The sequence below is a fragment of the Vidua macroura genome, chromosome 3, assembly GCF_024509145.1.
Source record: "Vidua macroura isolate BioBank_ID:100142 chromosome 3, ASM2450914v1, whole genome shotgun sequence".
Taxonomy (NCBI): Eukaryota; Metazoa; Chordata; class Aves; order Passeriformes; family Viduidae; genus Vidua; species Vidua macroura.
Window position 1 is genome coordinate 106217678 of NC_071573.1, and position 144179 is coordinate 106361856.

General features: G+C 39.1%; 1 protein-coding gene across 1 annotated transcript; it reads right to left on the bottom strand.

Moving 5' to 3' along the window:
* Positions 1-2559: 2559 nt before the first annotated feature.
* Positions 2560-79402, bottom strand: LOC128804968 (cysteine-rich venom protein LEI1-like). Its single transcript, XM_053973316.1, is given in 9 exon segments — positions 2560-2570; positions 3267-3355; positions 4797-4891; positions 5623-5768; positions 6861-6948; positions 7435-7554; positions 8856-8917; positions 12020-12193; positions 79174-79402. Coding segments are annotated over 9 exon segments (1014 nt in total).
* Positions 79403-144179: the final 64777 nt, after the last annotated feature.

A 144179-nucleotide genomic window follows, 5' to 3' on the forward strand; every position in this document is an offset into this window, starting at 1 on the left:
GCATCCATGGATGTGTGTGTTCAGCTGGATGGATGTTCCATGTTTTAGTACTTTCATCTGAACCACACCTCCCGAGTTTGTTACTTAAGCCATTACAATATCTTCTCATCTGAGTGACTCACTGAAGAGAGTTTGTTTTGACAAGATCAGCTCCTGAAGGATCCATGCTGATATTTAATACTCTACTGGTTACAAAATGACAGGTAAAAAATTTATTCCATTATCTTCCTGGAGATCTAAATTAGGTTTATGGACCTTTATGCCCTTTATGGGTCAGATGTGTGGACCTTTATGGGTCAGATGTGTGATGATTGATTTTTACCTTATTACACTACTTTTTTCCTCTTAGGAGTGACTGAGAAATGAGTTCTTGTGGTTTTGGTTGCAGAAATCACTACAGGAAAGACATTGAGGGGCTGGAGCGTGTCCAGGGAAGGGAACGGAGCTGGGGAAGGGTCTGGAGCACGGGACTGATGAGGAGCAGCAGAGGGAGCGGGGAGGCTCAGCCTGGAGAAAAGGAGGCTCAGGGGGGACCTTCTCCTTCTTTACAACTCCCTATAAAGAGGTTGCAGCCACCTGGAGCTTGGTCTCTGCTCCCAGGTAACAAACAATAGGACAAAAGGAAATGGCTTCAAGCTGTGCCGAGGGAGGTTTGGATTGGACATTGGCAAAAAATTTCTTCACAAAAGGGGTTGTCAAGCACTGAGCAGTCTACTCAGGGAATTGTTGGAGTCACTATCCCTGGAAATGCTCAAGAAATATGCAATTCTAGTTCTTAGGGACATGGTTTAGTGGTGGACCTGGCAGTGACAGGTAAATGTTTGGACTCAATGCTCTTAGAGGTCTTTTACATCCTTAATGATTCTCTGATTTCTTGACCAATTATTCATGGTAAAGGAGTCTTTGGTGATTGAGGGTAATGGTTCTGCCCACTTCCTTATTGATAACAACACTGGATTAACTATTGCAATATAATCATTCTTACTTGGACCTGTACTAATTATTTAAGAGTGTAATAAGTCATGTTCCAGCACTCACACCTCTGCCCTGGCATTGCTTAATTTACTTTTAGAGCTGACTCCAGCTGAGAGGGCAGTGTGCCATGGAGGGGAAAAGTGGTGGAGATGAAAGAGGAAAAAAAAAACAACCCAAATAATAAGCACTTTGAATTGTGAAATTGAACTTTTAACTTAATACTTGTCTTTCACACTAGAAGAAATGCCACTGGAATAAAGGAGTCAAATGTGTGATGAAATTATTCTGTGCCAAGGGCTCTGAGACTTGAAATCTTAATTATGACAGCAGCTTCCTTACTAAAAGGGGACTGGAATGTGCAACCTTTGTAAGGTGAGACTGAAATAATATTTTACCCCATTGTTAACTGCACAGAAAAAACACCTGTATCCCAAAGGTCACCAAGTGGGGATTGCAGGTTATTTATGCTAATTGTTATTTCTCTCTGAAAGGGAGTCTGATGGAGGGTTGCTTGCCTGACTTCTGGTTTTGCTTAGGAAATCTTCTCACATAACCTGTTAAATATTTAGGCTCCCTTCAACACCTAATGCTAATAAAGTCACAACTTTGGTGCAGTTTAGAGAATTTTATTTCATGGTAATAAGAAAGAATGAAAATTATGATGAACTGGTCAGTGAAAAATGAGTAATTTAATGACTGATACAGCAAAAGAAGTTATTAAAAAATTTGAAACACATGTCTACTTGTTATGGAAAACAAAGTTTCCAAATGCAGGGATCTTCCCCCTTTTGACTATCTGTTATTGTGAATTAAGCCCTTTTCTCAGACAGTCCTTTTTCTTTAAAAGGCAGGTTTGGTCACCTGTATTTAAATGCAATCTTACACTATAAACAGGATTCTTAATTTAAATTAACTACATTTGGTTTGGTTTTTGGGGGTATTTTTTGTGTTTTTTCACAACTGAGCATTTTACAGTAGAACATATGTCAGCAACAGATTCTAAACCAGAATAGATCTACAGGAAACTGCTCTTCTCTCCTAATTTCTTTTAAGAATTACATATTTCAAGCAATCCTGTTTATCTTCTGGTCCTGTTAATAATAGTTTAAATTTTCAATCAAGTTAAAAGCAGTTACATGACCAAGCACTATCCATGTATGCCAAGAACATAATAAACATATGGAAACACAGACCTTTCGAAAATGTTTATTAGATAACATTCTGGGAAAAGAAAGATGAGAAAAGCTAATAATTAAATAAATCTGGCAAACAAACAACAAATTTAAATTAAGATTTCTACCATGCTCTAGACCATTATATAAATAGAATATGTACATCATGCTCCAGATTTTTCCTGTGTGAGTCACTGTACTGAAGTCAGTCCTTCTGCATATGTTGGAGAGGCAGGATGGAATCAGTGGTTGTGGAAGAATTCATTAAGGAGTTGGATATCCAGGAAGGTAGAAGTTGAGCCTGTTATTTTATTTCAGTTTTGCATTGACAGAAGAGCAGTGGACTTGATGAAGCTCTGGGCACATCCTGGACACTTTGCCAGGAGTGTTGGAAAAAAGCATCTTCAAACTTTCAAGGCTTGGCTGAAAATGATTTGAAACACAAAATTAATCATGAGTGGGAAGTGAAAACCCACATCATGTCCTTTCAGAATAATTTTTCATCAACATTATTTTCTCTTTAATGTTTTCTTCTCTGTTGCTATTTACTCCCCAGCAGCATCCCAACCACTAATTTGACCACACATAGAAAATAAGTGGCATTCTCAAGGAGATTTTTTACTTATCCATAAAGGCATTTTAAAGCTTTCTTTCTTTATGCTACAGCCTGTGATGAGAATTTGGTTAATTCAATAACAGAAGATATGAATTAAATCTTGCATTGTGAGACTCAGCCCATATGTTTTTATTTCCTATTAGAATTCTAAAAACTCAGGTTTGCCACTTGCTCTTATCAAGTGTGCTGCTACTTCTATTTGATTTGCCACCATTGTTTAAAGGATGAAGAAGAAAAAAAAAAAAAGGTAAAGAAGTCCCCTCCTTCCCTAGAATTTCTTAGGTTCAAGGATGAGATTTATCTCTCCTGGGCATGGAAAAGTGTTATCTCAGCTAAGTAAAGCAGACAGCATGGTGAAATGTAATTCTCTGATAGTGCTTTTGGCCTAGTATTTCAGCAAATATTTTTTTTTAAAAATCAGTTTGCATAAATTAATTGTTGTATAGGGGTCTTTTTTAAGCATCAACTTTACCCAGGTCACAATTAAAATGCTTGGAACTTACTGCATAATCCATCCTCACAAGCACTGGGGCAATCCCCACAGGGCTCTCCTTCCTTGTAGGGTGTCTTCATTGAACTTATTAGGTTTCCCCTGAAACATCAATGTTACCAACATCAGCTGTGAAGTCCCTGCACCATATCTAAGAGGAAAACTAATCAGTAAAGATGTTTAGATTTACACTCAGTTACTTATGTAATTTACTGCTACATTTACACTCGGTCCTTGGTTATATGTCAATTTTTTCATGTGTGCTGGGTTTATTTGGAAATGCTTTGGCAGTGGACAGAGAGGGGGAGGAATTTGCAGGGGTGGCTTTTGTAAGAAGACACCAGAGGCTGTCTCTGCTCCAGACAGGGCCAGTGCTGCCCAGCTCCAAGTTGGACCCATGTGATGGTGATTGTGGCTCTGTGATAACACATTCAAGGGAGGGTAAATCTGAGGTTCCCTGGTGCAGCCCATGGAGAGGCAGCTGTGTCCCTGCTGCCCATGGATGTCCATGGGGATGCAAAGATCCACCTGCAACCTGTGGAGGACCCACACTGGAGCAGGAGGATGCCTGAAGGAGGCTGTGATCCCATGGGAAGCCTTCACTGGATCAGGCTCCTGACTGGACTTGTGACCCTGTGGGGGACACACATTACAGCATTCCAATCCAAAGGAATGTGGGTCCTTCCAACACTGAAGTTCATGGAGGACTCCTGTGAGAAGGACCCCACAACAGAGTGGAGGAAGAGCATGGGGAGGAAGGAGTGACAGAAATGGCACATGATGAACTGACCAGAGTGCCCAGTCCCATCCCATTGTGCTGCTGAGGGGGAGGAGGTAAAGAAAATCAGGAGTCAAGCTGAGCTTGGGAAGAAGGTGGGGGCTGGTAGAAGGTGCTTTAGATTTGGTTTTACTTCTTATTACCCTAGTCTGATTTGATTAGTCACAAATGAACTTAATTTTCGCAAAATGAGTCTCTTTTTTCCATGACAGTAAGTGGTGAGTGAACTTCCCTGACCTCATCCTGACCCGTGAATTTTTTGCCATATTATTTAATTAATCCATCCTATTGAGAAGAGTCAGAGAGGCTGGGTGATCCACTGGTGGTCAGTCAAGGTAAACCCACAACAAGATATTGTGAATGTGGAAATTAATTTTAGGCACTATTTGAAATCATCACTTTACCTTAACATTCCCATTAAAGGTTTTTGGTATTAACTATAGTCTTCACTGTGCTGTACATATTGGTATGCCTTTCTGTACTGACATTTCAAGTAGAATGTGCAAAATATTTCTAATTAACTATTATGAAAGTTAGGATTTTTAGGCAAGTGATATTTAATCTGAAAATCAGTGTCTTTTATATATTTTATGGTTTTTCTTGTTTGACAACTCTTTTCATGAATATATTTCTGTCCTTTCATATTCCTAATACAGTCTTCAAACCTGTTTCTCAGCTATTGGTGATGTGCCTTGATACAAATTTCTCTAACTTCTGACTTATTTTGGCAATGTAATAAGTACCAAAATCAGAATCAATACGTACGCGGGGCAGTACTGGCAGACATAAAAGTAACTGTACGTAGTGTTGCTGCAGAAAGCGAAACCACATCCAATTTTATAAGAATTGTGCCAAACCATCTGTAAGCATAAGAATAAAAATAATGGGAATATGAAAAATATACATTTGAAAATCATTTAAATACAATATGCATCACAGAAATGTTTGCAATGATGTTAAGTCACTTCATTTACCTTTTGTATTAAAAATATGAGCCCCATTTTATTGAAAATCTGCCTTCACCCCTATTTAACCAAAGAATATTGGGGATAGAACAGTAATAATTCAAGACAAATGTTTCTAAAACCTTTGATTTTGTATTTCTGTCTTCATTCAATTGAAACTGTCAATGTAGGAATGATGATGTAAAATTTTGTATCCTGTATTTTGTGCAGTTACCATGGAAGTTTAGGATAAGCCATTGTCCAGCTCCTCTGAGTCAAAAGAACTTTGTTGACTACAACAAACCTGTTTATATTTCCTTGCTGATACTTTAATAACCCTGTTTTTCCAGCATCTGGGCAATTCTCAGATGCTAAACAATTAAGTTGTTTCTTCCTGAAGTCTTGAAATACCAATATCTTTACTCCTACATACACTTAGACCATTATTTCCATTTTAATTTTGTTACTTTACCTCTTATTTTCATTCTAATTCTGTTCCTTTGATTTTTTTTCATCTTGTTTTTGTTAGAATAACTCCCATATCTCCATTGTATTTATATCCTTTAAAGATGAGAGGTAAAACTTGCTTAGCTAACATTTACTTGTTGAGCCTGAAATATAAATATATATATAAAAAATACATCTACCTGAGTGTAATGGCCAAACATTGCACCTGTTGTTTTTGCCCCAGTTCCATATTCAAAATTCTTCTCCTCATTGTACCAGGCCTGAAGAACATCTGACCATGAGAACGGGGCAGAGGACATGAAGAGATTTTCACCACACAGTACATCTGAAAAGAGAGTGGTGCTGAGAAATGCATAGAGAATCCACGCATGAGAAAAAAAAACCAACAAAACAAACCAGCAAAAGGTGGGACAATTTCCATAGGCATTCTTATCCTAAATAGGGCAGCAGGATGTTGTTTTTTTCCAGTTGAGTGACATCACCCTTTGTAAATTCTGAAGGTGTCACTTGGCCAGTTTGCAGCATGGCCTGTTTGGCTGGTGGTTGGTTGTTGGCAGACATTCTGCAGGAACACCTGCACAGATTCATGGCTGTAATTTTGCTATTTGGAAGTTGCCAACATAAGCATTACCCAGGTCACAGCCCAGTAATCTTGGGAAAATCCCAATAATCCAAATTTTACTCCTGGCACAAAATAAAGTGTCACTACTGCCCTTATCTACTGTTTTTATTCAGGTCTAACCCCACTGCATTGGTCCTCAAATGGGATTCACCCTGGCAAAAAACAGAGGATTTGAATTTTAGGAAAAAATATTGACAGGACTGTCCATATCTTAGATGTGGTGTGGGCAGAAGTCAGTCAACAGCATCCTGGGCTGTTAACATGGTACAGCTGTAAATTCAGTATCCAGTGACCGACTGAAGTGTTAATCTGAACCTCAAAGACGGTTTTAGGTTGTAATTTGCCAGGGGATTTAAAAACTCTAAGTCTGGTCTGAGAAACTATGCTTAGCACCACCAGCCAGTTTTACACCTTTGCCTATTGCCCCTTTCTTTCCAGACAATTCAAACCAGCACATGTAAACTGGTTTCTGCACTTAACTGGCTCTAGATCTCTAGATTTGGGTTTTTGGATAGATATTTTAGGAGAATATGCTTTATCACTATGATTTAATTTTTTCATCTGCTGTAGAAATGGGATATACCTATGTAAAACTGGGATGAGAATGGCACTGAACTTTTCTCACTTGCTGGGCAGATTTTTACCTAGAAATTTCCCTTTGTCACATGGCAAAAAAAAAAAAAAAAATCAGTATGGAATTAAAATTGCATCTCATTTCCCCCCAGCAAGCAAAACCCCAAACTGGCCACATCAATAACATGTGATGTTGCTCAGTTCCACTAATGCTTCACTTACTGGTTCTCCTCAGATTAGGAGGACTGTGCCTTAAAGTACATTGATTGGCCCAGTTTTGGGCATTCTCTGCTGCTGCAGGACACCATTCCTTAACGAAAGAAGAAAATATCTGTCACATATCCATGAATAACCTCTCATACATACCCCTCATAAAGGAGCAATATTTAGAAATTACATTTAAATAAGAAAAAAAGTAAAATGCAAAATCTTTTTCATCCTATTTTTTGAGGGAAGAGGGAGGTAGGAGCAAAGTTACTGTGCACCATGGGAACAGAAACTGTGAAGCCTGATGAAGAATGCATCAGAAATAAATTAATTTTGCTATGAATCTTTCTTCTCCTTTTAATTTTACTTCACAAGAGACATTACTGTTGATACACCCCCAAATTTTCCAGTTTTTTTCTTCCACCTGCCCAGCCTTATGTTTCTCTGGATGCTGGCTGTGCTCAATCCTTAGAAAAGGTCTGGAGAAGGAATCTGTGGCTAAATAAAATAATGTGACCCTGAATATAGTCTTGTATCTCTCATAGAGTCCACTACACATTAAAAATAGATTTACAGCACAAAAACTTACCATCTTCATCATGTTGCTGGCAGTTGGTTTTACTCCTCTCCTGAGGGCATTATGTCTGTCAACAATCAACTTTTGCTGCTCTGCTCTGCTGTTTGACAGAGCACTGAGAGCTGCAGTTTCCTAAAGTGAAAAAAAAAAAAAAGCAAAAAAAAAAAAAAAAGCTGCATTTCTGATACTGCATCCTGTGTAGGAAATATTAAAATATCAAAATTTTATTATCAACCAAGGAGATAATCCCAGTGGGGGAGGAAGGACTGTGGTCCTCTTTGTCTCCTAAGTGTCTCCAGGGGTGCTTCCATGTGGAGCAGCATTTCAGTGGTTCCACAGTGTAGAGGTTAGCAGTAATAACACAGATTCCTGTATTCTATCTTCTAACCCTCTGTGGAGGACTGAGATATCCTGGAATGCCTCTGTGCCTGTAGATTCGTACATTTAGTTAACAGAACCAGACTTATTTACCAATATAATAATTTCCTAATGAGGTTTCGTGGCAAGAGTATCTAAAAATCATCAGAATGTATGAATTGTGTTTATGATGTGTTTCTCTTCTGTCTTGTTTTAAACATTCCTATCAATGTTTTTCTATTGAAGAAATCTGTTGTTTAATCACAGGATCATCTCAAGCCTCTTGTGGTACTTCATCAGGACATCCCACTGAACAGGAAATGTTTATACCTTTCATGCCATAGATTTTCTTCCAATTCTGTCATAACTGATAAAATTTCTCATGCTTTTCACATGTTCTCTAATTAAAAAATAGCCATGTGAAGAACTCAGCCTCGTCTTTACATGCATTCTCAACTAGTCTAGACTGCAGCATTGAGAGGAGAAATTGAAGAATTAGGGGGAAATGCAGTCAAGCCATCGGTCACATGATGCAGAAGTAGCAAACTACAGATTTCAGACTAAGTCTGGGTTGGGAGGAACCACTCTGTGTGTGCATTCAAAGTGTTAATTTGGCTGATGGAGGGAAATCAGGGATATGGGCTGAGTGGATGGGATTGTGAGCAAAGGGAGAGGCAATACCTCAGGACCAGTAGGATGAGAAAGGAAGGGAGGTAAGTAAATGATATCTGTAAACCTGTGTGGAATTCATGGGAAAAGTACTTGATCTTTAAGAGGTCCAGATTATTGGATTTGTGTATAGAAACTTCTGGAAAATACAAGTAATGTGGATCTTTAGATGTTTTTTTATGCAAATGTGGAACCAGACAAGTGCTTTGAAATGAAGCAGACTTCAAGGATAAACGCTTTCCAGATCCTATATCTATTACTTCAAGAATAAAGGCTTTCCACATCCTAAAAGTCTCATCAAACTCTTTCTGCATATGTTTGGTGTACATAGGAAAAGCCATATTCAGTCAGTCTACAAGTGCCTCAGGGCCCACCTGAATTTTACAAATAAGAGATATGTATTCTACCTGTCCAGTGGATGGAGGCAGCACAGCTGTGAGACACAGGAACACCACTGGCAGAATCATGTCTGAAAAGGTGAGAATGAGAAATTAATTTTCTTTTACGAAGCTTTCATTTCTCTGAATACAAAATACATTTTTCTCCTGTGTGTTTGCTGGCTTTTGCTCAAGTTCCTTCCTTCCTTCCTTCCTTCCTTCCTTCCTTCCTTCCTTCCTTCCTTCCTTCCTTCCTTCCTTCCTTCCAAACTTCCAAACTTCCAAACTTCCAAACTTCCAAACTTCCAAACTTCCAAACTTCCAAACTTCCTTCCAAACTTCCTTCCTTCCTTCCAAACTTCCTTCCAAACTTCCTTCCTTCCTTCCTCATCCATTTTTAGAACTAAAATAATAAAATCAATTCTCTCTCTCCATTTCCAAATTTCTATGAATCAACTGCTTTTTACATCTCATACTTCCTGCTGTAGCCCTGATGGAATATCTTCACAGGTATTCACAGGTACTTTTTCTGCCCTTCCTGCAGGAAGCCTGTTGCTCATTTTCAAACTGCAGAATGGGATGGGATGCTGCTCTCAGCCTGTTCCTGTGCTTTGGTGAATCTGAAAATTCCCCTCCTCCCCTTTGCCTGCTCTGACTGGAGTGCTTTGGTTGAAAAGGGAATTAGAGACTGAGTCCATCTGATCTTTACAGTCAGGTGTAGGAGTCAAAATCCAAAAACTGTTCAAAGCTTGATGACCAGCACTATGAAATCTTGCATGTGAGCTGGAGTAGAACTGGGAAAGACCTGATTCAGGAGGATTTTTTTTTGTTGTTGTTGTTGTTTTTATCTGTTTTAAGACAATTCTTTATTATCTTACAAGCAATGACAACAGAAATTAGAGCCTTCTCTAACATTGTGATTCTTGGTTTTTCCTATGCGGGGCCAGGAGTAGGACTTTGATGATCCTTGTGGGTCCCATCTAACTCAGGTTATTCTACAAATTTCTGATTCTAATTGAAGAAGCATACACCAGACCCTGGACTCCAAGACTCCACTTGCCTGGGAGGCTCAAACACCACTCAAGCAACCAGGGAGGTCACTGCAAAGTTCAGGTATCTGCAATCAGTCACACAAATTACATCTAGCTTGTTTCTGCTCACCTACCTCTGGCAGGCAAGCAGGTGACTAGAGTGGAATTTACTTGTTCTGGCAATTTTCCCAGCCTCCCACTCCGAGGGAATTTATGGGCATGTTACCACAGAGGTATATTATTAGCTTACCTTGTTTGGTTTAGAAGGGCTGCTGATTTTAGTTTTAAATTATTCTTGGGGAGAGGCCAGTAGGGTTTGCTGATCCTTTCATATTCAGCAAAGCCCCTTTGCCTCGAGGCAACCAGTTTATATAAAACACAGAGTGCTCTGGAGAACACTGGTACTTGTGGAGAACACGTGGTTAAGAAAAACTATTTTTTTCCAGCAAGGCCCCAGTTCTTCATCAGCCTCTTACCTTGTGCTGGGGGTGACCCACAGTGCCCAGCCTTAGGCAGGGATGCTGCTCCAGCTCTGCTAAACAAACAAAGCCCACGGACTGTGACTGTGGGCAGCTGGAGCTCAGAGGCCAAAAAACTGGAAAGACTGGTCACATCTATCCAATTAAACTCTCACAGCCTTCAAAATAGGGTGGCTTATTCCAAGCACTTGTATTTGAGGGAAGATCCAGTTGATCCAGGGGAAAACATATGGATACTTAACAGAATAAGTCATTGATCTCCTGTTCTTAGTACTGGTTTATGTCTCTTACTTTTAATTTTGACATCACCTGTGCCTCCTTGAAATGCTTTAGAATCACAGAATGTTTTTCTTATTAATTTCTCTAACATGTATTTCTCAGAGTTGTTACAAAACTTTGCACTTTGTCTGACTTAGGTGCTTAGCAACAAAAGGTTATACTCCCATTATAATGAAAAAAAGGTGTTTTTCACTTAACTTCTAACTAGAAAGTAAATGGTATTTCAGCTATTTTTAGCTGTACACAAGTTACAAGCAAAAATATGCCTTTTGAGTGCAAAACATCATGAGATGCAAGTAGAAAGCAACTCTTTTTGTGCATAGAACATATTAAAGGAAAAAACTCTTCACTGAAATTATGAAGCTTTCTATTTTGCAAACCAACCTGAAGAAGCTAACTTAGAGACATGGGCAAAGTATTCATTCACTGTAATATTTTCTATGAATTAACTTACAATTAAATATAATTGGTAATTTAGTACATGATACAAGTATCAAAATGCCATTGGAATGCTTTTTAAGACCCAGTGGGTTTCCCACTCCAAGATATTAACATACTTTTGGCAATCCCACTGATTTCAACCAAATGCTTACAGTTTATGAGATGTAAATTTAATTGCTCTGCATTAATTTCTAGGCACCAGTCCTAAAATCAGTCTCTCTCTCCCCCTCCCCTGCTCCCCCTCAATCAAACATAAATCAGGACATGTGCCAAGTCTTGCTGACTTTCCTGCAAATCCATCTGTATACCAGGATCTGCCGCTGAAAGATGGTGCTTTAGCATCCCTAGTTTGTATGAGTTAGGCAAACTCATGAGAATATGTTTTTCCCGTCTCTCCTTCTAAAATAAAAAATAAAAAGGTGTATCCTAAATTATTCATTTAATTGGATAACCATTACAAAAAAAGTCCCAATTATTGTTTATTATCCTTGAAGAAGACTTGAAATAGAATAAAGTTTCTGTTATTGCACTTGTGCAGCATTATTGCACAATGGCTACTTAGCACCACTTTGCAGAAGAGGAGTCAATTAAACAGGGTGGTAATTTTCCCACTCTGAAAATAGGTGGTGATGGAAACATGAACCAATAGAACTTACTGAGGTGAATATATATTCCATTCAATGTGTTTTACTGTGTCTCTGCTCCTTTTCCTACGTACGTATAATTTACAAAGATGCTGCTCTCTTGATACAGGTGGCATTTCTGGTATTTTTAATTGTTCATCCATTTTCTCTACCTTTTTGTTTTAGCTCATGTTACACTATTCCCTATTTAAACCTTATTTTTCACTGAATAAAATCCTCTTCTGTGACTAATTTTTCAAAAAGTCTTCTGATGATAGGTTCTATTTTAATACATAAAAAAATCACAATAATTTAAGCCAATGAATCAAGGTGAATCCTACCTTTTGTTTCCACAAAGATCAGAAGTTTCTTCTATCCTTCATCAGGTAGTTGTGGAATTGGCTGGAATTCTTCACTGGAGGGTGATTTATAGCTCTCCTGTTTCCTGATATGACAAGGTGATTCAACGTCACAAATATTACAAAACTCACATAGTGACCAGATAGAACAGCATACTTTTCAAGCTTAAATTCATCCAAAAAGGAGGTTGTTTTCTTGTCTTCCATTTTAGTTTCCTCTTACTTCTTGTACTGGAATAGATGGAATACTCTGAAATTATTTTTTGATGCATTACATCTTAAATTTGGAATTTTCAGTCAATGGGCAGGCCAGGTACAACGCTCTCTGCTAATGATTGACACATCCAATTGTAGTAACATTTGATCCTAATCTCCAGCAATGCAAATAAACTCAGCTAGCTACTGAGTTTATTATTATTATTATTATTATTATTATTATTATTATTAATTTTTTAAACAATGCCTCCAGACTGACATTGTTGTAACCAAGATGGAATCTTGCCCATTGATTTTTCCATGGGAGTTTAAAAAGTCTTGGGCCAAGTTCCTGTTCATGCTGTGGCTTCTTTACATTGGTCCTATAGTGTAAAAGCCAAAAGAGGAGACAAGGATGTTTCTGTAATTTATATTTTTAATCAATATTGGATAAAGATTGAAAGATTACCATGTGCACTAACATTAAAACACGTATTTGTTTTGGCATTTCCGGGTACATGGGGTCTGCCAGATCAGAAGGGCTTTTTGTGTGTGCACTGACTGCTTCTGTCCACATTCAATCTTCAGTAATTGCTGACCAGAGCAGCTGTCATTGTCTGCTTTTATATCAAAGGTTGCTGTTTTACTATTTCAATTCAGATCGCCCCTCTTCATAGTTACTCAGCTCCTCCCTGAGAAATCATGTTGTGCCTTCAGAACAGGTCTTTGCTTTTCCACACCTGGGAAAGCAGCACCTTGGCTCTGCCAGATGAAATGACTATGGGGTGATTGTTGGTTTGTAATTATGTGGAGAGAATCACACTGTCAGCAAGTTTGGGGTTGACACCAAACTGCAGGGAGCAGTCCATATGCTGGATAAAAAGGCTATAATTCAGATGAATCTCAAAAAGCTGGAGCTGTGATTTGACAGAAAAGATCTGAAAGCAAACAATTGAGAGACACCAATTGTCGAGGGAACAGCTCTACATAAATACATTGGGGGTTGGACTTGATCATAGAATGATTTGGGTTGGAAGGGACCTTTTACTTCCAAGCCTCCCACCATGGGCAGGGATGATCTGAGAGGTCTTTTCCAATGTAAATGATTCTATGAGAAGTTGCACAAGAGTTATCATGACAATGAACTGCACTGCATTATCCACTGCATAGTGCACAAACTGAAAATAGTGATTAAACCCAGTTTTGAGCAATTCCGAAATGGTGTTGGGACTGCTTTTAGAGTTTTAGAGTCCCCAGTACAAGAAAGGCTTTAGCAGAGTAAGCCCAGCAAAGGGCTGCTGTGTTGGAAAGGGAGAAGGCAGAGATTGACGCTTTTACAACACAGACTTGAGGTTGAACATGGTGTTGGACTAGAGGAGCTTCAAGATCCTGTGCAACCAAAACTATCCTGAGGTTGTGTGATTTTTATGTTGCTTACACTGGAGAGGAACAAAGTGAGGCATCTTATTCTATTTGTTGACAGATACAACAGTTCAACACATTACAGTGGGAACCTCTAATTGCTGTATGAGAAAACAAGTGTTATTAGCATAATCATTATAACCATTGCTAATGAAAAGTTCTATGCATGTGATCAGTGAGAAATGGATCACAGGACAAAGACTATATCCTGTTATGTTTGTCAGTCATCCCTCTGCCTAATATACACCGAGACCTCGTGAATCAGCTCCCCACTCAAGTGTAAGAGCTGCCTATAAACCTGAGGGAATTATTCAGAGCAACAACCTATCCCCTGACAACATTTCTGCAAATATTCTGTCACGACACCTCATAGGTTGTTCTCATAGTTTATTTTCATAGAATCACAGAACATCTCAGGTTGGAAGGGACCTCAAAAGATCATTTCTCCAGCCTGTTGAGGTCCCTCTGAACAGCAACTCAACCACATGCTGTAGGAGCCCCTCCTTTCAAGGTTTGCATCACCTGCAAACTGGTTGATTATGTAAACCTCACTTCTATAGCAAATCCCATCAAGTCTCAGGCATTTATAGTCACTCTTTATGCCTGGCATTGCTAATAAGAATACAATTCCTTGTCTTTAAATTTTCATGCCAGCTCTGTCTCATTAGTCATAAGCTGCTGTTTCCATTTTTCAGGTATGTAGGGCCCCTCTTTGTCTCCTGACATTCATCTTTCACCCAGTTTTCTGATTTTGACCATGATTCCTTCAGTGCCTGGTGATGAATTTAACCTGTTAACTGGTATATCTTCAACATCTTTTGTTTTGTTATGGGAAAATGATCAATAAACATTTGCAGTTTCATCTGGATTTTCTTTATTTTGATGCCCATGAAATATTTCAGTGCAGTAAGCTAGATCTAGTCTGTGGATATTGTCTTATATATAGATCAAGCCTATTTTGGTTTTATTTTCTCCATTTAATATTCCTATTTATCTGTATCCCTCTTTTATTTTGTATCCAGGCATCCAATATCTAGGAGAAAAAGCATCTGCCCATTCTTATTTATACAGCATCTTCTAGAGTTCCCAGGGCAGGGTTCTAACCCTATCACTGCAAGAACAAAAAGCACTAATAAACTATATAAATTATTTAGATTCCTCTATCTTTAGACGCCCAGCTGATACATATCTAACACAATATAGGTGTCCAGATTCTCTCAATGTTCAATAGACAGAGACACTTTTCTGTTTTCCTATCTTAGACTCCCATCTTAGTAAATTAACTTCTCAAAGTATTGTTCTGTTCTTGTTGGCCACACAGTGACCCTGACTAAGAATAAATGTCAAAAATGCCTCTGAAACTCCACTCTGTGGAGTTATTTTGTATGTGGGAGGCAGTCTCCAGATATCTAAATGCTCCTGGTATTTTTCTACTTCGTGGTTGAAGAGAAAGAATTAGAGGCGAAAGAAATTAGCTTTTTTCCAGTGTAGGAAAAATAATTGTTATTATAGATTAGGATTAAGCCAAACTAAATTTATCAATCTAAAAATTATTTTTAAATCTTTAAAGTGGTTGGTAATTTCCTGGTTCATCTTACTTAGAAACCAGCCTTGGGTGACATTCCTTTTCATTGAATAAAGCAGAAACCTGAATTAAAGATGTCAAAACATTTGAGATATTTTTACCTTTACAACACAATACTCCTTTTCTGTTCCTCAGTCCTAAATGGGTGGAGTTTCCTCATTTTCTGTCCACCACAAAATGAAAACCCAGATGCTCAGCTGGAATTCCATTCCTGTTACACAAATGGGATGGTCAATAAATCCATTGCTCTTAAAGACTTTCTTGGCAGTTTTCCCACTGGAATTTGAGATATAATCAGCCACATTCTTTTCTCATATTCCATATGACAAAATTTTTCTCAATTATTAGAGCATATCATTCTTTTATTAGCCTGAACAAAAGTGTGGTTTTTTTCTATGTATCATCTGTATTTATCTCAGGGAGGTAATTCAATGCAGCCTCAGGTTACATGGCTTGATAAATATTTAGAGTCCATTACGGAGATTCCAAACTATATTAACAATCCTTAAAGAAACTTAATGCCCCATCTTTTATTTCTACCTCAATTCTGTGTTTCCCAGGGCTTTAATTCTCCAAGTAAACTGATGGAAACACTGAAAACTTTGGAAAACAGCAACCTGAGGGCTCCACTCTGTATCTCTAGGAATAGACAGATTGCAAAGTCAGCCACTGAGGTTTGGTACTTCCATCCTAAAAATCATACTGGTTCTTCCAAGAGTCAATTGCTCTTTCATCTTTAACTTCGACTGAGGGCACAAACCCTGGGCTCTTCTGTAGCTCTTCCCAGAGCCAGTAACTCTAAGCCGGCAGGACTCTGAAGAAGATTAATTTTTTTAGTATTTTCAGATTTCTGCCATAGCAAATGCATTTAGCAAGACTGCATTTATTTAGAAGTATTCTGTTGCAAGGATTGACTCAACCACGCAATGGCAAGAGAAATGCAGCTAAAAATGAAATTAAATTTGCATAATTTATCTGAAAGAAGTGTCTCTGTGTTTAGGGTGAGATGTTGTTTGCCACTATCTTAGCAGTATAGCAAGGCTGTGTAACATCCTTATACCATACCACACTTTTCTATAATGTCTCCTTTAGAACTTTGGTACAGTTAATTCCCAGCATGCCTGCTGTTACCAATTCTGATTTTAAAATGTCAAGAAGAAAATGTTAGATGTCATGGAAGGCAAAGTTTATGATAAGTTTTTTGTGCCGGGGAAAAAAAAAAACAAAACCAGAAGCATTCTGTGGATTTTAATAAATGTCTGATATATATTTCATAACTTTTTTTGAGCATGGATCAGTGAAGTACATCCATGGAAAAGTTCAAAAATTCAGTTTCATCATTGATTGATGCACTGAAATAGTAGAGTCCTTGTTTTTCTTCTTTCCAACGTGATTTTCCAGGTCTTTAACCTGATCGAACCCTGAGGTAATCTAAAACAAGAGTCCTTACAAGAGCAGCAATATCTTGTGTTTGAGTAGTGATATACATTATAAAGAAAATAAAATTAGATTAAATAAATTTACTCTGTTCAGGTATCTAAGTGGCAGAAAATTTTGTTGCCAAGCTGTATTACTGTTTTTCTTTATCCCTGTGTGTGTTTATTTAACTCTCCTTGACATAGAGAAGAAAATGCACTGGAGAAGGAGAATTTTGTTCACAGTGCAAATCTGTTTTTCCCCAGTACTTGTAGTTCTCCAGGCACTGAACACATTTAGGTCCTCCTTAATGGCAGTGCAGAATTACACATTGTGGCCTGTCACAGAAAGGGAAGCCCCAAAATCTTTTCTATCTGCCTCCCAAAAAAAGGCCTTGTCTTAACACCACGCACAGGAAATGTTCAAACACAAATTTTCCACTGTTGGGGAGCTCAATAATTATTTCTATGAACAATGTACTTCCAGTTTTATTGAGAAACTCCACAATATTTGGGACTAATTCCCTTTTCTTCTAAGTTTGAAATCATATCCTGCTATCAAGTACCTGGACATAATCCCAAATGGCTTTGAAGTAATATTGTCATGCTAAATCCTATGCATATAAAGATAATAAAAGGTAAACCTTCTTGGTCAGGTATTCTATACACAATAAACTTTGTCAGCCTACAGATCTAAAGAACTTCTGTGTCAAAATTAAGTTGTGATAGCAGTGTAAGGGAGAAATAGAGATAATTCTACCAAATTGCGCATTTTGATTTTTTTAAGAAGTAAGTATTTGCAATCTATACATTATATCTGTGGCCATATCCTGCATTGATAGCTTATATAGTCACATCCATTTTGAATCCACCTAAAACCAAATTTTACCAGGAAAGATGACAAGACATTCTGAAGAAAAGAATATTGCAAAGACCATCAAGACCACTTTCTACAGGTCATTTATGCACCTGAAATGTATTTAATTTAAATAACCATGGGCATCTACATTTGAGGAAGAGTCCTTTCGCAGACTTTGAAAATTAACAGGTATTTCTGGGACCTGTTTCCTTTGATTCCAAACTTAACATCTAAACAAAATCATATGTTGTCCTAGAAGTACCTGTAATCATATCATGATTATTGAATGGCCTTTTTAAAGTCTTATATATTCTTAATTCTTTTTATTTTAATTATTTGTATTTAAATTACTAATGAAAAGGATACTAAAAGCTCACCTTACTGGGCTAAACTGTAGCAGAAATTCTGATGAAATTCTGGTGAAGTAAGGGAATAACTAACAAACATGCCTGGAGAATTCATCTTTTCTGTTCTTCTCTTCACAGAGAAATTCTGCAACTCCTCTCTGGTTTGTGTGGTTTCTCATGCTGGGGAAAGACACACTTTTAAAGACAGACTGAGAAAGGGTAGGCTTCAGTCAGAGCCAGAGCAAGGGGAAGAGAATACTAAATGCTAAACTGTGGAAGAGAAAGCAAACTCTGTTATTACATGAAGGCTGAATTTGTGGAGATGAACTGGGGCTTCTCGGTGTTCATCACAAAGAAAAGTAAGAAGGAACAGAGAGGTGGAGAGAAGTGAGAAAGTTCAGCATTGTCAGGAGGAAACTCTATTATCTCTCTGTCAAGACAAGGATTCTAAAAATTTCAGTGGTAAAGATATTTCTGGACATATTTGATAAACATCAATGGATGTACCCACTCAAGTAATCTCAGAAAAGGGGAAGTAATGTTGATTACAGGATGAGATGGAAGGAAATAAGAGGGAAAGAGTTGGTTGTCATAGCCAGGAAGGTTGTGGCTCAGTCACAGATGGAACTCAACTTCTGCACACAAAGCCAGGATTTCCTTTCATCTTTTCTTGAAAAAAATGTCATTATGGGGAACTGCATGATGCACATCTCAACTTGTATGCTGAACATGCACCAGAAGGGTCTGAGCATCCTCTCTGGATATGTCCTCAGCATTAAGTGTAGAGAGCACTGAATAAACTTGGATTATTTGAAAGAATCACAGAATCACAGAATTGATGTGATGTAAGTTGGAAAAGACCTCTCAGATCAACAACCAGCACTGCCAAGGCTTTTACTGAACCATGTCCCTCAGTGCCATGTCTGCACATCTGTTAAATTCCTCTGGGCCTGGTGACCCCACATCTTCTCTGGGCAGCCTGTTCCAATGCCTGGCCACCCTTCCAATCAAGAAGTTTTTCCTAATACCCAATCCTAACCTCTCCTGGTGCAATCTGAAGCCATGTGCTGTTGTCCTGTTGCTGGTTACCTGGGAGAAGAAAACGACCCCCCCCCCCCCCCATGGCTGGAAAAGAAGGAACAAATGTCTCCATTCATGGAGCCATGTGCTCCCACTGCCTGGGGATGAGGGTATCTTGGATTGCACACCAGACTGCACTGCTCTGTGCCATCACTGGCTGACGCTGCTCTGTGCTATTTGGGTGACAACTTGCAAGGTGGGGTCTCCAAATGCTCAGGGAAGTTGGAAGTGCAGGCGCAAGAGAGGATTTTGTTGCTGAAACATGGACGTCTGTTGCCAATTTTGCTGTAGCATATTTGAGACATATGCATGGTACTAACAGGTATTACACAGCACTTATGGGAGACTCCCCTTCTGGAGTGTCAGATGGAGGCAAGGTAGGACATTCTGCAGTACTTAAAATAACCCTAAATGTCTACATGGAGGTAAATGAATCACATCCCCATTATTTCATGTGTGATGAGTTCAAATTGCCTGGCCTCAGCTATGCTTCCAGCTCTGGGGATTTACCAGGCATTGCTTCCTTTTTCTGTTTGAGTATATCCAGGAGGTAGTTGTTCTGGTGTTTTTGCCTGCCTTCCTCTTTTTTTGGGGTACCTGATACTAAACTCCAAAGTCTGGGCAGCTGAGTATAGCCCACTGTCTGATTCAGTCACTTTCCTTCAAATTTGATTTCATTTGTCTCCACTTCAGTGCCTGGCACTGTCTTGAGATGCTGTAAAATATTCTGCCTCAACATCAGCTACTGGTTCAGAAAGTCTGAGCTTCCCATTGATGTTTTGTAATATCTGACAGCCCTGGGTGGCTGTCTCAGACTTGACAGGGCATCTCAGAGAGCCTAGAATAACCCTCAGGGAGAGGAATGGACACTCAGCTGTCTAAGTGGTAGCCATTTAGTCCATTTTATGGCTCAATGAAGATAAAATTCAGACACTTCTATGAAATTTATATTTGACATGTTTTTTTTTTTTCAATCTTAAAAAGGGTGAGCTACCCACTGCAGGTGCCTATATCTCTGCAGTGACAAGGAGTGAGCCTATGTCAGGATTCAAATTCACACACCTAATTGTAAATGTCTACACTTGAGGAACATATCCTGACTCCTGTAATCCCTGGCAGTAAAATTCAGTTTTCTACAGGCATCCAGAGACATTAGGAATACCTTTGAATATTAGACGTACTCATGTGGGTCATGGTTTTTGTTTAGATTTATAAATTGTACTGAAAGAGTCCTGCAGCCCAGGGGATCAAAAATATCTCTCTCAGAGTCAAAAACAAATCAAGGAGTTTGTGTCATCTATGTACTCCAGCCCAGATGCTCTATTTGGTGAGATTTTTAACAAAGAAAGCTTTTCAGGATCTGATCTCAGACTGAATCCACCTGGGATGTTTCCTTTGGTTTCCCTGAGTACTGCATTGTGTTTGCAGGGTGCTGTAGGAGAAGACAACATTTTTTTTTTTTTGTTATTGTACAGGGCCCAGAGAGGATATTTCACTCAGAGCACAAACTAAAAAGTGATGTGGAATGACCCTGACTGATCAGGGATGTTGGAGCAGGTGACCCACTGTGCCCCTTTCCAACCTGACCCATTGTGTGTGATTCTGTGAAAACCATAAAATATGCCTTCTTTGTTTGCAAGATCTCAGACTTATATAGAAGCACTCTCTCCCTTGGATTTTTTTGAGGGGGGGGTTTGGTGTGTTCTGTTGTTTTTACCATGCTTGGACATAAGCAGTAGCCAGTGATGGCTGTTTCTCTCTCTATGTGTGTGTGTGTGAGCCCAATGCCATATTTGAAGTCTTTCACCTCATGCTTGTCTGACAGCTGACCAAGTACTGAAAGTGTCTGTCACAGACAGATTTTCAGTGCAGTTCACAGCTCACATAACAGAGGGAGAGGGGAGGGGAAAGACAGTTCACAAAATGTATGAGGAAACGTGTTGGGAAGATGCAGGATCTCTGTGCAGACAGAGTGTCTTTTGTCTCTCGGGCAGAATGACTCCCTGGCTCAAAGCCCACCGTGAAGCAAATAACAGAGCACATTCTCAATGCCCTAATGTTGCTACATAGCAGTGTATTTGGGACTTAAATTATAGACAAAGGTGTGCTCTTTCACTATTACTTTTTTTGTAATCCCACTTGCTGTTGTCTCACCATCCAATAGGTTCTCTGTACTCACCAGACCTGCACACGCAGCCCAAAATTACCTTACTCAAAATAAGTTACAGTTGCACTGAAAAATGTTTTTTCATATTAGTTTTCACTCCATTTAGAAAAGAACAAGGGTTTATTACTGATCAGAATTATGCAAAACAGATGGTATTTTTCTTTTTTATATCAAAGGATAACATAAGCATATTTAGGTATGAATGGTGAGATAATTTTTCAACAAAGTTTTCTTATTTTAAAGCCTGGCATCTGGTCTAAGATAATCATATAGATGTCCTGCAGTGATTAGACTGAAAAAAGATATCATTGGAGCAGGATTTAACACACTTGGACAACTGAAGACCAGACCTACTGCTTTTGGAAATGCTTGCACTGCTACATTGATGGCAGAGCTCTTGGACACAGATGTCTGTCTTAAAAATCGCTGAAGTAAAAGACCATAATTTCTTCTGAACTCTCAAAATTTTGACTTTGGAATGAAATTTTTTCCTTCTACTTAGGTTTGGAGAGATTTTGTTTGTTTCTTTGTTTGTTTGTACTTTTGTTTGTTTTTGTTAAACCCAGATGAAACTCCTTTTAATAATTTTTTTTCTGGAGTAATTAATTGAAACTTTGAACAAGGTTATGAAAGAATCTGTAAACAAAGAAAAAACAAAAATCTTGTTCATATTAAATAGTCATGTCAACATTTTTATAGTTATTTACAGGTGGAGTGAAACATTTTCACCATTTTTCTAATCACTGTTTGTACCATTTCCATGCCAGTCCTGCCAGCACTGATAAATGTCCTATTTTCTTCTGAGGTCCTTGACACTTTCTGCTCTTAATTAGTTGCACAACCTTGTGTCATTCAGCTGCAATGTAACAGTGAATTATTTTAGGAAGCAGTGGATCTGCTCAGAAATAGATCGTAGTTTCAGTAAGATAAATCTCCATGAGATTTGATATGTCAAGGGGAGCTCACTTGGTGTTACAACTCTTCCAGATGACTGATTTCTTAAATACCCAGCAAAATCTCAGGAATTGCCATTGATTCTGCATTGATTACCACAATACCTCTGATTCTTGCAGGTATACAGGAAAAAACACACAAGGGAAAGGTGTTGTAAATCGAGGTGGGACAAAGAGATGTAGGGGAAAAAAGGTCCCATCTCATGGTTCATGTATTGTGTGAAGCTTATGAGGAAGGAAAATGAGATCTTCATCAGCATTAATATTGTGGAAGAGAGTAATTCCCTACACTGATAAGGGAAAGGTTCAGTAACAACAGAAACACATTGGTCATATATTAGTTTTCCTGAGGAAACTAGAGCACCATGACATTCACAGAGATCACAGGGATTGATATGAAGGATTTGGGTTATTCTGCCTTTTTTCCATCCCTCTCTTTCCTCCAGATATCTTAAGGAGAGATTTATTAACTTGATTCTCTTGCAGTCTAGAGATGTTCACAGAGGATGAAATCGTCTGCTTTTGTTTGTTGTTTTATATTTTTTTTTAACTTTAACTGCTTGAATAACTCCTGCATTTCTTCTCAACATTTTCTACTTTTCATCTTTCTGACTTTCTTACTGCCAGTCTGAAACAGCTTTAGTTACCCAGGATAACCTATTTGGCAGTGCCTGTTGGGGGCACACATATGGTCCATGATGGAAACCTCAGGTTTACGTTCTTGAAAATTTCCATACTCTGCTACCTTTTCAAGCTGTCCCCACCTCTGTTCTATGTAAATGCATGTCCTAAATCTTGTCATTTCCAGATCAATGGAGCAACAGTCTTAGTGAAAATCCTCTTCTGCCAGTTGTTAAAGTGTGCAGCTGACTTAAAACAGAGCAGCTGATTTTCTGGGGACTGCTCAAATCATAATGTTAAATATTCCTTGCTGAGTAGGTTCACATTGACTATGACTGTAGGCAATTAATATGAGTTTCCCAAATGACAGCCATTTTCTCTTGGCAATTTCTTTTTTTTGTTGTTGTTGTTGTTTGCTTTTGTCTCAGGAATAATTTCACATGGGCAGACTAAGACAGGTTGCTATTGTGAATCTGCTGCAATGCTTCCAGGTATTCATAACATTGTTTGCATTGCTAAGTACTGTGAGGGGAAAGTATCAAAGTTAAGGGATTATGCTCTGCTGAAGCTGATTAAACAGTTCCTCCAGTTTCAAGAGTAATGACAAATGAAAACCTCTTACACACAAACCCGAGCTATCCAGGTTGTCTGCTAATGAAACAGATGTCAGTTTGCTTAAATGCCAGGCTTCCTTTTTTTCCTGTTCTTCAAGTCCTTGAATTTCTGCCTGAGCAAAAGTTAGGAGTGTGCTCCTGTGCAACGTTTGTCTATATGGCACAAAAATTCCTTAATTTGACTCCTCCAGAATTAAAAAGTGGATTTTTTTTTTTTTTTTCAGAAATTAGATCACATTTCTTTGGTTTTCATCTGATAATAATGACTCCAGCAGGGAGTAGAATTGATCTGACCCATCTTAATCTTCTCACATGAAATGTCCAATTTAACAGGTTCTGTAGCCTCCCTATGTAGTAGATGAAGAGAGATGGACAACTGCAAGAGGGGTCCACATCACTGCAGATATCTGAAAAATGGGATAAAACATTATCTGTGGTAGATTTTTTTATCCAGGGAAAATGAAAAGGCTACACTGGATCATCTCCTTAAATTTTAGAAATCTGATGTTCGGCAAGATACCTTGAATTTTCTTTGGATGTTCAGAAACCTGGAAAACAAGACATTGCAGATTCTCTTAGAATTCAATGGTGATTAAAAGCTGGAAGCAACTTCGTAACAGTAGCATCTTTCTTGAGCTCTCTCAAGTGGTGTCAAGGCAAATAACACCGAGAAGAAAAGTATTATGAGACTCTAGCTATTTCAGTAAGGAATTAGATTGGCAAGGATATTTGAAGGGGATATACTTCTAGTTAATAGGCAGCAAAACTTAATAGAAAAGAAAGGCCAACTGGAAGATTATAATATGGCCACAGTGTATCTATAGAGAAAAACAGACATAGTTTTTATAGATTTGGAAATAGTTTTTAATACAGATAATTTGCATTGTTCCACAAGAACTAACCTCCTGTATGCCAATTGCATAGCACTCTTAAAGTAAGTATTTTTTAATCAGTGATGCACTTACAGGAACCAGTTCAGTGTTTTCAGACACATGTGTGGTTTTACTTCACAAAGTTCTGTTCTGACATGATAACTGGCAAAATATCTGCATCTGCTCCACTGAAATTGGCTCATTTGACACTGCTTTTGTAACAGTTTGACCCTACTTTTGCACCAGTGGTGTAAGTCCACATCACGTTTGGGCAGTGGGAAGCCATTGCACTCCCAGACATATAATTTGCCCCTTACCACTTTTATTCCCTAAAGAGATATAAACTCACATATCTTCTTCATTGAAAAGGCCATAACAGTATATCCCATCTCTGGTGATGTGTCAGGTAGTTCTTTATGCACTGAATATGAAGACATTGGTAATACAAACACTTTTTTTTTAAAGCAAACACGAAGACAAATCCCCTTCCCTGGACCTGTAATGGATTCACCAGCTCAACACTGCTAAAGCCACATCAAATATCCACAAAAATTCCTATCAACTCTTCACTTATTGCTTAGTTCATTGTTACAAATGTGAGGAGAGTTTCTGCAGGAGGTTCTTTTGGGACAAGGAGTGTAAAAATAGTTCATTAGTTACCCTTTGAAATTTTGAAATGATGCAAAATGGAACAAAGTCTTTTCTTCATAACTGTTTCAAAGAAGACAAGGAATAATTTTCTCTGGTACTGCAGCTGCAACCCAAAGAGAGAAACTAATATCTAGTACTTACCTAATTTTCAGACAGCTGAATTCTAACTTCCATGAAGTGTTGGGACTGGAAGAGAAACACTGGTCTCACTCATTTCCATGCCTTTTCTGTTGTAGGAAAAGCTTAACTATAGCATAATTAACCAAGTTCTGAAATTAAGTGTAGGTATTAATAGTACTTAGTAGCACAAAGCTGTTGAAAATCAAAAAGGTTTGGCACAGCGAAAGGTTTTTTCTCCCAGTGCAGGATAATTTTTGTAGTCCAAACAATATCTGGGATTGATTTCTCACTACTGTCCTGGATGTTATTGGTCCATGAAGGTTTGAGTTTCACCAAACCAGTCCTGGATTGAAGATGATCACGAGGTGTGCCCACTTGCAACCAAGGATTTTTAGCCACATGAAAAATACAGATTATACATATTATGAGAATTTTCTTGCCTATGTCAAGGAAAATTTCTGAAATCATTGAGACCCCTACAGAATTAAAGAGCATAGCATACAAATGAGACAGGGCCAGTGTTTCAAAGTATCATTTTGGACACACCTCAATGATTCTTACTAGCTTTAGGTTAATTGGTCTTGCATGCCTATATGTACCTTAAGCATTTTGACTCTGCTCCAGCACAGCAGGTAATTCAGAATTCTTGTATTTTTGGAAATAATGTTTTTATACTCCTGCTCTTCTTTTCCCTACATGCAAAAGGATGTCAAGAATCTGAGAAAAGTTAGGGAATACTTGAGGAAAACAAACAAAGAAACAAGCATATTTGTACTGTCTTGCATATTTAAAACTACAAAATAAAGTGCACTTCTCTGCTTAAGGTTGAACATTCTTTGCAGCAGCATCATGTCATACATCAAGAAAATAAGGGGCAACAAATACTATTAATTCAAACAATAAAAGAAACCACTGAAGGGATTTTGTCTCATTTGGTGGCTTTACCTAAAGTTGAATATTTATAATATAAATATAAAGTTGAATATAAAGCTGCTATTTTTGATACCTGCTGAGAACTGAGTCTAAATCCCTAGAACCTGTTGCATTTCTTAGCCAGACAGTTCTTGTCTGCAGAACAAGTGCTTACAGTTTCTTATATCCCTAAAGGAAACTGCATTTCTCTGGATCTACAAAACAGGCCGTGTAATCAGGTTTCTTGCTAAGGAATTAGATCTCCAAACACAGATATCTAATCTTTGAAAAACAACATGTTCTTAGTCACTTAGTATACCAAATGTCTCATGAGATATAATGATAAACTTTTACCTTAGCTAGCTGATTGAATTTTTAGTTAATATATACTGACCTAAAGCCACATTCCTCAGTTCCTTGTCAAATTGGTTGTTGTTTTCAATTCAGTACTATTTGGGGAACTGCTTATTGAATAAAGAAAACTTCCACAGAAGCACAAATTTCCAGCATTATTGGCTAATTAAGGCTTTGTCTACACTGGCAGCTGGGGACTTTAGGCAATCTCATGCCCATATGCACTAACCATTTTACATTGTAAATCTCTTGGCTGGGTCTTAAGTGACAGTCTTGCCTGATGCTGCAAAAAATGTTGGCACGAGGCTGATCTGACCCCTTCATACCATGTGCTTTGAAATTATCTGGGCACACAATCTGTAAGCGCTATAAATCGATCTGCTGCAGTCCCACAAGTCCTTGCTTCTGACTTCTTGCAGTTCCCGCATATTCTTTCTTTTCTTTTGTCACCCTTAAGCACAGACAATCTCAGGAAAACCCAGAAAATTCACAGTCGGCTGCTAAAAAAGCTCATTTTCACCTGCTGTAAAGGAAACTGATTCACCTAAACATTCAGTCAAGTAATATGAAGCAGCAGATCTATGGTTTATAATCCTTGGGAATGTGGGAGAAGCAGTCAGGTTCAGTGTGGATAATGCAAAATTGGTCATAAATATCAGGTAAGATTTCCCTTGTGCATCATGAGGACAGTGCTTCAAGGCAGCTCACGGCAGAGGCAAAACATTTAAAAGGTTAAAATAAAATTTACCTTAGAAATTTGTTTTATGCATGGATTTTTCCAAGGCTTTTTGCAAGGATCTTGCTTTTGTTATATGAGCACCTAAGAGCATATGAGCCTTGCGTGCATGTGCAATACATATTGAAGAAAAATATTTTCAGGCTAATAGTCTTGAAAACTCAAGGAATTCTGGAATTCTTCAGGCCACTCAGAAAGCAGATTGGTTTTATTGAGTCCAAAGCAAGGTGTTTTTTTTTTGTTGTTGTTGTTTGTGTGTTTGTTTTTGTTTGTTTGTTTGTTTGTTTTTGCCACTCTTGACATTTTGTTCAGTGGCTAACAGTAGTTTCAGTCCTTAATTTCTGCAGTTCCTCTCCTTTTTTTTTTTCTCCAGATTTTCTGTATTTCTCATCATCATCAATACTATTTATTCTTCTGATGAAAAGGATCAATGATGATTTATAACCTCTATCTTCTTGAACTCATTCAGCACCACAGCATCATGCATACATATGTAGTATAGCCAGCCTAAATCCCACTTAAATTTGAGTTATATCTTAGATTTTTTTTTTTTTTTCAGGAAGTCTTCCTTTTCCTAGGTAGAAATAGAGGTGCTCACACTGGAGGAGGTAGATATTTGCACTAAGAGAGCTGCATTCTTTGAGGAGGGACTGAATTTCCAACTGGACAAGGAAAGGAAAGCAGCTGGGATAATGAGACTGGATCTTCTCTGCAGAGGCTTCAGTGTGAGCAGCCTTAAAGGCGGCCTGAGTTAGAAAGAGAAAATTACTGAGCAGAAGAAAATGTCTGCTGGAAAATACTGGCAGAGATATTCCCAGCCCGCCTGGCAGCTGTGAGCCTGGGAACTAAACTTTCATGCTACAAACATCCCTGACAACTGCATCTGGCCTCCTTAAAGTACAGCTGGGGTTCCCAGAAGCCAGAGACATCCTGAGATACCATCGATAAGCACAAGAAATTGTAACAGCCATTTATCAGCTGAAAAAGTGGAAACAGTCTGGGGACATGATCATGAAAGAACCAAAATTATCATCATCTATTGGCTGGTTCAGGTGAAAAATTGAAATTAAAAACATCCATTGGCTCCTTGAAGTGGTGATGTCCTGTGCCTTCTTACATCTCTATGATATAAAAAGGACTCAATTTTTAGCCAAACTGGAGCCTCTGAGAACTTTCTGGAGCTTTCTGAGAACTTTTTGTTCTATATCCCTTCCCTTCCATAAGAGCATGGATTCTCAACAGGAATATTTAATGAATTCCAGTCTCCATGAGACTCAGTTCATTGCCATATTGATCCCTCTTTGGCTCCCCTTTTGAGATAAATTTTAGGAATTGTTTTATAATTCAGCAGATGTTATAATATTATAAATATGAATACAAGGAAAATAAGCAACCATGTAGTTTGGTGATCTGGAAGACACAGTATCTTAGTACAGTTGGGGTTGGAAAGGACCTCTGGAGGTCAAAGGAGAACTGTGCAAATCCAGTTTCCCAGATGGCCAGATGGATTTTGAATAGCAGGTCACAGTTCCTGGTGCCAGCCTAGGAGAGATGTTTGCCAGCAATACCTGAAATTTTCCATATCTGCTACAAGTGTTTCTTGTGGCCACATGTTGGACCTCCTCAAAAGGCTTCTAAGGAAGTCTTAGTTGTCTAAGGGGTATCTCAAATCTGAATTTTATACCTGTGTAAGGTAGAAGAGATCCAGCAACTGCCTAGATGAACAAGGTGGTAGACTCATCTCTGAAAAGGAAAAAAAAAATTGAATTCCCTGAAGTGTTGCAAGTTGCATCACCTGGAGAGCTTCCATAAAACCCTCTGACAAAGTAATACAATTAATGCATCAAAGAGTGTGATTTTATTGAATGATTAATAAAAAAAACATATACAAATGCAGAAAGGGATTACCTAAATCTTGGCAATAATTTTTGGCTGTGGATGTTCATTTTGAAATGCTCCAGTGAAATGAGCAGCCAGGGCACTGGTGGAAATCTCCTGTTCTTCCTTCAGGATGAACAGGGACTTGAAGAGTAGATGACAATGTTTGGACCTCAACCATATCAAATGAGTCTTCAGATATTTCATATTTTCTTATATTTTTTAATATAGTCTTATCTCTGATGTCAATTAATATCAAATTCTATTCCTAAATTGATAGATATGGCTTTTTCAACACAGTGTATGATAACATATAGTTTACCCCATAACCAGGGCAAATGTTTCCTATTGCTTAATGCTCCATTCTTAGAGATGATGCCAGACATGGGTATTTATAAGCCATAAAATCTCTGTCAATATTCCAGAAAACTACTGACTACTTGCAGCATTACTCCAATGATATTGGCTACTGAAACCATTAATTTCTTTTAGCTGGCACTGAATGAACCAAATGATGATAATACAATATGTGACCTCTCCAATGCTTATAAATATTATAGATGCTCTTGCAGAAGTTTCAGCACTGTGTCAAAATATTTACTTATTTATTGTGGAATTGGGCTTATAATGAGCTAAAGGATCCTGCCTCATTCATCCAAAATAATTAAAGAGATAATTGAGTGAAGGCAATTTCTCCCAGCCACCTGCATGAGGAGCATTTGCTGAAATTGCCTTTTTTTCTGTAACCAATTATCATGCTGGTTACTGACTGTATCACATTGAACTTCATTAACCAACAGCTCCTGGATCCTGCAAAACTGAACATGCTTAATTATAATCCCAGTCTACTATGCTTATTATTGCTTACTATTGCAAACGCGTCCTAACTATAAAAATTAGATTTATCAATTGCAGCTTTAATGCTGAATGAAGCAATAGCACAACTAGATTTTTGTAGCTTTTTTTGGAGCTTGTGTGGTTGGGCAGGGAAACACTATATTGATAAGTGAAAGGTGTTTTTGTTACCTTTGTACTATCTCTCAAAACTGAGAGCGATATTGCTAGTTGACAACTTTGTCTTGCAGCACTTTCACTACTAAACAACAATTTTGGGGGCAGTGGAACTGAAGCAGCAGATGTAATTTAGCTGGCAGATAAAGACACCTATATGTCATTTTAGAATAGAATAATATAATAGTTTGGGTTGGAAGAAACATTTAAAGGTCATTTAGACCACCACTTGTGCCATGGACAGGGACACCTTCCACTGTCCCAGGTGGTTCCAAGCCCCACAGCCTAGCCTTGAACCCTTCCAGGGAAGGGGCAGCCACAGCTTCCCTGGGCACCCTGTGCCAGCCTTACCCATTCTGCAGTTTTGTGGTTTATCTGTGTAAATATTGCAAACCTCATCAAAAATATTGACATCATCACAAATAAAAGGAGTGGGATAAAATTGGGGCAGGACACAGCAACAGAGCTCACAACAGAAGTATTATGGCATTCCTGTAAACACAGATGCCTGCATCATAGTTGCTTGATTTCTCTTAGAAATTAATTGGAAAAAGGTGGCATGACTTGACTCCTACTGGAGATTTCAGTATTTCCCGAAGGCTAAGATGAACTGAAATCTAGAAATACCAATTTCTTCTTTTGGCCACAATAGGAAGACTAGTAGGCTTCCAAATAGATTTTCACTTTATTGTTTTCCAGAACTGCGGGAGCTGGACCTTCAGGTTTTACTTCAATGTACGACTGTGCAAGCAAATTACTTGAAGAGTAGCATCTAAGTAGAGAGCAATTATTCTCTTGTGCTTCCCTCTGAATCACGTAGCAAAAGGACAGAAGTTTAAAGGAGTAGCTATTCTTTTTTTCTACAAGAGAAATTTCATTGAACATCAGCGTGCTAACTATAAATTAAATATAGTCACCAGTATGTCTGTATGTGTATATATATGTGTGTATATATATACTCAAGTATACATACATGGAGTTTACAGTTTCCTCTTTACTGACATTTTACATGGGAGTTTTTGTCCTTTTAATCTCCACTCTTTTAGTTCAAACATTACTTTTCTTATAAAATGTAACCACTAAAGTTTACAACCCTCCCTCCCCACAAAAAAAACCCACAAACCTCTCAAACCACATTTTCAAGATCATTTTTGGTAGGGACTTTCTTTCCTTTCAGATTCACCATCATTTTTCATTGCCTTAATGTGGAGAATAGCTCCTTCCGAAATCTTCTTTTGTTTTTTGGAATTGGGCTGCAATCACTGCAATGACACGTGTAGCAAAAGGCCATTCACCCTCATGGCATGAAACTTTCCCGATGTGGGAAATTTCTGGATGAACAAGCACCATAATTTAGACTCATGATTTTATTTTTTTTTTCATTCTGCTGCTAGGAAGAAAGTAAAAAACCATTAAAACCTCCACTAAATTGGTATATTCCAGAACTACCAGTGCCACTCCTTATTAAAAAAAACCCAAGGAAACACAATTTAAAAGGAGATACAATCATCTGTGTCAGCAATGTGGTGCTCCTAGGCCACAGGAAGAAGTGTGAGGTAGGAACAGTGACTAAATCACTGAGGTGGAAAAGGAACATCAGATATCCTGGCTGACGTCTTGCTTGTTTGGATGAATGTTCTCTGGAGGTATTGACACAAAGAAAGAATTCTGGAGTCATGTGATCCAGCCGCCTACTCATTGTGAATTGAGCAGGAATTTTCTCAATGAGAAAAGTTTGTCTCTGACCCAAATCTTGGAGTTCTTGACTCTTATAAGGCTTTAAAAAAAAACATTAGTAATGAGCTATTTCTGTTTAAAAAGTGATTTATTTAGTAAGATATTATTACTCTTTTCCTGTTTCTATGTACACAGAAATATCATCCACATATTTGATATCTAAAGATCCTCAAGATATTATGACTTTATGTAGGAAATGAAATATGGTTGAGATCAAGGTTTGATAACCAGAACAGTAATGTAAGGGGCCAGACAGATGACTTTTAAAGGTTCTTTTTCTACCCAAGCCATCCTATTATTCTAAGCTCAAAACTAACAGCTTTTACTATCTAGATAAGTGTGTTCAACCCTACAAGGAAATTATAAAAATGCCAAAACTCTTGTTGTCTTGGTCATTGAATTTAGCTCACCTCAGTGTTGACCATAATTTTAACTTTGACCAGTCAATGACTTTGAGACAGGAAAACATAAATTGTGTCTATTTTTAAGTATCAACTTGGTTTCTACAAAGTCGGTGCAAGGAAAACAGAGCCTCTTCTTGCTTAATCACATAAGAAAACTGCTTGGATAAACCTCTCCAGCTGCAGATTTATGTGATTTTTTTATATTAGGAATTTCTTCACTTAAAGAGTGGTTAGAGATTGGAACAGGCTGCCCAGGGAAGTGGTGGAGTCACCATTCCTGGGAGTGTTCAGAAAACGAGCAGATGTGATATGGTTCATGGTGATACTCAGTCAAAGGTTGGACTTCATGATCTTGGAGGTTTTTCCCAGCCTTTATGATTCTGTGATTCTCTTCTGTAATTAGAACTAGGAGGTGTTTTAAGGGATTGGTCCATTATAAAGTCTTGGTCCACAGACAACAAAATCTCATTTGTGTTTTAAGCAAAGCCAGTGGGTGTTGGCACACACTTTGTTTAACTGAGAAAGTATTTGGCATATATAAATTGGAACTTACAAAGAATTAGTGGTTATATTTTAAAAATTCTGTTTTCCAACTCCTCTAGCTAGCCGTAAAGTAATTTCAGAGCTGTAGATGCCTCTGTTTTGTGACAATAAAATTCCCCAGAGGCTGGTACACCATAAAACAAACAAGTAGATAAATGTCCATTTCATAGAATCACAGAAGAGTTAGTGCTGGAATTCATGACTAGGTTTAGGTTTGACTCACAAATATGCCATTCCCCTGCAGACCCCATCATCATCCTCTGAACGTGCTTTATGTGTAACACAGAGAGTGTACTCCACAGGGAATCCTGGGTGCTATTTTAATGAAATAAAGTGTAATTAATGTAATAAATATCAGCAACAGAAGCTCCTGGATGCTGCTGGCAATGTTCCACTTCCTCATGGCACCTCAGTGACTGAAATACATTGAAAACCAAATATGTAGGGAAAGGGCTGTGTTTCTCTTCCTCCTAAATGGAAGGTCAAATGTTTGGTGTTTTCAACCCCAGCGCAAACAACTTCTGCTTTTGACTCCTGATTTATTTTCATCCTGGTGTCCTTGTAGAAACCTGTCCCTTTGTTTCTTGCTCAGTGCCCATCTCGAGGGAAAGGGATTCAGTATTGCAGTGAGGATGAATAAATTAACATCAGGAAGGTGCTCAGCAGAGTGGGTGAATGTTAGGAAAGAGAGGGAAATATGGATCATTGACCAGGGCTTCCCATTTAATTGTAATGTTTGGTTAATCTGTAACAACCTTCTCCTTTCTGGAAGAGCTGCTTCATTTTAATGTCATTTTACTTCCACGTAGCCATACTGTACTCTGTGCCTATATCACCCTATATAGCAACAAACTACTGTGTATACATAAATATATATGTATACAGAGAAAGAGGGAGAGCAAGAGAGAGGGTGTTTTTGACAACTACTAGAATTAACTCAAATATTTCTCCAGCACAGTGAAATCTGGGTGAATGGTTCTTCATGTTAAATCCTTCTAGAAAACCTGAGGCTCTAAAGAAAAAGTAAGCAATACATATTATTGTAATAAAAACAGAATATTAGCAGTTCAATCATTATTAAATTTAAGAAAAAAGAGTCAATGAAAGTCCTCATATCCTATGACTTTGGTGATATTTCTTCCATCCTCCCATTTTTCTCTCATTTTAACATATCTATGCTATAGCTAAATTTCAACTCGTTCTTTTGAGCATATTTTTAAGCATATATCTCTAGTATAGAGGTTGAGAATCGAACATCTGTATAATTACTTAAAGCAGGATCCATTTCCTCTACTTTAGACATGGACTATAAAGCTCTTTTAAATTCTTCTTCTAGACTCTTTTTACAGTCAGGGAGAGAGAATTCCTGGTTGCAATTAATCTCATCCTAACTGGATGGTTAATAAAGTTTATGTACATCAATTTAAATTTTCTCTCAGTTTTAGTTCAGTCAGTGTTCCAAAAAGAGCTCCTGTAGACTGGTTGCAGTATCACTGTGAAAGAAATATTTCCTGGAGCACATCTGATTTGGTTTCCTGTATTTCTCTGTCCAGCCACAGAAAATACACCTGGAAGACTGAAAACAAAGGGAATGAAACAAGTCTGATTTTACCAACCATATTTTCTTCCAAACTGAGACCAGTCCCTTTTTCAATGAACTCACATGCCTTAATCTGGGTTTTGTCATAAAGAGAAAAGTCAAACAGGTGCAGAAACCATGGCAATTTCTTTTACTACACAATACTTAATTAGAAAGGTAAGGCAAGTCTTGGAGCAGTATCAGTCTCTGCCACATAGGCTGTACAATGCACCCCACTGTGCGTGCACACATACAAATACAGATGTTCAGGAGCACTTGTACTCACTTGAAATCCCGTGTTTGCAACTGTTAGTGATTTCTCCAAGGCTGTTGTGGCATCTTAAATCTTTTTCCTACGCCTTGTACGCAGCTGATTTGACATATCTCAGGCAAAAAAAATCACATTTTGCGGCTGTGACAGAAGTGTGAAGGTTTTTATGGAGATCGATGTGATGATGGGTGACAAGAAGGATCAGTGGGGTTCTGAATGAAGATGTGGGTTTGCAGGAAGTTTCAGGGATGTGAAGGGGGGCTTAGGGGTAAGACCAAGAAGTTATGATGAAGATTTGAAGAGCAGTGAATGATTTCAGGAAGTTATTTCATGGTCAAAACTGCCTTTCCCCCTTCCTATCCTTTCCTTAACTTCCCCCTGACAGCTGATCACACTGTGAAGTTGCAGTGGGACCACAGAGCACTCAGGAGGCTGGCAGTCTCTTTGACTCCATAAAGCACCTTCCATCTCTAACATTCCTTTATAGGAATGTAGAATCATAGTATGATTTAGACTGGAAGGGACCTTAAAGATCATCAAGTGACAACCCCAGTCATGGGCAGGGACATCTTCCCCTATCCCAGGTTGCTCCAAGCCCCATCCAGCCTGGCCTTGAACACTTGCAGGGATAGGGCAGCCACAGTTTCTCTGGGCAACCTGTGCCAGGGCCCAAGACCCTCATTTTTAAATACATCTTTTTCATATTTCATCTAACACTTTCCTCCTTTAGTTTAAAACAATTGCTCCTTGTCCACTTCTCCTTTTCCTGTCACTAGGGGCCCTCATGCAAAGACTCTCTCTGCCTTTCTTATAGGAAAAGGACCTCTGGACCCTCTCCAACAGGTCCATGCCTTTGCTGTACCAGGGAACCCAGATCTGGGTGCAGTGTTCCAGGTGTGGCTCTCACGAGAGTGGAGTAGTGGGGGAGCATTCCCTCCCTTGACCCTCTGGTCACACTTCTTGTGGTTTAGCCCAGAAGGTAATTGCCCAGGATTGACTCCCTGGGACTCTTGATTTTCCATCACTTCAAGAAAGACTGGGAAAGGATCTGCCTGGTCCTGCCTAAGGACAATGGAATGGGGAGAAGGGTTGCAGGCAAAGCCTGGAACAGCCCTGGGAAACTGGGCTCAGGGCAGGAGAAGGCATGACAAAGACAATGGCACTGCTGAGAGGGACATGGAAATGCCTCTAGACACTTGTTCTACTGTAAGGCAGCAGAAGGGGAAAGAGACATTTGTCTCAGAGTTCAAAATCTGGTTGTTTTTTCCTCCATAATCTCAACCTCCAAACAGTTCAGGAGGCTGAAAGCCTACTTGGACCTGATGAACTCTAAAATCTACTGCAGTTTGTCTGTTATTCACTGGGATTTGATAAATTGCATAATAAGAAAATAATAACTCCCAAAAGTGTCACTGCATTCAGGGCCACAGTCTGGAATGACAGCACATATAGCTCAGGCTCCTGGTGCAATAGATGATCTCAGCCCCATCATTGTCCTCTGAGGTAAATCTTGACAAAAATAAAAATTTGGTCAAAGGGGAAAGATGGTTGTGTTAAGCTTTTTCCATTGTGCCTTCAGCTGAAAGACATGGAAAACTTACATTGAATAACAGGAGGCAAGGGGAACGCTCTACAGGAGATCAATCCTGTAACTCAGAGAAAGTTAAAAACAAACAAAAAAACAACAACAAAAAAAAAACAACAAAAAAAAAAAACACAAAAAAACCAAAACAAAATCAAAAACAAACACCAAACAAACAAAACAACAACAGCAACAAAACCAACAGAAATCAGCATCTGGAACTATTTCATGTCTGACTCTTTTAAATGGAGGAGGCCGAGCTCCAGGGTCCAGTATGTCACATACCAAAGCATTCATGTGTCCAGCTTTCACATCATGGGATCAGAACATGGTTATGTAGCCAGATTCCTGGACTATTTGGCAGTGATAGTTTCAGCAGCTTCCACTGGTTCATTTGCTTTCAGCAGAGCCAGATTAACCAGCAGTGCTAACCCAGCACAAATCCATGGCAGATTAGGTGATGTCTTCATCCAGCACTGCTCAGGAGCTACAGAATGACAGATTAGCCACTTCCATAGCCACTGGAAAGCAGGACACAGTTATTCAACACTGAAAACGTGGTGTAGAAAGTTGTGGAAGCAGAATTAAACTGAACAGCTTAAATAACAGACACACCCAAACAAAGGGAGAAGATCCAGTGTGGAATCACAAAATCACAGAATGGGTAAGGTTGGAAGAGACCACTGATGGGTTTATCTGATCCAACCTGCCTGCTCAAGCAGGGTCATCCCGGAGCATAATGCCCTATTCATTACTGTCCACTTCACAGTAATGGGTTCCATTTCTTATTTGAATCACATTTTGATTAGAATTCCACCAAAGGCATCAATGAAGCTTTCTGTATCCAAGGCCAAGGCCTCTGATACACAGATATCCTGGATGAAGGTCTTGTAATTACATGAGGCTTTAAAATACTCTTAAGTCATTTTTAGGACAATAAAATTAATGCCCAAGAAAGCTCTGCGATTAACTCATTCTTAGTTATCCATTCCTCAAGGAATGCTGGACTAAGTGCAGTGGTGTGGAATAAGAAAATCTGTATTCAAAGACTACATATGCGTTGTTTTATGCCACACCATTGTGTTTAATCCTCTGTTCAGTAAATCACGCTGCAAAAATAAATTGGCATAAAATAAAATATATTCTGAAAAGAAGTAGGAAGTTCCTCCTGACTGACAGCGGCTTGCAATGCCAGGGCTTATTCTATATTCATACTTACAAAATGCAGATTATATTTCTCTCATGTTGGCAAGCCAATTTATAAGCTTCACTGCTTTTGGCATTCACTAGATTTTTGTCATACCTCCCTAATATGCCTTAAGGGTACTTGTTGATACCAAGAATTGAAACAAAGCTTATGCTTTTGGTTGCCAAGTCACTTCAGCCAGATGGAAACATAAATCTGGAGCCAGAAAATATTATTACTGTTATTTGAATTTGGAATGTAAATGGTGGCTTTGTCTTTACCATGTAAATGTTTCTTCTATTGTAGAAAAGTCTAACATGAGAAAATATCTATCTCCTTCAGGCTTCCTTTGTTGCTGTCCTAGCAAGTTGGCTTGAATGTGTTGTGAGGTCTATAACCCAGTTATAAAAGAAATAAATAATAAATGAATTTTCCATGTCCCTTTATGGAATTTATTTTCTCTTCAGCTGAGGAAGGAATAACAATGAATAAAGGGTCCATGACAAAGCCAGACAAATCACAGCAGAGCACAGCACATGTATTTAACACAGAAGGATGAACATCCCTAATATTTCATCTTGATGCCTTTAAATCAGGTTGTCTTTATGGAATAACTCCATGCAGCAAATATTCTCATGCAGCTTCAGGGGGGTTTAGGATAATACAGTGGTGTATTGATATTGAGATATTATTGCTGTACTGCACAAAATATGTCAGAAATTGTAACCATCCCTTTATAAATCTATAAAATTCCAAAGTCAACAGTAAAGGTCTTCATTTGGGATTGTGCTCAGGACACCTGTAAAATAGCAGTTCTTTCTGATTGTTTGTGACTTTCTTATATAAATGTTATTTTTCTGCATATTTTATCTTGGAAGGTTTTATGAAAGGAGAAAAGTGATGTGAAATGGAGAGCAATGTATCACTGCAACAAATGAACTGCTTCAATAAATGAGTTCTTTCCTCTATTTGAAATAAAAAGGACACTGGCGTACTGTTCTGAACATCAAGAGATTTTTTTTTGTATTTACTCCTGAGACAGAAAATGAAAATTATCTTCAAAATACAGTAATTTAATCAGTCAATGTATACCATTGTGATACATTTGAATCTCAAAATCACAGAAACTGAGAATGATTTGTGTTGGAAGGGACATTAAGGATCACCTATTTCCAAACCCCCTGCCATGGGCAGGGATACCTTTCATTAGGCCAGGATGTTCCAAGCCCCATCCAACCTGGCCTTGAACACTTCCAGGCATGGGGCAGACCCAGCTTCCAGTGCAATGCTGTGTATTATTTAACAGAATCCACCTGGGTGTAACAGAGCTAATCTGATACTAGACAGTGTCAGCTGAGAAGGGTGGAGCCTTTAGGCTCTCAGGTTCTTACATCGGGCTAGTCAGTGCAGCCCCATCCTGTTACAGCAGAAGCTCCTTATTCCCTCCAGGAGACATTAATCAGATTAAGCTGACAGTTCCAGCCATTCTGACTATAGTATCTGCTTCCCCTGTTTTATAACAAGCAGCAGTGAAATAACCAGGTTTGTTAAACTTTCCCCAGTGTGGGGTAAGTCCCGACTTCTCTGCAGAGGGATGGCTCTCAAGAAAGGTGCCATATTTTCTTCTGATGTGGAACTGCCCATGGAAATAAAAACCACATTTGGGCCACACTGTAGGAAACACCAGTCTCCTGATCTAAACTTTGCATTTTTATCTTCTGTCTAGCCCAGTGAGACTGGAGAGAAGCAGCATCAGCCAGGCCAGGACACAACCTGAGAGAAGAAGCGAGAGTTGAGGAGAAACCAGTGATGCTTTTACGTATTCCTTGCCAACTATCAAGTAAACAACAGGCACACTGGAGACTTTTCCTAATGCACAAGCATCCCCAGGGATGGCTGTGCTGCTCGGGATACGTGGTGGTTCTGTGGTGGTTCTGGGACATGCTGGGTCCCCAGAGCTGCAGGACTCAGGGCCCAACCCCTGCATCCCGCTGGCTGCTGTCCGAGCCGGGAGCCAGATGGTCTGGGAGTCTGGAAAAACACAAGGGCAGTCTGGGTACATGCAGCCTTTCCAGGGCTGATCCGAGCCTTTCTAGCCTGAGCAGCCCCGGTGGAGCCCAGCCAGTGCCACCGCCGAAAGGCGCTGCTGTGACAGACCAGATTGTGATTGTCAGGTTTTTTTTTTTTTTTTTTTTTTTTTTTTTTTTTTTTTTTTTTTTTTTTTTTTGTTTTTGTTTGATTTTTTTGGGGGGGGGTTTGTTTGTTTGTTTGTTTGTTTGTTTTAATGGCTATATCTGCGTTTCTGGCTGTCTCTCTTCATACGGGATAAGTTTTCTGTTCTGTAAAAACCCTTGTTCCCCAAAGCTCTGGAGTTCCTGCGTGATTATGTTCCGTGTGTGCGAGCACTGCGGGTTTTAGCAGCTAAAAGCACCATCTAGTGGCGCCGGGGGAGCTTACGGTAAACGGAACAATTCTGGTTTGTTTGAGAATATAAAATCGTCAAAGTTTGAAAAGGCCTCTAGGATCATCGAGTGCCGCATCTACATGTTTTATAAACGCTTCCAGAAATGGTGACTCCAACGCTTCCCTTGGTGGCCAGTTCCAATGCTTAACCCCCTTTTCAATGAAGAAATTGTTTCCAGTATCCAATCTAAATATTCTTGGTACAATTTGAGGCCATTCGCTCTTGTCCTCTCTCCCGTTCCTTGGGAGCAGAGCCCGACCCCCACCTGGCTGCACCCTCCTGTCAGGGAGTTGCAAAGAGCAAGAAGATCCCCCAAGTCTTTGTTTCTCACAGCTGAGCCCCCCCAGCTCCCTCAGCTGCTCCTCCTCAGACCTGTGCTCCAGACCCTTCCCCAGCTCCGTTCCCTTCTCTGGACACGCTCCAGCCCCTCCGTGTCTGTCTTGTCATGAGAGGCCCAGAACTGAATCCAGGATTTGAGGTGTGGCCTCAGCAGTGCCCAGCACAGGGGACAGTCACTGCCCTGGTCCTGCTGCCACATGGCTGGTACAGCCCAGGTGCCATTGGCCTTCTTGGCCACCTGGGCACACCTGGCTCATGTTCAGCCGCTGTCACCAACACCTTCAGATCCTTTTCCAGCTTTCCAGCCACTCTGGCTCAGCCTGTAATGCTTCAGGGGTTGTTGTGACCCAAAAGCAGACCCTGACACTTGTCCTTGTTTGAGCTCCTGCAATTTGGAGATGATAAAATGAAGTCAGAGACAGCAGAAGTTTCATCACCTTTCTCTGGTGTTTCTCTCCATAGCTGCTGTTGAAAGATGCTTCCTTCATGAAAGACAAGCTTGCAGGATGCACAGAAGAGCAAACCCTGCTTCATTGCAGATTCTACACCTTGCTGTCCCCCACAGCACTCTTTTGCCTCCTCACAAAGAGGATAGTGACAGTTTCATGCTTTTCTCCCAGAACCTGCCAGTAAATGCTTCAGTCAGAACTTAGATATTGCAGAGGTTTCAAGCCAAAGGAATTGTCCTGCTCTTTTCTGCCCACTGCCTGACCCCTCATCCTCCCATCCCCCAAGACTCAATCAGTCATGGGATCATAAAACCTAAAATCAAAATAATTCAGGACGAAAAAGCTTCCAAGATCATGAAGTCCAACCTTCATATTAGGCTTCACAACAGGATATATTATTTTGGTGGCAAGACATATCATCAGACACAGCGCTCAGCTTTGGTCTGCACCTTTCCCCAGCTGGCAGCCTGACTGACCAAACCCCTTTATTTCTACCCCAACAGACTTATGGATTCACCTGTCTTACAGGAGACTCACTCTCCAGAAACACATATGGAATGGTTTGGGTTGGAAGGGATCTTAAATAAAATTGTTCATCCAGTTCCAACCCCACTGCCATGGGCAGGGACATTTTCTGCTAGACCCCCTTGCTCCAAGCCCCATCCAACCTGCCCTTGAGCCCTTCCAGAGATGGGGCAGCCACAGCTTCCCTTGGCAACCTGTGACAGGGCCTCACCACCCTCAAATGGAAGACTTTCTTCCTAATATCTAATCTAAATTTCTCCTTCTTCAGCTTAAAGCCATGCCCTGTTGTCCTATTGCTATATCACTACATCTGTCTTGTCATGGTGTCTCACTTCTGTTGCGTAGGATTTCCCACTCATTTCCCATCCTTGTCTCTAAAATGATGCAGGCCTAAGGCACCTAGAGATTAATACTGGAATGATGAAACTAAGCAATTGGGTAGTAAATTAATGGTGGAAAAGAAGGGCAGGAACCAGAAGCCAGGCCTTTACCACCTGAGTTTATGCACACTGCTTTGTCAGACTTGAAGGCACATGCATTAAAATTTCTATCAAGCAGATATCCCTATCCACGTAACTGATCCATCTCCCTGCCTTTATCCACTTACCTAAATACTGCATCATGCATTGCCCCTGTCACCTTTTATTACCAGCCTTGCTTCCTGCTGATTGGAAACATCAAGGGTCAGCTTCAAATGTTGAGATCATTAACAAACCTGCAATTGAGATCATTATTAAACTTGTGAGGTCTCAGAAATTCCCTTCCCCTCCCCCCCCTATTTTTTTTTATACATTTTCAAGTGCTGTATTACTGTATTTTGCTCAGAAGTGCAAAAAGATTTCTGCTTTGTGCTGGAATGCTGAGAGTAGTGGTGAAGTTCTTATTCTAACAAAAGTATTGGCTATGGGGTAATTCCAGTTTTACTCCCAGTAATTTTCAGTCTCAGTAAAAGATCCAGCACATTCCTCACCTGATCACACAGAGCAGTTTGGAGTCAGCCTCATTTCAATGGCTTGGGCTTCCTTTCTTCAGTAAAAGATGTCAAAGTCTCATGGAAATCATTGGTCTCAATAGCCCAGGGAACTTCTACTGCAAAAATGTCTTCTGTAATCCATGTCCAGCTACTGGACTAAGAAAAATTAGGAAGGGTAGTGATGCCCTTCAGGCCTGACAATCCATGAATTTTGATCCTTGCCTGTTGGCTGCCCCAGTGGTAGGTCAGTTCCTCTATGGAGATGTGATTTGAAATTGTGATAACGAAATCAGTTGTAATAAATTACATATGTTGAGAACATAAACAGTCCTTATTTTTCATATAAAATGCAGAAGGAATATACCTTGCTTGCTTGCTAATTACAGAAAAATATTTAGAGTTGTCTTAAATCTAAAAATATTTAAATAAAATATTTCTGTTCATGTTACTGTTATATAATTACAACAGCACATAGTTAAGACTTGGACAGATTAACTTAATTAAGCAACTCCTGGTTATATATTTTTAAAAGGTTGCATTTACCATAACCTAGAGAAAATTATTTCCTTTTTTCTCTGTAATACTTTATATCTGGTAGATGAGTTAGGTTTTTGGCCAGCTGCATCTAATCAACAGTGCAAAATTCAGTCAAAAAAGCAGTCAAGGTACCTTTAATATACTGAGACACACACACTCCTTGGTGATATAAGCTTGGCCAAGTGACATCTCTTAAGCTTCTTGTAACTTCTTTTGGGGTGAAAAAGCGGGTCTTGGAGCATAAACAACAACATGAGTAACAGTAATTAATGACTGTGGTCTCTAAGCCCAGCTGGAAGTGTGAACTGAGGTGACATTTGTGTGAAACAGCAGCTCCTGCCTTCTGCTGAGTTACAGAATCAGTTTGAGCCAGGGAATAAAAGGAGCTTGAAGGGGTAAGGATGGGGTGAGAGAGGAGTAAGGGGGAGCAAGGGACTCAGAAAAGCATTTTGGTGGAAGGATGTTCCAGAGTCAGTAAGGACAGTAATGTTCCTGATACAATATATTGCCCTGGCTTTTCACTGGGAAAGATTGGCTATGTCCCAGCTGAACTGCTTTCACTTGTGCAGGAGAGCAGTACCCTGGTCCCAAACCTGCTTATATAATTCAGGAAGGAGCAAACATATAACTTAGGAAAACAACCTGTTCCGAATCTGTGTTTGTCTTTAAGCTGCTGAAGGTGACAGCAGTTAAGCACATTCTTGACTGGGGAGGTACACACATCCTTAGAAGCATACATAGATCTTAGATTTTGCTTGAATTTTTCCTGAATCCAAGTTTTTGGTTTTATTAGTAGTGTTACAATATCACATGTGTGTAGCTTTACAAAGAAAAGATGAACCCAGCACAGAGAGAATGGAGAGGCAGAAAAATCAGAGCAAAACATGAAGATCATCAGTTCAAGTTGACTTCATCTGCAGAATTTTACTTAACACTTAAATTAAATTACTCCTCATTTTGGGTTGCTTAATTCTTGTGATCTTTACCTTAGCAACCCTTTCTTTCCTTTTTCATTCTGCTTTCCCATTGTAGTGAAACATGCAAATTCTGATACAGAACAATCTGATTTCTTTGAAACCCTAAACTCTGCTGACAAGACAGGTTAATGCTGATTTGTCAATAGCTCATATCTGATGCATGGAGAAAATGCAGATAAAAGATAAAATGTGATGACTTAAGAGAAAGATTGAACTGAATCTGTTCTGTCTGGGTGTACAGACAGACATCTGAAGTTTTAAAGTGCTCTCAAAAACATTTCTCCAGACAACACATAATCCTTAGAGGTGTTAAAAAAATCAAGGAAAATATTGGGAAATTAAAAGTAGAATGGACTTAATATAGCTCAAGCATAAGCCACAGAATAGTATGAAGTGAGGTGGGATCCTTCTACAAGAATCATCACTTCAGGTGAGTGTGGATCCTCTCTGGAATGTGCTAAAATAAGGGATATTCAAAGTATGGACAAAAAATTTTATTACATACAGACTAGTTAACTGTGCAGGTTGGAGTAGAAAAGATCCTTTGAATCCTAAAAAAGCAAAATGCAGAATTAGCAGAGAAAAAAATCGCTTCAGCTGCTCCTCCCATCATCACTGCCCAGCATCACGTGTATTCCTACATCACACTGGTCATGAAAACACAGCAGCTTTCCCTGTGCCAGCCCTCTCCTATGTTGTCTACCCATGGGATCTGTGGACAAACAATTGACTTGGCAAAATTAATTTAATATTATAGTTGAAACTACAAAATAAAATTTTTCTTTGGAAAGGTAAAGAGTATGTGGAAATAAATGCACCAGAATTCACAACTAAAGGCCATAGATAAGGAAGTTCTCTCTCAAAAAGATGTCTTGAAAACCTGTGATCTGATGGATAAATTGACTGATTGGTCAATTATTCATTTTATGTGTAGCTTTGTTACGAAAAGAACAGCAAATGCTTTGTCCTGTCAGCACTCAGTCTAGGATTCTGACTCTTAGAGGGTTTAGGCACTTGACTCCTCTACAGCTGTTGGAAAACAGTAGCTGGAAACAAACCTGAGTGCTAAACACCTGCTGAGTATTTGGTACTTGCATAGTTCAGGGGAAGAATCTGGGCAGAAAAGCCCAGTTTCAAAAAGGAGCCACCACAGAAGTTGAATACTATTTTATGGGGAAGGAGCTATCTGACTTGGCTTCATTACAGATTCACACATTCAATCACACCAACATCACTTTTCAAATACCATCTCTTACAAATGGATGTTGTTAACTTTCCCCGACAGTAAAGGCACAGCATGTGATTTTCATCCATCAGAGGAAGCTTAATAAATCAACCAGTACATTACAGCTTCACGCCAAGTTAGCACCTTCATCATGGAATGAAATTAGCAAAGCAAATACACTGGCTAATTGTGAAATATGCTAATTACCAGCTCAACCCGTGAAATAAGGCATGAGTGATGTGTGACGAGCTTTGTACAGAGTCGTGAACGCTTGGAAATGCGACACTTAAATAAAGTCTAAAACTGCTTATGCAGAGAGAAAGGAGAACAGACAGGGCTAGGGAACAGTCATGGTGGAAAAATATTTTCATAAGAAGTTTGAAACCTTTTTGCTTCTGCTACTCTCATGGGATTAAAGGTTGGGAGTAGGGAAATGCACTGATAACAGGCTACAGACCATTTTCTATCTATTTCACACCAATCTGAATCTATTCAAGGTCATTACCAAAGAGAACTGAGCTACCAGTTTGGGATGAATTCACAAGTTGGCATAGTTTGACTTGAAGTCAACAGCATGGTGGTTTTCCATTGGTAGAGAATTTGTTCTTTTATTTGATGAATTCAGACTCTTTTGCTCACCAACCAGGCACTGACAGTTGGGCTTTGCAAATGTCTTCATTTTTGAGAACAGGAAGATGATTCACCAGCCTAGGGCTTTCTCTGCCATTCACCTTGGCTCTTATGGAGACTCTTATTTTCGTTTCTGCACAAATCTCCTACTTGTGTTTTTGTACTTGTCTTCTAAATTATGTAGTGTTTTCTCTATTAAAACTCCTCCTCCCCAGATTTTCATCCTGCTAGAGGAAGGGGGACAAGGCTCCGAGAGAAGGATAAAGTCTTCCCTTGTTCATCAACAAGGGAAAACTTCACAGATGCAGAGAATGAGCCCTGTTTTATAAGGTTTTCCATTTGGTGCCCAACAGTTCTTCCCTTCTGCTCTGCTCTTGTGAAACCCCACCTGGAATAGCGCATCCAGCTATGGGGCCCACTCACAAAAAGGATCACTTGCTCACTTGCAGGAACAAGGCTGGAGGATGCCACCCATATGACCAAAGGGCTGTCTCTGCTGTGGGGACTGGCTGAGAGAGTTGGGGTTGTTCAGCATGGAGAGAACTTAAAGCCCATTCCAGTGCCCAAAAAGACTCCGTGAGAACTGGATAGGGAATTTTTGCAAGGGCATGCAGTGACAGAACAAGAGCAAATAGCTTTAAGGTGAGAGAGGGCAGTTTTGGATTAGATACTAGGATGAAATTCTTCCCTATGAGGCTGGTGAGGGCTGGGCACAAACTGCCCAAACTGCACAACAGCAGCTGTGGCTGCCCCATCCCTGAAAGTGTCCAAGGCCAGGCTGGATGTGGCTTGGAGCAACCTGGGATAGTGGAAGATGTTCCTGCCCATGGCAGGGTGTTGGAACAAAATGATCCTTAAGGTCCCTTCCAATCCAAGCCATTCTGTGATTCTATGAGTCCATGGTAATTGTTATCTCATGAACTCCTTCCATGGAGGTCATCTCACATGGTTTACTCACACATAGGGTTGAAGTTCAGAGCCAAGCCTGCAGAGGCTTTGAAAATGTCTGAAAAGGTTATATTTTAACTTCTGAGTATGGGATTAAGCATTATTCTGTAACAAAGAAGAAAATTCTCTATCTTTGAATTCCGAAAATAAGTAGCTGGAGCATTCCCAGCCATCCATTAGATTCTCATAAATTCTCATGCAAGCTTTTTTTAGAAAGGTCACCCAAAAAAAAGTAGCAACTGGAGGATCACTTTCATTTACACAGCACAATGCTGCAGCCAGAACATCCTATCCCCAGCTTTTTACACTCCCACCCTCCCTCATGCCAACATGTGCATGATGGGCAATAGATTGTAAACTGCAGTCAAACTGCAGCAGCTCTTTGCCTCCAGAAACCACAGAACAAAATAATGGGTGACCAGGATAAGTGGAAAGTAGCTTGTAAGTTGTGTGAGGGGAGGTTTAAGTTCAATATTAGGAAAAAGTTCTTCACCCAAGGGCATGGTTGGGGACTGGCATAGGATCTTCAGGGAAGTAGTCAAGGCCCAAGGCTGCCAGAGCTCAAGAAGTGTTTTTACAGTGCTCTCAGGCACATGGTGGGATTTGGAGTGTTCCGTACTAGGCCAGAATGATCCTTGTGTGTCTCTTCCAACACAGCACATTCTATAAATCTATGATTCTATGAAATAATAATGACCCTGTAGGGTTTCTAGCTAGGCACTCTGAGAGGCAGAACTCTGGCAGAAGTCAGTTGTTGGCTTATCCCAACACAGAATGCTTCAGGCTGGATGGGACCACAGTGGCTTGTCTGGTCCAACCCCCTGCTCAAGTAGAATTACCCAGAGCACAGGGCACTTCCAGGCATTTCTGGATTATGTCCACAGAGGGAGACTCCAGTGGACAATCTGCCTCTCTGGACAATCTGTTCAGTGCTCGGTCACTGCACAGGAAAGAAGTTCTTCCTCATGTCCAGGTGGAACTCACTGGGATCAGTTCCTGCCTGTTCCTCTGGTGCCATTGCTGGGTCCCTGGAGCAGAGCCTGGGCCCTGCTCTGACCCTCCCTGCACACAGGGACACCCAGGGCTGAGGGCCCCTCTCAGCTCTGTCTCCTCTGGAGGCTGAACAGCCCCAGCTCCCTCAGCCTTTCCTCCTAAGGGAGATGCTCCAGTCCCTTCATCATCACTGTCACCCTCCACTGGACCCACTCCAGGAGCTCCATGTCTCTCTTGTCCCAGTGAGCCCAGAACTGGACACAGCACCCCAGATGTGCCTCAGCAGGGCAGAGCAGAGGGGCAGGATCACCTTCCTTAGTCTGATGGGACACAGCTAACAGGATTTTGTTAAGTGCCTTTCACAGTGTCCCATGCAATGTTGGCAGCAAATAAAACCCAGTTTTTAATTTTTTTTGGCAAGACCACTGATTCACATTTTGCTTCCTCGGGGATTTATTGTGGCTGCAGAGCAAGGAGTACTTAAAACAAACATACATGAGTTTAAAGAATGGAAGAACTAGTTCCCAATTTTATTTTTTTTAAATTATTGTTGCATCTTGAAGGATTAAATAAGTGAGCCAATTTATAAAAAAGTTTGCTGCTGGATCCCAGCAAGAAGATGCCCCACCCCTGGAAGTGTTCAAGGCCAGGCTGGAAATGGCTCTGAGCAGCCTGGTTTAGAGCAAGGTGTCCCAGCTCATGGCAGGATGTTGGAATAATATGTTCTTTAGGGGCCCTTTCAACCCAAACCATTCTACGATTCTATGCCTCACCCTGTTATGAAAGGATGTAGATGATACTGTGTTGCCTCTATCACAGCAACATTAGAATTGAGGTTGGAAAATAACTTTAAGATCATGCAGTTCAACTGCCCAACTGGACTACCATCATGTTCACCATAAAACCAAGTCCTTAAGTGCTATATCCACTTATTGTTTGAACACTTCCAGGAATGGCAAATTCCCCATCTTCTCTGTGCACTCTGCTCCAGTGCTTTACCACACTTTGTATAATTTTTTTTTTTTTCTAATATCCACCCTAAAACTCCCCTGTCACAACTTGCAACCTCTTCCTCTCTTTCTGGTACTTGTTCCCTGGGAGCAGAGCCCGACCCTCTCCTGGCTGTCCTCTCCTGTCAGGGAGTTGTGCAGAGCCAGAAGGTTCCCCCTGAGCCTCCTTTTCTCCAGGCTGAGCCCCCCCAGCTCCCTCAGCTGCTCCTCCTCAGACCTGTGCTCCAGACCCTTCCCCAGCTCCGTTCCCTTCCCTGGACACTCTCCAGCCCTTCAATGACATTCAGAGGAAGAGAAATAAGATTTCAAACTCTTCTAAATTGTGGAATTAGACTTTATTAACCTCATTTGCTGGTGGCCTGAATCAGTCACTAAAGTCATGCCTGCATGAAGCTGATCAGTCTGACAGGAGACTCAGGTGTGAGATTTCAGCATTTGGAATTTTAGGTGTATAAAGACATGGGGGGGGGGTGAGCAGGATGATGTAAAGGGACTCAGTGTATTTAGAGGAACTTACATGTTCCTCAGTGCATTTCCCTTGACAGTTTGCAGAAATACAGTGAGTCAGCTGTCATCATATAATATATTAGTATAAAACAGTGTAAAAAGGGACAATATGCTTAGGCACTGATTAAAGAGAAAAGGGGAAAGGAAAAAAAAACTCCAAACAACCAAGCTCTTTGTTAGTGAAAGGGAATTGTGTGAAAGTTTGGAAATGTGCCTCTGCTCAACTTCAGGAATTAGTTTTCAATTAGTTGGAAGTATTTTCATTCTGGCTGCAAACCAGCCCAAAGACCACCTGCTGTGAAATAAAGGAGCACAGACCAGCGGTTATTATAGCAATAGCCATAAGTTTATTGCTTATTGGTACTAAACTTAAATTTTAGTAATTTTGAATTACTGAGTTAGCTTAGATTTATGGAGATGCAGGATCATTTAGAACTGCAGTCATTCCAGAAGGGTATATTATCTAAACCAATTTTCTTATAGAGATGCAGTTGCAATACCATAGTTATGGTTGTATCAGCCTTTCCATTATAAACTCCTATTTTCAGGGGCTTGTAATTTGACTGTAAAAATTCACTCCTTGCTGAAATGTGGCATACAAGGTCTGAGATGAACATCTCTTTTTTTTTTTTTTTTTTTCAAAATTTAAAGAAAAAAAATTAGCTCTGTGCAGCCACTTCTAATGCTCCAAATCTACCAAGAAGAAAAGCAAGCAAGCAGAAGTTGGCTGTTTGACATCCTTCAGTGTCCTTTTACCATAATTCAGAGGAGACTTTTCTTGGCAGTTAGAACATAGCAAATTCTACTGGAAGGTGTCCCTGTCCATGGCTGGGGAGTTGAATTAGGTGAATTTTAAAGTGGCTTCCAAGCAACTTTTAAAGACTTTTTAGAAGCAAAAATATGGCTTAAATTTTAGAAAGCTTTAGAAAGTGAAACAGTTCATGGAAATCGTGGGATTTAAGAAAACCTCCTCTGGTCTATTTTTGCTCTTTTAGAAATGTTGATCAGAAGCATTATCAACCCTGTTCTGCTAAAAAATTCCCATGACTGTAATTGAGCTAAAATATTAATGTTTACCCAAATTATTTCAACATTGATTCAATTTATTAATTTTAATTCTGATTTATTTACTAGCATTCCCTCATAAATCAGTAATGCTGATACATTAACTCAGCCTGCTCATTTCTGATGTCCCTCTCTATCCACTAGAAGGCACACCTTACATTCTGATTAATGTATTTACAAACTGGAGGCTTATTCTGAGCCACGTTTAAAAGAACCTCTATTTTTCCATCTGATCTTACAATAATGCAGATAAGGTCTGACATTTCAACCAACACAAAATATTTTGGTTTTGGCTTTAGCATTAAATGAATCTAGCAATGATTATTTTGCCTCTGGCTGCTAATTATTGCTGTGCAGTATTTGAGAAATACTTAAAACCATGGACTGTGTAAACCTACAGCAAAGTTTGCCAAGTCACAGTTGGATGAAGCACCTGCACAGCAACTGCTTGGGAAAAGACTTTTCTTAATCTCATGGTGCATTTAGCTGCAACTGAGACTCTGGAAAATCACCCCTGTGTAAGCAGTTCCTTGAATTATGAGAAGGATTTGTATTTTTGTTTATGTCTCCTGTGGTTAATAGGCCATAGAAATGGAAGGTTTGGGTTAACCTCGGAAAGGACGTCACACACTCCCATTCCTTGAGGGGTTTATCCAATGCTCAAGGAATTCAATGGCAAAATGCCCATTGATAGCAAAGAATTGAGATTAAATCAACAATAATAATAATAAAAAAAACCCACAGTGTATTGTATTCCTAAGAATCTGGACCTTGACATGATTTAGAAAGTGGAAATGACATGAGTCAGCATTAGACACACATTTCACAACTATCTAAAATAAATGTCTCTGATGAGGAATAGGAACAGGTGTCAGCCCTAGATCTAAGGTATAAATCCATGTCTGATTTATGCAAATCAGTATTTATTAATGTATAAAATACTTTTTCTATTATTGCGATTGTCATCCTTTTTAAAGCCTCTAAAACTGACTTTTATTTAATCCTGTAATTATGAACAAAGATCCAAAAAGTTGAGATAACAGAAAAAGATAGGGGTAACACCAGGATTTATTTCTCATAACATCTGGATCTTTTAGCTCAAGCATTTAAGCTTTTATACTAGCCAAACAATTTACAGTGCTTACAGTTTACTTTATTCAGCCAGAATATCTCAAAAAACAAAATAGAAGTGTTGTACGGGAAAGTATTCACCATCCATGGAATCTTGAAACGTGCTGTTAAACTGTGTCATTCCAGAATCATAGAATCACTGAATGGTTAGGGTTGGAAAGGACCTTAAAAATCCTCCAGTTTCAACTCCCGCCATGGCAGGGACACCTTCCACTGTCCCAGGGAGCTCCAAGCCCCATCCAACGTGGCCCTGAATACTTCCAGGGATGGAAGGGGTGTTTTGAAAGAAATTTTTCTGTAGATATAAATACATTACTTTAATCAAGCAAACTTGATAATCTTGGTTTAACGCTGAGCTGGTAAAATATTTTACTGTTATCTTTTTAAGTTTGCATTATGGGCTTTATAATAGATATTTTTAAATACTTCCGTAATTGTATTTGTATTGGTGTCCTTGAGACTGGGCAATTATTAAAAGTCAACTCTGATGACAGCATTTTTCTTAGAATAGAAAATATCAACTCTAGGTAAGGTCAAGGAACGATCACCTTTTATATCTAAAAAAATCAAGGCTTGGAAGTATCCCAAATTGGAGGCATCCTTCACATTTAGAAAATGAATTTTACAAGCAATACAGTTTTGTAGGGAAAAAAAAAAAAAGTATTTGATATTCAAAGAAGTTGGTTGGTCTCTCCAGATACCCCAGCATCTTGAAGGAGCAATTCAGGATTATATCTCCCTTATTCAGGGCTTGTTTTGATGATGGCATGAGCAGAGCTTCAGCTTCAGTGGACTTTACTCTCAGTTTATGAAGTGACACCTCCATGGAAACCTAGAACGAATTGTCCCAGCAGGTGGAATTAGCCTGCACTTTCCTAATTCCATATAAAATTTATCGAATCCATATAAAATATATTGAACATTTAAGACTTCGTGGGGATTTTTTATGTTCTCTCTGATGGCAGTGAGACAGAGGTGAATAACTCAAAATCAGAACTGGCAGAAAAGTGTCTCTAAACCATGATAATTTTAAATTATCACACTTTTTTTCCCAATTGTGGTACAAAATGAGAGAGTGAAACTAGACAAAATAAAACAAAATAGTTGCTATTTTGGATCAGGTCAAAAACAATGTTTGTTTTCATCCTTTTAAAGCATTTTGTTTCCAAAGCAGGTTTTTTTACACATTCTTAAGTGGCAAGTTAACTCACAGTTTAGAATGCTCTTGAGATAGAAAAATCCTTGAAAATTATACTTTCTCGCACATTGAAAAATTTATTTCTGTGAAGTTGGCATATTCTAATTTTCTGCTGAGGGGGGGGAAATGAAAAGCTTCAATTGAAAAAAATCTGAACATAATCACTAAAAATATATGGCTGTTAGGAAAAGTGGCAGGAAAGGTTTGGATGGCAGCTTATCTTTCCTGTTGTTTTTTTATCCAGTTTTGGTTTGGTCACTGCCAGTGAGAGGACACTTGGCTTTGTCAATGTAGCTATTGTGTTCAGGTATGCCATCTTCATTTCTAGAACTGCCTGCTGCTTTCTTCCCACATGGAAGATTTATTCACACATGCTTCTTGCTTCCTCAGCAAAACAGGGACCTGAATTCCAATGGATCTCACCTTTTCAGGTCTGATGTCTTTTATTCTTGCTTTCCACATTGGGTGCGAACAAAAGTTTATAATTTATTTTATTTCATTTTATTATTCTTATCCTAAAATTCATTGCTCTGGATTAAAATCTGTGTTAAAAAAAAAAAAATGTGACAGCATTGGCAAAGACAACCATGTTTATGAAAAGACAAACAGGGGTATTGGAAATGGATGATCTTTTGAGTTCCTTCCAACCCAAACCATGCTGTGATTCTATGAATTGGAGAGTTGTAAAAATTCTTGTGCTTATTTCAAGCCAAGCAACAAAATCTATTGATTATGTAGAGAAAATAGGGATCATCATAAGGAGAGGCATGGATTTACATTAGAGGATGAATCAGTACCAGCAAATAAAATGGACCTTTTGCCAGAGGGACATGGCATTATGGAACAGTTGTTGCTTCCAGACAAAGCTTTGCTCGGGAATCCGCAAACAAATGCTGGGAAGACTGTTGGACCCAGCTCAAATCTGTGTCCTGGAGCTGGTTTGCTTGTTTGTATAGATGTAGTCTGGGGAATTGGGTTCTGTTCTTTTCTATTTTTTTTTTAATATATATTTTACAAAGAAATAAAACCTCAGTAAGCACACTCCACCTGCTTGTCTGTTTCCCTGTTTGCTAATGGGCATAAAAATCCTGACCTCCTTTGCAAAGATCCTTGAGATCTGCTGACAGAAAATGCTGTATGTCAGCAAAGTTTTTTATATGCATTATGAACATAATCATTTCTAAGGACAACAAATTTAGATCACAAAGTCATTGCTAGGAAATGAAATGACTTTGGCACCACTTACTGCGATGTAGAGCTATTGGTGTGATTAGGGCCAATAAAGTTGGGACAACTTTGGTTCTTCCAGCCAAAACTGTGGCTTGCTGGCAAGTAAAAAACTGCTGAGCCTCTGCCAGATACTGCATGCACAGCTGTATAGATTATGTGCCATTGCTTTTCCATCAGTAAAACAGGGCCACAAATCCAATTCTTCATGACTGGACTAAAGTTGAAAAGGAATTTGTTGGGGATAAAGAAAAGGACATGACCTATATTTTGAAACAAGAGTTTAAATATTATTTTTGTCAGGTTATCTCCACTGCCTTTCTTTTTTCTATACAAATCAAATAAAGTGCAAACTTTGTAGCATTAGTTTACCTCTTACTATAGGGATCACAAACTTTTGTTCTGATCTAGAACTTTACTGAGACATGCAAAAAAATTGCTCCAAAACCAGACAATGAACTAGAGTGTGTTCAGTATTCTAAGGAACTAAGAAAAGCTGTCTCAGGGAGTGATGCATCCAGAGTGCAATATGTGCCTAAGATCACTGTTTTAAGAAAACACCAAATATTACCATAAAAATATTCTCTTTCATTCTATTTCTTCTAACCAAGGTGTCTAAATGACCATGGAAACAAAGACAGAATCCTCTGGCATTTCCCCCTACACCTGATGAGACCTAGGGTGTAAGGACAAAAATATTATAAAAATCATGGTAAGGGAAAGTTTAGAGAGACTGGAAGAAACTGGGATAAGACAACTACAGAAAATAAAGAGAGTAAAACCTGATTTCAAGAAAAAAAATTTGGATTTTCTTGGTGAGCTTTCCAAAAAGACTCAAAAATATGACTCTGGGAAGCAGTTTTTGAGATATGACTAAAGAGGTTAATAGCAAGACCCAAATTCAGTCAATTCTGAATGGTACAATAAAGAACAGTGAAAAATGAACTTCTTTATTTATGAAGTCAAGTGTGATATAACTTTACACTGAGTGGTCAGATGTATCATTAGCATGTTCCAGCTTGTTAATTTGTTATTCTTTGAATAAAGATCTGAATTTGTAATGCTAAGTACCACAACAATCTGAATTAGAGACCAAACGTTCCTCGTAGTTGTAATGTGTTAATCTTTAATCTTCACTTCTTTCAGAAAATATTAAAATTTATAGCTAAGACTTTGAATAATGGTTTTGAATAAATGCTGAGGTTAGACACCAAAGTTAGTGGTTGTAAGGACAGGCCAGCACTGGCTGTCTTGAACTGTCGTGACCAGGTACCATTACCTTGCCTAAATCATTGCTTACATTAACAGTAGCCAAATAGACGAAAAGGCAAAATTAATCAGAGAGTGGAGTCAATGTAGATCTCTTCTTTGAATAAATAAATAAATTAAGGAATAAAATCTGTTGTCTTCTAGGGCAAATTGAGTTTTCTTGTTCAGCTTAGACCATTTCACCAGTTTATGTTCTCTTTCAGTATATTTTTATTGATAACTCAAAATTAAATTTTCTTTCAATGAGCTCTCAGTGTTATGCCTTAATTCAGTGATCTTTTGGCCTGTCTACTGATTCTGCCAATCTAAACTGAGGCATTTCTTTACTAAAACCAGTATGCCTGTCATTGTTCATTTTTTTTTCCCTCTGCTGAAATTGTTATCCAACCAAATGTGCTGCAGTCCCCCAGTTTGAGATTCACTTAATTCTGATTCTCTGGGATTTTTTCCACCATAAATTTAGATTCAGAATTCCCTGCCCAGTAGGAGAGGGAGGTAAGATGCATGCTGGTCATTTGCATATTTTAACAGACGGAGCTGCTTTTGCTGTGCAGCTGTCGATGCAGAAGAAATATTCTTTGGGGTAAAGCACTAGGCTGTGCAAAAAAGCTTGTGAAGGCTTCCATCTCTTCCACTCCTGCTTTTCCACCAATTGGAACAGAAGAAATTGTCATGGTATAGGATTATCTACTCTCCATTGTCACAAGGACAGGTATCCCTGGTGGCTCCTGGAAAGCTCAGCTCCTCCACACATTAAAATCCTTTCTATTTTAATACTCCAAGAGCAAGTGATTGCGCTTTTAAACTGCTTGGATTTTGCTAATCAAACAGATTGGATTCAATTTTGCACTAGATCCATAAAGCAGAAAGACTTTAACTCAATGGTCAGCTGTGGCATCTGCTGCAGCAAAACTCCACATATCCTTTCTGGGAGAAATCAAGGCTTAGAACGGCATTAAATTCTGCTTCTTTTGCAAACCAGGTATTTACTACCATAAACAATAATAGAGATTGATAAAGAAAGCAACAAAAGCTTTAAATCTGTTACTGAAGACGGTAGAATGGTAGGATTTATCTGTGTATTTTTAATTGACTGAAATTCAGATATGCAGGAATGTTACTAATTCAAAGTATGTTGATAACTTAGAGGTCTGAAAGCTAAGCTGAACGTGGAGGTTGTCAATGGTGAAAAATAAAAACCATTCTGAATGAGTTATTAATCATACCACAGTATATAATATCTAATGTAAAATATTCCCTTGAAACTGTCCCATTTTATTAAAAGTGAGGAAATATTGATGATTAGCTTATACTGAGCACACAAGTATTAGAAAACTAAACATGTATGTGAAAATTCCAGTGTGACTGGATTTACTGAGCTGAAGTAATAAGGATTCATCCTGTCTTTTGCTAATGGTGCCTAATATGTCTTATTTTCAGAAATCTTCCTTTATATTTATGTTTTTCAGGTTTCAGGTTCTAAGCATGGCGATTTGATGTGCCTATTCAATTAAACTGTGTCCAAAATTGCTATGAGGATGAAGGCAGTTCCTGAGTCTAAGGCAGTAGCACCCAAATATTGACAAGAAAATTAAAAAAATAGGAACAGAAGACACAGAGGGCAAATAGCAGTATTTTATATATGATGGACTGCAGGGAAATAGCAATGAGTCAGTAACTCCCTCTATGTATCCAACCTTTTGTTCTGATCACTGCTGTGTGACCCAGAGCATATTTATCAACCTAAATAGTTTTAATTTAACTCTTATTTCAGTTCCCCTGATACATTTGCTGAGCTACATTTCCCACCATGCTCTTTGTTAGAGCATAACCCAGTTATTTCATATGCTTCACTCCTCAGTGCAAATGTCATGTCTCTCTTTTTTTTTCTTTTCATTTATTTTGTATTTCATGAGCTCTGTCCAACAATACTGCCCACATATTTTAAAAGTGGCGACATAAGGAGTTATTTGCAAGAAGTCTTGAAGCACCATCAAGGACACCTGCTTGCAGGATTGTATTAAATTGAGATCAGCCAACATTACAGTGTATTTCAGCATTGGAATCAGCCAAAAATATGTCCCTAGCAGTGCTATTTTCATTATTCAGACCTTCACCCAAAATCTGTGTAACTGCCTCTTAAATTAATTTTCACACTTGCCTGTCTCTATAACTAGCTGCAGCAGTGTGCTGTGTATTTTAACTACAAGGAAATGTTGCAGGTAGAAGATTTCTCCCTGAAGTCACTCGAATCCTCCTTAAATTCAAGCCACGGTCTCTCAGTCCCACGCTTGCAGTGGGGGGCACCTGTCATCTTTTTCATCACAGCAAGCTGTGCCCTAGATTCTGCACCCCCTCCCCTTCCCACCATACAGGTATGTGTGAGTGTGTGTTCTTTTCCCACTGAATTTTTTATTCAATAAATAAATAAAACTTTCCTGAAGTTGCTAAGGTCTCAAAGGTGCGGGAACTTGTAATATGAAAAAAAGAAAAAAAAAAAGAATAAAAAATAAAAAAGAAAAGAAGGGGGGAGGGGGGAAAGAGTTCAAAGACAAGACAGCCAAGGTAGAAAGGAAAATATCTGTTCTGTGGAACATGACAGGAAAATGGAGTTGTTCTAGACTAACATCAGTGGAAGGGATGGAAAATGATATTAAAGTTCAAATAAATATCATCTTGATTTTATTCATTTGGGTGAAACTTGTGTGGGTTTGTTGCAAAACCTAGAAAGAGAATCCACATTCTTGGGGGGGGTGCTACAAGCTTTCACTGGTAGCAACATACAGATTTTCCAGTAAGGCAGCAATTAATGGTACCATAAGGAAATTATCTCTTTCCTTCCAATAAGATGCAGCTGTACTGGATTTTTCTTTTAGCTGATGTGTAGACTAGGCTTTACTAATATATTAGGCATGTCTTACAGATCAATATCAGCTTTTCCTAAAATCAAACTAAATCTCAGCATTTTCAGTGTTTTCACAGAATCATTAAGTTTGGAAAAGACCTCTTAAATCACCAATTCTACACATTTATCCAACATCACTGTGTCCAACCCCAAAAGATATCCTCAAGAGCCACACACCTTTTGAGCAGTTGCAGGTGACTCCACCACTTCCCTGGGCAGCCTGTCCCAATGCCTGAGCACTGCTTTACCCCTCTTTTGCCAAGTCCCATAAGTTGAAGCCGTTGCATAATCTCCTTTATTATATGGTACATCACATCAAAACCTTTGAGACTTACACTTAGTGCTAACATTCTGAATCTAAAGGTCTCATGTTTCTATCAGAGCAACCATGAGATGTCTTAGAAGCAGAGTAAATTAATTCTGAGACTATTTTCTACAAATAATTTTCACCATTAACTTCAGGCTTGGAGCAACTTGGTCTAGTGAAAGGTGTCCCTGCAGGGGACAAGAGGATCTTTAAGGTTCCTTCCAACCCAAACCATTCCTCAGCTCTGTGATTCCATCTAAATAAGAAGCAACAAACAGAAGCAATTTATCCCTACCCTGCTTTGAGTAACCTCTCCTCTCCACCTTTCAGTGTGGAGTACAGATTTCAGTCCTTCACAAAATGCTCACTCACTGAAGACCAAATATTCAACATCCAAACCTTTTGATTTTTGAGTGGCAGCAGCAGAGAATGGACAGATTTCCATTCAGGAAACCTGGGACACCCGAAGATGATTTCTTGAAAGATGAGGAAGTCTTATACATTAAAATTACCAGATTTATCTAAGAACAACACTGATGCTAAAATAACTTTTTGTTCTGTCTCTGTACTGATAAAAAAATCAACTTGTTTGTTGATATGGTTTTGATTGTGGGCCAAAAGTAAGCATTTGAAATGTGTCTGTGAAATGTCTCAAAGTGATGTTGGTAGGCAGCCAGTGTCAAGGATCTCCTTGAGGTTTATTTTGAGCCCCTAAATAATTCCATTATTAGGATATTTCCTGGCTTAAATTGTAAGTATTTTTATATAAATAATTTAAATGAGAAATAATTTTATCTGAATTAAATTATAAATAATTTTCTTGGAGAGGACATATGTCCAAGATGGATAACACTTCCTTCTTGCCAATCTTTAATCACAGTCATCTTAAAGCTGTGCTTGGACAGAATTCTCTCAGTGGTGTTTCTCATATCTTCCTTATGTTGTCAAATTCTGATGGCTTGGTGACCCCTTGCAAGGTGGTTCAGAAGGACTGTTTAAAGTTGCTGATTTATAGTGGCCCAGTTCAGGAGATGTGGCTTCTTTTACTCAAACGTTTGTGGTCTTAGGTGCTACAGGTCACCTCAAGGATTTCTTCTCATGCTGGTTTCTTGATCAAAACAGGAGGGTCCTTGGGATATGAGCTTTTTTGGACAATGCTGAATGCAGTGGTGCTGGAGTTCATGTCCTCAAAATGTTTTCATAGCATGAGCAATGAGCAATAGCAGGCTAATGGTGACAGGGCTTATCCTGGGCTTCTGCAAAAGGGGAATTTGGCCTGCTGAAAAAATCCCACACTGAAGAGAAAGGAACCTCTGAAACCTGATGCTGCAATCATACTTCCCGCACACACTAATTTATCTTTTCCACCCTCTATGTGGCAGTTTTCCAGACGAGATTTCTAAGGCCATTGTATTTTGCCAAATATTTAATTTTTTTTAATTATTCTTTTGCATCTGTCTTAATTCCACTGAACTCATGAGGGAACTCAAAACAAACAAAAAAATTTTAAAAGAATGAGACAGAGAAAGAACTTAAGAAAAAAAAAAAGACAAACAAACCCATAAAAATGATAATTGCTAAGTTATCATTTGCTTGCTCTTTTCCAGTCTAGCTGCTGCAGCAGCTCCTCTCTCGTCTTCCACTCTGCCTTAGCTCCCAAATGGTATCAATTATCTACAAATCTCACAGGGCCTGCACCATCTGAATAACAATTCATTAACCTTCACTTTCCTCCTGCTGATTAACTCGCCCCCACCACCTCCCCGATGTAGGAGACAGCGTGTCGGAAATTCAGCCAAACTTTTTAATTATGCAAATAATACAATACCGGGAGATAATTATTTAGCCCAGGACTCAGACTGTATATTCGACACTCTGCTCTGCTCTCACAGGCTTTTCAGCTCTGCTCTCTTCCTTACATCATCTTGGTTGTGTCAAGGAGAATGAAGGATTTTCAGTTTTGCTCAGTGCAGGTGATCATTCCCAGAAGCTGCACGCAGATGTGCCAATACTTGGGGAAGAACAGGCGGCTGCAAGGCTGGCCAGGGAACACAAAAAGCCAGTTTAAGTTTTCAGTATCTATCTTTCAGCTCCAGCAGCCTCCAGATGAACCCTGCATGGATCCAAAATCTCTCACTGCAGGGCTGAGTTTTGCATCTTACATCTGGTAGGATCCCATCTGCGCAGCTCAAGTCTTTGCACTGCTCGTGTCTGGTATGAAACTGTTGAGCACTTCTCACTTTTTAGCAATCAAACCCCTCTCTTTTTCCAGGCAAATTTAATAAATGAAAATTGGAAATCAACTTTAAACCTCCAAACTTTTCTTTTTGACAGAGACAGCTTAAAAGCCAAACAAATTAATGACCAGAGTTTTGTTTTATACAGACACACATAACTTTCACCCAAAGCTAACTCTGGAATGGCAGGATGGATTTCTTTCCAACTCTCTAGCATGCTTTCTGACAGACACATATGGGGCTATTTCTATTATGTACAGGGCAATATTCTGAGCACATGAGATTTGGAACTTGGGTCAGAAATAAGTCCACCTCTTGGCTCTGACAAAGTCCCATAAATACATCTTTCCACTAGCACAAATTTACCTTTGGAACTCTGGCTGGTCTGTTGAGTTTATTTACCATGAATAGGGGTGTTATTGCTTTATGAGGAATTTTTAAATCTCTGAACTGAAACTTTCTTAGCATTACAGATCACATCGGCAATATTGAATTTTGCCATCTGCTACATTCATCTGACATCATTCCTGTACAAAGAAAAGAACTGATTTTGCCTGATAACCAGCTTCAAATATAGCAGCATAAACAAATCTTTGTGAGATTAGACAATGCAAAATCCAGGAAAGCTTGGCAAAGCTTTATATGTCTCAATTTAACAGTGTTTAAATTTCAGGTCATGATTATGTAGTCAATATCTCCAATTTTTTTAGGAGTTTTTTAAAAGTTCAAGATTTCAAACACATTCAAACTGATTTCACTTAACAGGAGTAAACCTTTGGTTATAGACATTCAAATAACTTCAAAATAAGAAATAACAATGCCAGACCTTTCTTTAATCTTATAGTTCTTGTTTTCTTAGACATATCAGAGTAGCTGAATATAATTACCTCAGTCTGGTAAGTGTGACAGTGAAGATACAGGCAAAATAAGCCTTGTTCTTAAATAATTTCTTAAGCTCAACTAAGAATTGCTAAATCCATACATGGACTATGAAGAATGTTTTCCCATCTGCTTCTTAATGCAAGAGGAGTCCACTCCTCCTTGATATCTTGATTGTTCTCCAGGAAAACCTCCTTTTTTTCAGTGAATATGAGCTACTCATATCATGGTTCTGGAAGGTTCATCACCTAAAATCACAGTATTTCACAGAAAATGCACTGCCTAATCTTTCTTGTCAGTCAAACTCAATCCACTGGGAAGGTGAAAGAGGTCTGGGTGAAACAAGGTGTATAAATGTCCATATGATTAAGAACTGTGAAAACAGATTCATTTTCTCTCACATTTCTTAGTCTTGCAGGCAGTCCTTTATTCAGGCTATTGACTTCTCCAGGGCTCATCCTTAGGTATTCAGCTGTTCTCATACCTTGTACAGGAAACCACCCAGCAGCAGAAGAAAGATGTGACAATAAGAAGTCCAAACTCAACCTTTATACCAAATGCCAAAAGTTATTTAAGAACCCAGTGCTTATGGAAATACCTGTCTCACAGAGTTGCTGAAAACCTTTAGCCATTACTGACTACCATTGAAGAGTCAGATACTCCTACTTACTTAATTTGTTATGTGTGGTGCTGCATAACTAATGTCAGGCACCCAAGTTTTAAAACTTCAGCCTATGAAACTGGAGAAGATCACACTGAAAAGTAGAGTCAGCGAAGAAAAAGGCAGCCTTAGCTCTCTGGCCCACATTCATTGTCTCTGATTTTATTGCTCTATATCAGTGCTACCTGTGAGTGACCCTTTGCCTGCCTAGGGCTTGCTTCTGTCCTTTACAGTGGTCAGAAAATGACAATATGCAGAAAGCATGTTGAGAAGGTAAACAAAGAAAAATATTTTATATGAACGAAACATTTGGGACACGACATTAGGCCTCTGCAAGGCTTGCTGGTGGAATGCGTTGGCTCCCCCAAAGGTTAGAGAAGTGCCCACTAAATATTTTCTGTGAAGGCAATCACTGGGAGAAGGTATAAATATCTAGCTTTAAAATGTATCCAGAACATCACTCTTGCAAAATCTCCAATCTATGTGAACAGACAAGGTTTGGCTTTTTAATTGATTTGATAAGATCCTAATACCTATGGATTGCATAATGCCACCAGGGGATATCGATTGGGTATCAGTATGGATACATTGGGAAAATTCTTCCTAATGGAGCTCCAAGACCATGCCTTGCACCATTCTTAAGGTCTCCACATTTCTGGCTGCACATTTGTCCTTCAAATTTTCTTCCTTAAGCAAAAAAATCTTCCCTGCTCTTAGTTCATTCTTAGCACCCAGTGAGTTATTGATGATTAATTAGTTTGTGTGCTTTTGGGTACAGCCATGTGCACGCAAGTAATTTTTGGTGATATTGCCATGCCAGATATTTGGCAGGTATACAACATTGGTTATGTGGCTTGTCTTTTCATTGGTACAAACCTATATTCATCCTAAGCCAGGCTGGATGGGGCTCTGAGGAACAAGATCCAGTGGGAAACATCCTTGCCCATGGCAGGGGTTGGGAACTGGATGATTTTTGAGGTCCCTTCCAGCCCAAGCCATTTTGTGATTCTGTATTGATGAACTTTCAGATTTAGAGCTGGAATAAGGTGCTCAGGTACAACTTAAGTGCTCTTGATTCTCTGTCCATTTGGACTGACCTTCAAAACTGAAGCTGGAGAAGGACTCAGTTAATGTATGTCTACAAACTTGCAACTTGATTTTTATATAAGTGCTAAGCTAACTCTGTTTAATTGATTTTCCACATTGTACACTGAGAAATAGGATTTTTATGGCTCTTGAATAATTCAGAACTTTGATTCCTAAGGCAAAAAAAATGGGCAAGGAATAAAAGCATAATTATCATTGTAGCAGAGGTCAAAAGGACAAGCTGGCCATAAGTTCATAATGTGCTTGTGCTCTTGGACTCATTGTGGACTGTGGAATATTACCTTGTTGAAATCTTATTACTTAAGGAAGGGGGAAAAAAAAAGCACACAGGCAGTTAGCTGCAAAAGAAATGGAGGAAGTGTTAATTTTTAAGCAAGTTTGACAAAGATTGAGTTTCATATGACAAATACTGTCAGCAAGACAGGATTCTGTCAGTGGAAGAAGTTTAAACATTAACAATTTCTGTCAGGCTGTTGACACAACCACGGCAGACATTTCCCAAGATGCTGAGATGACTGCTGGCATTTGTCAACAATCCTGTCACAGTGACAGCAATAAGACCATGTCTGGAAATGTGACAGTTTTGGCTTTGTGTTCCCCTGAGCATTGGCCCAGGTGTTCAGAGAAAGTGTGGGAAAAACCCGTATTTCTGCATTGTCATTCGAATGCTGAAAAAACACAGGAGGAAAATGAGCTGTCACTGCAATTCCCATGATGCCTTTCTGCTTAGCATAACTCCACTCCACGGCCCAGGGTCCACTGGTCCATACTCTGACAGATAATTAAGAAAGCAGCAGCTTTTTCTAGACGGCTCTTCCTCATGATTTGCATTTTAGCCAGAGGCGACCAGTTATAAAAAAAACATGATGGAAAGATGGTAAGAAGCCAATTAGATGGATGGATGGCTGACTGACAGCTCTCTGGTGTTATTACTCCAGATTTCATTGTATGTAGCCTGGCAGTTTTCAACAAGAACCAACTTTTGCAGGTTTGTAGAGCTGTTAAATGAAGGACTATATATAGAATGCAATGGTTTTGCACAAATCTTTTACATTTTCCTGAAATAAACATTTATTACTTCCATTCTAGCTTAAGCACCATAATCTTTCTTAGTTAATCACAATTTACGTAGCTGCATCCAGAAATTTTGGGAGACTTTGTATTAAAATAGCTCTGTTGATGCAGCAATGATTAAAAAATGAGTTGCAAGTTAAACTGTGACACTTCATGACACGGCAGTAATTAATGTTTCTAAGGAACAAGTCTGATTTTTAACATAAAGAAATGACACTAATTCACTTGTAGAAATAAAGTATATGAAAAAAATAAAGAGAAATCTGAATTTTGTTGTTGTGGTGGGAGAATTTGTTCTAGTGACTGTTTCCTTTGTTCTGGGGATATTTTTTTTCTGCTGTTTTTCTCAGAAAGAAAACATTGTTTTGCACAGGACTTAACAGTTTTAAATATGAAATAGCTTGTAAATTGCTGCTTTCCAGCTCATCTGTGCAGCTCCAACAGCTGGTAGCCAATCAGAAATATTCTTCTCTGCTAGTGCCTGGTGGCTGTATCTCACTATAAAATTTAAACATTAGCAGGGCTTTTGTTACACTTCTGTGTTGTTTGTGGATTTATTTTTCTGTTGTGAATACCAAAGGTAACAAAGCACAGCAGCATTTGCAGTTCCAAAGCTACAACTGCCACTCGATGAGTAATGGCCTTTGCCAACATTAAAAGTCCCTCAGCTTTCTTTGGCTTCTGCACGTTTATCCAGTGCTGGCAATTATCTCTTGATGAATGTTTGGTTGTTTTAGCAAAGTTTCCCGCAAGCCAGTGCTTCAAGGGATATGACTTTGTGGATATGAGTCATCTGAATTGTTGGGATCATGGGGAGCTGAAAATGTTATTCCTTTCTTTTTCTTGCTGCAATGTAAAAAAAAAAAAAAAACCAAAAACAAAAAAAAAAAAAAAAAACCAAAACCAAAAAAAAAAAAAAAAAAAAAAAAACAACAAAAAAAAAAACCAAAAAAACCCAAAAAACCCCAAAAAAACCACCAAAGCAACCCCATTGGAATGTACTTGTTCAGACCTTAATAGGATTTTTTTTTTCAGATAAAAAAATAAGATATTAATCAAATTCACAACATGTTAAAGGGCAGATTATACTAATGCATGTTAAATAGGAATCTGTGGGGTTTTCTCTGCAACAATATAGACTATTCATAGAATCACAGAATCACAGAATCACAGAATCATTTGGGTTGGAAGGGAATGTAAAGGTCTCATTCCAACCCCCTGCCATGACCAGGGACATCTTCCACTAGACCAGGTTCATAGTCATATTGATAGAGTAAGTGAATTTATAATTAATCGCTCGGAGCTTGTAGAACTTCTGGAAGACTAAGAAATCTTCTCCCTGTATTGCTTTCTGTCTCACTTCTTTTTTTACTACATCCCCATGTTTCAGATTCTAGGAAAATCTGAATCACAGTCTGCAGGACATATTGTGAACCCCCCAGGGGAAAAAAAAAATATTCCTAATGCGAAAACTTGAAGACCTTCCCATAAAACAAGTCTCCACTGTGAGATCCTTCATCTCCTTTTTTATCATGCAGCTACACAAACTCCTTTCCCACATGATCCACTATTACACAGCACAATAGATGGCCCTTATGACTCCTCATTGCCTTTTCACTGTATCTGAAATTTTCTGCTGTAACTAAGGCTTCTTTTTATCCTGAAAACCCTTAGTTTGGGACTTTTCTCCAGTAGTAATACTAAACCTCCTCTGTATTAGTGACAATAACCCCAGTATAACACACATTTACACAAAAAATATCATTGCTTGGGAGCACTGAAGGCTAAATACAACGCAAAACAGAAAAGCTGGGGTACCTAATTAATTTTGCCACTTTGAAGGGGAAACGTTGACCTGTGGTGGGACTTGGAAAATTGGGACAATTCTGAAACAGATTGGTATAGGAATTGTGATGGGCTGCTCAGGAAGTCCTATGTGGGTGAAGAAAACCTCATTCGACTTTTGCTTACCTGAATTTAAGACCTCAGAAGCTGTGACAAAAATCAGAATGCAGGCTTAAACCTATAGTCATACCTTTTGATGGGAATTTGCCACATTTCTTCCCAGTGGCAGGAAAGATATAAAGATGCTGCTCGTGACCATCTCTAAACTGAAATTTCCATCTGCGATTGGAATGGCAAAGAAGACTTAGGACAAAGTATTTCCAAATAAAATGAAAAGTCTGCTAATTCTGTATTTTGCAGATCATTTAAGTATGTTTTTCTCCATTAGACTTATTTTTCTCTATTACTTATTTTAAAATATGATCTGTGAATTTTATATAGTAGCTGTCCATGAGAATTCCTCTTATTTAAGCTCACCTTTATTCCTCTTAGTCTTCAAAATAAGAAAATGAAAACAAATTAAACCACCATTTTTAGGAGCAAAATATTTTAATGACATAAAGATCTAATTAAACCAAAATTTTTTTTAGCTTGTCCCAGAAATCGTTGTGTATATATAGATATATGTAGATATATACATTCACAAATATGCATATGCATACATTCAAAGGAAAGTTTTTTGCAAATAAACCCAAAATTAAAGAGCTGTCCTCAAGAAATTTATATGTATTTAAAGAGAAACAAGATCTGGAAGGAAAAAGAGAAGGTGGAGAAGATGGAAGGAGGGATGTTAACGCAAATTTTCTATTATAACATTCTTCCAATGCTTATCTATCTATTTAACTATTTGTTTTTAATCAAAGAATAGATTAATTTCAATCACTTGCTTATTTTTCATCAGGGTGAGAAACGCTTATGGAATTTATTTCTGTCAGTGAGGTAACACTGATCCAAAAAACCCACGGTGAAAATTAAATTGGCTTGACTTACCACTATTGGAGAAGAAAGAAAGAAACAGACATGGCATAATTTTAAACTTTTTAATCTGGAAATACCCTAAATATGGCCAAAGAAAACATTGCTAACATTGTTTGCTTGAGCTTCTTGTTTTAGTCATAAAACAATATTTAATTAATTATTTATAAAACAATATTTAATTTATCTATATTTGGATTTCTGAGAGTGGGAAGACAAGGAATTAACTGGGAAATAACACAATCATTAAATGAGGCATGGAAGGAGGGATGATAATTTGTGTTCCATTAAGATTTCACAAATGATTTTATTGTGCCATGCTGAGTGATCTCATTCGGAACAAGAGAATGACACCTGAAACCACTTTTGTTAGTAAGATTTATGGTGGAAAATACCTTTCCCTGAGGAAAAACCTTAAACTTTCAGTCTAAGTTTGATTCTTCTGATGTCAGATTGAGAGAGTGGATCTGGGGATGATCCATCCTTTTCTAAGAACAAATGTCTTGATACTTTGATTATTTATCTTTATAAGCTCTAGGAGGAAGATGAACCTCTGGTTTAAAGTAGTCACTTACTCTTTAGGTTAGTGCTGGACAAAACAGATCCCAAACTCCCTGTACACATGGCTGTGTTTTGGGATATCAACCTAATCCAGTTCTTTGCTTTATCCAAATCTGTGAGTCAGGATATTGCTTGGCTCTGACACAGTGGCTGCCATTTCTTTAAGGAAAATCCAGAAATTTCTGTATAGGTCTTTTTTTCTAGTACGGAGGTCTGTCCAGCTTCTTAGAGAAATATTTTATAAGCCTAGCAGTGTTCTAAAACTAACCTTCTTTGTTCTTTCAGTGTAAATTGCTAGATGGGAACTGCTTTATTATTATTGCTATTATGAATACATAGTGAAAATTATTCTTTTTGCCTTATTTGCCCCTCAGCAGTGATGAAAGATTACATATGAATTAAAGGCAGAAGACAGTGAAGGTGATAACTGCTTTATTATTCACTACTATTTATTATTTTCAGTATAATAGAAGACTAACATAGCACTTCAAATAGCCAGAATAATTTAGGAGAAAAATTTTGCCCAAGATTTTGAAGCCAACACCAGCATAATTTTATGATTAGATGTATGTACTGAACATGACACAACACCAGGCTCTTTAATCCAAACCAACATAAATGTGAAGGATGAAAACAACTCATAAAGTCAAGCTTAAAAGCAGAGCAAATGTTAGAAATATTGCAATATGTCTTAAGGATTGACTAAAGACCAAGAAAAAAAAAAATCCTTCCATTTCCCTCGTGGCCCAGAGAGCAGGTTCAAAAAGCACAGGGCACAGCAGCAAAAGGTCTGATCACACAGGGGTTTAAAACCCAAATGGTAAATCACAAGTATTCCCTAACTGGGAGCCCAGAGAGAGCAAAGGTAAGTAGCTCTTTCTAAAATTCAGAAGCAGGAAGAATGAGGAAGATGAGGCATTCACTGAAATGTCAAGATAAAATCGATAAAGCATTTTCTGGGAAATCAATGCAGAGAGTAGAAGACATTGGAGATAACAGAGAGGCAAATGCGTTCTCTGGAGCAGATGAAAACTCCAACAGTGGCATTGAAAACAGGTGTTGTTTTCATAATTAAAACTCAAGGGAAACCTGCCTAAAGGGAGCGGTAATAATGAAATAGGGGGGAAAAATACCCATGGAGAACAATGTCTCATTAGGAGAGATAAACTTCACATGTGAACAATACTGAGTTAAATGGAAAATTGTTTTTCTTAATGGCACTCTAGTGTGAGACAGGTTCAGAGGTTCTGCTTGTTTTGCTGCAAACTGGTGATAAACGACCACAAAGGTTTCCACACAAGTGTGAAAGACAGGAGTGGAAAATGAAGATGCAAGTTGTCTCTCCGAAGGGACACTTTATAAAACCAGTGTCTGGACAGAAATAGGAAAGCCTTTGAGAGATTAGAAAGCTCTTCTAATAACTGGCTGTGGAATGACCCAGTTTAGTTATTTTCTGTTTGGTTTCTAGTTAATGCTGTTTTCCCCTTGTAACTGATGCACACTAAAACCTCACGAATAAGACCCTGAGGCAATTCTGAAATCATCTACAGTGTATTTTCTCAGAGATAAAAAAACATCAGCAGCTCCAGTCCCTCTGACTCAGCTTGGTGTGCAGGTACCATGGAGTCAAACGTGGTTCAGACAGGAAGAGTATTGCTGGAAACCCTCCAGGAAATCTGAAATGTCTGGGTGATTCCACACTTGATTTTCCATAACCTTATCGATATTGTCCCTCAAATGGGGATGCTTAAAGAGGGAGAGAAACTGCTTATGTCAAGAGGTGGCTTGTAGGGCAGAGGAAAACTAGTTTGGTCTGAATAAAAACTCTTCTGCTACAAACAGTGTTTTTCAGAGGTGCAGTGTAGCACAGGGATTTCTGATAAGGGATTTTTGGGATAAATGTCTGCAGCAGATCCAATGTTCTCAGGTTTCAATGTGCTTAGTAGGCACAGCTGGGATTCAGGAGCTGTTACAGTCGACTAACTACCTGCTGCATGCCCAGAAGTACCAAATAAACCAATAAATCCTCAAATCTGTAAGCAAGCAGAACCACTATTCCGGCAAGTTCCTGAGTGGGAAAAAAAGATACACCATAAAGAATTCTGTGAATTTTTCAGAGGTAAAATAACTTGGCTGTTGCAAATACAGTGACTTGAAATATTTAGTCAAACATGCCTATTCAGCATCAACATGTTTAAAATGTTTGGTTTCTAATTAACACTGTTTTATTAGATGTAATAAATAGTAAGTAATGATGCAAAATTAAATAACATTAATTAAATAATACTAAAAATAATAATACTAGAAGAAAAGTCATATTTCTAAACAGGAAAGCTGTGTTTGAAGACTTGGTTCATCATCTGCAAGCAAAAAAAATTATAAGGGGTGAAAATTAATAATGTTCTTACATATGTAACATAGGGTCAGTAATGAATAGCAGTGAATTTGTCTCCAAGCTCATCACTGGAGAGATCAATACTTTATTGAGTTCGGATCTCTAGACATTAAAAAAGGATGTTGGAAAACTGAAAATCATGTGGAAAGATACTGCCAGCACTGAAACCCTCGTGGTGGAAAACTTAAGGACTTCCACCTCCTTTAATGCATCTCTAAGGCTAAACAGTGACAGCCTTGAATTTTTATTTCACATGCACAGAACCACATCAGGAACCATCAGAATCTTCTGCCTCATAAAGAAAAGTTCATGACACTGCCTAGAATTAAATGTAAGGCAAGTTTACATTAGGAAAACATATATATTTTTTCATTCAGAGCTATGAATAATAAGAAAAATAACATATGGAATTCTAAATTATTTTAATGGAATTTAATAGAGACTTATATTACCCGTCAAAGCAACAGGGTATTTCTATAAAAGCTACACCTCCATTTCAAATGGTTATTCATTTCAAATGATTAAGCTGATATAAATGTCTTAGAAGACATAAAGCCTTCCTGTGATCTCAGATCATCCAAAGATCTTTTCCTGAAGGTGACACATGTGGACACAGCATTTTCCAGTCATTTTCCAGTATATGGAATTTCAGAGTTAAAGAACCTTAGTACACCTCCTTCTTCTCTGCCAAAAAAAATCGCTTTATTTTGGGAGTCAGTGTGGCAAATGTGAATCTCAACTGAGCAATGCCCCATGAATTCAAGGGGGACACACATGTAAGCTTTTGCAATTAAAATAGCACAGGGAAAATACAAAGGTGAAATTGTAATTATCAAACTAGAGCCTTGCCAGAAAAGTGGGACAACCTTGTTGTCTTTGTTTGCTATCTCAAATTTTTTCATTTCAGGATAAAAACATTTAGGATGCCTTTCCAGAGGCCTTATGCAGCATCCTCATCCAAAGCACTGCTTTGCAAATTGGGACTGATAACACAATATTTCCTGTTCCCAGCAGGTCTGTAGCTCTTGTCTGGCCAGGACTGGGACTCCTCATCTCCTATCCAGAGAGTGAGACAAGTTATGTTATCTTACAAAGGAATTATTTCTGCGGAAGTATTTTAGCCAACCAAAACAAGAAACCCAATGAAAATAATATGGTTTTGATATTTTTGGGTTTTTTTTCAGCCATGGGGTAATTATTGCTGTGAATTGGGAATCACAGAATCATTAAGTTTGGAAAAGACCTCTAAAATCGTTGGGTCCAATGGTTCCCCCAGCCAAGCCCACCACTAAACCACGTCTCCAACTCTCCATCTACACATCTTTCAAATTCCCCTGGGAATGGTGATTCCACCACTGCCCTGGGCAGCCTCTTCCAATGCTTGACCACTGTTTCTGTGAAGAATTTTTTCCTACTATCCAATAAACCTCTGCAATAAATCACTGCTGGATTTTTACCTTTTTTTTTTTTTTTTTTTTTTTTAATATTTCCATTATGAATAACAGAGTTAATGGGTGGAAATTTTTATACATGGCAAATCCTTGACAGGAGGTGGAGGCAGAAGGTCCAATCCTTGCCTGTGGTTGCATAAACTCTTGGTCACCTGATCCCAGTGGGATCACTTTCCTCTCTTCCAGATGTCCCTTTGGGTCCTGAGCAACCCACAGATGAGTCAACAACAGCAGGCTTCTCTCCAGACAAAATGTTTTAAAGTTTTGAACATCTCTCTCTGTTTTTATTAAAAATTCTGCCATAAAGGAAGTGTCTGTATTGGGTAGGGTCCCTTTGGCTGTTCCATACCAATCATCTGCAATGAAATAACTTACTTTTCTCTACATTCTTATTGCAAATATTTCAACAGACCCTCTCCCAAGTCAGGGCACTCTTTCCCCTAGGTCAATGGTAGTCAAATTATGCCAATCATGTTCCTCTGTCCTCTCCAGAAAACAATTCTCTGTAGATGATTGGTACTGTAAACATGACAGTATTCCAAAAGTCAAGAGTAGAACTTAATAAAATCCTACACATTTTAAAAGTAAAGATTAAATATTGTGTGAACTTCTTTCACTTTTTGCTCACATTTAATTTACTTCAAGAACAATACACAACAGTAAGTACTAAGTACTATATGTATCTATACATACACAGAGGAAATGAAACAATCATTTTTAGTCTAGTGACAGTAAAAATGCTTAAGTAGCCATTTTATCTTCTAGATTTTCAACCAGTTGCTCAAGCTTTCTCAGTTTTCTTATGAATTTTATGTTGTAAAAGAAAAAAATGAACAACTTTGCTGAAGCACTTTGATTACAGTACAGCAAGAGGGGCAGTTGCAATCATGGATTTCAAAGAAGTTTCATGAGGAAAGTTTTCAAGTTCAGCTGTGCTCCTAAGGAAGAGCCAGCCCCAGCCCCAAGCACTGTCTTGTGGTAATATTGCACTGTTCATTGCTGGAATGATTCCTGGACTCATTTTTGACCCATTCCAAACAGCAACAACCACAGAGCATCCTGGGTTTGCATTCAGGAATCATGGCTGGTAGAAAATTCAAGTGCAGTTGTTGGTTGTGGAGGGTGAGAAAGCTGATCTGTGTGGATGTGAGCTCTGTCTTGGATTGGGGAGAAGTCACTGGCTAGTTTTATAGCCATATAATTATAGTAGAGTAATAAATTGTTATTAAACATAATTGCTAGCATAATCATAACAAGTTACATTTAATTTACTACTTTTATAGTCAGACCAAAAGTCTGGAAATATAGTTGGAAAGCCTGCTGCTGGGTAGTAAAAGAGTCATGAGAAAGCCAGAACAAGGCTGGTACAGGCAGGTATGTCTCCAGTACCTGCCCCAGACTCCAGCAGCTGAAGGCCTGGGGCATTCCTGACCCACTGATTATCTGAGGTATTGAAGACCCTTCCTGCTTCTGGGATCAGAGCTCTGCAGAGTCATTCAGCTTCTGGAAATCCACCTGTCCGTGAAATAACATTTAATTGGCCAAAGTAGCAGCCAAGTCTGATGCCAGGTAGTGCTTGAGCTGTGGAGAAAGAAGAGAAGGAAGATGTGCTGCAGTCCAACAGGAATGTGCTGTGGTGAGGATTTGCTGCAGGAGCAGCTGATAGCCACAATCAGCATTGGAGAGTTTGAGGTCTGTGCACACACAATAAAAAGAAGGTTTTGTCTGAGGAAGGTTAAAAGAGGAAACAATAATAAGAAAACAAGCAAGCAAATAATATTCTGTTCCCGATTCTAGGCAGTGATCAGTGGCATAACAAGAATAAATGATTTGCCCCTTCTTGAATAGAATATGTGTATCCTAAGCAGGAACTTTTTTCCTCCTGCTTTTGCCTTAGATTTTCTTCAGTTTGGTAAGATTCAAACTGCCTCCCACATTGGCCATCAACACATAACAATTTGTAAGGAGCCCTGCAAGTAAAGCCTGTGTCCTAATGTCTGAGTGGGCAGGGGGACTGAAGGTCTGCAGGTATTTGCAGGAAGGATTTGAAAAACCACAGAGTGAGGAGAGCTACTTGAACTAGACCCCAAATGCATTTTAAGGCACAGGAATATAAGGTATATTTGCAAAAGCATATTAGGAGGAAAATGCAGTGATAGCAAACCCCGTCAATCAGTCATCATACACTCATTTTAACAGACCTGCCAAAACTCCTAATTAAGGCCTCCCTCAGGACTCTTGTTTTCTATCTCATTATTCTGATAAAGTGGACACCAATAAATCCCTTAATGAGGATTAAACTGCAGGCTTTAGTTGAATTTGCATCTCACATTTTCTATTGATGAGACTCCTGAAATACACCAGATACACTTGCCAGTTTCTAATTCAGAATTCAAAATAGTGTATGAAAAAGATCTGGTAACAGAATTCTGCTTCTTTACCTTACAATTGACCAAAAATAAGAGATAAAAACTGTCTGTATTGATAAATACAGCATTTTCCCATCCACAGGCCAACAGTGTGTGTCATATTGCTGTGAATATGGCTTAAAAGGGACAGCTGCTCCAGGGATCTGGAAACACTCTCTTTAGTTTTTAACAGAAGGAAAAACTGAAACGGAAGCAGATGTTTGTGACTGTATCATGTGTGAGATAAGGCCTTTGGAGACTTATTTTTTTTCCCCGACAGCAAGTGTTTAAAGTCTCATCTTCCTTAAAGGAATTTTGATTTCATGCCTGACCCAAGAAATATGCTTTGTGTAAATTCACATGACAGAGTTCCTTGCTGATGGTTTTAGTCAACACTGGGGCTGAGCCTTTAGGATGTTCTGAACACAGAGGTGAGCCATGGCCAGGTGGGAGTTTGCTCTTCTGCACCTCCTCCACTGCCCTGCTCCTACCTGTGAGGTAGCACCACCAAAGACCATGCCCACACAGGGGCCAGGAGCCTCAGAAGTCCTGGGAGACAGGACCTGCTAGAAATCAGACCAAAAAAAGGTTGGTTTGCCTTCCTAAAATCTGCAAGTCCAGAATTAATGTCTCACTTTATCCAGAATGTTCAACAGAACTTAATTAGCACCTTCTAAATTAAGTGTGTATCCATCCAGCAGAGATCTGCAAACCAAGAAGTTAATTTCTTTCTGAGTATTCCTTACTCTTCAAGATGAGCAAGGATCAACACTGATGCTCACAGGAGGTTCTCATCTTCTTACCTCAAACTAATCATTGACATCTGAATGCAGATTGGTGAGAAAATGTATGTGAGAAAGGACAAGGACAAGGAAAATGTATGATTCAGAAAAGACAAGGACAAGGGGGAATGGTTTCAAATTAAAAGAAGAGAGATTTAGATTAGATATTAGGAAGAAATTCTTCCCTGTGAGGGTGCTGAGGCCCTGGCACAGGTTGCCCAGAGAAGCTGAGGCTTCCCCATCCCAGGAAGTGTCCAAGGCCAGGCTGGATGGAGCTTGGAGCAACCTGGGATAGTGGAAGGTGTCCCTGCCCATGGCAGAGGTGGAACTGGATGAGCTTTAAGGTGTCTCCAAACACAAACCATTCTGTGATTCTATGGTTCTGCAATTTAGAGATCTTATTTAGGGCTCTCAGGGGTGTGCGTGCATGTGTGTGACCTGGCACACAGGTTTTTAATGGCTGGGAGATAAAAATTTCTTAAGAAGTATTTTCCATCATTTTTTGCATGTCATCATCTACCAAATCTGAGCTGGGAAGCACATCAATGCTACGGAAATGAGATCAATGTCCCCAGTGAGATTCAGATAGGAAATACAACACCAATTGTAACAACAATAAAAATAGTGACATTTGAAAAGAAATCAGAGACCTTGGGCAAAGCCAGAGGAAATATGTAGGAAGACTTCAGTCACAGAGGAAGTTTTTTCCCTACTTTGGCATCATTGCCCATAAAATGATGTCAGAGATGGGGTTTAAAAAAAAAAAAAACAAACCAACTTTGATCATGTTTTATGTTTTTGTTTGATTTTTTCATGACGGTTAGAGGTAGGAAGAGAGGGGGTAATCACAGTGGGGTTTTCTGTTCAAAAATATTCCCCTCTACACATAAGAGCAATGGTGGCCATAGGGGTGCCCAGTATTATGTGTCTTCCAGCAGCTGGAGAGAAGAATGGTTTTGATGAAAACATTTTCTTTTTTTTCATTTCATGGCAAGAAACGAGTCACACTTCTTCAGCAAACTATATATGTTTGGGAATGTTTTTCTTTTAATTCAGTAAAAATGGATACATGGGAGAAAGACTACACTGATCATGGTCTTGGTGCAATAGTGAGGTGTACGCAATGAAAGAGCAGATCAGAGATTTAAAACAAGCTAAGAGAAAGTCTCTCATCGTAGAACAGGCAGCCGGCCCATGGAACTCTCTCTTTTCAGACACTGATATCAGATATTACAAGGGTTAAATCTTCTGATAATTTCAAGTGTTGCCCATACAGACAAGAAGTTCATGGAGTTATGTAAAAAGCGGGATTTCAATCTCATGAAAGCCCTGAGCTGTAAGTTATTGCAATCTGGGAGAGAATTCTGAAGGAATATTGTACATAGACATTAATTTTTGGCTTCTACTGGAGACAGGATATTGGTCTGATCCAGTACAGTGATTTTTTTGTTCTTAAATATCAGCACATTTCACTTGGCCTTACAATGTGCAATATTTTGTCTTCTAGTCCTAAACTCCCAAACAAGATTTTTTTCCCTAAAAAATTTAAAAACAAGAAGGAAAAAAAAAAAATTTGTTTTGTTCTTATTGATCCAAGATGACTTTTATTTTGCTTTTCTTTTTCAACATTACATTTGTAAATATGTTATTTGCAGTCAAAGCTAAGATTTGCTTTATTTTGTTTAGTCTCTTACTCATTTGGACTTGAATTTAAGCAGGTTTGCATAATGACAGTCTGTTGTGCTTCTTAATTTGGGAATTAGGGATCTTGGAGGAACCCTACTGTTTACCAGCTTCAGTAAAATATCAATTTAAAATTCATTCCAATGGGTTTGCTTTCTGCTCTTCCCTGTGGAGAAGTACACCTCATTTTATGTGGTAAACTGATTCCAATGACACCCGAAATGATGGATAACCAAAATCTCTTGTACCCCACAGACCACACCTCTGCACATGAGACCTCACTGCTGAAAGTCCTGTGATCTGTTTTTTTGGTGACTGTGATAAAGAAACTATTTTGAGTGAAGGCACTGACAATTTGGAATTTTCTTCAGCCTTTTGCTAATGGTTAGGGCATTTCTGCAAATCTTGTGTCTGCATAAAAATACTCTCAGTGAATCTGCTATAAAAAGGCAACATTTTGAACTGCAATAACAATTGCACTGATTAAGATTTTCATGTCTTCTTTCTTAGTTTAGCAAGACCTGCCATATACCAGTATTCTAGCACTTCCACTTTTGGCTAGAACTGCAACAGTTTAATTCAGATTTGTCATTCTATTCTATGAAATGGGGACACAATTGTTAATGGTCACTGTCATTGTGCCTGTCCTCTTCCTTCTGAACAGCCTTGTGCTACAAGGACTGAGGTGACTGAAGTTCATGGACAATGAGCATATTGACATGAAGGAATTTTTAACTCTGAGGTCAGAAAACGGTTTAAATATGGTTTTGAGTCTCAGAATGACACTGGGAAATAAATTGGATGAGCTCATCCTTACCTTACTTTTCAGGAAGTCATTTACAGCAATACCTGCTCCGAGGTGGATTGATCTGGTTATGTTTCCATCATTTAGAGAATCAGAGAATTATAGAACGGTTTGGATTGTAAGAGACCCTAAAGATTGTGTAGTTCCAACTCCCTGCCACGTCTCAGAAATAAATCCCTTCATTTAGCAGTGATGAATGCCAACGTTTCCTTAATATTCAAATCTGGAAGTCAAAGACTGGTTGAGATAGGGCCTACATAGTTTGATGGAAAGAATGAATCCCAGGTACTTCAATGCTCCAGTTTTGCTTTAAACACAGAATTTCCTGTGCTCATCTGAAAAACAGAGCTTTGTTCATCTGTTATTTACAGAAATGGAGATTATGGTATAATGATAAAGATCACCTCCATATTACAGAGAGAACCAATATCAGAAAAGCATCATACTTATAACGATAAATTTTAGAACACCAGAGGTATTTCAGAGAAGTCACATTTTACCGGGGGTTAGTCTGTGCAATTATATCTCTTACTTTTAAAAGAAGGGAAAACACATTGTAAAAGCATTAAAAGGAGTAGAAACTCCTTCTATAAGTATCTACAAAGTCATGTATGGAGCTGGAAGCTCCCCTTGCCAGTTTTCCAAGGCACATGATGCTTTCTAAAGACACCAAGTTGCTGCTTACTGTATATTTCAGTGAGGGACCAAAATCTGTCTCCGATGGTTTTGGACACCTTGTTACATCCCATTCCAAAATCTGTCAAGCATGTGATGACAGCTGAGGCACAGAGGAATACTTCTCTGGTTCAAGAACAAGAAGGCCCAGAAGGAAAATTTGCTGATTTGCTAAACTCTTTAAGTTTGCAGATACAGCTGTAGGATACTGAGCATGTCGCTGTAAAGCATCACAAATATCAGGACTTTTGTCTCTATGGAATATTGAGCCAGGCAGCTCCTATCTGAACTGTCCCCATGTAACTTGGGCACTGCCAATAAAGTAATCCTGAAATCTCATGTTGGCAGATAGAGCTGCATTTGGATTCATCCAAATCCGAGTTGCCTAGAGGTTTTGATGGAAAAACATTTACAGGAGATTTCAAACCAGAACTCTAATGACTTGTGTTTTCTATCATTGTACAGACACATCTTGCCTCAGAGAAGCAAGAAACACAGTTCTGTATGTATTTTTATTAGGATAACTGGTAGCAGTAAGGGTATCCAGTCCAAGAGAGTTATTTAATATATCCATGATGGTGTTGCAATTAATATAATTGTTCAATGAGAAAACATAGACAAGGCGAAGATGATTATATTTTGTGGTAGAGGTATTCCCCAAAATGTTGTCCCCAGCTTAGTACCAGTGAAACAATAAGATGTGATGTCCTATTTTTTTAGCACCAGATGTGTCTATGAAAACGTGAGAGTGCCCAAAATTAGATCTTGTATGAAAAGGTACAGTTGATTTAAGTGACTTTTAAAATCTTTCTGTGTAGGAACAATTCAAGATCACAGTCTGCAGCCAATCCGTTTCAATCTCATCTCCACATCATTCCTGACAGGAATCTCCCTCCTGCAGTGGACCTGGAAATATGCAGAAAAGGCAGTGATTTCACTTGGCAAAAACTCAAATCAACACAGTTACAGTGAGCAAAACTTTTAACCTTGTCCCCAAGACTCTCTAGAATAGATGTTCTTATGTTGTTTTCTTTTGGGAATAAAATCCTATCTCTCCCCTGCAGGTATCCTTTCTCTCTTTATAGTAGCATAGTTACTGGGATCCAATTTAAAATGTTCAAACCCCCAAATTCCTCAAAAGGCAGTGTGAAACTACACCTCACACATCACTACAAAAATAAGCAAGCTTTGATTTATTTCAGAAGTGGAGTGTTCCTCCACTCTCACTAAAAGTCTGTTGTACAGGAGAGGTGTTAGCCTGTCTAAATACATGCTTATAAAGATTCTGATTATTTTCCCAGCTTTGCTGTAATCTACACTTTGAGTGCAGAATTACACTCACCTCACCCAAAATTATCAACCTAAAAGTCAGGCATCCAGTCAGAGTCCCTGTGGCTCCCTGGACAATGAGCAGAGAGAATGAAAACACAGAGAGGAAATTTATTGTATTTATTACAATAAATATTGATAGACACATGCTCATCAATAATCACATTTATTAATAAATCAAGATTTTTATAAATAAATTCCCATGTAGGTTGTATGTATTTTGTTCTGTCTCTATTTACAGAAGGAATCTAGATGAGCAGTTTGGGTTTTATTTATAGCTTTAGAGCAGACAGATTTCAATATGATGAACTCCAGGTTTTTTTCAGAAGTGTGCAGTTATTGCATCAGTTTCTCATCTCTTGGGAGCACTTTACACACACTTTAACCAAGCTGGATCACCCCCAAACCCCACTGTATTTCTTGTAGCTTGTCCACTGCTTTAAAATATAAGAACCCTTTTAGACAAACTTGTTTTGTACTTGTTTTGGTGGCTAACACACATCATTTCCCAGGCCCTGGCTGAACTGTACAGCGGGAGCACTAGGTGGCAATGCTGTTACAGCGAAAACTCCAGTAGCTCCGTAAAGCACAGCGATGCCAGCCACAAGCTCAGAGAGCTGACACCACTTCTTCAGTGGCTGTAGAACATCCTTTTGATTGTCCCCATGTGCTGGGCACTGGGGAGGCTGCACCGCGAATCCTGGGTTTAATTCTGGGCTCCCCATGAAAAGAATGACATTGAGGGGCTGGAGCGTGTCCTGGGAAGGGAATGGAGTGGGGGAAGGGTCTGGAGCACAGGTCTGAGGAGGAGCAGCTGAGGGAGCTGGGAGGGCTCAGCCTGGAGAAAAGGAGGCTCAGGGGGGACCTTCTCGCTCTCTACAACTCCCTGAAAGGAGATTGTAGCCAAGTGGGTGTTGGACAAAAGAAATGCCCCCAGGTTGTGCCAGGGGAAGCTTAAGGTGATTATTACAAAGAAATTCTTCATGAAAAGAGTTGCTAAGCCCAGAGTGCCCATGGAAGATGTGGAATCACCATCCCTGGAAGCATTTAAAAGGTGTGTGGATGTGGCTTAGTGGTGGCCTTGGCAGTGCTAGTTTAACAGTTGAACCTGATGACCTTAGAGGCCTCTTCCATCCTACATGATTCCATGGTTCTGTGGTTTCGCTTGCCCAGGCTTGTTCTGAGTGAGGAGTAGGTGGTTGATTTGTTTCCACTTTCAGTATAAAGCAAAGGTGATAACCTGACATTTAGCACAAGTTTGGTCTTCCCCATATAATTTCCAGTAGTTTCAGGGAATATTGAATGGCAAATATTGAATAGGGAATACACAGGAATCAGCTGACAGTCCTACCAGGCTGGGGTTCAACCATCTCACTGCGGAAAGTGAAAACTCAAGCCTGATCCTAATAATGTGGGTGAGATCATAAAAAGCCTTCAGTTGTGCTTCCTCTTTCCATGTGTACTACTTACAGTGAAATCAAAGACATTATTCCTGATATAAACTCTTGAATGTAGACAGCTTTTGCTAAGATAAGTTATTTTGAAGACAAAAAAGCCAGTGCAAGTGTTCTACAGCTACCAGTTCAGTACAGCACATCCAGAAATCTGTGTTTAATTGACTCCAATACTGTCACACTATGACACAAAATAACTCACACACGGATGTTAGATGTAAAAGGGGAAAGAAAAGAACTCAAAGAGAGGATTTTAGAAAAGAACTCAAAGAGAGGATTTTATTTTTTGACTCCACTATTTGCTAGAATAGCAAAAGTGACAGTGGATTGGAGGGTGAAATTGCCAATTCTCCAACCACACTGGTCAAAATAACAGCCCATTAATTCTCTCCACTCACAAAGAAGAATAAAATAAAAGAACAGTAAAATAATAATTATTTACATGAACAGTGTGAGAAAATTCAATAGAAATATATAAACATCAGAAGGCATACAAAACTTTTAGAAAAACTTTAAAACTCAAAAGAACAGGGTGACACAATACAATTTAATACAATTAATCGGTATTATCAGGTCATGACTTTGAGAGGCCTTTCCACACTTCCAGTATTTATTTTATCCATTTTAATTCATATAATTTACCATTATCATAAACTCTGTGAATTGCAGCTATGGATACCAGGAGAATAAGGAACTGTTCTGGTCTGAGTTTATCCCATCACTACAGGAACTTGTTTTTAATTTATTTTTATGGAAATACTGCATCCTGTTGATAGCAAAACTGCTCTCAGTACAGAAAACACCTCCCCATGTCCCAGGGCAAGGAGAAGATTAATCTTTACTATTTTGGTCCTAAAATGCTTTTATAGTTTTATGCACTTTATATGAAGGTTGGACTTGATGATCTTAGAAGTCTTTTCCAACCTTAGTGAATTTATGATTTTTTTCCAAATGTAAGGCTAAATAGCAATAAATAAATAAAATTAATGGATGCGCATCCATGGACTTGTTAGAGTTTTGCATGAGTATGTGTAGCCAAATATGTGAGCTTGTTTCATACATTCATACTTGAAATGCTAAATTTAGACTTTCTAGAAATTTTTAGTAGGAAAAAATTAGTAATGCTGCTAACCTAAAAGACAAGTGCATTTTCCTTTTCAATTCTCCCATTTATATAGATTTTTTTTTCCTCGCCAAAATGCATTTGGCATATTTTTCACAAGCATGTAAATTTAGCTACTCTGGGTGGAATTGTTTTTGGACTAGTTCATCGATCCCGATTTCACAAATGATATGAACATCAGCTGCCCCAAAAGGATTCCTGCTTTTTCCCTGTCTTATCTGACCACATTTTCCTGCCCCTCCCTAATCACTGAACTCTCCTGCAGTGTGTCAGAGCAGGGAAATCGACTGTTTAAATACATTTCTTCTTGTTTGTTGGGAGAAATCCATGGTCTGGCTGGTGATTGAGGATATATGATGCAAAAAACCAACTAAACAAATAAATAACTAAATAACTTTCAAAAAGTAGATGCTAGTCATGAGGAGTTTTGTAGGTTTGGATTTTGTTTGTTCCTTTAATATGTCATTACAAGATGGGAAGGGAAAGAAGAAAAGGTTTTTTTTTGCTATTATGGAAAGAGGAGTTTATTTTTCAGACTCAGAGCCATCCATTTAGACCAGAATAAAGACAGGAAAGAAATACGGGATTTTTTCTGGGGTTTAGCCATGTGATCCTATACAAGCTTTGACAGCACAGTAAAGTTGTGCTGATATCTAAAGAAAAATCAGAAACAGCTATAAGGTGGAAAGTTTAAAGAAGTGAAAGGATCTGCATTTCTGGCCTTATTCATGTCTCATTAGCTTCTGGCACAGTAAATTGCCTAGACCAGCAGAAAACACTTTTTTGATGCAAATTTTTTGAAAAAAAATTTGTGATGTCAGGGAAAAAATATGGTGCCCAAAGAACAGATGGACATAACATTTTCAAAAGTATCAGCTATGACAATTTAGAGTTTATGTCCACCATCCCCCTTCCCAAACAGTTGTATCTCCCCATAATTCCCTCTGAGAAAACATATCAGCAAGTTTTCAAAAGTGTATTCTTGCCATGAGATTCTCCATGCTTCTGTGCTCAGTCAGTAAATCCCTTTGACCAGGACAGGGATATGAGGACATCTACAAAGGAATTCATTTAACTGAAATTAACATAATGAAATTTAACATACTGAAATCAGTAGTGTTTGGATGATGCCTTTTTCTCATTACATGCCTTACTAGGAATTTCCAGAGGTTGTTGGATGCTGAAATATGTGGCTAAAATGTCAAGCCTTTTTGAAATGACCATACCCTTCCAAACACCAAAATATCCCTGATCTGGTCCCATGGATCACAGTGAGGTGACAGCCAAACAAATACCCCAACAACATCCAGAGCTCCCTTTTCCTTATTATTCCAGATTTAATGACTCCAAACTCCTAGATGAAAAAAAAAAAAAAAAAAAAATGGGAAGAACAATGCCCTTTCTCCTTACTTGCGGAAGACACCATGACTCAAGAGACCATGACGCAATTTAAATGTCACAGGGCTTCCTTTACACAGAGCATTTGTGGTTCCTGTGTGATTTACCTTCTACAGTCTTAACAGAATTCCCAAGGAGGAACCCCAGTGAAGAAATTTAAGATTGAAAATAGGCAGTCAGATGTCCTGGAACTGGGTAAAGAAACCAGATCATTAGAGCAGTTGGATCAATCCTGAAAAATACCGTACTCTCTGGGAAACTTCTAGCTGGAATGTGAAATTTTTTAAATTATTTTTGGCTTTTCAAAAAAGGACTTCCACCCACCCATCCCCTGCCTTTGAACCTCCTTCCCATGACTTTTCACACCCATATTTTTAATAAAATACTTTGGTAAATGGTGTTTGCAAAAGCCATGACAAAAAAAGGCTTTTATTTATTAAAACTGAAAGCTACAATTAGGAATATCTCTATGATTGTTTCAACACAGATAATTAAAAACACATATTGGAGTTTAAAACACTCAACAAACCACAGACCAAAACATCTTAGTTTTTTTCTCTTTTAGTGCTATTTTCTTTTGAGTTCAGAGCAAATATCTTTCAAGTAAGCAGAGGAAATTTAGTAACTCATGGTATCATAGAATAGTTTGGGTTGGAAGGACTCAATTCTCTCAGCCTTTCCGCATAGCAGAAGTTCTCCACCTCTCTATCTACTGGGTGGACTCCTCTAGATTTGCCCCAACAGGTCCTTGTCCTTCCTGTGCTGGGCACCCCAGGGTTGTATTAAATTGCTTAATATACATGACCCATTAATGAATGGTTTCACTGTGCAGTTTCACCTATTGTAATTCCAATCTCAGACAGGCAAAGACACACATTAGAGTGAAAGACACCATTCTTGATGCTTCTTGCATCAAAATCCAGTGTTTTAAGGGTAACCTGGGCCTTCACAAAGCCCACTTTGTTTTGTTATAAACTGTTAAGGCAAAACTGGCTGTGAGAAAGATGTTAATTCTGGCACAATGACTTGGAAACTTTCATGCCACAATGCAGCATAAAACAGTAATTAGATGAAGAAAAATTAAGTAACTCCTTTTGTTTTAATGGTGATGTGAAGCCTTTCAAAGATGCAGCTACACAGTCCATGACTTTCCTCAGACACATTAAAGCAAAACCTTCATTTTTCTGCCCCTCTCAAGCCCATAAATTCTGTTGGATTACACGCCAAGTTGATTTAAAGTGGTTGCTCAATGAAAAGGAAATGTTGACTCTGTATTTCAATGCTTTGAAATGTTCTGAAGGAAGCTGCAATCTTCTTTCATGGACGAAATGAGACTTTTCACTCTTCAGATTGCAAAGTTTTTATTACTGGTCTTACAGGATAATCAGTGGTTTTAGATTTTTTTACCTGGTTGAAGTTTTTCTCTTATTTTTTAAAAGGAATCACTGATTGCTCCAAGCAGAACTCACTCCATGTCCTCTGGAGTTTCTGTCCCACCTGTGCAGATGTTTAGGTCATGCTGTGTGACTCAGGCCTGTACAAGGCACAGAGGGCTGAGCCCTCCACACTCTGGGCACTTGAGATTCCCACTGAAGCACTGAATGCTGGATTCAGCCTTACACAGCAAACATATGTCAACACACAGATGGTCACACCACCAGACTTTTCCCACAGACATTTGCTCGATATTTTTAAGCAAAAAATGTTTTCCATGTCCTCAGACCTGTTGTTCACCCAAGTATTCCAGGCAATTTAACCTGCAGGCAGTTTGGCTTGTTTTTTTCCCTGAGAAAAGCACAGGGATATAACAGCAAAAAGAACCTCAAAAAAATAAGCTGGGAAGAAGATGAATGAGCCAGATGGACAGAGGGACTGATAGTCTGATTTTCAGAAATAGTTTACTTGTAGAAAATCCAGAACGATGTTTAGAGAACACAGACTACAGCTTGTAAATAAGAAGAGTTCAAAGTGGGAACTGGGTATTCCAAGACAGGCTTGTGTAGGCTGGGAAGTAAATGTGTGTGTGACACACAAAGGTTTACTTCTTAAAAGAAAAAAATCCCTTTTGCCCCCTGAAAAACAAGGATTTTAACTGCAAGGTAAATATAGATGAGGCTGGGACACACTGGATAACAGGAACATCAACAGGAGGATGAAGCACCTTCTGGAGAGATTTGTCTCCACAGACCGTGGTAGAAAATCCAGATGACTAACTGGGGTGAAGGGTTATGTTTTACAAGGTCCTAGTAAAAGGCTACCAAATCAACTGGTCAAGGACAGTTTAGCAGTCTTGGGATACTGCAGTTCCCTGCAAGCTGTAGAGCCCTGTCTTGAAAGAAAAGCCCTTATGCTACTGAAGTCTCAATGAAGTGTGAAGCAAAGCACAGGGACAGAGATGATGAAGGACAATATAAATTAATCTAACTCTCCTGGGAATTGTGCTGATGCCTCAGGTTCTATGTTTTTCAAATTCTGTTCTGCTTGAGTGTGTAAGTCTAGGCTCCATATTAGGGGATAGTAAGCTCTCTTCACAGAATAAGTAGACAAAACAATTCCTTCTCTAACTAAGAGCCCAAAGACAGCCGATCCAGGTCTCAAGCCCAAGAGCATAAACAACAGTAGACTGAAGAAAGAAAAAAAAGATGAAACTTCATAAACTAAAGCTGTAATTAGACAATTAACTCCAATATGCTAATTAACCAAAATTTATAAGTGTGAGACCTCCAGCTGTCCATTTTTGTAACAATTTTGAGTTTTGCTACCCAAAATAGAACTATTAAAGCCTCTTAATAAATACCTACTTTATTCTTTATCTCTGTCTAGTGTCTGTTCTAAGTCAACCTTCACAAGGCATCAGTACCAAGTAGGTAATTTGTCCTGAAGAAACAGAAACAAACAGTGGTGGTTCTGTTGTACAGAAACTGGAGATTTCATGAACACCTGGCTGTGGATGAGCCTTTGTCATGAAAAACGCAGAGAGCTTAAACAGACCCAGGACATGATTCATTCCACTTTCATTGAGTTCCAGTGCATGGGATAGTCCAATGGTCCTGCTTCACACATTGTTCTGTAGATAAATATGTATACAACTATGTAGGTATGAGACATTCTTCAGTAACAGTGTGGTCAATGATTATTCCCCCACCACCAAAGATTTCAGCATCTAAATAATTGCATCCCTTCTCTGTCCCACTTGGGAGGTTCAGAGAAATTGTTGGACTGCTTTTTCTGACTCAGTTTTATGGATAAAACCAGAACTGCCAGAAGTTACTGTATTGGTGCAATAAATATAAAAAGGGTCTTTTAACCCTTGTTAAATTAACTGATCTATTCAGTAATTGATTATTGGAAGGCTTAAAATGATTTATCGCTCCCCAATACTCTTTCAAGCACCCATTATTAAATTCTGAGTAGCTTGAAAAATTAAATTTCCTCTTTCAATACCCTCATGTCTTTCCTGTCCCTTCATTTAGATTTCTAGTAGGCTTTTGTGATGATCAGATTTCTCAGTCCTTCCCTTCCCTTCCTCTCCATTTTCTCCTGCCTGTCCACAGGCCTGATTTCTCCAGGACCCCACAAGTTTGCACCCTGCTCTGCTCTCCCTCTTATATCTCTCATCTCCATCTTCGCCTCAAACATTCTAATGTCTGCTCTAATACAGGCTCACCACCCTTTGCTGGTGCTCCAGACTTGGCTCCTGTGGGAATGATAACCATGGTGTCAATCAGCATCTCCCTGTTGCCTTCACTGCAGCTACCTCCAATTTACACCATCTGAGGATCCAGCCTTCTGCTGCCAAAAGTACTAATGATTTTGCAGAAATATGGGTCTCTCTCTCCCTCTCTTTCTGCTTTTTTTTTTTTTTCTCTCAGCATGAAAGATCTAATTACAAATTGCTGAAGGCTTGCTACAAATAATTTTTTTTTAAAAGGAGAAAAAAGATGCCCTTTCGAATCTGCATTGTCTGTTATAATTTACTGAAAGGAACTGGATCTATGTTTTCACCCAAATAAATATTTCTCCTCATGAATACTGAGAACAACTATTCAGTGAAATATCTCCATGGAGAGGTTTTAAACTTATTTTCACAGCTGTGAGTTTGTTCAGGCTGATGTTACTGGATATCAGTACTCTGAATAATAGTGATATTACCATGGTATAATGTGAACAGAACCATCCAGACTGGCTTCCTGCTCCCTGGAAATACCAATTATCCTACATCCCAATATCTTCAATCCAGCGGGTGGGATGTGTGCCATATTTTTATTTGTTATGATTTTATTAAGGATGACAACACAGTGAAGACTAAAGGCAACATTCCTACTGATAGGATGAACGGTGTGAGGGCCTTTTCTCTGCCCCTGGGGCCAGCTGCAGCAGGGGCTATCCTGATATCTCCTGGGACCTCTCTTGAGGTGTGCCCTGGGAAAACCAGCTGGGTCATGGCAGAGGGATCTCTGCTTTGTGATGCTTGATGGACCCAAAAAATCTTGCAAATAAATGAGAAAAAGGGACAGTTGGTGCAGAGAATGCTCAGTAAAAATGAGACTCTTATGGGATTCACGTGGTGACTAAGGTACAAAAGCCCTGGAACTGTTTCTGCCAGAGGCCTCCAAACCAGCTGCTGCTCCATCAGACAATGGTTGAGATTGAAGTGACCTCTGGAAGTCATCTGGTCCCTCTCCTCCCTGCTCAAGCAGGGTCACCTAGAGCAGATCACCCAGGACCACATCTCCATCTGGAGAAAGAGTATCTTCTTTCCATAGCTGGACTTTAATTAACAGCCCTCTGATAGTCACAGACTCAACAATCTTCACTGGAACATCTCCCCCAGTTATCATCCTGCTTAACTTACAGTGCACTTTTTGCAACTAGCTGGTACCTAGGGAAGAATAGAAGTCCTGCTCACATAACTCGAAATTGTTCCACCCTTTTCCTGTAGGCATGGAATGACCTTATTCTGTCTTCTGAAAGGACTATTTACCCTTAATTTGTAGTCACTTACCCCTGTAAGATCCCAACAAAACAAAGTTATAGAATTGCACATATCCTTGACAGAAGTGCAAATGACAAAATACAGTAAAGGTGATGGCAAAGTGGATTCAGAGAAGAAGTTGGGGAAGCAACACGTGCCTCAGCTGCCTAAGCCTATGGTCCATGAGCTTACAGGATTCCTGAATCCTTCTGGAGATGTGACTCAAGGCAAGGAGGGCTCATTGAGTCATAGAACAGCTTGTGTTGGAAGACACCTTAAATATAATTTCGTTCCAACTTCTCTGCCATGGGCAGAAACCTTCCACTAGACCAGGCTGCTTAAAGCCCCATCCAACTTAGCCTTGAACACTTCCAGGGATGGGGCAGCCACAGCTTCTCTGGGCAAATATTCCAAGACATTTCTGATATCCATAGTTGCTCTTGGCTTGGCGGATGCATTGCATACTGGGTGGCTTTAGTCTTAAAATGAACCTTCCCCAAATGTCTCAAACCATATTAGCCTTCAAAATTGTGAAGAAAAAAACCACTAAACCTTCAGAAAAGAACACTTTTTAGATTTACACTTCTCCAGCACCACTACTGACACCAGAAAGGTGACACTCCAAAACTGGAGTGAAACACTACCAGTCACTAATATTAACTTTTTTTTTTTATACATTTGGGTTTTATGGTAGGTTCCAGTTGGTTAAATATGGTCATGTAGGGACATTTGAGGCATCTTGTGATAGGTGCAGAGTGTGGTCTGGTCTGGCACTGGGTTTGCAGATCTGTGTCCTTGGGAGCTGCAAAGTCCTCCCAAGTGACACCAAAATAAGGAAACTGAGCCCTGTCTGCAGTGCCTCTACAAAGAGCAGGGACATAGAAAATCATCTCATTGCCTTGTTCTTAGAAAACTCTCTGATCTCTGTAGAACAAGCACCTGGAGACTGTTCCCCTCCTGCCATGAAGAGTTTATCTATGGCTAATCAAACAACCCAGATTATCTACAGAGAAGCCAACAGATTTCCTTAATCCTTAGCAGCGAGCCTGCTCTTTCCAGCCCCTGAACATGTTTTAGTTCAGCTGATCATTGCTCATCCTCTTATGGTTTACAATGCGGGTCATGAACTTGGAGTATAATATTCCAGCACTTACGTTTTTAAAGTGCAATCCATGTACCATTTTAAGCAGAGAAAATTCTCAATTAAAAGGCAGCATGATACTCCGAGTACAATGCTATGTGACATGGCAAACAGGAGAAGCAATTTTATTTGTTTAATTCAAGAAATCAAGTGGACAAGGGTATCCAGACCTTTCTCTTACCCTTATTACTTGTTTCAATTTTGTTGCTGGTATTTTTTCCTCCTGTTTAATAGGCAAGGCAGCTGACAACTGAATTAGTACTCTTCCCTTAGTATGCCACTGGCTCATGACAATAGCCTTAGGGGTAAGATATAGATAACTGAGAAGTTTTCTCACTGTTGTGATATATTTTTTCATATGGTTAATAAGGCAATTGAAATGACATCCTGTCACAGTGGTAGAATCTCGTGAATTTCTGATGTCCCTTGCGTTGCCACTAGGAGGAGATGCACTGTGCTGTTATCCCCCATGCCTTTTCTTGGAGAACACGTTGAGAGGATATGACAGTCTGCAAGCTCAAGCGTCCTTTAGCGCTGCTAAGGATTAGCTACAGTGTTTATTATCACTAATGGGAAAGGGTTTAGGGCTGAATTGTTGTTGCTCCACTGCAAATTTCGTTTCAAAAACCTCACAAGAGTGCCCTTATATTCCAATCAGAGAGTCTGGCTAAAGAAACACAAATAAGAGAATCATCAGCAATTAAAACAAAACAAAACAAAACTATAATAATAGCTAAATCTGCATAAGAAGACAATTAGTTGCTTATGAGCAATTGCATAGGTTTCCTTATAACAGAGTCTATCAAAGCATGTTGGGCCCAGACAATTTCCAAAAAAATCAAGTTAAGGTCCTGATGCCAAGTCCTGTTATTGCCAGAGTAAATCAAGGAATTTACACCAAAGGCCAGATCAGCTGAAGCTTCTGCTGGGTCTGTTTGCATCAGGATAGCCTGTCCTGAAAGGTGTGAAAGGCAAAGTGAGGACCCAGTGCTGAGCACCTTGTGAGGGCAGGGCTTTTGTCAGCAGAGATCTCCATCAGCACCAGGCGCTGCTCTAACACAGTAATTGATTATTTCCCAAAGGCCTCTGCACCATCAGCTCTGATTCACATAAAACCAGCGCCTCCTTTCAAGCATCCATGAGAGCTCCAGTGGCTGCAGGGGAAGGAGGCAATCGGAGTGGCAGGGAATGCCCTGTTCTCAATGGATGGGCAATTGCCCCATGGCCAGGCAGAAGTGGAAGGTGGATTTATGCACAGGCACATATTGTTCAAGTGGCCCCTGCCTCTGAACACGCTGTCTGCGCTCGAAGGGCTCCAGCTTGAGCGTTGCAGGTCCTTAATCTGATCAGTGTCTAAACACAGAGCTTTCAGCTGGAGTTTGGCTCACTGCACACAGGCCATTGGAAAGCATGTTTAGCTCACAGCTCCTGAACTGGTTATTGGAAAACTCCAAGAACATAAATAAAAGAGCAGAATTTTCCCTTAATCATTAAAATCAAGGCACAGTGTATGTATGTATATATGTATATTTCTTTTTTGCTTTACTGATGAAAGCTTTCAGAGATCTGGAGTTCCATCCTTTCTCCCCATCTTTGAGGATCAGATCTGTCACATCTCATGCTTTGGGAATGCTCTGTATTTATTTGGTCCTATAGAATTACACCTCAGTTTTCAACTACTTCTTCCACTCTGTGACCTCCCCGGCACTGTTTTTGTTTAGCCAAAAGCCGGTGGAATCTGGAGAATGGGCTGGAGACAGTAGTGGTCAAGCAGCCAGAGAGTACAAGTTAATGGAAACCTTCACTTTTCAACATGACCTAATGTCCCCATCTATGGGGACTTAATGATCTTGAAGGTCTTTTCCAGCCTAAATTATTCCATTCTATGACCTCATGACCACATCCTGCTCTGCAAGCTGAGTATTGTGGGCAGGTTAACCAATACAGTGATGGAAATGCAGATATGCTGGACACAGCTCCAGAGTATTTTGTTTAATGACACTTGAAATACCAACTGCTGACCTGCTGCTCCAGAGGGAATGGGTATATGTAACCCCATTTCACACTTGGTCATCCTTCTAGGTGACCTGGATGTTCTGAGGGCTCTCAAGTAGCACTGAACCCCACTGTACAAGGATGGATGGGCTCACTTAGTCTATTTTTTCCCTTGTTTTATATTTATTTTTCTATTGTAACCCCCTGGACTTTGTGCAAGTTTGTAGCTGAGCAGTTCAGAGGCAGGAACTATTCAATTCTGCATTTTCCTGGAAGGAACAAAAATACACCCAAATTCAATCACATTTTTTTAATAGTTTCATTGAAATAGAGCTTTAGAAAAGACGAAACATTAAATGACTTGGCATAGACTTTTCTTTTTCAAGTTAAATGTTTGAACTTTCCACTTCAGAAGGATGTTTTTATTTTAAAATCAACTTACATTTTTAAAGGGAATAATAAAGAAGGGATAAATTAGACCAAGATACTTTGCTATTTCAGGCCTTGCTGACAGGAGCCATGATCCTACAAGCAGGCATGCACAATTTAAGGCTAAGGACTCTTTCCGGCTTTTCCTCTCTGCTTGGGTGCTGAGAATAACACAGGTATATTTTTTCACAGGACGGAGGCCCAGCTGAGTTATATTTGATATTCTGTATTTGGAAGCAATGAGTGCATGAATAATACATCTGAATTGGCCTGAAGATTTAATGGCATGACAGGAGGGGTGCAGAGTACTGTGAAGCAAATAGCAGATTTCCAGTAACTTAAAGGAAATTTAGAATTAAATAATGGCATATGAGGGTCCAGATAGTGATCGGCAACTCTTGATATTTTGGCAAAACCAAATTCTATGAGGCTACATGGATGGGAATTTAAAAGCAAGTGCTTTGCTCACATAGCTAGTGCTATGCACCTGAACAGAGAACATCAGAGAACATCAGAGAACATCAGAGACAAAGTATGTTTGTTGGAAGAAAAGTTCTCTGCATCTGATCTTTGTTTTCTACTGTAAAAACCCACACATGTAACGAGATTATCCAATCTAAACTTCTCCTCATGCCACTTGAGGCCGTTTCCTCTTGTCCTTTCACTTGGTACCTGGAAGAAGAGATCAATCCCCATCTAAATCCACCCTCCTGTAAGGGAGTTGTGGAGAGTCAGAAGATTCTCCCTGAGCCTCCTTTTCTCCAGGCTGAGCCCCCCCAGCTCCCTCAGCTGCTCCTCCTCAGACCTGTGCTCCAGACCCTTCCCCAGCTCCGTTCCCTTCCCTGGACACGCTCCAGCCCCTCAATGTCCTTCCTGAACTGGGGGGCCCAGAACTGAGCACAGCCCTGGAGGTGACCTCAGTAGTGCCCAGCACAGGGGACAGTCACTGCCCTGGTCCCGCTGGCCTCACTGCTCTGGTACAGCCCAGGTGCCTTTGGCCTTCTTGCCCACCTGGGCACAGCTGGCTTATGGTCAGCTGTTTCACCAGCACCCCCAGGTCCTTCTCCAGCTTTCCAGGCACCCTGTCCCAGCCTGCAGCACTGCGTGGGACTGTTGCAACCCAAGCGTAGGAACCGGCACTTGACTTTGATAAACTTCATGAAATTTGTAGTCAATAAAGTGAAGCCACGGACAAGACTTATTTTCTGTTTCAGCTTAGGAAACTGGGCTCTCCAGGATCCTGGAGGGTCAGGTACTGCATCAACCCAGAGCAAAAGCTGCAGGAGGGGTTGCAGCCCAAGGAGGGTGTATGTTTATGTGAGCATTATTGAACCTGACGGGGTCTCAAGCAGCATGGTTTTAGCAAGAGCTCTTTTGCAGAGTTTGCAGGTGCTGACTTTTTCCACGTTGCACAATACTTCTTTCTTTCCACACCATGATTTCAATGGAGCAGCTCACCAAAAAGAAAAAAAAAAAAGAACAAAAAAAAGAAAAAAGTGTAACTGAATAAGAGCAAATAGATCAGACCTGAACCCTTTGAAGGTTTCTAGAGCTTGTGGTATTGACAGTTTCTTTCTTGAATTTGCTTTGTCTTTGTGCCTGGTGAGTATCTGACTGCTCTTTTAGGGACTACTAGCATATTCTACTGAGCACTAAATTTTACAGTACCCCTACAGTAAGCTTAATACCTTTTATCTTGAATACTGTAGTGCATGTACCTTTATTTATAATGCATTGTATAGCCTGTGATGCTCACTAGTGCTGTGTTTTTACCATTAGCACTCCAGGAAATGAAAGCACTGTAGCTTACATTAGGACAAGGGCAATTCATGGCAATCATATTTGTCAGGGCAGCTTTCATTTAAATTGAAGCCTGAAGTGGTCTAGAGGAATAGGGAATAAACAGCTACTAGGCCAAAATACTAGAAAAAACTCCAACTGAGAAATAAAAGCCCATAGGAGGTCATAATTTTGCTTTTCAGTTAATTTTTGAGATGCACAGTGGAGCAGAGGTGGAAGGATATGAAGAGTCAGGAACTAGTGACTGAAAGAAGGAAACTCTGCTATCTGATGGTATTAAGAATGGAGAGAAAATGTAGGAAAGAGTAGAAAGAACAAAACCTGAAAAATAAAGGCTTAGAGAGTGAAAAACAAAAACTAATGCAAATTTAGGAACATGGCTGTTGCCTAATTTATTAGTACAGCACTGTGAAGTTCTTGCCATAAGTTCAAGGTGCAGTTGAGGTTTCTGCCATCAGCATTTGGGCTCCATTTCCTCTTCAGATGGTGAAAAAGCCTCTAGAAAGGAGCCAGTGCTCTTGACTCATAGTGCGGTTGAAGTGAGAGGACCAAATTGAGTGACACAAACCCCCTGAGGGATAGGAGAAAAATATCTACTGAGGCCAAAAGTGATATGGAGAAAAGGAATAAATGCATGTGGAGAGTGGAGGCAGCTCCATCATGTGTCATGACACCTGTGGTGCATCACCACAGGACTGTTGGCTGTGTGTCTGCACAAGGGATAGGTCATGCTGGTTTTGGCTGGGGCAAAGTTCTTCACAGTAGCTGGGGCTGTGTTTGGGTTTTGTGCTGGCAATAGTGTTGATAAGGCTGGCAATAGTGTTGATTTTTGCTGTTGCTAAATAGGGCTTACACAACAGCCCTAACAAGAGTTAGGGTCTTGCTGTTCCTCACCCCATCCCACCAGAAAGGAGGCTGGGGGTGCAGAAGGAGTTGGAAGGGGGCAAAGATGACCCCAATAGGCCAAAGGGATATTTCAGAGCAGATGGTGTCATGGTTGGCAATAAAAGCTGCTGGGAAGAAGAAGGAAGGGTGGGGAATGTTCAGCTTTATGGCATTTGTCTTCTCAAGCAGACATTACATGTGATAGAGTCTTGTTTCCCTGGACATGGCTGAACACCTGTCTGCCCATAGAAAGTGGGGAATGAATTCTTTATTTTGCTTTGCCTTTCCCCACAGATTTTTACCTATAAAACTGTCTAGCAAGATGCTTCATTTTTACCTCTCTGATTCTCTCCCTCTTTGAACCAGGGGGGAGGTGAGTGAGCAGCTTCCTACAGGGGTTAAACCACAACAGATGGCGCGACCTTGGATTCCAAAGTGGGCAGTGCAATGCAAGCCAGAGTTTCCCACCTGGGGCTGAATACTCTGGAGCTGACCAACCCCACTGGAAGGTTTGTATCTGGACAGACCTAAGAAAACTTTTATCATCTGAAGGAAGGCCCTGTACCCAATGTGCTACCATTTTTTTTTTTTAATTTATTTTTGCATTAGAACCCACACCTTTGGGAAGAGCACTTTTTGTTATCTACAGAACAGATTACAAGGAATACAGAGGTCCTGATCCCGCTGACAAAGTGCGTGCTGCTGATCAATGACAAACTTGTATTGACTGAAACACCATCAAGCCCAAAAGATGAAAGCAAATCTGGAATGCTGTGATCTTTTTTTGTGTGTTTGCTGGCAATGAACTATGCTACAGTAGAAAAATGGGGTTGATTCTGCTTTCTCTTCCCAACGTGTAAAAGAGGAGTAATGCCATTGAGTTCAATGGAGTTTGTGTGAGTAAGTAGAAATCAGATTCAGGAGCTCTATCGAATCCAGCCCCACATCTTGTAGGAGTCTGCATTTCCCCTTTCTCACAGGGGCTCTTTGTTTGTATTTTTCCCCTCTGTGTCTCTCTTTATTTTCCTTTCCTTTGAAGTCTTAAATCCTAGAAGTGACCAATCTTTTATCCATAATCTGCAGCATTCAAATTAAAGGGAATGGTCTATAGATTCTAGGATTTTCTGCACACTATGGCTAAATCCTAGTGGAGTCCCCTACGAGCTAAAAAAGCCAGGAGAAGAGTGTGAAGTTAATTTGATCTAATCAATGTGCCACATGCAATCATGTTGTGTTCATTAACAGTCAACAAACGAGCAAAAGCCCTACATATATTTCTTATTTTTAGTAAACTGTTGTTTTATCAAGTGATGGGCTGGCCAAACATGTTCAGCAATCTCAGTAATTCCTGTTCTTGTTAATCATTGTGAAACCTTGAAATTCCCAAGATTCCATAAATCTCCTGCAACTGAACACTTCTAAAATCCTCTTTGTGTTATTGCAGTAATAAATATGATCATTTTTCATAGCAAACCTGTCTATTGCTGTAAAGAAAATAGATAGACTGTAAATAAGTGCATTTTCCTGCAGTAACATTAAACAAAAAGGTTAAGCTCCTACTGACAGGAAAGATGTATTTGCAAGTGATTAGTTATATTTCTACCATAGCGCTTGTCTGTGTTCTTCTTTTGATGTTTAAACAAAGCTCTTGAACACACTGGGTTGTAGTCTCTGATGTTGATTTATAGGTAGGACTGCATTCCAAACACTGAACTCATAGGCAGGCATTAATAAAAAGGAGAGACTTTCTTCCTGCTGGTTAATATGTGACTAAGCTCTCCTGTTTTAGGCCTCAATCTGTCAAGAACAGGTGTATAATAGGGGAGTCCTTGAGGCGCAAAGACTGGAACTATACACAAAGGGTTTTGTTCAGCTGCACTCAGGACAAATGTTGAAACACCAATTTACAAAATTGTTTTGACACAGAATTGTTTTATGGCTATTATGACACAGACATAAAATTATTTAGGTTATCCGGGCCCAAGAGGATTGGTGGGAACTCCAGGTGGACCTAACTAAACTACTGTAGGTAATTGGGCAACACAATGGCAGATGAAATTCAACACAGACAAGCGGAAGACAAAATGTGTTGGGAGAAGAGTTTAAGTGCTAAAAACTCCATAGACTTGAGGGAGGTTGTTCTTGAAGAACTGATAAGAACTGAACAAATCTCACTCAAAATACCCAGTTGGGTGTCGATGGCAAATATGTAGAGAGCAGGGATCAAAATAATTTTTTCTTTTATATCTCATTTCCAGTTGCAAACAACCTCTTACATTTCAGAGGAAAGCAAAGCATCAACAGCCAAGCTATTCCCTCAAAAAAAATTCTCTCACAACAAATATCAGGCTAAAATTGAGAAACATGAATTAGAATTGTAAGCATTGCCTAAATATAGACTGTGTTGTTCCTGAGCATGCAAAATACCTATCACCATGGATTCCTTCCAGGTACTTGATGTGAGGCAGACACAGACCAAATTCCAACACCTAAATCAAAGTATATGGGTAAACGGTCAAATTACATGTTAAAAAAATCCAAAAGCCAAGTGCATCTGCACTGGTCAGGTGCCAGTGAGCCACATCCTCTCAGTGCTAGGGAATTCCATCTTATTTAAAAAAACTTCATTTATGTAAACTTCATCTTCCAGACACTGAATGTTGTTATGCCCTTGTTAGCAGGGATGAGAAGTTCCCTGCTATCAAACATTTCTAAGCACCTTACACAGTGATCAACTCACCTCTCCACCCTGCCTTTGATAATCTGAGTTGAGCTCCTTAAGCCTGATATCGCAGAGCTTGTTTTCCAACCCAAGGATCAGTTTTGTGGCATTCCTTTGAACTCTGTGAAGTGCATACCTCTTCTCCTGAAAATTATCTACACCCTCTTAAGGAAAGCAGTTTATGGTCACAACATTCCCCTGTCCAGCTTCAAACTGACTTGAAACATTTTTATAGAGGCAAAATTATATCCAGTCCAGGTGTTCAGACTGAGTGTTTCTCTGCTCTAACAAAGCAAAATGTTTGCATATCCATCAAATACTTAAAATGATAGCACTTTAATATTTACTTTACTCCAATTTTTAAAGTTTGGATTCAATGATCTCAGAGGTCTTTTCCAATCAAAATGATTCTGTGATTCTGTGATACTTGGCTATGTACCTGTTTGGTGTCTCTGCTAGGGCTTCTATCAAAACAACATCATGTTCCTAAATCTGTTGCAATTAAATTTGCATAGAACCCTTAAGGTTTTCAACTTTTTCTAAATCTTATTGCTGCCTTTTAAACAAGAACCTTCAACGATTCAACACTAGGTGGAACAAATCAGAACAGATCACTTAGAGCTTGGAAACAGCACAACATCCATTGTATCACCCTTCTGCTGCAAAACTCTCTGAGGTTCACAGACAGAGGGGTGACTGCTCTGAGACCATCCACCCAGACTGGGTTTCAGAAGCCTGGTCTTCTCCCTTCATATCCAAAATTATGGCATTTCCTGAAATCTTGAATCTTCTACAACTTTATTCCTGAGCATACACTTATAAATGTGTATATATATAAATATATGTGTATGCATTTATGTGTTTATTTATTTTTAACTTCTATTTCTTTTTGTTTTGTCTGTAGATACCCATCAGCCTTGTGACGCTGATCCTGAGCAAGAGCATCACCAGAGACGGAATAAATATAATTCCTTTGGTTTCAACTGAGCTAAAGAAGGTTATGTAAGACAAGGATCTGTAGTATTATCTCTACTTTTTAGTGGTGTAAGATTTTTCTTAGTGATGTCAGTGCACCTAAGATCAGTGAATCCATAGGTTGCAATTGTATTGTGATCTATACAGCTGAAAGAAAGTGTTCATTTAACTGAAAGTGGGGTAGTGTTGAGTTCCTTTCTCAGAAAATGATTCAAGTAGATTTAAAAAAGCCTAGGAAACATTGTCTTCAGTTCACTTTTTATGCCTGTGTGCTACATTAGTGAAGGGGAACAATTAGATTAATTCTGCCAGGCTGATTGGGATTTTGCCTGAACAAATGTGTATCAGGCGTTGCTCCAGAGATGTCAGCAGAGTTAAAAGCATCAAAACAATATACAAATCGAACAGTGAAATTACTGCAAAGGCAGAAACTAAAGTAAGAATCAGTATTGTCTTCATCAGAGTGTAGAATTTCTTTCCCAGTCTGAATTTTCCCTTCTGCAAATCATTTCATAGCAAAACATAATTGTCGAAGCCCTTTAAGAAGCCCATTCTGATACAGAACAGAAAGGAGACCATATCTAAACCATAACCACAGATCTAAGAGTATTAAATGTCTTTTTATACTGCCTTAAAATTTCCTTAAACTCTGTGTTGGCTTAGTATAATACCTTCCCCCAAATATTTCTGTAGGTTTCCCAAATAATTCCATAGGGAATTATTTAGAAAAGGGGAATAGCTCAAAGAACATATAGACAAGAAAAGAGAAAAAGAATGCCAAACTTTATGGAAGATTTAGCTCACTTAATCCTGTGCAGCATCTTGAGTGTTCTATGAACCAGAGGTCTTGACCACATTAAACTCCACAGTGTTTTCCCTGATGTTGAATTTTTGGGATTGCAAAAAACCAAAACAACCAAATGAAGGAATTATTAAAGGAATTTGTGAACTTAATGAGTAGGGAAGAAAAATATTCTCCACCTTCTTATGTGATTGACCAAATCCTCATGTTAAAGTTGCTACAGAGTTTTTCACTACATCCAAAGGGCTTTAAAGCTCACCCAATAAGCAAAGTGATCCCTCTGATTTGCAGTGATTCCTGAGAAATCTGTTCTAGTGGAAGGTGTCCCTTCCCATGGCAGGGGGCTGGAATGAGATGATCTTTGAGGTCCCTTCCAACCCAAACCATTTGTTGATTCTATGAACTTTAATCAAAAATGAAATCTGTGAGCTGCAGTCAGAGCCTTGAATTGAAATAAAAGCTTCTAGAAAAATTAAAAGGAAATTAGAAAGAACAAACACAATCTGGGCCAGTCTAACAAAAAAATGAGGTGGATTTTTAAAGTATCTTTCACCACTAAACGGTTCTCAAGCACAAATGAAATTGTAAAATTGATTTCTGTAACAACATAAACCCATTTTTATATAAAATTGCTAGAAAACTCAACATACAAAACACACAGCTGAATGCAGTCCTCGAGGTCCCTGTGTCTTGTGACTGCAATATCCCCTTTCTGTTATTAGAGTAGATGGGGAGGGGACTTGGGATTTCTCAAAAGGGGACAAGAAATAGAACTGTGCTGGGGAAAAAATAATAAGAAGAAGAAATCAGGATGCCTTATTGAACAGCCAGAGTAGTTTTATGTGGAGTTTTCCCCCTCCAGCAACCAAATGGAACCCAAACAAGACTATTTCTCTGAAAACTTGTTCCACCCACCATTCCCCATCTAAAATACATTGTAATAATATCATAAAACAGCCGAGGATGAAGAGTTTATTCTGATGGACTGCTCAACATCCTCAAAGAGTGGAGATTAATATACCTTAAAATCTCACAGTTGAAGCATTTTAATGCAAACTCGTGGTTTGCAGGGAATTGAAATACTTCACCTAAATAATTTATATATGTATCTGTGTATATTAAAAATGTAGAGAAATGAAATTTCATAATAGCAATAAGTCTGGGGATGTTGTTATCAGGAGATAATCACATCCCGTGGGGGTTCTTGCACTCAGCTGCTCTTCCTTTCCCTTCTCTTCCCCAGTCCTTGTCTCGCCCCTGAGGTATGATTTTTCTCCTGATAATTCTTATCGTGCCTCCGTGGTTAGTAATAATAATTAAAATAAAACACTTTATTCACAACTTCCCTGGGTGCTCGGCATACGATCCAACTCCCTGCCCACCCTCTGTTTTCTCTACCTCCACTATTTTATTAAATGCCTTGGAAAGAAGAAGAAAAAAAAAAAAAATCCAGTGAGCAGGGCTCTGTTTTCTGACAGAAAATGCAGAAGGCTGTTGTGGCTGTATTGATCGGGCTGGGAGAGCGGCATTGCAAACAAGCAGAGCTCTCCTGAGAAATACACACTGAAGATCCATACATTCATTGACATTTTATAAGATGTCTAGACTTTCTAATCCACTATGAAAAATGCAAGCTTTGTAGTATAAGAGGATGGAGAGGGGGCCGTGTCTCTTGCTCACAGGAGCAGCCCTCTCATGTACCAAATTACCAACAGTTTAATAAGGAGAGAAAGTGGGTCCAAATTAAGACTTAGTTTCAATGGCTGGGACACCCTCTGTATTTCCCAGAATACAGAGCTGCAATTAGCCTCAAGCCAAAAAAAGGTTCTGAAAGGTTGGTTGAGATGCTGGCTGGATTTTGTCTGTGTATGGGGAGGAGAAGAGAGCTATAGCTGAAATTTTATAAAGTCTGAAAATCTCTGTACTAAATGTTCCCTTCCAAAGTCAGACACTTTCCTGCTCCATCTATTCACCTTTCACAGCAACTTTTTCCCCCTGCAGACTGGCAAGAGGATAAAGTAGTAAATACGACAAGTTCTCAGTGCCCAGCCATCCCTTTCTACCAGCCTCCACGGAGACTTCTGTAGGCAAAGATGAAAATGGAGAGAGAGTTGGCAGAAACCACATCTAGAGGCAACGGCAGAAAATTTTGCGCCCCAGAGATGGGAGGAAGAAGACAGCTCTAGGTCACCTTTGTGGCTTCTCATATTCACATTGTTGCAGCGATGCCTTAGAGAGATTCGAGCCTGGCTCAATTGCTCCAGCATCTTAGGGACCAAAACTGAATTTCTGCTGTCTGGCAGCTTGTTACCCTTGGAAAGAAACCCTCCCTGCCCCCTTTGCAACAGCTTCCACTAAAATTTGTCTGCCAATCTAAAATAAACATGTGGGTTTTTATCAAATTAGAGAGTGTTTCTTGTGTAAGGTGAAGGCAAGGGCAGGATACTGCTGTAGTTAAACTAGAGGTCTGTAACAGCTATAAGGAAATTAGGTTAGAACTAGTAGTTTGTCCTGAATACAAATGCAAGTGCACTAATGTAGTGTGTTTTGTGTAGTACACAGTTAGTGCTGTGGCAACAGCTACAGCAGAGCAGTGGAAGTGTAGGAAACCATGTGGGATTTTTTACTAGCTTGGAGCTGCATGACAGCACTCAATGAAACTAAGTCACGTATCCAGAAGTTCAACTACACAGAATCAATAAAACAGTTTGAGTTGGAAGGGATGTTTTAAAGATAGTCTCATTCCAATCGCCTGCCATGGGCAGGGACACCTTCCACATCTTCCAAGTCTCATCCACCCTGGCCTTGGACACTTCCAGGGATGGGGCAGCCACAGCTTCTCTGGGCACCCTGTGCCAGGACCTCACCACCCTCACAGGGAAAAAATTATTGATCAAGAATAATTGCTGTTAAAATTACCATACCATAATTCTAAACCCCCTGTACTAACTCTGACTTCTTGATAGATGCTCTTAAAAACCTCTCTGAAGGTCTTTCACTAAGGAAAGAGAGCTTCACTGGATTAATGTAATAAATTTTAGTCAACACTTTGATCATTCACAAGGCATTTAGGATCTGTTGGAGAAAATACTCTTTGCCACACAGAAACAGACGGTCTGTAAGTAGAGTTAAACTCCCCAGCAGAAGGAATGACTTTGGTAAAAATACTGTTAGGCAGGGAGATTCAAATTTCAATAGCTGAGAAAGGACTTGCTTCAACTGCATGGAACCAGCACTCTAGTACAGTGTAAATATAAACATATATATGTATGTATAAATATTATATATATATATATATAAATAAAATATTTATACATACCTAGTAAACCAGTAGTATTATCTAATACCAATCGTATTTTAGATATAGATATATAGATATAGATATATATATATATGTATGTATATATATATCTATCTATTTCTAGCAGACTAATATATATATACCCTTCAGGAATGAAAGACTTCTTCCTTCTCCGTTACTTGGACACTAAAGCCAAAAATTATTTGACGGTGGTCTACTGGTCTAGGGCAAGGCTGAAATTATTGATGGAAAAACGATGGGATAAGGTATTATATTCAAACTCTATTGAAGTGAGAGAGTAAACAACCCCAAGCTTTGCAGGGGACTGCACAAAAACCTTATTAGATGATCTAAATACAAAAGTCCAAACTTACAAAAGAGTTGGATTTTATCTTCTGAGAAGCTACAGAAATCCCATCACCACTTATTGGGAAGTAAGGTTTTAATATTTTGTGGAAAATGTGATCTGTTCCAAAGAGTGCATGGGACTCCAGAAGTGCCCATCTCATTGCTCCCATAAGGCCATGCAATAATCTTCCAGAACAGAATAAATATATTTCCAGGCAAAATTTTGCAAAATTCCTTTATTATTATTTTCTTCTGTCTTTTTTTTTTTCAAATTATTAAACAGCATTGGAGAGCATTACCTCCAACCAGAACATTTACTTTTTTAAAACTAAGGCTTGGTAACAGCAGAGGAGGTTTTACCTGAAATCATGTTTCAATCTATGAGATAAATGTTTATGTCTGCTGTAGCAATTTTCACTGTTTAATATTGTCATTTTCTAGCTAGTATTAACTTTTTAAAACCTTTTGGGGTAAAAAAATCTCACTCAGTTTAGTAGTGATCTATTATAACCAATATTGAATAGATTTTCACCACTTGAATTGCCACACAATAGGTGCTGAATCAGGTCTGATGATAATGTTCAAAGGATGAAAGAGAAAAAAATAAAAATCCCTCTCCCATCCCCTGATTATGAAATGAAATTAGCAGTAAGCCAAACACATTTAAATTCTTAAGACCTCTTGGGCACCTAAGATTTTCTAATGAACTCAAAATGTTGATCTCAAAATACGCAATTTAAAAAAAAAAAAAAAGAGCATTAATATTTTTTTGAAAATGAGTCTCACTTATGTTGTTTCAAGCAGGGAATTAAAAAAATATATAAAAAATTTCAGCAGGCAGTCCAACTAATAGTAAACGAGTCTGAAAAGACAGATCTGAATACTTAAAAAATCAAGATAAAATACTCTAGACAATTCCTTACTTATGGAACCACCCTTTAGCTATTTCTCAGTTCCACCTGCCTCAAGGAGCAAGTGAAACTAAGAAACCACTTTTTTAAATAATATTTTCTGGAAGCCAAGTAAAGTATTCCAGGAAGTTCAGCTCTGTGAGAAATTTGCAACTGCTTTCCTTTTTGATGTCCCTCCAGTGACAGGAAAGTCATTTGCCCCAGAGTGTGTATATAAATAAGAAAGAATAACGGCAAAAGAAGATATTTTTTTCCCTTTCACAGTTCCTATGGAAAAGGGCATTAGTCAAAAGAAGTAAAGTATGCTGGATCGTGACTCGTATTCATTACAGCTTCCTCAAAGCCAGCTTGAGTTCAAAACCACATATTTTTAAATTAATAGGTCTGGGATCAATACTTTTTTTTTCTTTTTCCAGGATTAGTGTCCTGGCTTCTGACAGAGAAAAAAAAAAAATCTTGGGTTTCTCAGTACAAAATTGAGAGTCTGTGACTTGCATATATAGTTTGCCTTGGAAACTGAGTTAAAACCTTTGTAATACAGCTTGGAGTTACATTGACTTCCATTGAGCTCTTGGCTGAAAAAGGGATCAAAATATGGCAATTTTGTTGTAGATGTACAAAGAAAACAGTGAACTTGACAAAGGATTTTTTTTTTTCATCTAAATGCTGCAGTTAATTTGACTGACTCTGTTTTGCTTCTAGGCTCAGGCTCTAGATCATCAGTACCACATATATGGTAATTCACTACAGGGCTCCCAAGTGGAGAAATAAAAATAATTAAGTCATAAAACCATTTAGGTTGCAAGGAATCTTGGATGATCATCTGGACCAGATCTGTCTTCAAAGAAGGAACATTTCTGAAGTTATATCAGGTTGTTAATTCCCATGCACTCCTCATATCCTGATGCAGCTTAAAGGAATAAGAATTTTGCGGATTGGACTTGGAGAACTGAAATTTGCCTCTTCTATTTCCTACTGAAATAAAAAAAATAGTTTGCAGCAAGTTAGTGTTCCTTTCATCAGACTTCTCTCTCCCCTCCTTAAGGGTACTGGTCATGGGTAAAGTTTTTTATGTGCAACATGCTGTATAAAACATAAAACAAAAGTTCATTCCATTTACAGCACAGAACTTCAAATGACATTTCAGACTTCCCAGGTTCCCCAGTTCCATCTAAAATAAAAAAAAAAAAAAAAAAAAAAAAAAAAAAAAAAAAAAAAAAAAATTCCAGCAGCATATCTACTACTAATGTCACTGTACCATAGTGTAGGGCAAGCATCACAGAATGGTTTGGTTTGGAAGGAAACTGAAAGCTCATCTCATTCCAACCCCCTGCCATGGACAGGGACACCTTCCACTGTCCCAGGCTGCTCCAAGCCACATCCAACCTGGCCTTGGACACTTCCAGGGATGGAGCAGCCACAGCTTCTCTGGGCAAACTGTCCAGGGACTCACCACCCTCACAGCAAAATTTTGTAATTTTATTCTCCCTAAGGCTTATCAGGATAAAGTCAGGACATACAGCCCTAAACATAGATTTTAAAGCAATCTATGAAAAAATAACACACTAATGACACCACCAGAAGAGAGTAACAAAGGCAAATTATATTAAAAGTTCAGGAAAAAGGTCCCATCTGTCTTTACTGATGAACAAATTGAGAGTACACCAAGGACTGACTGCACTGCCATTTGGTGCCATTTGAAAAGACCAAGGATGGATGAAACACCAGCAGGGTGGCATCTGTGATGCAGGACATAGACGGGTTTTATACCCTTCTGCAGTGATGGGTGGAGGAGAAGTAGAACACTGTAACGTATTTAGAATTTCATTAGAGGTGTTGATGTTTAAGAAACTTAACTGAGACTCCACATCTTCACTTTGAAACTGTGAATGTAGATTCCTATTATTTGGTTATACTGCCTCAGCAGCACCTTTCTGAGCTGTTTGTGAGAGAGATTAATATGAATGTGTAGCAGCATGACGTGTGTCAGTAATGATGTTTTCCATCGAGATAGAAAAAGCAGAGAGAGAAAAATTACTCTTTTTTTTCACCTTGCAATTATTTCTGAATGGTAATAAAGCAAAAGAGAACTAACAAGGACCATAACTCCTAATGGCTTCTCGGGTTTTAGAAAATTTTTTGGTTTTTTAGACTTGTAGAAATTTTCATAGGTTTTGGCACGTTTTAGCATCATCCTAAGTGCTTCTGAATCAGTCTCTCACGCAAAGTCTCACTGGGCTAAACCAAGGATTCAGCACAGTCATTTCGATCCGCATCAAATACTTTAAGCATAAACCTGCCCTCGCATTTTTTCAGTTGAGTGGGAGAAGGGTTGATCTCATTTCTCATTTCCTACAAGAGTCACACGCTATTTCCCTGGAATCCTGCTGAACACCAGCCTCAGGTGCCTTCCTGCCCTCGTGTGTGTCAGAAACAGTCTGTGGAAGTCACACTTTTGAGAAGAGCACAGCAACTGAGGCTCACCTAACACAGCACGGACCAGGCAGGTGACAGGAGCAGCAGCCCAGGCTTGCTGTCAGATGTAGGCCATTCCTCTTGTAGCTGAACCATCTTCTGTGGACTGTAACTCAGGAAGGCTGTGCTTCTGGGTGAAAAAATAATATATAGTACATGGCTGTTGGTTAAATTATTAATTTGTAAACCTTAGAGAGAAGCTAACTTATATAAAAAGTCCAAGCAGATAAAGACATACTGTATCATTATGACAATGAAAATAGTGTAAGGATACAAGAACAAGAAATACATTACAAGGTGTAACATATGCTTTATTTTTTGCTTGATTGCTTAAACGAGGTAGCAGTGGGAGACCACTATCCTGTGACAATGTTATGCTCCATTGACTTTATAAACCAAAATAGAATTACCCCTAACTAATCTGAAGACAAAATTGCTCTATGGTAACCGTATAGATATTGCTCAGTGGAGGGTATGAATTCATGTGCTTAGTTTGCCTATAACCAGAGAAACACTCCAACAAAATGCTGCTTGAATTTATGAATTCAAATGCAGTTATTTTTCTCATTCTAACACCCCCTACACCCCAAACAAATGTGAATGTCAAGAAGTTTTTCGTTTTTCTTCTATTTGTTTGCATCATGCTTGCACTCTAAAATTCCATTCTGGATAAGGACATATTTATGTAAACATCTCTGCATCCATGTGTGTATACAGAGACTCCTGCATGTCTGTCTGTCCTCAAAATTCACCCTGGGCCTTTCCCAGCAAAGCCATGGCTGGGATCTGACTTGCACAAGGGGATTGAGCAGCATTTGGGAGCAGTGGAGACAAAGCCCCCTCTGGCAGGCAGTCTGAGGATCATTCAAAGCATTTTGATGGAATTTAAGGCAGAGTCTTTCCCAGTAAACTGAAACTGCCAGAACTTCCTCTCTGGCTACATTTTTTCATGTCTTTTATCTCTCAAAATAGACTGATCTCACCCTTCTGCTCCTCTGAAATAGTGCTGAGACCAATCACAGCACTCACTGTTTGAAGAGGGTGAGTGCAAGCTGGTCCATGCCAAAAGAAGCCAAGAACTGCTCTAATTATTTATTTCTATAAACAGATAATTTTGGCATCTGATTCCATCGTCCTGACACTAATTTACTGGCAAAGGAGCAACCTGCAGGTACTAGCCCCAAGGCTGACGCAACTTGATGAGAATGGGGGGAACAGTTCCTTCCTGTGCTACCCAAAACACACTTCATGCCAGAAATCCTCGTGCCAAAATCATGAAAGAGTTTTCACGGGTAACCCTGGAAAAAAAAACGTCTTCAAATATATGGAAGGCAGGAGGTGAATACGACAAGATAAAACTGGCTCATATATTGAGCATTTTTCAGAACAGAAATGCTTAGTTTAGAGCATCAGCTTAAAGTGACATCTTACAGATAGAAAATCAAATGATGTATAGTAGGAAAATGTTTTGATTAAGAGTTTGTAAGTGTATGTATTTAAAATATAGCATTTTACACCATTATTAAGAAATCACAGATTCATTGTCTTCTCTTGAGACAAACAGGATCTCATACAGGCTTGTGTTCCTCATCTTCCTTCTTCTGGAAGATTTTTGTGCCCAAGACCTATTTTTTTTCCAAGAGATATGGGTTATTTCATGGCTGAATGGAAAGAGAGGGCCATAATGAGAATTTCTTTTACACTAAATCTGCTTTGATTTGCAAGGCAAGAAGCTTTTTGGAAATGAGATTTGACCTTAGGCTTTGATCCTGCTAAGTGTGTGTAGAAGCTTAAATATTTGCTCATGTACATCCTGTGAATTCAATGGGATTTTTCACATTATGAGAAATACAGTAGAGTGTGAAAGATTTACTTTTGACTTCAGTGGAAATAGACCATGGAAAAATGTACTTAAAATTCCTGCAGCAAATTAAATACTTAGTGTTTGTGATGCAGGAAAGTTTTATTTGAGATACCACTTTCTCTATGCAACCTGACAATTTATTTGTGGTTTTAACACCTGTAGCACATTAAGAAATCACATAATCATAGTTCTGCTCCTTCTCATGTCTCTGGTAGGTCAGGACAGAGCTGGATTAATTCTGTGTTACACCTTCCTCAAATACAGAACCCTGGTGGTAACTCAGTGAGGGACTACACGCTTGACAGACACCTCCTTACAGATACTTCAAAGAGAGAAATCATCGCAGGAATTAACATAAGCAGCTGAAGAAAATTGGAACAGTTCTCTTCCTTGATTACACTTAAAAAAAAAAAAAAAAAAAAAAAAGGAAGGAAAAAGAATAGCACTATAGATTTAAGTATGGAAGCATGAACATAGAAAGGGAGGAGGGCTTTTGGTGGCTTTTCAAGAAAAAAAGTGTACCTGAATATGCAAATGCACCCTCGTGGCTTTGGTGTTTACACCTGATTCAAATGTATACAAACACATAACAGACAGGCCATTACATATTTTTGCATATATATGTATTTATTCATGTGCACACAGACACACAAGGGTGTGTTTGACAGATCTAAGGAAAAATAAGTCTCTGACTCACCCGGTATTGTTCCCTCTGTTGATGCCAGATTTGCTTTTGCTGTTTTGTGTCTTTTGTCAGTAGTAAACATGCTACTATACTGATGAAAGTGGAAAAGCAACAAATTTTGCTTGTCCTTTTTATACCTCAGCCACTGTTAGGGTTTCTTATTTACAAGAGTTTTAAATCAATTAGCTACATTTTCCTGCACTCTTTGGAGATCAAATGAAGTAGACAACAATGAGTTTAATATAAAAGTCAATCCAATGGACATACAAAAGATATATTTACTTCTCTAATCTTTATGTGATACAGGGCGGGGGAAAAGCCTGGAAAATTATTCTAGGATTTTCCTGATTCTTGCAGTTGGGTCAGAAATCCAGAATCTCAATGTTCTAACTCACACAGGAAAAGAAAAAATTAATTGTCACAACCTTGCTGCTGATGTTTCCCATTTAAAGGTAACTGCTGCTCCCAAGAAAGACTTTACTCTCTCTCTCCAGTGGTTGTCTGTGGCAAACTTTATATGAATTTCAGAAAGTCATATCTGGAGATGTTCTGCTTTGGTTTAGCAAAAAATCAATTTTGATTCACCATAAAATTCCAGGAAAAAACTTGTAGAACCTCAAAGATTGTCTTTTTTTCACCAGTGTCACTCAAGGTATGCATGAGACGGTGACTTGATCCCATGATTCAGCAAGACAGTACAAGGCATGGAAGTGGCATCTTTTAATCCAAGTGAGGCATCCAATCTTGAGATCTAAAGTGGCATCTTCCCTGAGTTTACTTCATTCTTGACCCTTTCATGGTCTCTTCTGTAAACTTAAAGGACTTCATCTCATTGTCTTGGCCATGGTGAAGCTTCAGGTAGGAGGCAGAAAAATTCTCTCTGAAGCTGAACTTCTGCAGACACAGATGCAGGTAATGCTAAGGACCCAGAGAGCTTGTACAAGGGCAAGGGAATTGGGTGTGTACAAAAGAAAGCATTAACAGACGTGGAGGACAGGTAGATTTATTGATATTTAAATGAGTTTTAGCCAGACTGAATGGTAGAAACAATCCATGACCAGCAAAAGAGGCCAAAAGATGAGATGGAGGTACAGTGTGTCTACTGTCACATCATCAAAATAACAATATCTCACTTCAGAACACTGTGAGAAGGAAGCCCTTAGTGGGGCTGTACCACAGTTCTATTTGATTTTCCTCAAAGGTAATAGAGGTATTAGAAGGCATTGCAAATATGATGAGATCCACTGGAACATGGATGAACTAAAAAGATTGCCATTGTGAAAGCATTCCCTGCTGGTTGTTTGAAATGCTTCCAAAATCTTGGAGTGTACAGACACATACACAGACACACACAGTTGCAATAAATGCACACACATATAAAAGGAAGATGAAACTTATGCAGTTTCCATTTACAGGTCCATTAGAAAGACATCAAAGGAATAGTCTGACATTTCTGGTCATAATCGCAGGCTATGCTCAGAAAGAAGTGGCAACTGTGGTGTTCTGGCTTGATTCCAGGTTATATTCTGCTTACCTCAAAAAGGTACTTTCAGGTGTAAAGGTTATCCTTCATTCTCTCTCCAGAGACCCAGGCACATGCTGAAGACAGAGTGGCTGCAGTGCTCTACATCAGAAGTGGCTGCATTTCAGAGGTGAGGGAATCATCCAATTCATTCAACTTCTGCCAGTGGATGTGCACTCATGGGGGAATCAAACTTTAAAACTGCAGGCTGGAAAATGCTTTGGGACTTTCCAGAGTAGAAAGACAGATTTTAAAATAAAAAACAAGGAAGGCAAGGAAATAGGGAAAATGAGGAATTGATAAAGAGTGAATAAAAATGGTAAAGAACAGAGGGGGAAAAAGAAGTAGGAATTCAGAATACAAGAATGATTTGAGATTTTTCTAGCTGAGCTCCAGGGAAAATCTGAAATGTCGAGAAGCTCCTGAAGAAATGTACCCAGTTGGTGGCTCAACTTGGTCTTATGATTCTGGCTCAACCAAAGTAATTTAGCCATAAAGGAATGACTCTTCTTGTCAGAAATCTTATTATTCCTTATGGTACTTTCCTGAATATTGTAACCTATGCAGAGGCTGGGAAAAGCAAAAACTTGGCTTTTACTCTTGCTGATTTACAGAGAGGGAAATGAAGTCAGAATGTGTACAGATTTAACTGTAATTTTTGACCAAAATAAGAGCCAAGAAGACTTCTTGTTTCCTTGCCCTCAGTAGAAATGATTGATAGCTGAACAAAAGCTGCTGCACCAAGTTCCAGATGATTAAGGAAATTCTTTCAGCACAGGGTCATTCACAAGTCCAAATGGTTTTGACAGAACAGATAAAATTGATTTAACTTAAGAAAGCAACAATTTTTTTTCCAGCCAGACACCCATCAAACATTAAATATACAATGCAGAGGTACAGTGATCTTGAGCCAAAGCAGACTGTATTCTCCTAAGAGACCTGACTGGTCTTTCAAACATACAAAGTGCATCCTCTATCTGTTTAGGAGGCTGCCATGCTTTATTAGAGTCAGATCAACTACATGATGGTGTGAGTCAGGCAGAATTGTTCCTCCCTGTGCATTGAACTGTCAATATCCACCAGAACTCTGCAATTTAAACTTGTGTATAAATAGTGTCTAGAAATGCTCCAGAAGTCCATACATCCAGAATTCATCTATGAAGAAGAAGAAGCATCATCAAGCAAGTGTGTAGCACTGAGGAGGTATCTCCAGTCTGAAAAGGGGTTGAAAAAAAATTTTAATTGTGCATTTTAATTGTGTCTTGGTCTTTTTGCTTATTGAAGTCATGATTGCTGAAGGACATAAGTGATCTGTGTGCTTGTCCTGTCCTGTCCTGTCCCTGGAATCGTGGTGTCTGAATTATGTCCATCCGCTGTTCTTTGAAGCAAAATATGCACAGGATGGTTTTGGTGCCTTTTGGAAATATCTAAAAACTGTGTCTAGACAAAATCAAGACAATAAAAAGAAGAAGGGAATAAATCTACCTCAAGGGTCTTCAGGTACATTTAGGGCAGACAAAGCCCCCCCCCCCGCCTCCAGGGGCTACATCAAAAAAATGGTCATGAGTTTTCATACTTTTATAAGTTTGGTCTATTTGCATATTGGGGGTTAATCTTCCAATTATGGCTTCAGGTAATGAAGTCATTTACCCCAAGTTTGCTGCACCCCAACCTACTTTTGTTTACATTTTTTGGGGCCTGCGACAGTGAGGTGTCCTTGATTCCCAGGCCTAGCGAGGAATAGTTTTGTCTGACCAAAATGTGAAGACAGAAGCTAACACTCTACATGGACTTTAGAGCTATACACTAAAAAATTGCATGATTACAAATATATGAAAAATATAAAAGCTAAAATCCTAAGGCATCAACTCCTCACAAATATCTAGCAGGAATTGATGCTAGAAGAGCAGAGATTTGGGGGAGAGTTTTATCCTCTCCCATTGTTCTCAGCCTTCCCCCCTCCATGTCCCATCCTGCCGAGCCAGAGGTGCCACCATCCTCAGGTTGGCGGCTGCGGCGAGCAGTGCCCCAGCATGTCCTCATTGTCATTCCGCCCGTGTCCCCCCGTTCCCTCTGCTCTCCAAAGGTCAGCCCGAGGTCTGCGCTGGAGCGTTAATGGGCGAGCAGCGCTCACCAGCAGCTCCTGCCGCTGCACAGGCACTTAGGCCCTGCACATCAAGGCGCACACGCTCTCCGTGCTCCCTCGCCCTCCCTCCCTCTCTCTCTGCCTTGCAAATGACTCTGAGGAGCAGAGGCTGGTGGATGATTTAGATCAGGGGGGTGAAATGAAAAAAAAAAGCACTCAATTTTTCCCCCCCCCTATTTTTTTTTTTTTTTTTTTTTTTGAACTGGGCTCCCAGAGAGCACTCAGGGCTGCCACGCAGTGCACGACGCCTACCTGCTCAACTGCAGGGAAACAAGCTTCTGAAGGCTTTAATGGGATTTTGCCCGAGGCTGTTTTATTAAGATGTCGGCTTTTTCTGCTGCCTCTGCAGCTGACACCATTCACTGTCAGCTGCCCCCCTTCCCCAGTCCCCCTCCTCCCGTCCCCCCCAACAATGCACCAAATTACTCGCTTCATTTAGTGCTCATGGCTCAGCACAGGCAAATAAGAGGAAAGAGTTCGACTTGACCAGATGAGTCTCAGCGAGGGGAGGTGAAAAGACACTGCTGCTTAACTGGGGGGTTTCAAGCAGAAAAGGGAAAAGATCAATACCACTGGGGCTTACTCCCACTCTATTAGAAAGAATCATATTTCATATTAACATAGCCAATTTAGAAGCCACATTTACATTCCTAATTTGCATCCTGGCTTTAAAAGCTCATTTGTAATGCATTGTATAATTATTGATGCCTTATATGTGAATTTACCACACAGTGGCAGGTTGGAAAGGGGAGGAAATGCCGTCTGGTTTCAATAAACAAACTAGTTGCAAGTTTTAATGAATGTTAGTTGGTAATAAATGACTTTTTTTTTCCTTTTTCCATCTCAGATTAAAAAAAGAAAAAGCGGAGCTGAACGAGCTAATTAGAGGCTGCGTATTTCAGTAGCAAGAGTAAATGAGATACGGCACAGCAATGGAAAATGTTCTGTGTAATGCCCCTTTCTCCCTTGTTGTGCCTGAGTGGTACTGGCAGACCGAAGGATGGTTTCCTATCTAGAACTGAGCAGACTGAGGAAATCCTGTCTGGAAGGCAAGGCACGCTTTGCAAGTGTCGGAAAAGATTATCTCTGATATCTCTCATTAAGTTCTCCAGATTTCCATGTAAGCTTAAGGTAAGCTGAGAGGAGGAGAGGAGTGGACAGGAAAAGTAATGATCTGTGAGTCTTGGCATACACGTCCTCACTTATTTCTTAGTAGGTTATTTTTTTTTTTTTGTCTGGAAGGCTGGAATTATCACTGAGATGGGGTAAAGTTATCTCTGCACAAGGAAAACAGAAAGGTTTCCTAAAGCTGAGGATAATATCATCATCTAGACTGAGGACTCAGGGGCTGGGCTTGCTGCCTCTGCTGAGGACATGGACGAGAGGAAAAGTCTGGGCAATTCAAGCTCTTTGACTTTCAGAAGGGAAGTGACAAGCCATAGAAACCCTCAAGAGACCCCTGTGTTTAACCCTCTCATGGGTGAGCCCACTCTTTGCCTCTAGTCTTGACAACAGATAAAGCTCCTTGATAAATTTTCTTGGCTCTCACAGGAATTTCATCCATTTGATAGAAAAACTTCTCACCACAACACGTTGAACGAGCCTTTGCAGGAGGTTTATTTGATGGCAATGCTTGGAATGTCCTGGGTTATGTCCAAGGCTTTTGAACTGGAAATACGGAACAGAGTGATGGCTGAACCCAATGCCACTTTTTTATGCATTCTGAATTTTGCAATTTGTGATGTCCTTTACTTCTCCATATAATTTCTTTGATCTGTCAGAGCAAATGCTTTCTGATTTGAGCTGTTTGAGGTTTTCTCTTCAGCCTTCATGCAAAAGGTTTTGCTGCTTAGCACAGGACATCAGTGACTGTTGTAAACTGACAGATTTTGGATGGTCTGTGTAGACAGCATTTGAAATGCATTTTGTTCATATGACACATAAAACTTCAGATTCAACGAGTACAGGTGGAAAACTGAAATAAAGGCAGTTAAAAAGAAAAATTTGTCAAAAATCAAAATATGTTTTCAGAACCTATAGAAGAAATAATTTAAAAAAGTTTCATTCTTTTCTGCCGTTGCAATTCCTAAGTCCAATCTCGATTCAAAACTATTTCTTGTTTTTGTCAATTCAATTTATCTCCATGCAGCTTGAGAAGACTTCCAGGGGCTGTCAACACATATCTAGTGCATCTTCCCCATGTAACACCAACCAAAACTGAGAAAAGGTCATAAAATGTGTCTCTCTTTCATGAAGTATTGTGCTTTTTAGTCACACTGGATGTAAAATTGCTCAGCCACTCCCTGTGATACAGGGGTGTTACTACTATGTTGATAAAATAAAAGAGTAAAATTCTCCCCAGTGTCCTGTTTCTCCCTCAGCTGTGGAAAACTGATGGAAAGAAGATGGTGTTGGCCAAGTTCATGGTCAACCCTCTGAGTCATGACATTCCCTCTGACCCTGCAACTTTCTTATTTGTTGTTGCACACAAGGAAAATTACCCATCCATCAAATCTTGGTCATCTTCCAAACACTTTCCAAACAAAAAGGAGATGTAGTCCATGAGCTAGAAATTTAAAAATTTCCTGGAAAACAAAGGTAGAGGATGGACTCTCCAGTTTCCTACTGATTCCCAGGGAATGATGGCATGCTGTGCTATGCCTTCGTCCCTCTGTATCACAGATGCATCTAAAGAGGGGAACACAGGTACCTGACTGTACTGAACAAGACAAATTACACAGAAAAGCATTCTGAGAACATGACAAGTTACACCCTGAAGAGGGATTGAGTATAGGCATTGATGTCTTGAGGGTTTTCTAGGCTATCTGTCCTATAAAAGAGAAAAATTGGCTTTTTCAGTTTCCTATTCATCTTATCTTAAAGTAGACATTAGTAATACATCATATGAATCCTGTCTTAAAAGTACTTCTTTTCCCTTTATAAAGGAAAGACTTCCTATAAAAATAATCTGCTTAGAAGTTGACAAGTATCATATGAATGTTTAATGTGAGATCACTTGATCCCTTCCGTATCAGGGAGTTGGGACTGTATGATTTTAAGGTCATTTTCAAATCAAACCATTCTCTGTATCCTACCTTTAGGGTTTAGGAGATGTCAGTCTGAGAGGAGGAAAGGCCAGCTCAGTGGTGGTATCTGGAACTGTTTTGTCACTTTTTTCTTTCTGGTATAGCCCTTTCCCTGGTATAAGCTGAAAGTGAAATCAACCAAGGTTTTCCAGATGTTTTTGGAGAGCTTATCTATGTCACCACTTGAATCTGACATCCCTCTCATTTGCCTCCATCTTACAACAAATGGTAATTTCACACACTCAGTCAAATTCAAATTTTCCCACACAATTCTTTAAATGCAATTAACTTTGAAAAGAATGTTGCATTACTGGACTCAAAGTGGACACTGGTTAATCATGGCAATGGGAACAGGATCAGCACTCAAAGCAATGGGGAAAAAGAAAGGACTTTTCTGTGGAGAATGCATGATGCATCTTTTGGGTTTAACTTCTGCCACAAGTTTGTTCTGCTGCCTCTCAGTAAATAGTGTTTATACACATGTGCCTGTGTTGTAAATAACAACTGAGAAGTCATTGAAGGGGATTGAGGAATCCTATGTAAGTTATGCCTTCATGTAATTTTGTTATTTTCAGAAGAAATCAGTGAAAATAAATTTTTATCAAATGCTTTGAGTGTTAAAAGAGCAACAGAAAGTCTGATTTCCTATAAGCTGACATATATTTAATACAAAAGGCTACTCATACAATATCCTGAGCTTGCTATGAAGTAGATCATCCCTGTAACACTGTGGATGGAGGAATGAAAGGAGTGAAGCAACCTTGGTTTTAAGCATGCAGTTTACATTAATCACCAAAGATTCCTGTGTAATTAGCAGAGAGAAATCAGCACTCGAGGCAACTTCAGCTTTCAGGTTTCTCAGAAGAGATGGAAATATTAATCTTTTGGAAATATTAATTTTCTCACACTGTGGAGAAGTAGCTTAAATGAATAACATCGAGTAGACATCTCATTTTTAGATGACTAACTTTCCAAAATGAAAGATATCAACAAGAATTCAGGCTTTCTATCAGGTTATTATTCCATTTACCTGGCTGTCAGGAACACACCTGGCCTTTCCCAAGGCAGAAGTGTTGGCTATGTAGAGAATTAGGCACTTCAGGAAGATGGGTTATGACTGTAATACCCTGTAGGAACATAGGTTTGACTGCTGTGGGAATTAGAAAAATAATAATAATGTTCATGTAAGGCTGAGACTCTCTGAGTGAGTTTCCTTGGGGTTTTGTTGTACCTTATTAAGAACCAGATTTCATACATTCTGCAAAATGCCCTTTTTGTGCTGGAGCCATGTGGATATGACAAATTCATTCTGCTATAAATTTTGTGCCTTGCTGAGAAATCATATACTCCAGAGGAATATGTGTATACATGTTTCCTAACTATCTGAAAATGTAGGTAGAAGTAAATGCAGATACATGCATATGCAGACACAAATATGTGAATTATCCACATATACACATGCAGCTGGTTAGTGTCTTTTACAGTCAGAGAACAGGTTTGCCTTCAGGTATTTCAATTTAATGATATGAAGCACCTCAGCTACTCTATAACTGTTAAGCTGAATTTTGTTTTGCATTTTGATTATAAATTAGAAGAGTGGTCCATTAACTCTGTTTTGAGGATAAGATTAAAAAAGGGCTCTGTTTATTAAGCTGCTACCGTGGTGATATTTTCAGCATACATTACATTTATAATTGACTTATTAAAACTTATACACTGCAAATTATAGTGATAGCACCCACAGGCTAAGAAATCATCAAAATATATAATGGCAATTTAAGGAGGTTTGTATCCACAAATGGGAATTTTTATCTGGTGCTCTCTTGTTCTAATGTTTTACTCACAGCTTTTGCAATATTCAACTATGTAGCTGGAATGCTGCAAAGAGATACTGAAAGGCAAGCATGAAAAAAAATAATAATTATGTGATAAAAAAGAGCCAAAGTATAGCAACATAAGACTATTTCAGGTAGGTTTTACTTCAAACTTAAAGAAAAAATAAGGGAGTCAACTGAGTAATCTTTTTATTCAAAGCTATGGATAATGTGGACTTATCCCTAGCACCTAATCTTCATAAAAATATGTAATTATTTCCCTATCTAGGGTATTAGAACAGTGGAGATTAGCACAGTGATGACTGCAACACATTCAGAAATAAGTGCCAAAAAAACAACTGACCTCCTAATAACATCTAATGAGCTCCTAATGACTGCCATAAAAATTTTTATCTTCCTACCATGTAGGCTGCCACAAAAGAGCAAACAAGGAGCCTTTCAATAAGCTCCAATTTATCCAAGCTTCAGCTTGAATTCCTTTTGAACATATTTGGTGGCAGCTCAGTGACATGGACTTTTTCAGGCTTGGTGACACTGCACAAAGACGGTCTGCAGATCAGAGGTGGGGCTGAGGAGGTGCCAGGCAACAGGACAAGAGAAAAAACAGTGCAAAGCTGTGAGTGACAGCCTCTGCCACTTATCACATAACCCAGCTGCATAACCCATGGCTGTAGCACTTTATATCATCTGTGATTCTGCAGTGATTGCTTTGCTTTGGCAGTGATTGCTTTGCTTGGGCTTGTCCTCAGGACTAGGTAGCTAAAGATTTGTTGATCTCGAGGTACTGGCCCTTATCATCTGGTAATCAGGATGGGAGGTTGAAATTTAGACCTTGTTTGCAGACTCTGCTGACAGGGATGGCAAAATTAGACACAAAATGGCTAAACTTCAAAAAGATCATAGAGAATTGTTGGAGGATGATTTATTTTCCTAGTAATAGGAATACAGTGCCCCAAGACACACAAAACATCCTCCCCCAATCAGCAGAAGCAATAAAATTATTTAAGTAAGATCAAAATTCTTTTGGAGAGTAGCCAAAGGTCAGGAAGGATACCTAGAAATGCTGTTAAGGGAAAAGAATCTTCTTTATTGATGATGTTGATCTGGTCTACATTGTCTGTAAAGGGAGCTTTGTCACCTCATTTGAGTATGGAGACCACACTGCTGCTCTATAGACATTGAAATGTTGCTTCCTTAGCTTGGAGCTGAATGGCACTTCGTCAGGGTAAACAATTTGTATTTAATTAGTAAAACAAGGATGAGAAGAGTATCGTGTATCATGTGCTACAGACTGTGTCTAGAATCACAAAACTCAGAACCGAATCAGGAATTTCACTGACTCCTGCTCTTGTGACACTGCTACAAGTCAGCTCACCTCTCTCGTGGTGGTTTAGCACTGGCATCTAAAATATACAAAGTTATAGGTAACAAATACATCTCACACAGGTGCACTTAGACTGAGGTTTTTGAAGCTAAGATACCTTGTCATGAAACAGCACATTCCTGGCTCTCACTTCTCCTCGTTTTGAAAACTTCTCTTTTTGCTTCCCCAACTCAGAAAATAATCAGACAGAAATACTGGGAAAAATTCAGTAAGTTCCTTTAACTGCAGGGTTTTGTGCAGGGTCTATCACAGAAATGTATCGTGCTCTGAGATTTGACAGAGCTATGACAAAGCTTAGGTAACCCTGGGCTGCTCAGAGCCAAGAACATATCCTGAAATTATGTGACATTCACTTCACTGAGGTATTTATTGAATGTCACTGAATGTGGCAAGTCAAGGTATGAAATGCTGAGACAGATATGGATCAAGTCCAGAAATAAACACCTTTTAGTTCTGTTGAAGGATGGTTAACATTGCATCTCACTGCAGCCCTGTGTCAACACAATTTAAGTGAAGACTGGCTGAGGCTTTGCACCCAGAAAATAACATTTATGGAAACACTAATGGCCAGTGTAGCAAAATATACAGATCACAGAACTTAGAGATCCTGAGCCCAGAACTGCAGTGTATTTTCCAGGATGGCACATGTTTTCTCAGCGTATCTTCTGCTGATATTTATATTTATTATCGAACCAAAAAAGTTGGTATATTAGGGTTTCTTTAACTTTAAACATCTTCTCTTTTGATTGTGGATTTGTTTTTTAGACCACACATATGCAGCTGAGTTATTCATAACTAATTTGTGTATCACAATTTTGGAAGGATGAGGGAGAAAAGGCATGAATATTTCCATTGAATAGCTTTCATGATTTTGAATGCTGCCTGATTTCTATCTTTTCTGCTGCCACTTATGTCTGAGATAAACTATTCAATGAATATGAAATGTTAATCTTGACTAATTTAAGTGGATGGCTGTGAATGTTTTTCTCTTTTAATTTGTTTATTAAAATATTATCACTGAGGAAAAAATGCATTTTAAAAAGGGGCCACAAATAAAAGAAACGTAAAAATATTTACAATTTCATTAGTTCCTGGTGCGATCTTTTTTTATGGACAGGTCTGGACAGAGTAAATGAGAAGAACAAAAATATTTTTTAAAAATTGAAGTCCAAAAGACATCAAATGTTTTTTAATTAAGATTGGAAGCATTCCAAGTTTGACTTTCAAAAAAGGCTTTGATTTACAGTAGTTCATGTTGGGCTCATGTTGTGCCTGCCAAAAATCCAAAGTAGATCAGAGCTTTTTTTGAAATAAACACAAGCCTAATCTGATGTAGGTATTTCAAAACTCCCACTGCTTTAGTTGTAACATTGTCTGTTACTGAATGATTTATAAATCATTCCTCTACAAGCACATTTTTGCGAGGCTGAGGGTGATATATTTTAACTTTGGGACACAAGGAGATGTTTAAATTGCAATTGATGGAGACTCTCCACTGTTTCTAAAAGTATTTGTGAATTAGAATGTCTCTGTTTTCCTGTACATTATACAAAACCAGTAGCTGGGGTACAAGGGTATGACGGAGTGTTGTTTCTTTGCTTTTTTGCTCAGTAGAAAAGGGAATAAAGAGCAATACTGCTAATAAACATTTTAATCAATGATACAGGAATTCAGTTCCTTTCTAAAAGAAAAAAAAAACCACCTACCTAATTTTGTAATTTTTTTTAGAAAAAGACATGTTCACAACTGGGGATTTGTTTATAACAAACCACTTTATGCAAAGTCATCATTTCACCTTGGTGGGGCAGGATTGGTCTCAGCTCAGTTTAGGTATCTAAAAGCAGCACATTTCTCATTCCCACTGGGGTAGATTCCTTCTGGAGTTGATCCCTGGATGTTCTCTATCTCACAGAGGGCAACTCTGACCACTCTGACACTGGCAAGAGTATTTACCCTCAGGAATATCGATGTGAGACAGTTTGTGCCTTCCCAGAGGGAAATGTTCACCTCTTAAGTTGGAAGCCTGATCCAGAAGTTGGAATAGGGGATAACCTGGAATGGTGGTGAGGGTTGCCCAGTCACAGCTTGGTCAAAGCTCCTAGAAGGAATGTGGAGAGGAACTGTTAACAAGAGTAGGTGTAGATTGGATACTGGGAAGAAATTCTTCCCTGTGAGGGTGGTGAGGCCCTGGCACAGGTTGCCCAGAGAAGCTGTGGCTGCTCCATCCCTAGAAATGTTCCAGGCCAGGCTGGACAGAGTTTGGAGCAACCTGTGCTGATTTGGCTGGGGTAGAGTTAATTTTCTTCACAGTAGCTGGCATGGGGCTGTGTTTGGGATTTGTGCAGAACACAGTGGTGATAATATAGAGATGTTTTTGTCATTGCTGAGCAGGGTTCACACACGGCCAAGGGCTGTTCTGCCTCTTGAACAGCCATACTCACAAGGAGAGTGGGGGTGCATGGGAAAGGCAGGAGACACAGCCAGGACAGGTGGCCCCAACTAACCCCAGGGATGTTCCAGGCCATGTGACATCATGCTCAGTATATGAGAAAAAGGAACAAGGGGAGACATTTGGAGTGATTGATTTTGTCTTCCCAAATCACTGTTATTCATGATGGGGTCTTGCCCTCCTGGAAATGGCTGAACACTTGCCTGGCCCTTGGAAGGCAGTGAGTTAATTCCTTCTTTTGCTTTATGTACATCTGCAGTTTTTTTCTTTCCCTGTTAAACTGCTTTTATCTCAATCCATGAGTTTTCCAACTTTTACCCTTCCAATTCTCTCCCTTATCCTGTGGGTGGGGAAGTGAGCGAGTGACTCTGGGGTGCTTTGGTGCTTGGTTGATGGCTGGGGTTAACCCATGACACTCTCGTCCCTGCCTGTGACAGGAGGTTTGAAACCAGACAATCTTTAATTTCCTTTCCTTTAATTCTGTGAATGTGATTCCTCAATGCTAGAAACAGTAGGAATGGTCTGGATCCAAGGGCTTCAGTCAGAACTGACTTGGTCTGAGTTCCACAGTAGTTGGTCTGAACAAAATGCTGCAAATACAGGACTGAAGTGGAGAAATCCTTCAAGTTCACAATATTTTTTAAAGAAAAGCTTGTCTCATGAATTAGAAAAAAAAAAAAAAAATGTTAATAGATTTTTTTCCCCTATTTAGGAAGCACAGAAAAACATGCAGAATGTGATCATGAACTCCGGACTAATGTACTGAAAATCCAGAAACTTTCAAACTTCAGTACAAAAATTCAAATACTGATTCCTAACTTCATTATGACAGGGATATATGTCCTGTCATTGTGGACATATTCCCTGAAAAAAATGTTATATTGCTAATGTTTTGGAAAAACAATAAAGGAAGATTGATAAGGCATTTTATCAGCATAAATTATAATTTTGAGATTAGAGGAAAAGCAGGGCAGAAAAACAAAGTTTATAAAATTCTAATACTTTCAGGCAAATATTAGAGATTTCAGGTTAAATATTTCAATTCTACAAAAAGAATCTGTTTTCTCATTAGACACACTTCTCTACTCTTCCCACAAAAGCACATTGTCTTATTTCAGATAAACTTTACACCTTATTGAATTATGTCACTTTTTTAACCTGCCACATCAGAAGAACCAATCAATGCATTCTACAGTTTGATGGTTGGAACATCATATGAAATTTTTGAAAAACATTGCATAGGTCAAATTTACAGTGCTGTAAAATTCTTCAATATGTTCTAGGCTCTATGAATCTATATTAAGAACCACTGGACTGTATCATGGCAGTCCTGAATGATGACCTAATCTGTCCCTGTGAATGATATCACTGTATATTAACAATTAGAGAGGCAAAGAGCAGTTTGCTTCTAAAACCTCTAAAAAAAGAACATTTTATTAAAATGAGAACCCCACTTCACTCTGAATTTTAAGAATTTACCTGTTTATTTTCTTTCTTTGTCTCTATATTCAGATAAAAAATATTTATTTTAGGAAGCATATGGCAGACAGTTAGACTGAGATATCAGGTGTCTTCTCACTGGAAAGAGTTAATCATCATCCCTAAAGAGTGAGATGAATCTAATAAGCAAATATTAAGCTGCTTTGCATTACTTTGGGTGAAGTGGCAGAGATGCTAAGTTTTATTTTCATATGTTAATCTAATAAAATGATGCAGTTTATTTTGTATCTTCAGGGAGAGGTGTTGATATTATCTCAACTTTAGATGCATCCTCGCTTGCCCGTACAGATCAGCCTTCCACTTTATCAGGGTGATGTTACTGGATATGGCAATTTATAATTGGAAATGGCAGCCTGGAGATTTTCTAAAAGCATTGGCTTTTTTCTGAATACTGTGGAATTTCATTAATTATTATTATTTTGACTATGAAAAGAGGATTTGCCCAAGGGCAGTTTTGAGGCTCCTTAAAGATTATATTCCTCCATGGAAGGTTGCCAAGATTTCAAATTTCTCTGTCAAGACACTCAGCTTTTTTTGGTGGGAGGTGGCTGGAGTGATGGGAAGCTTTTACAGTTTTGGGAAGGAGACCTCGAGCATTTCTCATTCTCTTTGAGGCTGTTTTACCTCCCTGGAGTGGGGGAGCTGTCACAAATTGTAGCCCACCAAACATTGCTCACCAAGGCTGCTTTGCACAGCATGAGGAGGGACTTGGCAGCTCCATTCCTTGGGCAGGGTGTACCCAGCTCAGAGGAGAATGGGTCAAAGCAGGGTGGGCTTATTTGTAGCCTGTCACATGCCAGAGAATAACTTTGCCTCTCCAGAAAGCCCTTTTGGGGACACAGTCCAAGAAATAAATGGGGAAGGGAAGATTTGGCATGAATACTGAAATCTGAAGCTGGAATCACAGTGTTTTAGAGGCAGGGAATGGTTGAGGTTGGAACCTCTGGAGTTCACTTGCCCAATCTTTCTGCTTAAGCAGGAACACCTAGAGCCAGTTTCACAGGAACATGTCCAGCTGGCTTTTGAATCTCCCCAAGTGTAAAGAAGCTACAATGTAAACCACCTTGTAAAAATGGACATTGGAAGTAATTAAAGTACTGGTAAATAGATCTATTTTGCCTAGGTTGTGGAAGAAAAGGGCTAAAGAAAGAGCAGGTGTAATCTTCTGCAATGAGGGCAAATAAAATGAGAAAGTGAATTGCAAAGTTTTATCAAAACCTGAAAATTATTGCAAAACTTTTGAAAGATAGGATTCCCCACTAGCTTTTTTTTCTCCCCAGCAAAGAGATCCTTGTGGAACAACTCTCTTCTTTCATCCTTTTCCATTGCACATATGCAGAGGAAATGGGCCCTTTTATACTCTGAGCCCTTCAAACAATTCCCAGCTGATGAGCAAAACACAAAGAAGTTTGGATCCACCCAAGGGCTGTGAGTGACTCATCTGTCTGGAGCAGAGAAGTCCTTGTGATGAGTCATTTTTCTTTTGATGCAAGTTTAAAAGTAATTAAATAAAAGGTGAGGATACAGTATTTTACTGTTATCTTCACTGCAATAGTTAGATAAAACCAACGTCAGCTCTAATTCTGAAGCCTTAAGGTGTAAGTATCCTGCCTAGCCATGATGGGAGGTTTTCACCTTGATATCGGTGCCTGCTGGAGATGAAACCTCCATGGGCATGCTCCAGAACTGCTGAAGTCAGTGTTCCACACTGATCAGCTGCAAATCAAATCCCTCAAAGGTTGGACTTTTTGGTCAAAGACTTGATGAACTTGGAGTTCCTTTCCAATCTTAATGCTTCCATGATTCCATGAGATGAGACACAGCTTCCACTCCAGCTGATCTGCACAATAACAAAGGGGTGATAAGGACAAAAACAACTCTAAGAACCTTATGAAGAGAAAGACTGACAAAGATGAGTTACCAAATAATTCAAAAATTATTCATCTACCCATTTATCTTTCCTCTGTAACTCACATTTTAAAGCTGTGTGAGAATATTGGTTTTCTTCCATTCAGGGAAAAAAAGGGATAAAGCAAAGAGATGATAGCCAAGGAAAATATGCAAAGTTTTCTGAAATATGGAGGAGGAATAGCAGAAGGGGACTCTTTTAGTCAAAACTTCAACTCCACAAGTCAGCACCCCTGTTCAGCCAGGCATTGCAGGCCAGGATATAGACTTTGGACACTCTGGTTTTGTCCATGCATAGTTATTTCCTGTGGATCCATGAAAAGGTTTAAAGTTGGAGAACTCAGCTGATGGCTACCTCTCCATCAACAAGTAAGGACAACACACCTTACAATAAATTAATGTTTGGAGTATTTAGGAAGGACCTCAAGGGGTGGGTGTGGCCTTTAAAAGGAATTTAAATTCTTCAGCATTTGTACTTAATCAATTCCTCAGCTATAACCAGTAAAAAAGTTTGTGCCTTGAAGGGGGAATCTGCTCCCACCTCATTCTTTATTTTTTCTGTTTTCTCTTTGTTTTTTCTGCTCTAATTTTACTCCTTTCTGTCTGGGTTTTCTCTAGTCTTCCACCTGTCTTTCTCTCCCTGCAGCAATTCCTAACTCACAGACCCACTCTATTCTCTCTACTGAACTGATTAACAGCAGCAGAGATTTAAGGCATATGCAGAAACTTGGAGACTTCTGAATATAATTTTCTTTTGGGTTTGCTTTACTTCATAGTGAAAAAAAATTGGGAAATATGTCACAAAAGAAAGTATTCATAACTGCTAATATTTTTATTGCAGAAACAAAATGAGGCAAAAACACAAGGACTTGCATACCATACTTATGGCATTAATAGTGCTACACAAAAAAAGGATTCTCCTGTGATTGGAGGAATAATGGTATATATGTAATCCCAGACATTTGTGTCCAGCTTTTAACCCAGTTGTATCTTAGATGATGAAGTGTTTTGGTGGATTTGACATTTGGACTCTTTATATTTCACTGTCTTTCAGTTTTCTCCATTTCTGAGTCATCTTGAAGACCAGGTGAGCCAAAGGGGCACAAGTGAGGAAAAGCTCCTGTGGTGGTTGTTCTCTGGAAAAATTATTGAAGTGGCATTTGAGCTATGACTAATTTATTTAGTATTCAGAATTTAGTGAATTCTTTTGTCACATCACCCATCATAAATAAAATGAAAAAAATAGGAACCTGTTTGATGCCTCAGGCATGTTTTAGTTCGTTGTTCAGGTCAGTTCATTTCAATGCTTAATTTTTAATGGTTCATTTAACATAACTGTTTAGACTTGAAAATATTTTCGCATAAAACCTGGGGTTTTGGGGTCAGTTGCTGTCACCTCAAAGCATTTTAAGTCTCAGATGACAGATTCAACATCAGTTGGAAAAGGTGGTCTCATTGTTTGGGCACTTGAATGGGGCTCAGCAGACTCAAGATGAATTTCAATCTCTGCTACTGATTCTTTATGTGACCTTGGGTAAAACATCTATGTTGCATCTCCAAAGATCTTTGAGTACAAATACTTCTGTTCACACAGTCACTCACAAAGTTTTCCTGTTTGCCACGCAGTGTCCTTCCTGTGGAAGAAAGAATCTAGTACATAGAGAAAAATGACACCCAGCAGTGTCAGAGGTGTCCAAAATCAGGCATTTTTAGTGAGTATGGGAGCTTCTAGTTAAAAATTATTTTCTAATAGACAACATGTTTTTAAAAGGCAAAGTTGTGGTGCAAGATTTACTACATGAGCTGCGCAGTTTCAAGCCCTCTAATAAGCCTTCCCTTCTATATTTCTTCTTCATTCTGCTGCGTCTAGAATCACAGAATCCCAGAATGGTTTGGGTTGGAAAAGACCTTAAAGATCATATTGTTCTGACCCCTTCCCATGGACAGGGTCACCTTCCACTGTCCCAGGTTTCTCCAACCCCCATCCAACCTGGCCTTGGACACTTTCAGGGATAGGACAGCCACAGCTTCTCTGAGCAACCTGTGCCAGGGCCTCACCACCCTCACAGGGAACATTTTTTCCCTAATATGCAATCTAAACATACTCTCTTTAAGTTTGAAGCCATTCCCCCTTGTGTCACTCTTGTAAACAGTCTCTCTCCATCTTTCCTGTAGCTTCTGCAAGCACTGGAAGGCCACAATGAGGTCACCCCAAAGCCTTCTCTTCTCCAGGCTGAACAATCTGAACTCACTCATCCTTTCCTCACAGCAGAGCTGCTCCATCCCTCTGATCATCGTGGTACCTCCTCTTGACTCTGTCCAGCAGCTCCAGGTCCCTCCTGTGCTGGGCCCAGGGCTAGAGGCAGATTTGCAGGTGGGCATATACTTTGTATATGCTGAGTACATACTGTGGCTTTCTTTCTTCTCAAATAAAGGTAAGTCTCATTAGTAATTTCATAATGAAGACCACTGTTTACAGGAAGGACACAACCTAACTTTGTGTTAAGTTTTGCCCAAGATCATTACAAATTTATTGATTAAATGCTTCTTTTATTAAATGTCATTAATCATTTCACTGAACTCTCAGGATTTTCACTTTCATTACTTTCCTACATTCTCAAAAAAAAACATGCATGTAGAACAGTGTTAATGCTGCTTACAATGTCTCTGCAGATAAGTGAAATAATCAAGATATTAAAACCAGGGTTATAGTGACTGAAAAGAGGGTAATTTAAAATGGTTGATTATATTCCTATTGTCAATTTTTCTCTGATCTTTAGAGCAAGAGCAGAGGCCTGTCTTTGAATAGGTATAGATATATATGACTGATTGCTACTGAGTATATTGGGTGTAAAACATTCAGATTTGCACCCAGGCCCACACCTGGAGGAAGAAAATCGTAGAATCATTAAAGTTGGAAGAGGCGTCCAAGGTCATTGAGTCCAATCTTTGACCCAACACCACCCTGGCAGCCACACCATAGCACATGTGCCACATCCAGTCATTTTTTGAACACTTTCAGGGATGGGATGGTGACTCCACCACTTCCTTGGGCAACCTATTCCAAAGTTTAACCACTCATTCAGCGAAGAAAAAAAGTGTGAATCTCAGAGCAGTTACCTTAAAAAAACATTTTCAAATACTATGAGATCATGACATTGCTGTGAAGTGCTGGAATAATTCATAAAACTATGCTGAGATTCTGCAACTGGAGTAGACAGATAATAATAATTAGAGGAGAAGGAGATTTTCTTTCATCTCAGAAAACAAAACCAAACAGTTTTACCTGGTTTTGCTAATTTTTCCTGTCTGTGGAAATGATACATCACTATTTTGTGTAGGAATTGCAGGGCCAGGGCAAACTGTGGTTTAGCAGCAAGAAATTCAGGTTTCACTCCTGAGAGCTGAGTTGTTCTTGTTTATAATTCTACCACCTACATGATAACAGCCTTCATTAAACCTCTCATATTTCTTTTCCTTATCAACTCTGCCTGTCTTATCCATGTAGAGTGTGCATGTTTGAGGACAGGGCTTTGCTTTCATGTATTTGTGCAAGACCCAACAAAAGGAGACTTCTGTTACACACCTACTGCTATTCCCAGTGCTTGCAAAGTGCTTTCAAACCCTCTGAGGAGAAGTGATCGATGTGCTACAAGGCATTAGCACTGTAGAGAGATCCATACTTTGCTATATACAAATAGGCTGATTTCCCTACCTTCAAAGGGAGGCAGGAGCCTGCTCAAAAATACTCTGCACAAAGCTGTTTATTGATGCAGTGAGACAGCTCAAGTCAGCTCCCAAATTTTAAAATCCAAATTTAAGCATGAAATGCAAAAAAACCCGCTTGTTTTGTGGGGGGCTTATTGGACACTCTCAGCACTTGAGATGGGGATTTTTTCCCCCAAACAGCTTTCTCTGCCTTTAGTAGTGTCAGGGTAAGCAGGGAGTGCTTTCAGACACAATCTCAGCCTGCCCTCTGCCAGACCATCCCTCTGCTTGTTAGCTGCCTTCCAAAAGTGAGTCCAGGCGCTCTCCTGTCCCGAGGAATCCGCGCTGATGAGCTGGGAGCTGGCAAATCACCTGAAAAAGAGCGCCACGCATTTCAGCATCAGGGCTTCCCACAGGAGACATTATACCTTCAAGGGGGGACAGCAGAAGGGGAAAGGGGGAAGGCAGGGGAAGGAGGACGGATGCGGAGTGGCAAGGCACCCGGAATGTCACTTACAGTCGGTTGGCCACAGTTGTCAGGGTTCACTTCCATTAAGCTTTGTGTCAGTTCAGAAACTTTACACATGAGGCTGTGTGAAGCGTTCTGCCACTGCTGACTGCCCGGGGCTAGCCCACAGTACCTATCTTGTCACTGGTTTTCCAGAAAACCTCTCTGAGAATTAGTTGCATATGTTGGCCAGGCTAACCAGAGGAGGAGAGGTTTTGCCTCTTATTTGTCAGCTTGGGACTGGATTTTTAAAATTATTATTATTAGGTTTGAATATTTTTGTTTCATTTCGCAAGGGGTGGGTCTTGCTTTGGAGGTTTAAGGAAGAGTAAATGTTGTAAAATGCTGCAAATGTTAACTGAACATTTAGTGTCATGAGAAAAAGAGAGGAGTGATGTCAATGAGGTGAGTTCTCTTATCACAAAGAAAAGTCTCCACTATGCACTTTTAGCTGTAAAAAACATCAAAAGTGGCTGTAACAATGTGATGGGATTTGTTTTGAGACTGTATTTCATCTACCTTAAAAATGTAGAGATTTTTATTAAGACAACTCCAATAAATTTATGTTGCATTCAAAATGGAAAAGTCTATTTCTATATAAATATTACATACCAAGTTTGGAAAAGTCTCACAATCCTTGTCCTTGTGGAGGATTTCCACTTACCAGACTCTGCTGAAAATGCAACACAGATGAGAGGAAACAATCTAGGAAATTCTTGGAGTTTGTGGAAGAGAGCTCACTAACAGCTGGTGAGGGACCCAGCTAGGGAAGATGCCTGCTGGGTCTGCTGTTTATGAACAGAGAAGGGTGTGATGGTCAGAGGCTGTTTGGGGCACAGTGATCAGGAAACGAGAGAGGTTCTGATTCTTGGAGACGCAAGGAGAGCAGTCAGAAAAAAACACTGCCTTGGACTTCCAGAGGCCAGATTTTGAGCAATTTAGCAGATGGTTGAAAGATTCTCTTGGGAAGCATTCCTGAAGGGCAGAGGAGTCTAGGAAGGCTGGACTTTCTTTAAGAAGGACACCCTAAAGTAGAAGGGGCAGCCATTCCCATGTCCCAAAACACAAGCTGGTGGGGAAGATTGACCTGGATGAACAGAGAGCTTTGGCTGGAACTCCAGGAGAAAATTGAAGGACCAAACCCAACTAGGACTTAATCTGGCTACTACCATAGCAGACAGGCAGTGATGAACCTTCTCACTCTCTACAATTCCCTGAAAGGAGGTCAAAAGCCAGGTGGGGGTTGGTCTCTTCTCCCAAGTAGCAACAGGACAAAAGGAAATGACCTCAAGTTTTGTCAGGGAAGGTTTAGATTGGATATTAGGGAAAATTTCTTCACTGAAAAAGAGGTCAGATGTTGGAACAGGCTGCCCAGGGAAGTGGTGGAGTTACCTTCCCTGGAGATATTTAGTTGTGTAGATGTGGCACTGAGAGACATGGTTTAGTGGTGGACTTGGCATTTCTGGGCTTATGGTTGGACTTGATGATCTTAAAGGACTTTTCCAACCTAAACAATTCTTTCATTCTACAACTCTGTGACGTATTTCCATAATATTGCCAGGTATGAAGCTAAGAAACTGGGGCTAATTTTTAAAAATATACATACTATTGCATCATTTAATCAATCAGAAACAATTACACAATGGCTGTATGTGGATCAAAGTTTAGAGTTTTTTTCTAGGAAACATCAGTGTTGTTTCTGCACTGGTTGTCTTTCATTTTCTTTCTGAGTTAATTTAGAAAAGAATGTGCTTTTATTATAAATTACTTGTTCCCATGCTGTGATTGGGGATTGGTAATTGGGGTAGACTCTTCCACGCACTGTCTAAATACTAAGAAGCTATGCTATGAAAGTTTTTTCAGGCAGAAACAGAGCCTGGGAATGCTAAACTGAATTTTATGTGATCTCTGAGCACCAAGATCTGTGCTCACACTAAACACCACCCTCTACTCTTTGCTTAGACTTTGCTTATGCCTTTGCCAATCCCATACAAAGGCTGTAAAACAGGAGGAAGGCAGGAATAGGAATGTCCATTTAGAAGGTAAACCTGGGACCTAGAAGGGCTAGAAGGGTTCAGATAGGAAGAGCAAATCCATGTGTGCATAATGCAAAAGGCATTTGTCTCAGTGGATAACAGGAACTGGAGTAGGTGCCTGAGCTCTTTGCAGAAAGGGGGTCTGACCCTGGCTCCCCCAAAGCCTGTAAGTAAATATGTCTCTGATCTACACTTCTTCATTTTCCTTGGCTGATAATAACCAGTTAACATCAATCTGAAGAAAATTTTTACTCTGATTATAAACCTTAGGGTGCAAACTTTGTCTCCATCTCTAATCTCTGCCTCACATCTCACCAGTCAGGCTGCTTAGGTTTAACAAGTGAATAATGAAGCTGGGGAAAAAAAAATAAAACCATTTTTTTTGTAATGTGACAAGTTCATAAGCCAATTCCCTGCTTCTAGGAAACATTTTTCTTGTTCTTCTCAGAAAAGCAAACATGGTTTTTTAATTTTATTTTAAGTTGCTCTTTTAGGTTTGATATTCCAGGCCTTTTTATTTTCCCTTCCTCGGGCTTTGTTTTTGACTTGCAAAAAGGAAAAAGGGCAGGAAAGGAAAAAAGGGCAGAGAAGAAAAGAGAGAAAATGAAAGCTGAATATTTGCCAGCCAAATGGTTTTGAAACATAACATTTATACACTGAATAGAACTTTCCTTTTCTTCAAGTCCTAGCTGAGCTTCTTTAAACTTCCAGGAATCTACTTAAGATTGTCTCTACAGAGAAGGGGGAGAAAAGACATCTCCTACACAGGGCTCATTCCTCCTGGTTTTAGATTGGTGATTTAGGATGGGATTGTCTGAGGCAAAATATCCTGATACCTGTCTGTCAGCAGCTTATTACTAGGCCTTGTGTCTAGTAAGGCATCATCTTCCTGTCTGTAATCAGGGGAGAAAAATAAGGGAAAAAGTTTAAATGAATCAATCTCAAGACCAAAGATTGGGCTATGTGGACTAAGTTACCTTCTGAAAGCTCCTCTTTCTTCCCGTTAAAGAGGGAAATTCTACATGCTCTGTTTTCAAGTAAATAAAGTTTGGTAAATGAGCCAACCTGCTAAGAGCTGCTCTGATGGCATTGCTAAAAATTCTGGACTCTTCAATCACAAACCAGGACTTCTGCAGCCACAGGCAGAAATGGATGTCATAAGGTGACATCCACCCTGTGGCATGTAGGCTGTCTACAACTGGCAGTGAGAAAGAGGCATTCCAGGATATGTTTAACACCCTGCAGAAGATAACTGAGCCAGATGAGTTATTCTCTAGAAATACACCTTCTTTTTTTTTTTTTTTCTAATTAAGTGTCAAGAAAGCCCTAGGTGAGTGAATCCCCTCTACTCAATTGCAAGGCTTTACTTATTTAGATGGCTTATATTGGGTGAAATGAACCATGTCCAGAAAGTCTGACCTGTTCCAAGAGGTTGACTAGAGCAAACCAAATAATTTGCAATCAGGTAGCCAAAGCTGTGGCTGCCCCATCCCTGGAAGTGCCCAAGGCCAGGTTGAATGGGGCTTGGAGCAGCCTGGGATAGTGGAAGTTGCTCCTGCCCATGGTAGGGGAGTTGGAATAAGATGATCTTTAAGGTCTATTCTAACATAAACCTTCTATTATTCCAAAATTTGTGTACAAATGACGAAGAACAGGTATATAATCAGAGCTTAAAAGTCTTCTTTGATTGAAAGGATCAAACATTTTCAAATATCTCTCCCTGTTTTGAACTGCAAATCCTGGGGAATGGCTGAACTTTACAGAAGACCATGAATTAGTATGCCAGTAACTCTGTTATTCTCAACTTTCCTCTGGGAATGTGCCACTGCCTGTCTAAACAAAAGATCACTTTTTTGTGGAAAGTGTCAAGCCACACTGCAACTTTCTGACACAAAAAAATCCAGGGAAAACCTAAAATAAGGGATAAACCCAGGTGGGCCTGTGTTTTGTTACGTCTCAACTACATACTTTGAGAGAAGGGGAATGGAGACATGCAGGCAAAGTTTAGTTGGCAGATAAATGGAGATTAATGATGAAAAAAAAGTTGAGACTTGGGGTCTATTAGTATCAGCAAGGCTGAGAGAGATGTCAGAGGTACAGGTACATCTCTGAATTTCTGATTATGTTGGTGTGAGGTTATAAACACTGGTGAAACCATTCAAGGAGAATCCCCTTTTATTTTTCTGCCTTCCACTGAGGAGCTGAAGAGGTTCCTTGTTCTGTGCCCGCCAATATAGCTCAGATACAGATATCCAGCCATTGTCAGTTATCACTAAAATATAACCATTTCTACAAACTAATAGCTCTCAATCCTCTTCATTATGGTGGAACAGTAACAAAAGCCTTTCAAGAGTGGCTCCAGACCCAGCCCACAAGAATTGGGGTCATGTGAGCAGAAGGCTCTTGCTAGGAGGGCCTTTAGGTTATAAGCCAGCTGGGACAGATGGTTTTCTGAAGATGTCCAGAAAGGTCTTACTGAGATAAATCTTTCAGCCTCCAAAAAAATTTCCATATATCATCACTTATTCTTTGTTAGGAAAATATTCCCTTTATCAAGAATGTTCAAATCCTACCACAGAGAAGGGAGATGCCAAAAGTCCATTGGCGTTATGCTGGTTCTGGTCACTGTGGGCCAGAATGGAAAATACTTTGGTATTTTGGAGAAGTTCACACTTTTGAGCCATATAAGAGGTCCCAGGTACTGTGCAGCTCTAGGTGCACCTTCTGTGACTCTCTGCATCATATGTGGTGAGAAATAAATCCCCAAAGGCTCAGCTGCTAAGTAGCACATGCTGTCAGACTGATCTGTGTTTTAAATCCCATCTTTTGCCTTTCCACCTTAATACTTTTATGGTTACATAAAATACTTGCTCTGTGGTGCCACAGCCTTTTTCTTTGAGGCTGTTTCATGCTAAATACAGATGGACAGGCATTTCTGAGGCACCCACAGTCCATTTTCAGAGAATTCCTGCACAAGCCAGGCCAAATGGTAACTAGTTGGAGAGGGTAATTAGAGGAGGAAAGTCAGGAGTAATACTGCAGCACCTTGGAGATGGTGAGCAGTGCAACAAGCACTGAGATAGTTAAAAAAGGCTGCACAGGAAGAAGGCAGCAGTTTTTTAAGAATAAAATGGGAGGCAACCCATGAAGAACCTCCAGAGACCATGCAACTCCTTTGAAAAAAGTAAAACCAACCAAAAACCCCCCAATGCTGCCTCATTCTAGGTTACAGGAGAGATTAATACCTTTTGTTATTGTCTGAAAAAAAAGCTCATGAATGTTTTTTTCTATATGCATTGAGAGCACCTAGGAAATACCAGAACTATTCCAGTCCTTTGGAGGGGCAAACAGCAGAAGTGACCTCAAAGAATGCAGTTTTTAGCTACCTAGTAGTCAATAATTAGCTAAAAGTTAAACTGGAATAACTCTTCTTAGAAAGAATGGGGCATTTTAAATCTTTTTCTTTATACAATATGGCTGACTGCATTTCTTTTTTATTTTATTTTTTACTAATCATATATGAACAAATAACAATTGTATTTAGTGTGAGTGTGTCAGGCTTTATATTTTCAAAATGTGTGAAAGACATCAGAATGTTGTGGCATGGTCATTTTAGCCTTCCATGTTAAATCAGAAGTGGCTGACAAAAATGCTAAAAGAAAAGGGTAGGTTTTCAAAGATCAAGAGGGACTTAATTTTCTCACTCTTTTAATGGGAGCTGGAAACCTAATTGTGATTTGTGCCTTAAAACTCTCTCCCTATTATAACAACAACAACAAAAAAATCACCAAACCCAGATGTTCACTGAAAATAAGTTTGAGATCTGTGGACACCCAGTATTACTTTTTCATGTACTGCATCTATAACTACTGGGTTTCATGTGATGTGAGTATAGTTCTTTGAGAAAAATATTATTATGGTATCCTCAGTGGAAAATTTATAATTAAATTCTATATTGGATGTTTGATTTTAAGCACAAGCACTTATTTATGCTTGGACTAAGTACTTCTCTCTCATTTGGGACCTGTGAGTGCTAGGATAAGCATTCAAGTGATTTTTGTAGGGGAAAAAAGCAATTCATTAAGACCTATGATTTCTGTATTCTGTTCCTAACCTAGCCAGATAACAGAGATGAAATTATGTCTGGAAATTAAATTCTCTGTAAAATGTAGGGAAATCTACCAACTTCGTTTGTAGAACACCTTGCAATCCCTTGAGGATCAGCAGTAAACAAGAATATCATCATAATGAACTAACACTAATTACAAAAAGAGGGGCTCACTCATTAAAACTCCAGGTGCACTTTAACTATTGGGGATAACTGCAATAACAAATAGCTCCTCACTGTGTTCCCATTATCCATTCCTTTCTTCAATCCTTGAGTTCTGTAAGTTGTGGACTGCAAGACATTGATGTCCTGAAGGGAATGATCAGAAAGGTTTTAAAATGCTGGAGGTTTCATCGAGGCTCCAGAAAAATGAGGGCTAGGGTTAGGAAACTCTGTGGGTGCAGCCAGGTTTGAGGGTGCAGAGGTATTTTACTCTTCTTTCAGAAAAGCAGATGGATACTGCATATTACACAAACTCTCATACAAAGGGAAAGGTATGGAAATTAACTTTCTCTCTGGCTATGATAAACCACCAAGGGAAATTCATAGCAAATCTGTCTACTATGGTTAGTGCTGCAAAGAGCTATTACAGAAAAATAAATAGTGGCAATGGTCAAAAGAATGTCAAGATGCTTTCAAGTTGGCTAAACAGACACTTATATCCTCCAGGGGCTTAGTGCACTTTGTCCCATCCCTGCCAATCTGTTAAACTACTGATGCTTCACTGTATGAGGTCAGGAGTGGTGATTTCTCACATAATACCAAACAGCCCAGAAAAGCCTGTAGCATTTGCATCGAAAATGCTTCCTAAAGAGGAAAGGGAATGCAAACAGATGAGGTGAAAGTAGATGGTGGGGAGGAACTCACAGAGACTGCATGAAGTGCACTTTGGACTCTAGTAAAAATTCAGCAGAAAACATGGCCCACTTGACAGAATGTTTTTGAGGCTTGATAAGTGGATTCTAGCAACACTGAATTTAATAACCAGCATTTAAAATTGATTTTTGGGAGACAAAAATACATAAAATTAAATTAAAGAGGAAGTACCAGAGAATCACCCATGTTTTAGCCTAAAATGCCCTGATGTAAAATCATACACAGCTTAAATATATACCTGATTTTGCTATGCTGAACAATCAACCGTAGATTCAGCCATCCAGCTTTAAAAGAACAATTCCTTAAAACTTGAGAGAAATTACGTGCTATGCCAGCAAATAAAGTTTCAGTGAAAAACTAAACGCTGAGCCCAAAATCTTTGTAGATACAAACTGAAGTTTGACCATCCATCCTGTTGCATTGCCAGCATGATTGCTGGCACAGTTTTCATCCAGAATACCTACAATATCCTGAAACTATTCCTAGGTCCTGTGTAAGACTTGGGATGTGTCAAAGTGCATTCCCAAAAAGTACCTTTGACATAAATACTTGCATTGAAATAGGAGGGAAGTATTTGGAGAGGGTTTAATCGAATGACAACAGCAGAGCATTGGCTTCTTGGAAAGAGTGGCTCCTGGCATTTTCTCGCTTGCTAATAGAAATATGTCCTTGAGGTAAAGCTTTCTCAGACTTGTTGAGGTCCTGCCAAGGCAGAGCAATTCAAGAAACTTTCCATGAAGGACAGATTCAGGAAGCTGATGATGCTCCTGTGTTTAGGTTTTGGGAAGCGCTCAGGGATGAAGGAATAAGAAAAGGTTGACCAAAATAATCAACATCGTTATTGAAAGAAATTACGTGACTAATTAGTGGAGGGAGGGGAAAGATAATGATAAATCATTGATGAGAATGATATCCAGACACAAAATTATTGTGCTTTTGTACTAAGTGTAGCTTCCACTGGCTGAATGCGAGATAACTCTGGGAAGAATATCTATGAATGGTAGGTTAAACTGGTACCTCTGGTAATGGGAAATGATTTTTTTGTTGTTCCAGAAAATAATTTCTCTATCACAAGCAGCTGTTTTTTGATGCAGAACTTCTTGGGATTGAAGGCTAATTTAATAAAGGCGTGTTGGTGATGACAAATTTTTCAGGTAAAGTCACAAAATTGTTCAGGTAAAAGTACACTTTCTTTCAATTTCCTCCTTAAGCTGTACAGCTTGACACTGAGACCCAAAGAAAGAAAAGTACTGACCCACATCTGCCTGACAGCCTGGTTAATATAGAATCTTTGAAAATACTGGATAAAAGTCTCAGTATGAAAGCTTAGAAACCTGTGTAGAAAATATATCCTTGTCTATAGAATAAAGAGAAAATTACAGATTATAGAAATTGGATTTCTTTTTGGGGGGTGTGTGTAGAAATTATTTGAGTATTGTCAAACGCCAAGACAGAGGGAATGACAATTTTTAAAGTACCTTCACAGGACAGCCATCAATGGAGCAATATTCTCCTTTTACAAGAAACACCTTTCATAGTATCAGCCATATGATTTTGCACCCTTACAGCAAAAACAGAGTCCTTTAATCTGAAGAGCCATCACATTGAGACACCAGATCAAAACAGAACCCAGACATTCTCGCCCAGACATTCATTTTAGATTACACTAAAACAAAAAAATCTAAAACAAACAAAAAAAAAAAAAGAGGAAATTTTGTTTTCTAGTGAATTTCTTGATTTTTTAGATCAGAACAACAGCCTGTAAATCCCAAGTCAAGCTTTCTTCCTCCTTCTAGTCTGTAATCACAAGATCTCAAGATCATAGGACAATTCAGCTTGGAAGGGAAATCAGGAGATCTTTAGTCCAACCAGATGCTTAAAACAGGGTCATTTTAGGCATCAGCACAGATTACTGCATGCAGGATATACAATCTCCCAGGAAGAGTAGCCCCAATACCCAACTGAAATTGTCCTTCATTTTGTTTTCTGTTACTCCTACTGTCTCTCATTTTCTCACCATGTGAATGGCCTGGCTAGACCTTCTTAATAACCTTATCATGAATACTAGAGGTTGATCTCAGGGCCTCTCCAAGCAGCCACTTCTCTGGGTTGAACAATCCCACCACGTTCCTGCACCAAGCAGCTGTTCCAGCCCAGACCACCTCGGTGATCCTCCTTGAACATACTGTGGTTGGTCAGTCTTTTGTGGATTAGGGGCCCGAAACTGCAGTACAGAGTTTGTGATCTGAGTGCTGAGTGAAGGGGGATAATACTTTTCCTCGGACTGCTGGCTCTGCTCTGGCTCATAAAGCCCAGGGTGCTGTTGGCCCTTGTTGCTGCCAGAGCTCACTGTGGACATTGGCCACAGAGCGCCCAGCCTGTACCACTGCAAAAGGCTCTTCCTTCCTTGTGGGCAGGGCATTTGTCCTTGTTGAGTTCCATCAGGCTCCTGTCAGCTCATCAATCCCCACTGTCTGAAACCCTCTGGTCATAACTCAGCCTTGGACTATATCAACTGCTCCCATCAGTTTGGCATCACCTGACAACTTGCTGAGAGCAGACTCCATCTCCTCTGGGGCACCAGCACAGAAATTAAACAGGACAAGTCCCAGAAAGGCTCATCAGTTACTCACTGGCCTCCAGGCTGAGTGTGATCCATTAACCACCACTCTCTGAGTCCAACCACACAAGCACCTTTTTATGCCCATCCCATAGTCCATATCCAAATCCTCTCATCTCAATCTTTCCAGAGCAGGAATCCAGTCTCCTTTTGAGGAATTTGATACCACTCAATTAAAAAGAAAATCTTGATCTCTAATTAGAATCCTGTGTCTTATCACAATAACAATAAATGCCACAAGTTAAAATCTCAACTATCCAAAATATTTTCTCTTTTTTTGCATATTGGTGGTCTGTATTGAATTAAAACATTTAGAATAAGAAACATACCTGGGGCAATTACAGACAATGATTTCTAAAGTTCTCAATACAGCCCAAATATCACTATCTAGGCTGTAAGTATTTGAGTCTAGATAATATCAAGTTGGTGGTAAGAAACTGTTCTGGCTGCCCAGGTTTGATGATAGACAGTTCAGCACATTGCTTAAATAGCTAGGAGCAATGCCAATTAAAGTGAAATTCTGCTCTAACACTGCCTTACAAGCCTTTTAAACAGACTGGCAAATCAAGAAACAGACTTCACTGGAATATTTTGGTGTGCATGTTTCAGAGGAACTTTGGAGGAAATTCTTTAAACCTTCATTAAAAAATACACCTAGTATCACAAAGCATGAAAAATATTTTTTAGGCAGCTGGTTATAAAAGGAGGGTAGCCAGGGGAAGTCTTATATGTTCATATTAAAGTCCAGAGCAGAAGGTTCAAGTTGCTGGTTCCATTACAGAAATATCCCTGTCTCTATCAAAAAAAGTCTGTTTCTAAGGGGAGCTCTTTATGCGCTGTGTTGAGATGGAAACACGAATTTGATATCTATGAGAGGCCAACAGGGTTAGCAAGAAAACAGAGAGAAGAAAAGGACAGAAGTAACCTTTACAAAGCACTTCTCCATCTGATACTGTTGAGTAGACTTGGCTGAATAATCTACCTCAAATATTATTCATCAATGTGAATGCTGGCATTTTTCTCACCCATTCCTTCCAAATAATGATTTGTAAATAATTTGCAGGTAGTCTGCTAGTAAAAGTGCAAATGTTGGCCATCAACATTTAAGTGTTTGCAAATTGATTCTTTTTCCTCCTTCTTTGCCCCCCACCCCACCCCCCCATTCCCTCTTTCCTGCCAGATGCAACTATAAAATAAATCCAAAGACGTGAAGCGAAAATTATATTCAAGTGTGTATTTTCTTGGAAACATTGTGAGGAGGCTGCAGCTTATGCTGCCGAGGGAAGTGGTCAGAGGCTTAAGCAGCACATTAAATGGCCAACAGCAGCAGAAGCCAAAGCTCTGGACATTACACACACAGACCCTGATGTCTCCCAGGAAAGCTGGGATCATTAGTCCTGGTTCACTGCCTTAGAGTTGGAGGTTCCTGATGAAAAGGACATAACACCAGGCTCAAGCTGAGACTAATGGGAAACAATACGCATCTGCAGACTCTGATGTTGCTAATCCAGCTCCTGCTGAGGATGAACAATTGGAGCAAGGGAATATTCCTGAAGCACTGACAAACTGCAATTGAGGATTAGAAAAGCCCCCTGAATGTCTGAATTTGTAATATGTCTCCAAGTTGGCATTATTAACAGTTGTCCCATAAAAAAAGGGATCTTTTCTCACTCAGGAGTATTTTACCAAAAATCATAGCAGTGTTTATCTTCTGGTGGTGGTGCTTCCTTTCTTCCCTTATTTTTTATCTTACTGAGTTTGGTAGGAAATTTAATATGGCTATTTGTATCAGCTGCAGATAAATGAAGCAGAAAGAACCCTGACACCTCAATACAGTAATTTTCAAGTCTAGTATATATAATTTAGTGATACTTTATGTCACCACACACTCCCATATGCCCTGTGTCCTCTTGAAGGCTCAGTGTAGTCAAATATACAGCAAAATCCCATCAGTGACCAAATTCAGCATTCAAATATCCTTCTTGTTTTGTAAATTGTTTTGTATGAGCTCTAAAATTTGATTGCCTGCCCCTTTGCATTATTAGAAAATACGTGGTGAATTTTTGGCCCAGTTTAACTACACCTTCCAGCCAATTTTCAGGCACTGTTCAGGAATTGTCTTCGGCACTGACCATTTCCAATAAGCATTTTGGATGTGCCCACCTGTTTTGGAGAGCAAGAAAGTTCAATATTGTGGATGTAGCCGCAATATTATAGCTGACCTCAGAGGAGGAGCCACAAGACCCCTCAGAGTGCCAGGGTAAATTTGGCCTAATTGTCCTGGGTAACAGCCACTGCAGTTCTGAATAATTCTAGTTTTTACTACAGTATTGGAGCTGCCTGGAGTCAAACTGATTTGTTTTTAACAAGGTAATAGAAGGTAAAACCAAGGCACGTCAGCCAAGAGTGGCACTTGACTTCCTGCTAAACCTGGCAGAGAACTGAACCAAAACAGGCTGGACCTCCCAGTGCAATGATCTTGCAGTTGTGATGACCTTTCTATTTGCAGACATCTACATTTTTTAGGCTGGGGCATGAGCTTTCGGATAGTGAGGGTCTACTTGTTGACAAAAGGCCCATTTCTTTTAGTGGCTTTTCAGAAATGATAGGAGAATTCTTTGAGCTCTAGGCTGTACCTAAATCACAGAATCAGAGAATGATTTGGATAGGAAGGGACCATCAAAATCATCCCCCTCCCATGGGTGGTGACACCTTCAACTAGAAAAAAATTACTCTTTAATAATTCTTGTTATACTTAATAATTATTATGCCTTCTCCTTTCAAAGCTTTTGCTGGAGGCCTATCCTGGACATAGGTTGCATGTATAAGATAAGTTTGGGGGAGGAAAAAAAATAGTTCATTTTTTACTTGTCACTTAATCCAAAATTGACAGCTTTTAGTGAAAAAAATATACTCCACGTAAAATTATCATGGAACTCCTTTACAGCTCCATTTTACTGCAAAAGGCAATAAACAGATTCAATCTGTTGACTCAACTCAACAGAATAAAAGCCTGTAACAAAATGTATAATCCAGTTTGGTTTTTTTCTTTTTTAGTCTGAGATTTGGAATTTTACATTGTTCTATAGAACAATTATTTTCTTTTTTTTTAATAGGTACTGGAATTTTTGTTTGAATGCTGAATACTGTAGCACTGAAGTAACCAATTATCTCTGCTTATTTTTGAAAATGAAGAATACTCTTTACAATCTTTCTGGAGGAGCAATGAACAGTTAAAGTGGAAACAGAATGGCTGAGCAACTGTTAGGTACATATTTGATAAAAGTTCAAGGTTAGAGATCCTACTTTGTGTCCTCTTAAAAGGAATTAATTCTGCCAAATACACATCCAGAACTTCTCTTTAGAATCAGGCTGTGATTCATCTTCTTCTGAAGCAGACATCTAATATAAATCAGTAATGAGTTCAACTAAAGACGTTTGTTGCAGACACCTAATTTCTCATAAAAAGATAAAATTAAGGGAGCTGAATTCCACCCTTTTCAACTAAATTTCTGAGTATTGACCCAGATTCTTAATTGTACAAACCACTCTGTAACTCTTTTAGGAGTTACACCCATTTGTACATATTGAATATCTTGCCTTTTTCTTTTTTTTTTTCCTCTCCTTACACTAGTGACATCAAAAGGTAAAAAGTGTAGATCAAAGCTCCTGCTGAAGATCAAAGATAAAAGCAAAAAGAAATTCAAGAGGCACAGTCAGTTTTCTAAAATCACGGGTGGAAGAAGATCGTCCCCTTTTTTCCCTTTTATTTCGGGGAGAGCCAATAACCATCCACAAACCAAGGTTTGAATCCCTGCTCTGAACCAATTAAAGCAAACTGGTGGGGTGTTGGTTGAGGTTGTCCTTGAGGTTTTTTCCCCTGATTTTTTCCTAAATTCAGCCTGTGTTGTTGGTTTGAAATCCATATTCACCTGAACCCAAATACAATTTTAGCATCTTTTTCTTGTGACAAAGAGCTGCCCAGCCTAATTCTGCATTGAGTAAATAAACACCTTTTTTATTTGTTTTGTCCACATTACCTGAGAATTCCATTTGATGCCCTCTTGTGTTGGGAGAGCCAAGGAACAATCATTTCCTCATTTTCTCCTTGCCACTCAAGATTTTTAGAAATGTCATATTTTTCTTCAAGTGTTTTGTGCTTTTTCTTTTTCTTTTCCCTTTTTTTTTCCTGCCCCCAGGCAAAGAACCTTGTCTATGTAATAGCCTGACATTCTTGTTCCCACACTGTCTTCCTGTTCATGGCTTCTCCCAGAAAGACAGCAGCAGCAAATTCTTTATGTGGGGTGAAATGGGAAAGCAGCACAACAAAAAAAAAAAAACAAAAAAAAACAAAACAAAAAAAAAAGTCAACAAAAATATTCTGTTGTGATAAAAATGTCTAAGCATTTCCAGATTCAAAAATATGAAAGCAGAATGATGACAAAGTAAGAAATGGGGCATTTTTTCACCTTTTTTCCTTGAAAATATATTAGAGTTGAAAGAAATATTTCCTAATTTACTTTGCTTCTCTATTTTCTGCTCTTTTACTTTTTTGCTAGCTGGAACTCAAGGCAAAGATGATGAAAAATATGCAAAAATTAGAGAAAGTAAGTATTGTGATACTTCTAGCAAGAAAAAAAAATGTGTCATAAATTTAATCAGACACACTATAATTACAATATACCTACCCTAGTTTCTGCTATTTAAGAATTTCTTGCCCCAAGAACTCCTGCTGACCCCTCTGCCCCACCCACCCCAAAGCATTATTTTAAATTAATTCAGACTAATCGTGTCAAATTAAGGTGAGGAGTTTGCAGACAGATTTCTGAAACCAGGAAAAAAATATGATAGAGTTGGTTACACAGTATTTTAAAAATATTAGTTAAATATAGTTTGCTTCCACTCTGGGCATCTTTTAATACATATCTTGACTTTTAATAGTTATTTGAGGAAAATCTCCTCTTTTCAAATGAGCCAACTCCCACATCAGTAAGACTTTTATTATTAAGTTCTGGCTGCTGGCAACAAAAGCAATTTTAAAACCTCAGCTGCCATTTTTTCAATAGTAACTATGGATACTTCTTCCATTACATAATAGATAACACTCATAACAAAAACTTTGTCAGCAAATCCTAATTAATGTCCTGCAAAAAAAAATTGCTGGGGAAAGCAGATTTAATGACTTTCTCATTTCAATAAAGTTTTTAGAAGACTTGAAATATGAAAATGCATTTTTATATGATCAGAGCTTGTCAAATGTGCTGGTGGTACTGGGCTGAGGACCTTGAAGATTCTATGAACTTTTGTCTTAAAATGACTTTTCATTTGAAAACACTACTTCAAGAATAAATGATAAAATGTCTTTTAATTTCAAATTATTTAAATCAAATATTTCAAATTAACCAATTTTTGTTTAAATTAAATTTTTTAATAGATGAACACTTATGAGATTTGAGGGTTTCATCCAGCTTCAAGACAAGCAAAAAAACCCTCAAAACCTGAAACAAAAAAGTACTTCTGCCACTCCCTAAGATGCACTTTTAAAAGGACATAAAGGGACACTTCATGGAAAAAACACCACCTCCTTCTTGTCTTTAACCCCAAAATCCAAAGATTCATCTGTAAGAGTAATTTTATGGCAGGCTGATATGGGAATATTCAAGATTTAGAGGAGACAAACTACACAACTGATAGCTGCTGTCAAAGTTAATAATTAATACAACAGCTTACTTGAAAAATTATCCACAACATTTAACTTATAACTTTCTCCATTATCAGAACATTCTTCTATTCCATTGTAAATAACAATGAGTCTGAGGCAATATCCCCACAAAATACCTGTGACCTTCCTATTAATGCTCACTCTGCTTCAGTGACCTTCAGGACACAATTCCACATTTCTTTACTCTTATTCACCTTTTACAAGATCAAGAGCACAACACTCTTAGTGCAGAAATACTGGTTTGAAGTGGTCCAAGATGCAACAGAAAAAAAATTCCTTGCAGTGAATGTGAAATTCCTTGCTGTAACGTGAAATTACATTAATTCTGTGCATAAAAATAATACACTGATTGTGGATAATGATGTGGACTGAGAACCTTGCTAGACTTAAAAAATCATTGGTTTAATTCCAAACTTTCTCTTTTTCAGCTTCAGTCCCATTCCACCAGATTGTTTACACTCAGGTCATAAAACACATACATGTCTGTCCTTGCTTTATCCTTGTATTCAGGATAGGAAATAAGATGAACACTATGAAAAGGTAAAGTCTGGTTTTGTTGCCTGATTATTTTAATTTTATTGAGGATTGTTCATAGGAATTGGTTGGAGGGGAAGAAGGTGGATGCGGGATTATTCATGGAAATAATTCACTTGATATTAAGTGGTTCTACCAGGTATAGTGTATATAAAAATGACCTAAGCAGATCCCCATCCAGGATGTTCTTATGCAAATATATACAAATAATCATATTGACTAAGCAATATTGAAGAGAGGAAAACTGATTCACTGGAGTTTAGCTTTTCATGATTAT